Here is a 144179-nt window from a genome sequence, read left to right as displayed (position 1 = left end):
CTTGGTTGATTAACAGCTGTTGGGAACTTCAAAGTCCCTGCTCTCCCTTCTTATGGTCTTTGTACTGGACCTGGAGACTCCAATAAAGAGCATTCCATGTCAAGAAGGAGGGCAAGTGGGCACTCTATCAACTGACAGGGCAGGAGTTACACGGAGCAGGGCCTTTTCACTGGTGGTGCCCATTGTATGCCTTGCTCTTCCCATACCTGCTCTCTGGGATTGACGTTCCCAATTTTCCACAGCAGGAGCAGCAAGATGCTAATTATTTCCCCCAAGAGTTAAATGATAACCAATCAGAAGCAGCTACAGGAGAATGATGAGATTCAGGTGAGGGTCAGATGCCTTGTCAATCCCAGCAGGTATAAAAGAGGACGACCCGGCCTGCCCAGGCCCCCAAAGAGGAGAAGCTTAGTGTTAATTCAAAGAATTTGTAACCAAGAATGGAATCCAACACATTCGTTCCGCTCCTTTTCACCTGGCCACTAAGAACCAAGCTGAACACATGGTCCATACTACCAAAGATGCGCTTAGGCGCATAGTGCATGGAGACTGGACTCTCCGGTTAGTGGAGTTCTTATTGGTCCAACACATCACCCCAAACGCAGTGACCAGCCAGAGCCCGGTGGAGTTGCTTATGGGGAGGAGGCTCACTACCCTCCTTGATCGTATGCACCCCGACCGGGCTCTTGAGCAACGGCCATCCACTGTGGTGTGGGGGGCTCCAAGAGGGTTCTCTGCGGGGGACACTGTGTACGTCTGAAACTATGGGCACAGACGGGGTTGGGTCCCTGGTATCATTGCCCACTGTACAGGTCCGGTTTCCTTCAAGGTAGGGTTGGAGGGGGGACTGGTTTGGAAGGGACACCTTGACCAGATCAGAGCCAGGGCACCTCCGAACACAGAACTTCAAGCAGAACCAGAGGACAGAGAAATGTGTACTTTGGGAGATTCTGTGCCCAGGCCAGAGTGGGAACCAGATGGGTTGCCAGTGACTGAGTTACCCCAGCAGGGCGACTTCAGGCCGGAATCCTCAGTGGCTCCATTAGCAGTGACTCCTTCGGAGCCGGCCACGCTGACTGCCCCACTCAGACTGCGGGTACTGTAGGAACCTCCTGGCACAGGAACCGCGACGGTCCCAGCAGGAGCGGAAAAGGCCGGCACACCTTGATGACTTGTTCCTTTTGTTAGGAAGTTGGGTGGAGGAGTGTTACGTATTGGGTTTAACACATTTTATGTTACGAGGCGCGTTCTAACCAATCGTATAAGTGTTGGTAGACAAACATTCTAATGGCAAGTAAGTGCATATACTTTCAACTGTCAACTGTCAACGGTCAGTTCATGCTCGGTTTATTATTGTGTTGTCCAGTCAGTTTGGTTCTTGTGTTCCTATGAGTGAGCTGTTGTCACTGAGAAATGTTGAATAAACTTAGTGGGTGACCCAGGAGGTAGCATTATATGCCTCGCTCTTCCCATACCTGCTCTCTGGGATTGATGTTCCCAATTTTCCGCAGCAGGAGCAGCTACTCCTCATACCCAACATTGGAAACGGAGTGGAAGAATGTCCAATTCATTTTATCAAATGTATTCATTGGCTATGTGGATGTGAAATATGTCCCCCCAATCCACCCCACCAATATGCATTTTCTCTTGGCAAACAGCAACCTCTCAACTTGCCAATGTAAATGTAGCTGCAGTGAACTCAGAGAATTAGTCATAACTACCAGGACAAGAATAAACAAAGGCCTCTCTACCTATATTGCAAGGCAACATGGAGGAACAACAGTTCGCTTTATCTTATTTAAGGAGGGCAGACAAAAGGATCATTGCTTACTAATACCATTTAGGGGGAAAATATGTAAGTATTTGATTACAAACCTCAATGGGATGTTGTTTAAAATAGGAGCTGAGTGGCGACAGAAGCCTATGTGAGTCATCTGGTATAATTATGATTTTTCCAGCCTCCCCAATTTCTCCCCCTTTTTTCAGTGGGAGGACTGACAGTACAGTACATGGGTGTGAAAATCCAGGGGTGTCTACATCATGTACCAAAATGCAAGGGCCTCTGCTTAACATCTCTGTCTCTTGTGACCAGTCCCCATGCCCATTATGTTGGGAAGTGACGACGCTATCTAGAGACCAAAAAGTTAGGAAACATTCTTGAACACACTTAATTCCTTGGTTCCAGTGGAATTCTGGGGCTGCACACCAGATTCAGCCATAGCCTGAATCTGAAACTGAATCGAGCCAATTCAGAGGAATCTGGGGTTCATCCAAGTCGAGGCTGCCCCAAATAGGTAAAGGTAAAGGTAAAGGTACCCCTGCCCGTACGGGCCAGTCTTGACAGACTCTGGGGTTGTGCGCCCATCTCACTCAAGAGGCCAGGGGCCAGCGCTGTCCGGAGACACTTCCGGGTCACGTGGCCAGCGTGACATCGCTGCTCTGGCCAGAGCCAGAGCCAGAGCCAGAGCCGCACACGGAAATGCCGTTTACCTTCCCGCTGGTAAGCGGTCCCTATTTATCTGCTTGCACCCGGAGGTGCTTTCGAACTGCTAGGTTGGCAGGCGCTGGGACCGAGCAGCGGGAGCGCACCCCGCCACAGGGATTCGAACCACCAACCTTTCGATCGGCAAGCCCTAGGCGCTGAGGCTTTAACCCCTGGACAGTTACTGAAAGTCCAGTCAAAGGTGACTATGGGGTGCGGCGCTCATCTCGCTTTTCAGGCTGAGGGAGCCAGCATTTGTCCACCAACAGCTTTCTGGGTCATGTGGCCAGCATGACTAAACTGCTTCTGGCTCAACGGAACACTGTGACGGAAGCCAGAGTGCACAGAAATGCTGTTTACCTTCCCGCCACAGCAGTACCTATTTAACTACTTGCACCGGTATGCTTTTGAGCTGCTAGGTTGGCAGGAGCTGGGTCAGAGCAACAGGAGTTCAACCCATTGTGCGGATTTGAACTGTCAACCTTTTGATTGGCAAGTCCAAGGGGTTCAGTGGTTTAGATCACAGTGCCAACCGCGTCCCGCCAAAATAATCCCAGGTGAGGCCTTGAATGCTAGTGGTATATGGGTTGTGAAGGAGGGATTTCATTAATGGAGAAACGTTTTCAAATTTGTACCAATAACAAATGTTTGCTAACCTTTATAGGAAAGGAATATTTTATAGGAAATAGATATTTTATGCAGCCTGAATGGCGTTGCTTAATTTATTTAATAATTTATTTAACATATTGCTAATATGCTCTTCACTGTAATATGATACACAGTAATAAACAGAAAGATAAAAGAAGCAGATAAAATAATATCAATAATGATCCAAGTGTGGTCAGGCAGTCCAGCTGCCCTCCATGAGAACCTGCTGCAAGAGTTGTGTTTTCAGTTGGCAAATTGTGTTGTCCTTGGTGCTGAAACTGCTTGTGAGGAGCTTCCTTTTGGACGCAGGTATGATACATTTCCAAAACAATGTTGGAGCTGCTTCTCAGAGGTGTAGGAAGATCAGGTGGTACCCGGTGTGGAAAATTTCTTGTCCCCCCCCCCAATTGATTCCCCCGCCCCTGCAAAAATGGTTTTACATTTTTTCATATTTTCTTACAAAGGAATGTGGATTCTGGGGCTCTGATAACAAGTAGGCGACTGTGGACAGATATTTAAATCTACAGGATGGATTGTGTTTTGGCTTGTGTTGTTTTATTTATATTTATTTATTGTTTATTTATTTAATAAAATTTATTTTTTTAAAAAAACCTGCAAAGTGGTTTACCAAAACAAAAAATATCTTGACCCTGCTCCAATGAACTGAAATTTCAGCCTTCATGACATAGGAAGGCCAAGTAAACAGCTACCGGTATTTTCGTGGAGGAGGGTCAAGATATTAACTGATATGCATGAAATTTCATATATAGCGATATAATCCCTAGTGTAGTAAGGTAAGACCTTTGGAGCAAGCATTTTTTTTAAAAAAAAAAGTTTTTTATGAACCGCCCTAGTAGGGTAGTAATTGTTCCTTGATAATTTGTCACCCCCCTCCATGATGGCACCTGGGTCAACCCACGCCCCACCCCCACCCTCCTTCCTACACCCCTGCTGCTTCTTGCTGTCATTTGTGGGGTGCTGCAGATGAAACTGCAATTGTTCAGCAGTAACTATGAGAAGTCAACTTGCAGAGCTATACTCACTTTTAAACCTCTGCAACAAGGACGGAGAACCTGTGTCTCTCCATACATTGTTGGATTACAACGCCCATCATCCCTAGCTAGTATAGCCAGATTTCAAGGATGATGGGGTTTGTAGTCCAACACCACCTGATGGGGACAGGCCTGAGTGGGGACAAGTGGGGACGTGTGCCCCAGGTAGCAGGTTAGGGGCATGGTCACCCACCTCTTCAAAAAAGCAGAACCTAGCTGGAACATAGGGAGTCACCTCTCTCTCCCATCATTGCCAGGGCAGACCCTCCAAGTGTCCTGATTTTTCAGGAGCAGTCCCAGATTTACAGAAGCTGTCCCAGTTTCTGATTTGATCCCAGAATGTCCCGCTTTTCCTTAGGACGTCCCTGTTTTCAACAGAGAAATGTTGGGGGGGTATGGAATAGAATGCCCCTATTTTCAGCAGAGAAATGTCAGGGGGTATGGAATAGAATTCTCCTATTTTAATCAGAGAAATGTTGGGGGGTATGGAATAGAATGCCCCTATTTTCAGCAGAGAAATGTTGGGGGTATGGAATAGAATGCTCCTATTTTCATCAGAGAAATGTTGGGGGGGGGTATGGAATAGAATGCCCCTATTTTCATCGGAGGAAAATTGGGGGTATGGAATAGAATGCCCCTATTTTCATCAGAGAAATGTTGGGGGGTATGGAATAGAATGCCCCTATTTTCATCAGAGAAATGTTGGGGTGTGTGGAATAGAATGCCCCTATTTTCATCAGAGGAAAATTGGGGGGGTATGGAATAGAATGCCCCTATTTTCATCAGAGAAATGTCGGGGGGTATGCCAAGGCCTGACTCTCTTTTATATTTCTGCAGGACCAGCAGGAACATAAAACAGGAGCCAAGCCCTGACAACAGCATGGCATGGCTGGCTAAAGCTTACCCACCTCCTTCTGCTTACTTAGAAATGGTGGGCAGTTGTAGAAAGGCCTGCCCCAGAAGAAGAAGGTGAGAAGCTGTGGGACATGGGATGGGACACAAACCTACAGGGCACCAAAAGAAAAAAAGTCTGCACAAGACAGGAAGGGGTGAAAGACTTCCTTAATGTGTGTTTCCTCTTCCTGTCACCACTGCCCCTGCAACCAAGAGAAGGGAGACTCTGGAGATGCAGCAAGAACCTACAGAAGACAGTGGCGACACTACAGAATTTTGCATGCTCCAGCAAAATTTGCAGATCCAGCACTGCGAGTGGAATGGGTTCTCCATCTTATTGTGACAATAAAATAAGAGAAAGTCCCAGATTAAAAGCAGATTTAGGCATGGGGGGGGGAGTGCTCATGAGAGGTGAAAAGGGGGTAAAGGACCGAACCCTGCACTATTATGTGCATTCAAAGGCAACTACAGTGGTACCTCAGGTTACATACGCTTCAGGTTACATACGCTTCAGGTTACAGACTCCGCTAACCCAGAAATAGTGCTTCAGGTTAAGAACTTTGCTTCAGGATGAGAACAGAAATTGTGCTCTGGCGGCGTGCCGGCAGCAAGAGGCCCCATTAGCTAAAGTGGTGCTTCAGGTTAAGAACAGTTTCAGGTTAAGTACAGACCTCCGGAACGAATTAAGTGCTTAACCTGAGGTACCACTGTATAGGGTTTCAGCGCTCATCTCACTTTCAGGCCGAGGGAGCCGGCATTTGTCCACAGACAGCTTTCCAGGTCATGTGGCCAGCATGACTAAACCGCTTCTGGCACAATGGGAGCTCACTCCATTACGCAGATTTGAACCGCCGACCTTCCGATCAGCAAGCCCAAGAAGCCCGGTGGTTTAGACCACAGCGCCACTCACTCCCCTTGTTCATGACAGGCTTTTAGTGAAAAATGTGGCAACAATGAGAGGAATTTGGTCTGAAGTCAGTATGTTGCCATAAAAATTAAGAATGTTTATAATTAGGCATATGCTTGTTTTTTGGTTATTTTTTAAATCACGCCCTGGTCTCAATCAGCTCGCAAATTAAGTTTTGTTCCCAGTCACCCTTCCAAGCACCCTCGTCGTGCTTTACAACTTTCATTCCCCACCAAATGTACACAGTGTGGCACTTTGAAATATTAATAACAGAGATTAGCCAGGCTGAACACTCTGTCTCGATACAGATTTTTCTTTTATGAAAATCTCAGAACTCATTATGAGTCCCTTTCTTATGAGCTGCAGCATAATTTGCACAGCCAGATGTAATTTCTTAATTTTTTTGTTGCTGCGAATGTTGCTTTTTTCAGAACCTCCATGTCCTACATACGGATATCTCATTCTCTTTTGTTTTCTTTTGGCCATATTTCAGAAATGGTGTAGAACACCCATAAAACCCTCAGAATGGTGCCTCCTGAGCATTCATCTGCATGTACGAGGATTCAGTTAATAGTAGCATGTAGTAGCTCCTTTGAAGTCGCCTTTATACTGGCGCTGTATTGTATTATAGTTCACAATCTGGACCAACACAACACCAAGGGCCTCAGCTGGACTTTTAATAAGGCAGGAAGTTCAGCATTCAGGCCTTTGCTTTTGCCTTTCTGTTTGGGGACAAATTAAAAAGGCTGGATAAGTCCAGTGCCACATGTCCTCAAACACATCAGAAAGTGCCAAGATTTCCTTTGACCTGATCAGCAAAAGTGGCTCTGATTTTAAAGACGTTCCTTTAAAATGTTGGGGACTCACCACAGATTAACATGATGGCCCTCAATAAATCCATTTGAATCCAGTAACAGAAAGTGTATTTGTGATGGGGGGTGCTTACCAGACCTTCCTGCAGGTGGGTCACTGCCATACCCTCCAGCATTTCTCTGATGAAAATAGGGACGTCCTATTTCATCATCATCATCACCACCACCACCATCATCATCATTTACACCCCTCCTCTGACTGGGTTACCCCAGACATTCTGGGCAGCTTCCAACATATATAAAAACATAATAAAACATTAAACACTTCTGTATACAGTGGTACCTCGGGTTAAGTATTTAATTCGTTCTGGAGGTCCGTTCTTAACCTGGAACTGTTTTTAACCTGAAGCACCACTTTAGCTAATGGGGCCTCCTGCCGTTGCCACGCCGCTGCTGCACGATTTCTGTTCTCATCCTGAAGCAAAGTTCTTAACCCAAGGTACTATTTCTGGGTTAGCAGAGTCTGTAACCTGAAGGGTATGTAACCTGAATAGTCTGTAACCCGAGGTACCACTGTACAGGGCTGCCTTCAGATGCTTACTAAAGGTTACTTATCTCCTTGGCTCGGGGGCCATATAACTCCATACTCTCCAACATTTCTCTGATGAAATAGGGACATCCTAGCATACCCTCCAGCATTTCTTCAATGAAAATAGAGATGTCCTAAGGAAAAACGGGACATTCCAGGATCAAATCAGAAACCAGAACTGTCCCTGAAAAACAGAGACACTTGGAAGGTCTGCACTGCTGCATACCAGGAAGGAGAATGCAAGGGGAAAGGTGTTGCACCAGCACTGTGCAAATGTGCTCCCTGAGCCAATGCAGGGCTTCTGCCAATGTGTTTGCACAGCGCTGACACTCCCAATCCCTTGTTCCTCCTTGTGACCTATCTGCCAGGAGATGCAACCCCACCCCACTGTCGGCTACTGAATCAAATTAAGAATTATTGTTGCAGCTTGGCTCCAGGGCTCATAACTCTTGGAGGGGATTCTCAGCTGCTTATTTTCCCAAAAGCATTTAGCTTTTATGATTTCAACACAGCCTCATTTATAACCAGGTGGAGCTGGTTAAAAGGTAGTATTTGACACAAGGCCTGTAAAACCCAGTCAGCAAAACTATGACTATGCTTCTTGAGTCCCGCCCCCCCTTGTGACATGGATCTTTGTAAATACCAATGCCAGATGTAGGCCTAGGCTGCTGGCAGATGTCCCCAATAATTATATTGTTGCATCTTTACTGAATTTAGCATGATACTGGCATATGGCAGTGTTGCTACAATACGAGGGCATGGAGCCAACACTGTCATTTCCTGTTTACAAAGTAATATGTTTGGGAGCCAATGGTGATTGGAAAAGGGTGGAATCTTTTGATGAGTGCCCACGGACAATGCTTTCAAACGGGAGCCGAGGCATGTAAATTCGCAGATTAAATGCTCAGTTTTAATTAATCAATTAATTAATTGAAGGCTTAGGATGAACAGATGAGCAGATAGGATTTGGGATGGTTGAGACTGAGTAAATTCCTTCTCTCCGCTCCCCCCCCCCCCCATAATGCTCACAGAACTCATACCGCACGGGGGTCTTTCCTTCCTCCCCTTCCCGCTATTTTAAATCTTGCTATTTTTCTCACCATAGGGACGCGGGTGGCGCTGTGGGTAAAAGCCTCAGTGCCTAGGACTTGCCGATCGAAAGGTCGGCGGTTCGAATCCCTGCGGCGGGGTGCGCTCCCGTCGTTCGGTCCCAACGCCTGACAACCTAGCAGTTCGAAAGCACCCACGGGTGCAAGTAGATAAATAGGGACCGCTTACCAGCGGGAAGGTAAACGGCGTTCCGTGTGCTGCGCTGGCTTGCCAGATGCAGCTTGTCACGCTGGCCATGTGACCCGGAAGTGTCTGCGGACAGCGCTGGCCCCTGGCCTCTTAAGTGAGATGGGCGCACAACCCTAGAGTCTGGCAAGACTGGCCCGAACGGACAGGGGTACCTTTACCTTTACCTTTATTTTTCTCACCACGTTAGTCTTGTGTCTTCATCATCTTTGCCTGATGCAAATTCTCACTATGATATCTTATCATTTTAATAGATTTAAACTAAAATTTAGCGGTGGGATGGGTTTACACACGGCTATTTTTCCAGAAAAAGAGGTGCCGGGTCGCACTGTGAATGCCTCCCTCATTCTCTTAGAATGGCAACGGCACCCGCCTGATTTCCAGCAAGTTCCAGTTGGGGGGGGGGGAGCCATGGGTTTACACAGTTTCAGTGCTGATCACTGAAAATGAATGCTATACGTATAATAACAAAAGCAACTTTTTCTAATGCTACTTCTCTGTAAAATTCCCTACCAGTTTGAGTAACATAAGAACAAACGTACATATTGTGGTTGCTACACAAAATCTGTCTTGAGTTGCTCCTCACAGTCCTATGTAGTGGTAGGTCACAAATGCACAGTAGTTTGCCAAACATTTTGCTATATCCACAGCAGTGTGAGATTCCTGGGGTTCCAGGCGTGCTTTACCCAGGGTCTGTGTTTCCTTTTGGAAAACGAGGCAATGCGGAGATGGTAGTGTCTTTATGATATACGGTCTATTTACATAACTTCCCTCCCCCCCATCTCTGAGACTGTGATGGAGAGGTTCACAGCATTACACTCCATGAGGGCCTTGCCATTTCTTTGCCTGTTACCTCAACCACTGGGCTTTGGGAAGGCCGCCGGGGTAGGGGAGGTGTCAAACATTGCTGAGGGCCATCCAAAAGAAGGCCCTCACGCTGCCCTCACGCTGCATTTTGGGCTGCCCTGCTTCAGACTCTCATAATTTCAGTCAAGACATTGGGGGGTTATAAAATGGCCACCAAATTAAGGGGATGGAAGCTGAGGAACTGTTCAGAAGTGCTACTGCCTACTTGAGTGAGAGCTCTGGCAGGGACAGGCAAGTGAGCACTGGGGCGAAGCCCTACATCCATTGCACTGAGAAAGCCTGGTGTGCATGTCATCACTTGACATATTGCCCATCTTCTACGGCATACCCTCCAACATTTCTACGATGAAAATAGGGACGCCCAGTGCTATTTTTCTAGGAAAAGAGGTGCTGGAACTGAGTTCCAGTGAGTTCCGGCTGGAAAAATGCCCTGGTGACGTCCTATTCTATACCCTCCAAAATTTCTCCAGTGAAAACAGGGATGTCCTAAGGAAAAGCAGGATGCTCTGGGATCAAATCAGAAACTGGAACAGCTTCTGTAAATCCGGGTCTGTCCCTGGAAAATAGGGCCAATTAGAGGGTCTGCCAGGGACACGGGTGGCACTGTGGGTTAAACCACAGAGCCTAGGACTTGCTGATGAGAAGGTCAGAGGTTCGAATCCCCATGACGGGGTGAGCTCCCGTTGCTCAGTCCCTGCTCCTGCCAACCTAGCAGTTCAAAAGCACGTCAAAGTGCAAGTAGATAAAAAGGTACTGCTCCAGCAGGAAGGTAAACAGCGTTTCCATGTGCTGCTCTGGGTCGCCAGAAGCGGCTTAGTCATGCTGGCCATATGACCCGGAAGCTGTACGCGGGCTCCCTCAGCCAATAAAGCGAGATGAGCACCGCAACCCCAGAGTCGGCCACGACTGGACCAAATGGTCAGGGGTCCCTTTACCTTAGAGGGTCTACCATTGCTGACTGCCAAAGCTGTGAGGCCAGGCAGAGGGAGGGGGTGTGCCAAATAACATTTAGTTTATGAGGAAGAAAGGAAAGGTGATATGTAACAGCAGCATCAGCCGTGTCTAGTTGAGCCCTCAGTCTACCACTTGAAAAAATGATTCCCCTGAAGTAACTGAGATCAGCAGCATGTGCTCTGTACCCAAACATGTCCTCTATATATTATCTATATTTTGATAACATTTTATTATGTCCACACATTTTTAAGGTTCATTTCACTTGTAATTTCTTAAGCGTATTTTGTTCTATGCTGACCACTTAGAGGCAGTTGTTTTCTTAATGAGTGCTTTATAAATCTTGTTAAAGAAAGGTGCTCTCCTTCCACGCATAGTCATGAATCATCCTATGAGATAACACTGAAGTGTTGTGTAGGCACAAAACCTCCAGAAATGTCTTGTGGCAGTGCATGTGAAAGGGTTTTATTCCTTCGAGTGCACACACCTATCTTCTTCAGATAACTCTTGGAACTGGAAGAGTAAAGCAATTCTTGCTATGTGCAACCCATATAAAGCATTTGTTGTTGTTGTTTTGCTGGAAAAAGCCACTAACCTCTGTTAGTTTTCATATTGCACTTGCATTGTAAATGCATTTCACCAAGAATAAATGGTGTTTGGGAAAGGAGTTGGCAGTTGGTTGGTTATTCTGTCAGTTGATTCTTTGACTGAGAATGTGGTGGTGACTTCATGCAGATGCCATCCAGAGATGTTTCTGAGGACAGGCAAACAATAGATTAATAACTTATGCCCTACATTTTGAAAGCAAATGGACTAAACCCTCTCTTGGGCTCAAGAGAAAGAAATGCATCACACTCATCCATCCATATATATCTATCATACTTGTTGTTCAGTTGTTGCCAACTTCGCAAGTAAAGATTTAAGGCAGGGTTGCATACGTCTGAAATTTCCAGGACATGTCTGGTGTTTAGTGTCTGGGCAGGGGGGTGGGGACTTTGGAAAATTGGTAAAATGTCTGGGAGGTTGATTGCCTAAAAAAAGCTCAGCATGTGGTGGAGTAAGGAGGGGGATTGAAAACCAAAGAAGAACAGTATGGAAAGGGACCTGCATCCCCACTGCCACAAAGGAATTCTTTTTTGACCAGGGGCATGAAATAGTTTTTAACTCAAGGACTATGATACCTCATTGGTAGCCTTTTGGAGGGTGCAGGCAAATGTGGGTGGAACAATGGGTGCATGTGACTCTGACCTTTGCACACTAGGCCTAGTTGGAGGTTTACACACACACAAACACACACAACACACATACACAAACACACAAACACACCCACCATTCCATCCAGGAAAGCAAGAGGTGTAATCACAGTTCAGCGACACATGCCAGCCAAGTACTCAAGGAAGTTGCAGAGCAGGGACCAGTGAGAGGTGTGACCTGGGGAGAGTCCTGAGGCCTGAAAGGTCATATTTTAAGCCCAGACCTAAGACGTTGTTTGAAATGCTTGTGTTATTAAAGTCTCTTCGTGGGACATAGTGAAAAGATACTGCAGTGGCTCACGGGACAAACAGGGAGGTTTCATTTGACTGAGATGTCAACTAAAAACGCAAATGCACTCATTATTAAATAAATGAGCAGGATTCTTCTTATTTTTTAAAAAAACCCTGTACATTTCTCTTCATAGTACAGTGACTAAAACTGAATTAAACTTCGTCTCCTCCTGAGTTTTCAGGTCTAGAATGACATGAAGCTTCTATTAATCCCTCAACATCATCTTTGACTGTTCTAATTAGGTCATTCCTAGATGAATTGCTTAAGCTGCATTGTTCTTGCTTGGGCCATGTGTGTGTAAGTGAGAAATCTAACATTTTTTTATAAAAAAAAATCTAGCCTCAAATGAAGCACTCCTCCTTTGCCATTCTGATTCTTGCAAACTGTCTTGGCAGTAATTGAGAGAATCGCTTTGGTTACGGGGTTGTCCTAGGGCTGTCACAGGTCTTTTATTATCAATTCATTTTGCCGCCTGAGACAAAGAACAAGATGGTGGTCCCTCCCATGCCATGTACAGAAGCCGACTGGACAGGCAAATGAATGGAGCCTTCCACAGCATCCGAGGAAATCATGTTTGCTTAGGGGGGGAAAGGACAAATACGAGGTTGGGCCAGTTTTTCAACAGGAGCAAATTCATTCCCAGAGCCTCTTCAGAGAAAATGGAGCAGGGGACAAGTTCATTATGCCTCATGACACATCTGGCTGAGAGAGCAGAAATGTGTGTGTGTGTGTGTGTGTGTGTGTGTGTGTGTGTGTTCTTCACATATATCAGTAGCAATAAGCAAATAATTTCAGTTTTTCATTTTGATTAATCTTACACTTTGCTGTAACTGGAAATCTTCAAATCCTCAGAAAACCTGATTGATGTTTGTTCGGATTCAACAGTAAACAGCAAGTTTTCCCAGTGAAAGCAGAAGGAGAAGGGGGAAACGTCTCAGACCCATGCCTAAGAATCATGGGTCAAGCAGAATAATTTGTGGAGTGAAGGGATGTGTGGATGAGCCTGTGGAAATTTCAGCCAGCTGTATATTTCATTCATATCTGTCTATCATCTATCTATCTATTGCGATTATTTGTGATGACTATTCACCTGATCTGCGGATGGCAAGATGTGACACTGAATCAAATCAAACAAGGTTCTTTTAAAATATCCCCCCCCAAAAAAAAAAACCCCACCCTGACAACAGGAAGGATTTTGATCTGTGAGCTTATAGGACAAACGTAAAGGGTCCTGGGATTCAAGCCGTAAGGAGCTGCAATTTATCTAAAACACATTTCCTGCCTTTTAAAGGTATTAATATTTAGCCTACCCAAGTGACTCCAATGACTGCATATTTAACAATTCAATTAGTCATTCCCAAGTGAAGCATGCTAATTGATTACTTTGCAGCATCCAGTGGTGATAAAGTTAATGGATGTTTTTGTCGAGTAAATTGGCTTCCGCTCTTAATATCACTTTCTTGATATCCCAACCTCCTAGTAAGTAGCAGGGCATATTTCTATAAATAGACCAATGGCTAGCAAAAAGGAAAAAAAGAAAAACCTAACGCGCCAAGGATTTCCTGACAATGCAGATTTCAATTCCCCTCTAATCTTTGCAAATGTACACCTCTTGAGCCAAAATTATACAATGGGAAATGGGAATTAAGAGACTGGGCAGAAAGCACAGAAATAGAAATGCATAAAAATCACCCCAGATAAACATCAGGGCTTTTCATTTTGGGAAACTCATTTTCTCCAAAGTGACTTATATGGATATATTCCAGTTTATGTGCTGACAACAGTGGATGTGTCCTTCATTCTGTTGGGAAATAACTGAGGGAAGCTTGTTAATCCCAAAGTCCCATGTGTGTGGCACACTGCAAAAAGAAAAAATGGATGACTGTTTGAATTCAAGAATCATGGCTTGACTCACTCTCTAGCCAAAAGTGCCCCCAACAGAGTTTTAAAAAGAAATATGTGCAGTATTTGCAAAGTGCAGGAAATATAGGTTGTCAGACTTTAAACATTCGAGTGTTAAGTGTTCCCAGCTGTGTTCCCCACACCTCTACCCCTCTCAGAGTAAACAGACTACAACCTTAAGTAAGTTTAAATGCTTTACTTACAGAAATCAGAGTTCTCACTCATGCATCATCCAATGCACAGAAACAACACAGGGATTGTATTCTTGGTTACAAAATACTGAAGTTAGTCTTAAACAGCCTCAGACGTCTGCTCAGTTACATAGTTGAAAGCGAAGAGAAAGAAAGAGAGAACAGGAAAAGAAAGCTTTTCTTCCTCCCTCTCCAATCCGAGTCTTCTCTAGCAGTTAAGAACTCTGTGATCCCTAACCCGTTACTCACTGGCAATTCTGCACAATTGAAATGTGCACATTTTTGGACAGGCATCGCACGTGTGCAGATTACAGCACCATTGACTGTTCAGTAGTGCTGCAAAAGCAGGGAAACAAATCAGGTAATGTGCATCAGGGAAAGACATCCCCACCACCACCGCCGCCATCGCCTTCTGGTGCATACAGCAACACTGAAATGTGACTTGAAATGCAGTAGGGGGGAAAACCTCTCTGCATTTCAAGCCACTAATGTGTACATAGCTTCAGTGGTCTCGTTCACACACATGGTGCTGTGGTCTAAACCACTGAGCCTCTTGGATTTGCTGGTTGGAAGGTCGGCGGTTCGAATCCCTGCAATGGGGTGAGCTCCCGTTGCTCTGTCCCAGCTTCTGCCTCCCTAGTAGTTCGAAAGCATACCAGTGTGGGTAAAGAAATAGGTACTGCTGCGGCGGGAAGGTACCGTATTTTTCACTCTATAAGACGCACCAGACCACAAGACGCACCTAGCTTTCGGAGGAGGAAAACAAGAAAAAAAATATTCTGAATCTCAGAAGCCAGAACAGCAAGAGGAATCACTGTGCAGTGAAAGCAGCGATCCCTCTTGCTGTTCTGGCTTCTGGGATAGCTGTGCAGCCTGCATTCGCTCCATAAGATGCACACACATTTTCCCTTACTTTTTAGGAGGGAAAAAGTGAGTCTTATAGAGCAAAAAATACGGTAAATGGTGTTTTCATGCACTCTGCTAGCAGGTGAATCTGGCTAGGTAGTTTTCTATGCTCCCATGTTGTCTTCCAACTCTTCCTTTTGCCTTCCAGATTTATAGCCAGTTCCACATGCACTATAACACATCTCACCCCCTGCCCCGGGTCTTGAAAATAAATATTGCAACTCTAGAGACAGTGGCACAGAAAGTGATAAACCAATTCCTAAAACCACGAAGAAGGAGTAGGGGGAATTTAGTTCCCCATTTATTTTGCTCACTTTTGAGGTTTCTGTTGTATTATTATTGCTTTATGTTTAAACTAAACTATATACACCAGTGGTATTTTGATGGGATAAATCACTTCACCCAGTTCAGCTCTCTTGTTACCTCAGAATCGCGGAACATTCTAGCATTGAGTTGTTATATATCTTCCCTTTGTTTGCCAATAAGCTAAGCTAACAGGCACGGGAGGAGGAACGGCGGGTTAAAAGGAAATAAAGCCAACAGAGAAATATTGTGGCACTTGCTCAAACATGCAAAGAATTCCGGCTCAACAGAGAGGAACAACTTGAACAATGTGCGTGAACAAGTTACCTCATTCCAGAAGTGAGCTCGGATTGTGTGTAGTGATTAATATATTGGGAGTGCTGACACTCATTCACGGACTGTGTCGGGGTCATATTTTCTGAAGGAAATCGTTGCTGTATTTATTTATTTTCTGTGCAAGGGACTCTCCAGCCTACTCCTGTGTTCCATACATGTGGTTAACAATTGGACTCCATCTCTGTGTTGGTTAAAAGGCCCGCTTTCTGCCATGCGAACGTACACACAGACTGTATACATGCCCTGCATTTAAAACACATTTAAGGCACACGTACCCCTCTAAGAATCCAGGGAACTGTAGTTCACACACCCCACAGAGCTACAATTCCCAGAACCCTTTCTGGGATTCTTTGAAATCTGCTTTAAATATATGGTGTGTATGCATTTGTATGGCAAGAGCATCTGCAAAGGCCATGCTTCCTTGCTGTCTGTGCAGTCAGCTGGTGTGTGCGAAGGAGCTCCATGCACAAAGCGATGTACGTGGATAGATTTTATGCAATTCTATTTTACTGTAAATGCTTACACCGGTCCTGAAAGACCTGCATTGGCTCCCAGTACGTTTCCAAGCACAATTCAATGAGTTGGTGCTGACCTTTAAAGCCTTGGCCCAGTATACCTGAAGGAGTGTCTTCACTCCCATCGTTCTGCCCGGACACTGAGGTCCAGCGCCGAGGGCCTTCTGTGGTTTTCTCACTGTGAGAAGCCAAGTTACTGGGAACCAGGCAGAGGGCCTTCTCGGTGGTGGCGCCTGCCCTGTGGAACACCCCCCCCCCCATCAGATGTCAAGGAAATAAACAACTATCTGACTTTTAGAAACAGGTTGGTAGCCGTGTTGGTCTGCCGTAGCCAAAACAAAATAAAAAAAATTCCTTCCAGTAGCACCTTAGAGACCAACTAAGTTTGTTATTGGTATGAGCTTTTGTGTGCATGCACACTTCTTCAGATAACTCTTAGATTTTTAGAAGACATCTGAAGGCAGCCCTGTTTAGGGAAGTTTTTAATGTCTGATGTTTTATCGCTTTTTATAATTATCATCATTAATTCTGTTGGGAGCCACCAAGAGTGGCTGGGGAAACCCAGCCAGATAGGTGGGGTATAAATAAATACATTATTATTATTATTATTATTATTATTATTATTATTATTATTATTACAGTCAACTGCCCTGGAATATATGGTATGCAAATGCCTAAACTAGCAGATTACTCTTTGATCATCCTTCTGTCCAACTATTATTGATTGATTGATTGATTGATTGGTTGGTTGGTTGAATTTATATACCGCCCTATGCCCTATTCCGAGTTCTGCTTCTTGGCTTGTCTTTTAGCTCTGACTTTCCTGTGAAAGAGGACAAAGACCCTGCACTTGCCACCAGGGGATGGCCTTTCTCACCTGCTCTGCCCACCCCTTCTGTAGCTCTTAGAGACATTATGATGGATCCACTCAGCACTTTTTTAAAAAGTAAAAAAGGTGCTAGTACTCACTGAATGGCACTATTTAGTGGGAAGAAACTGCAATGAAAATCCTCATTATTACATATTTTACATGACTGTTTTTGTATATATTTTAAAATTTTATATATGGATGTTTTATGTTGGCCTATATTTGCAATGCCTAATAAAGGTTTGGCGAGGTAAGAAGTAAGTACAGTGGTACCTCAGTTTAAGAACAGCCCTGTTTACGAATTATTTGGTTTACAAACTCTGCAAAACCAGAAGTAGTGTCCCGGTTTGCGAACTTTACCTTGGTCTAAAAACGGAATCTGAACAGTGGAAGGGCACCGATGGCGGGAGGCCTCATTAGGGAAAGTGCACCTCGGTTTATAACACAACTAAACAACACAAACAGAAAAACAAACAATACAAACAAGTTCTTGTCTTAACCTTATTTTTTCTAAACATTGTTAGGTGGACTTCCCCAAGTCCCCCCTATCTGATTTTCATTTTACCTCATCTTTAGCAGTTTACATATATCATAATTTTTAATCATTTTTTTTATCACGCTTACTTTTACCATAAAAATCTTCACATTTTATCACTTACAAATAATACTATTTTAAAATATGCTATCGTCTACTTCTAACCCTACAACCTATATCCACTTCCAAAGCTATTCTAAGATTTAAATATTAACATATTTTTTCAAATATTCTTTGAACTTCTTCCGATCTTCTTCCACCGTCTCTCCTCTCTAGTCTCGAGGTCTCCCAGTCAGTTCGGCAAGTTCCATATAGTCCATCATCTTCATCTGCCATTCTTCGATAGTTGGTAAATCTTGTTTCTTCCAATTCTTTGCTAGTAATATTCTTGCAGCTGTTGTGGCATACAGAAAAAAATGTAACATCCTTTTGGGGGATTTCACCCCCCCCCCACACACACACACTAGAACAGTTTTTGTTTAAGAACGGACTTCCAGAACGGATTAAGTTCGTAAACCGAGGTACCGCTGTATGTAAATAAATTGACTGTAAATAAATAAATAAACTGGATGTAAATACACTGTATGTATGACTCTTTAGTCACCTTAGACCTCCGCCTATGGCTCAGCCTTGACAGGATTCTCTACGTGATGACTATATAGGAGGAGAGGGACTCCAGAGTACAGATTGCTGCTTGTAAATGTTTTATGTGGCGGCTGTTCTTCATCCACACCTAAAAGCTTCTCTGGCTCCCGGATGTGCTTGTTTTGTCATGGTGGGATGGCTGCATTTCTAAGCAGCCTCTCTTTCATAGATGTTGCTGGGAACTACCATCCCCAAGAGGCACTGGGATCAGGTGCATGCATACAGCATGATCAATGTGCATGCAGCATAATCGATGCGCATGCGCCAACATTACAAGTCCGAAGAGAAACCTCAGAAACAGATCTTCTCCCCCCACGCCCCTCCCAAATGCTCACTAATAAAACTTAGAAATACGAAATCAATTCCAAATCAGGGGTTATTTACCTATATGGGGAAGAGCCATAACTCTGCTGGTTCAACCCCTGGTAACTTTAGGTAAATTCTCCATCTGAAACCCTGGAGAGTCGCTGCCAATCAATGTGAGCTGAATGAACCAATGGCTAGACCCAGTAAAAGGCAGTTTCATATCTTGTATCACTATTGCAGCTAGGAGAAATATAGTATGGGATCATAACAAAGGAAATCCATTTAAGTGAAGGGGTAGGCAAGAGCAGAAATGGATGCTATAGGAATAAAGCTTGTTATTTTAAAAAATGCATTGATAAATAATAATCAACGTGCCAATTAGTATTATATGTAAAGGCAGCAGGGGCGGTGACTTGCCCCCAAATTGAGAGGGCCAAGCGTTGTGTAATGTCATATACACATCATGTGCAATTGGGGATGTGTGCAAGGCAAGCTACCCCCACAGATATCCCTATATCGCCCTGCCAGCGGCAGGAGCTGGCGAGCACAGACAGTAAAGATCACCCTTCTTATTGGCGGTGGGGATAGGGAATGCAGAGGGTGATCTTCACCTCCTGTGCATCAGGCCAGCGAGGGATGGGGAGCGCGGAGGGTGTGTTTGCAGGTGGGAGGCCAATCTGATTGGGGGCACCTCAATATTTTGATGGGGGCTTGGCTCCCTGCTCCCAAATATTGAGGGGGCCAAAGCCCTTTCCACCCCCTATAGCTGGCGCCCCTGAGAGGCAGGTTCACCACTTCAGACTTGATCCAAATGCTCCAGAGTTGTAGTCTGGATGGGAATCTGGGAGCTGGCAGCGGTTTCTCAAACAGCCTGTTCATGCACCCATCTGTGCATGTGCATCGAGGGAAGGAGCGATGCAAGGATCCAGTGGGCTCTGTGAATCTGGCTCATTTCCCCATTTCCCTGTGCATGTTTTGTACGTAGCAGACACAGGACGCCGTAAGAAAATGGAAAGGAGAAGTTAAAGCCGCAGTTCCACCTCTACAGTGACCCTTCTTTTGCCCATCCCTTTCCTTTTATCTCCTCCACCTTGCTCCCTCCCTGAATAAACACAGGGCTTCCACATCTGCAGCTATTCACGGTTGCCCTTCAAGGTATACCGAGTATGTGGGTGTAGATTGCGTAACAAAACAAGCAATTCCAACCTTTAACTGGGCAGGAAATATAATCCGACAGCACTAAACGCTATCCCTGATATATGCAGCTCAGCCACCCGCTCTGTCTGATCAGCAGAATATCGATTGTCACATCTTACTACCGCAACAACAACAAAATGGCCTTTGTTGATGAAAGCAATGCAGACACCACCACCACCTGGCCAGATGGAGGAATGGGAAGGAAAAGTTAGCTAGCTGTAACCACTGCTTCTGAAATAAGAAGACTGGTGGGTTTGTGGTGTTGCTTAACGCCTTCCTCACACAGTGGTGATACACAGGGGAGCAGACACTGCGTCTTAAGGTTTTTCCATCAGGGGCCGGGAGCCTGTGCGGCTGAAATGTATATTTACACTTTGGAAGGGGACTGCTTGAGAATCGCAGGCAAAAAGAAGCAAGAGAGACAGATAAAGAACCACCAATTCTCCAGAGAGGGCTTTAGGCAAACTACCCAGCACCATGTGGTCCAAGGGTTTGTTTTGCTGTATGTTTCAAAATCAGGGCAAATGCGTGCTCGCATTCTGCTCCAAGGAAAAGCAACATTTATAAGCTGATCGCCAGAGAATTGATGCTTTTGAATCGTGGTGCTGGAGGAGACTCTTGAGAGTGCCATGGACTGCAAAAAGATCAAACCTATCCATTCTAAAAGAAATCAGCCCTGAGTGCCCACTGGAAGGACAGATCCTGAAGCTGAGGCTCCAATACTTTGGCCACTTCATGAGAAGAGAAGGCTCCCTGGAAAAGACCCTGATGTTGGGAAAGATTGAGGGTACAAGGAGAAGGGGACGACAGAGGACAAGATGGTTGGACAGTGTTCTTGAAGCTACTAACATGAGTTTGACCAAACTGCAGGAGGCAGTGGAAGACAGAAGTGCCTGGCGCGCTCTGGTCCATGGGGTCACGAAGAGTCGGACACGACTAATCGACTAAAGAACAACAACATATACATTCCAGAGATGGCCACAGAGAAGGGACAAAAGAACTGGCACAGCCAGCCACCCATTTGCTCTTCCTTGGAAATCTGTTAGGAACCAAGTCAGACCATCTACAGTAGTGCCCCGCAAGACGAACGCCTCGCAAGACGGAAAACCCGCTAGACGAAAGGGTTTTCCGTTTTGGAGGCGCTTCGCAAAATGAATTTCCCTATGGGCTTGCTTTGCAAGACGAAATGTCTTGCGAGTTCCTGCGGGTTCCCCCCCTTTTTCCCCCTTTTCCTAAGCCGCTAAGCCGCTTATCAGCTGATCCGCTGATAAGCCGCTTAACAGCTGATCGCTAAAAGCCACTAAACCGCTAATAGCGCTAATCCGCTAAGCTGTCAATGCGCTTGCTTCGCAAGATGAAAAAACCGCTATACGAGGAGCCTCATGTAACGGATTAATTTCATCTTGCGAGGCACCACTGTACTTCAATATTGAAGAAGAAGAAGAGTTTGGATTTGATATCCCTTTTTATCACTACCCTAAGGAGTCTCAAAGCGGCTAACAATCTCCTTTCCCTTCCTCCCCCACAACAAACACTCTGTGAGGTGAGTGAGGCTGAGAGACTTCAGAGGAGTGTGACTAGCCCAAGGTCACCCAGCAGCTGCATGTGGAGGAGCGGGGACGCGAACCCGGTTCCCCAGATTACAAGTCTACCGCCCTTAACCACTACACCACACTGGCTCACATTGCTCACACTGACTGGCAGCAATGTTTCAGCTTTTCAGACAGAGGTCCATCCCAGTCCTGAAGACTGAACTGGGAAATTCTGTGTGCCACTGGGCCACTGGCCTTCCATGAAACCTCAGAGGGCTGAGGGCTGACATCCACAACTTCATAACCTGTTGGTTTCTACTATGCTATAGCATTAAAGGCTCTCAGAGCCAGGATGCTATGATGCAGGATCGGAGCATCTCAAAGTAGTCCTACCTTGAGCAATGGTTTACCCCATCAAAGGGACGGACACACACACACACACACACACACAGAGAGAGAGAGAGAGAGAGAGAGAGAGAGGAGAGTTTTAAATATGTGACCCTCTGAGTATCCCTATTTTCCAGGGACAGTCCTGGATTTAAGAAGCCATCCCGGTTTCTGATTTGATCCCGGAATGTTTCGCTTTTCCTTACGACGTCCCTATTTTCATTGCAGAAATGTAGGAGGGCACGGAGTTATGCGACCCCTGAGCCAAGGAGACAAGTAACTATACAACCTTTAGAAGACATCTGAAGGCAGCCCTGTATAGGGAAGTTTAATGTTCTGTTATGATTTTTTTATATGTTAGAAGATTGGCTAGGGCAACCCAGTCAGATGGGCAGGGTATAAATGTTGTTGTTGTTGTTGTTGTTGTTGTTGTTGTTGAATAAGACATCCATATTTTTATCAGAGAAATGTTGGAGGGTATGATTAGGAACATAAAAGTTTTCAGAATAGGAAAAGTTCACTGTTAATCATTTTTCAAAAATGGAACATGTATGGTTTCTTCTTTGCTTTTTTAATCGGCGATAGCTGGTAGATCCCCCTTCCTAAAAAATGTAGCACTGTACTGTGGCAAGAAGGTTACTTGCCCCAAAATGGAAAGAAGCAGAAGTCCCAGTAAAGGAAGAATGCATACAAAAACTTATGGAATATGCAGAAATGCCAAAACTTAACGGAAGAATAAGAAATCAAGTTAACAATTTTTTTAAATAAAATAATGGAAATGGTTCATTGAATATTCAGATAAACAGGTAAAAACATTGGCAGGATTATTGTAACAACCTACCGTTTTACAAGAGTATATATTTTAAGAAGATGAACAAATGAGCAAATTAAGTTAATCTGGATATGCAGAAGAAGAAATTTAAAAATAAAATTTAAGGAAATGCAGAAAGAGGAGGATGGCATGGAAGCCAAGTTTTGAAATGTCAAAATGAATGCCAGGTAAGTTGCTTCTCTGGAGGACGGCTCTGTGGCATCACTCCTGAGGGAGAAGCGTGTGGGCTCCAAGTCATCTACCTGAACACCATTGACTCTAACATGTAAGACCTGTAGTTCTCCATTGGTGGTGGGGGTGGAGAAGGCCCTGCTCATAGTCCCCCCCAATGAGCCTGGCTTATGGGATAGTCATACCTGCAGCAGGACTTGTGATGATTCTCCAATTGTCCAATTGACAGAAATCCAACTATTTCCCATGCTATTTTCCCTCAGGCAACAAAAAATAATTTCGAGGCATTTTTTAGTCCAATTATTTGCCATCTGCTGTCTTGTTATTGTAGTTCATTACCATACTGTATTTTTTGGTGTTATATTTTATTGTTATTTTGCATTCCTTTTATTGCTGAATAATTACTTGATAGCATGCAATCTTGATATGTGGCTTTAGTTTTTTAGGGTTGCCATACGTCTGGGAAAACCAGGACATGTCCTCTTTTGGGAGGGCCAACATGCCTCTCTGGGGAGGATTCTTACATTTTAAAGGAAATGTCCGGGGTTTGGGGGGGAGGGGGGGAGGGGGTTGGGGCTCAAGCTCGGGTTTTCCTCTTTTTTGCTCTTCAAAATATGGCAACCCTAAATTACTTTCCCCCAATGTGTAACTTGTTTCTAATCTTTGTTTTTAATTGGTATTTTAATGACTGTCTATTGTAAACCATTTAGAGGCCTTTGTTCTAGTAAGCGGCATATAAATGCTGATTTAATAAACATGCTGCTGATTTTATCTATGTGTAAAGGTGGGGTTTAAGTGCTAATAATAACAACTAAAAAAATCAACTGTGGGAAAGTAAAGTGTATCCTTTTTAACATTATCCATACTGGATACCTGCACACATGCATAGACCAGTTTGAGCTGCACTGCATCATGGACTTTGTAGTATACAACTGCTCTGCATGGGTACAGTGTAGCTCTCATGTGGACTAAATTAACTTGTAAATTAAAAAAATATTTCTCTGCCATGTAAATGGAATTAATTGATCTAGTCTGGGGAGGATCATTCACAGCTGGATTCAAGAATTCATTTGGATGTTTGTTCAAACAATGCGGAATGTGACAACCAAAATCTCATTTGTAGTCTCAGCAGCACAATTACATTCAAATGTGTATTGTCGGCTCTGACCACTCCAAAAGTGTAATATGGATACGATTCTCCTCCCCTCTAGAACTTGTAACACGAAACAGTGCTTAAGGTTTTTTAAAAAATCCTTGCCAAGTACTCATGCAAGCGCTGGTTATGACTTAATGAATTAAGGTAACCGAATGCATCCAGATGTGAATGGCACAGCTTAAACAAATAGATTTGAGAGTGTCCCTTCTAGTTTTTAATCATTACCCACCAACATACAAAAAGACAAGCAAACATTGTATGACAACTGTTCAAAGAATGCCTAGCAATCAGGAAATTGATTTTATAAGCAAAAACAATAGAGATCTTTTGACCATCACTGTGCATTTCCAGTATGGAAGAATTACCGTATTTTTCGCTCTATAGGACGCACCCGACCATAGAACACACCTTGTTTTAGAGGGGGAGGACAAGAAGAAAAAAATCTCCCCCGCTCTGCGCAGCGCCCCTTCAGAGAAGCGGCAGGAGAAATGGAGCCCCTTCCATTTCTCTTCTCACTTAGCTGAAGGGGCGCTGCGCCTTAGCTGAAGGGGCACCTATCCTTCAGCGAAAGGAACCCGAAGCCTCCAGAGCACAGCAGGAGCTCCCGCTGTGCTCCAGAGGCTTCAGGCGGCTATCTTTGAAGCCTGGAGAGCAAGAGGGGTCGGTGCGCACCGACTCCTCTCGCTCTCCAGGCTTCAGCAAAAGCAACGCAAAGCCTCCGGAGCACTGTGAGAGCGCTCCCATCGTGCTTCAGAGGCTTCGCGTTGCTATCGCTGAAGCCAAGGAGCCTGCATTCGCTCCCCTTAATTTTTGGAGGGGAAACTGTGCGTCTTATAGAGCGAAAAATACGGTATGGCTTTCAAGTATCAGAGGTGGCATGCCAGTCGCTGGGGAACAAAAGTGGGGTGAGTGCTCGTCTGCTCATGTCCTGCTGGTGAACTTCACGCCAGTATTTGGTAGGCCATTGTGAGAATGCTGGACTAGATAAGCTTTTGGTCTGGGAAAGGAAACAGGTAACGTACACCAGGTAAACAGATGCCCCTCTCCTCTCTGGTGTGCACACCAACGTGCAAATACAACTTGAAACGCACCAGGGAGAAGCACCCTCACTGCGTTTTAAGATGGTAATCTGCACATAGCCTTAGATCAGGTTTAATCTTATCGTAGGGCTGGAAGAGGCCTCTGTCAGAATATCCCAGAAAGTCACTGTGTGGCGTTTGCCTGTTCGTTTGAAAATGTCTGTACAGGGAGAGAGAAAGAGTTAATAGGTAGACCAATAAAAAGCCAGAGGTGGAGCCTACCTGTTTATAAAAGGGCTTAGCCTGAGGTTTGGGTTGGTTGGTTTTAGTGGGTTCGTTGGTTGGGAAAGGCAGTTGGGAAAGCAGTTGGCAGACAGTTGGAATTAGAGAGACAGTTAGTGTAGTTGGTTCTTGTGTGAGGGGAGGTAGAAGAGTTAGAGACAGGATAAAAATAAGACTAAGAAGACGACAGGAAAAGGGGGAAACTGAAGTTGGGGGCATAGGGAAAGGGTTACATGGCCACCTGGCAGGCTACATTTTTATTTTGTCTTCTTATTGGCTTATGTGTCACAGAAAGATGTGCCTCCTCTCTGCTCCCCCCGCCACAACCGTTCAGCTAAGGAGGAGCCTCCGAAACGGATGCATTTCTTCATTTCCTCACACACCATCTGCCTGTTGTTTATTCGATCTCCATCTGTTACCTGAGATTTTGCTTCTGTGTGTTTCTAAAGGCTTATTACTAAACACAAGCATGCTACAAACAGCAAAAGAGAGAGAGAGAGAGAGAGAGAGAGAGAGAGAGAGAGAGAGAGAGAGAGAGAGAGGTCCATTTAGTCTCATCTTTATAACCTCCCTTTCTTGGACAAATGTTGTTGTTGTTGTTGTTGTTGTTGTTGTTGTTGTTGTTGTTGTTGTTGTTTTTCTTACCCCTCCCAAGCCCACCATCACTCCTCTTCAGCCATGATTATTTAAAGTCTGCCATGCAGCGTTCGTCTATAATTTATTTATTTGTTTGAATATTTATGACCCTCATAACATATATTGAGGTGGCTTACAGAATAAATACTCATCAACAGGTATCTGCAAATCCTGATTTTAAAACATCAGTAAAACAGCAATAGATGCGTGTTGGCTAAATGGCAGGGGGGAATCATATTGCGAAGGCCTGTCTAAAAAGTACCGTTTTTTAAGAGACGTCTGAAAAAAGGCAGGGATGGTTCCTGCTGAACCTCTACTGGCAAGGAGTTCCATCATCATCATCATCATCATTTTATTTGTATGCTGCCTTTCCATAGTTAAAACAGTGCTCAAGGTGGCTTACAACATGGCAAGATTTACATAATTACCAACATAACAAAAGTCATAAGCAATAAATAAAACACATCAAAAAGTACGCAACAAAATGTAAAACCATTTCCACATAAATCATAAGATCTAAAACTAAGAATATTAATTAATTAACTAATATCAATTACAATTTAAAATTACATAAATAAAAGCAATTTAAAAAATAAAAATCAGAGCCCTCTCTGCCCAGTGGCAGCAGCAGCAGCAGTCTTTTATGAAGCCTATCAGCCCCCCCCCCCCCACCTCCAAGCCAGGTGGAGAGAAGCAGGGCAGGGCCCTCAGGTTCCCGGCAGGTCAGTCTTCAAAGAAGACTTCCTTGCAGAGTATGAAATTCCTGATTCAGAACCTTATCAAGAAAGTTGAAGACCAAGAACAAAGATGCAGCCACCTCCTGGAACAAAATGAAAACCTTGAAAGCATTCAGATTAAAGAGAGTGAGCATTTCCAGGAAAGAGAAGCAATGTATACACAAAATGTCCGACCTGCACCCCTTAGGCACCTGCCACTCGGGTCTCACCGAGGGGGCGGTGAGCGCGTCACTCCCTGCCTGACTCTCTTCCTTCCCTCTCTTCCTTCCCTGAGTGCACTTCCCGGCATCCTCTGAAACAGAGAGACCAAGGTTAGCGAACAGAAGCTTTCTGTCACAGGCCCCACCCACTTTGGGTTCTGGAACTCTAGGGAGGCAGGACCGTTGAAGAGGAGTCCGAGACTGTTGGATTACTCAGAGAGAGATGGTTGCCTGTTTAGATCAGGGGTTGTCAACCTGGTCCCTACCGCTCACTAGTGGGCGTTTCAGGATTCTGGCTGAATCCTCCGTCCATCAAGCACTGGTGGGCAGTAAAGAAATTTTACCATCAAGAAAGATACATTAGTGGGCAGTAGGTATAAAAAGGTTGGCTACCCCTAGTCTAGATCCTTTTTGAAACGGGCTGTTTCTTGTCGAGAGAGTGAGACAGTGAGCAACTCCCCATCACCACCAATCCTTTTCTGTAGCTCTTCATTTTGGGGGGCATTCTGTTTTTCTAGTTCCTCAACATTCTTTTTAAGTACCAGTATTTTTCCACGACTTCCAGCTCTCTTTTGCTTGGATATTCCTTCTTGGATTTCATCTCCTGGTAATTGCTTTTTGAGTTGTGTTGTTAAGGATATTACTTTGGCTTTGTTTTGCAGCTTTAATTTGGAAATCTTGGTTTTCAGTTGCTTCTTTTTCTTTCTTTAATTGTTGTTCTTTAAAGCATAACTCATTATCCTTTTCCCTGACAAGTTCTTTGAGTTGTGCTACCAGCTGTTCATTTTGTACCAGCTTTTCTGTCAAATCGGTCACTGACATGCTTGCTGCTTGAAATGGGCCATGAGCTCCAGATTTAGTAGCTGAAACATCACCGCTGCCCCTTTTCAGCATAGCTTTAAAAGCATAGTTCCAGAGGGCATGGCCTGCCACAAGAAAAGCTCAGTCCCTAGTGAAGGCCAGCTGAACCTCAGGGGTTTGGGAACCACCAGAAGTGCCTCATGAGAGGATCTCGGTGATCAAGGTGGGAAATACAGGATCAGACCGTCCTCAAGAGATTGCTCCAAAAGCAATTATTCTCTTGGGATTGCATGTGAAACGTGGGAAAGGCCTCAGACCAGAAGGCTGGACCTTGGGACACCCTCTAGGCCAGTGATGGCCAAACTTGGCCCTCCAGCTGTTTTGGGACTACAATTCCCATCATCCCTGACCACTGGTCCTGTTAGCTAGGGATGATGGGAGTTGTAGTCCCAAAACAGCTGGAAGGCCAAGTTTGGCCATCACTGTTCTAGGCCATACACACTCCCCCGTCATGCACCAGGAGAACAGCAGCATGAAGGTGAAGTGACCTCCACCTGCAGCTAGTCAGCCTTCAAGGACACAGAGGACAAGGCGCTGATAAGAACCAGCTGGCTTCAGCCTTCGTAAGCAGCGCTCCCAGCAGCAGTCAGATGCTGGAAACAACGCCTGTGGTTCCCGGTTCTACCTTGTTGCTTCCTGCTTGCCATCTGGACCTTTGGCTGCATGATCATCGGATTCCCTGACCGCTGGATGGTCTGACTATGTGGATTGTTGTTTGCCCAAGCCTTGGAACAGACTTAACATTGCATGCCGACTCCGCCAAGCCTATATCAGAGACTCTTCTGTTTGTTTGGCCTCACACACTGCCGAGTTCTGCACGCTGTTGCTCAAGCATATCTGGCGCTGTGGTGCAAAGATCCTTCCGGCGCCCCCCCCCCAACTCCAAAACAAGGGAGGGGGGGTGGTTGGCACTTGTTGTGGCTTCCAAATCAGGCACAGGAATAGCCCCACATGGAATGCATTACAGTACTCCAGGTGTGAAGTTACTAGTGTGTGGGCTGCTGTGGGAAGGCTATTCCTGCCCTGGACTGGCCATAGCTGGTGAACCAACCCAAGCCACTGGCTGGGAGTAATGAGTGGTCCAAGCCACTGATGTCATCATGTGATACAGAAGATGCCTTTCCTGAAGGAAGAGTTTGGATTTGATAACTCGCTTTATCACTACCCTAAGGAGTCTCAAAGTGGCTAACAATCTCCTTTCCCTTCCTCCCCCACAACAAACACCCTGTGAGGTGAGTGAGGCTGAGAGACTTCAGAGGAGTGTGACTAGCCCAAGGTCACCCAACAGCTGCATGTGGAGGAGCGGGGATGCAAACCCGGTTCACCAGATTACGAGTCTTCCGCTCTTCACCATTATACCACACTGGCTCCCAGGAAGGTGTGTTCAAGTGGATGCCCCCATACCACTGCTTCCCGGCTGAGAAGAAGTCTTCAATCTAAAAGTTGGCAACCCCTGTTATAGATAATACTGAGTCTATAATAATAAAAGAAAATTTTTATAAATTAGCTTGGAGATGGTATTTAACACCAGTCAGATTAAAACAAATAAACGAGGAATATTCAGTGTTATATTGAAGGGGATGCCAGGAAACCGGGAATTATGCTCACATGTGGTGGGGGTGTAAATATGTACAATTTTTATGGCAAAGGGTGTCTAAGGAGATAACAGAAATCACTGGGTTAAAGCTGACCGAAAGTCCAGAGGTAGCATTATTATCAATATATGATGGGGTGGAAGTTTCGCAGGCTATGAAGGACTCGCTCATAAATTTATTGAAAGCTGCATGAATTATGATAGTGGAAGGGGCAAGCAGAATATAAAATGGCAGAATGGTATAAAGAGGTGTGGGATATAGCTATTAATGATAAATTAACATGTGTCGTTAAGGTAAGATGGGGAATATGCAGGAGAAATGGTTTTGAGGAGATATGGAGGGTGTTTGTAGAAGTTGTACTGTTAAAACGGAAAGGGGTCAAACAATCGCAAGAGGTGTTGAAGTTTTGGGAGGCTGGGTAGTTACAATGGAATGGTCTTGGTGGTGGGGTGCACGTTTTTATTTTTATTTATTTATTGGTCCTTTGTCAAAATAAAAAATAAAAACAAAATTGGGAGGGGGGAGATAATACTGAGCTACATAGACCTAGCCTGAGATTTGGTATAAGGCAGCTTCCTAAGCACTGGCAAAGATTGCACAATACCATGAATTTGCAAAAGAAGCACCATGGCATTCCATCCTCGTTCTTTGCTGAGGTTTGGGTGTGTGTCTGTGTGTTTTTATTTAAGATAATGCCTCGCTGCTAAACAACAATGGGAGGTAATAAATAAAGAGGGGAATCCTCTCTCTGATCGTTTTCTGTCCACCTCTAACAAATATTTAACTGTTAACATAGCTCTCAGATTATGCCTCACATCTTCAGGAAATGTCAGCTCGATAGTCACACAGCTGACCTCTCCAGCATTCCTGACATTGCTTCCGTCAAACTTTCCTGGCCGAGATCCATAAACAGTCAATTTAGCTGACATGAAGAGGGTTCCTCTTGACACCTCAGGTTAGAATTCAGGCAAGGTTTTGCTAATCTAGGTCATAAAACATTTTCTTAGCTTGTTGTTCTTAAAAAGGTGCCCAGAGCGAGCTCCACTTCCCTCCTGACCTAATGATATCAGTCTGTCAGAGCTAAATGGGAAGAGGAGCAGCCCGGCTTTTCCCTCAAATTGCCCTCTGGTTGGTTTGTTTTTACAAATCCTCTGTTGTGATTGTGACAGACCAGTTTTTATCTGAACATCCAAGTGTCCCTATTTTCCAACAACATCCCTGATTTAGAGAAGCTGCTCTGGCTTCTGATTTGATCCTGGAATGTCCCGCTTTTCCTTAGGATGTCCCTATGTAGGTTATCTGAAGGCAATTCAGTACAGGGAAGTTTTTTTAAAGGTTTTATGTTATTATATATGTTGGAAGCTGCCCAGAGTGGCTGGGGCAACCCGGTAAGATGTGTGGAGTATAAATTGTAAAATTATCAGTATGGAATGGGATGTCCCTATTTTCGTTGGATAAATGTTGGAGGGTATGAAAAAATATTTTATTATTTGTATCCTACCTGTCTGACTGGGTTGCCCCAGCCACTCTGGGCAGCTTCCAACAAAATATAAAAACACAGCAAGAAACTTAAACATTTAAAAGTTCCCTATACAGGGTTGCCTTCAGATGTCTTCTAAAACCCTGTGATAAGAATTTTAAGGTCTTAGATATGTAATAAATATTCATAAACATACCAAGCAAACACGTACATAAATATATAAACCACATGTCTGAAAACCCCACAGAAAAAAAGTCCTGAACAAACTTACCTCAATTATTTCTCTGCAAGGTCAAAGTGGGAAACCTCCCCATTGTCTTTTTCCTTCACAAATCCTGTCTTAAGGGCATATTTAAGATATAAATAGGGTGTGAGCCTGTGACCTGGCTCAGGAACTAAGTATTTATCAATACAAAAGACTGGCCAGGCTCCCCAGGTGATCCAATCAAGTGACCATTAAACAGGTAACCTGGCAGACAGGAGGTAAACAAAGCACTCAGATTTCTGCTGTAGACCTCCCTTTCTGTGATGTAGGTATGATGTATCTGGGGGGGGGTCTTGAGCTACACCCCTTCTGTGATGTATGTATGATGTTTCTGGGGGTGGTCTTGATCTACAGCGTGTCAATTTCAAAAGTCTATATAAGGGCTTTTACACCATTGTTTGGGGTTCCTCCTCCCTCCTGCGTGGGGTGAGTGGGAGACCCTGTTGCAACAGATCAATAAAGATCAGGCTTACTAGCTGCTTTGCTTCTCAATATTTTCTGGTTGGCCTCTGTTATTTTCTCCTACCAATAGGGAACCTATGTAAGGACTCTATATGGGCTCTTGGATACCCCATAAGGGAAAAAGGGCAGATTTTTTGTTTACAAGAACCCCAAGAACACTTCATGCAAATTAACTTTAATGGAGCCCATCAAATGATTCACCACTGTCTACGGAACTGTTTTATGCATAAAACATTTTTTTACAAAGAAATCTTCACATGCAAGGTGCAAATTGAAAGATGAACTTCAGAAGCAACATAGGCGAGCTAATACACATGTGAACTTGTTTTTCAGATATTTGGCAAGGAAACCTTAGTGGTTGCATGGCAGGCCGAAATTCAACCAGTGAAGCTGTTCTCTGCATGTACAACTCCCCTATCAATGTCTTGTGATGGACTTCTGACTGCTATGCATAAAGAGTATAGACTAGAGAGCCTTTTCCTGGGAAGCAGGTAGCAAGTAGACTGCTCCATTAAAGGTAAAGGGACTCCTGACCATTAGGTCCAGTCGTGACTGACTCTGGGGTTGCAGCGCTCATCTGGCTTTATTGGCCAAGGGAGCCGGCGTACAGCTTCCGGGTCATGCGGTCAGCATGACTAAGCCGCTTCTGGTGAACCAGAGCAGTGCAAAAAAACGCCGTTTACCTTGCCGCCGGAGTGGTACCTATTTATCTACTTGCACTTTGACGTGCTTTTGAACTGCTAGGTTGGCAGGAGCAGGGACCGAGCAACGGGAGCTCACCCCGTCTCGTCCCTAGACTGCTCCATTATCCAGTGCAAAAATCAAACAAACCGCTTGTGGAAAGTAACTTGGTGGGAGACAAAGCAGCCAAGAGAATTGGCCAAGAAGGTGACAATAGAGATGAAGACCACCAAGGGAGTCTGTGGTTGAGCTGCAATTTACACCCAGGTCAAAAGCCAACAATCTCTCTCTTTGCCCACCCTGGCTTTCTGTAAATCATGTTCAGCAGACAATTTCACCCTAAGCAGAAAAACATGGATTAATTATTATTTGGGGTAGGGTGTGTGTGTAAAATGAATGCTACAGTAAATGAAAAAGGTCCTTATACATCCGTGAATTGCACCTCTTGTGTACGAGGGTCTCTCTGCCCAGTGCAGGAGCTGAGGTGGATCGCTACTTCGCAAAGTACTGCTATTATCAAGCTGTTTTAAGGAAAACTGATAACTGGAGAACAAAAGGATGAATAAGATCCATCTTTCCTGGGAGGCGGCAAACCTCATGGCTTTGCTCTGAAAATAGAATGGGTTGCTAGGCAGAGAATTCTGTAATCAGAAAAGCTGAAGGAAGGGGGATACTTGGTATAGTTTTCGTTTTTTTAAAGATGCCTGCAGTGATCTCCCTAAACCAGGGGTGGCTAAACAGTGGGCCTTCAGACATAGTTGGACTATAACTCCCATCATCCTTGCTCATCCTTGCTCATTTGCCATGCTTGCTGGGGGTGATGGGGGCTGGAGCCCAGTGGCATCTGAACGACCACTTACTCGAAGCTTGTGTTGTCACGCTCAAACAAGCTAGAGAGGCAGAGAATCCCATCTCTTTGGAACTGAATACCTTCAGGTGCCTCATCGCTTCCTGATTCTGTTTACTGGCCTTACAATTTACTGTGACAGAATCTCAGAACCTTAAAAAAGAAGACAAAACCTGTGTACACACCATACATTTAAAGCCACCACTACCCCAAGAATCCTGGGAAATGTGGTTTGTTAAGACTACTGTGAATTATAGTTTAGTGAGGAGTAAACTACAGGTCCCATGATTACTCCGGTGTACAGACAGAATCTCAGAACCTTAAAAAAGAAGACAAAACCTGTGTACACACCATACATTTAAAGCCACCACTACCCCAAGGATCCTGGGAAATGTAGTTTGAGGGTACCATGAATTATAGTTTGCTAAGGAATAAACTACAGTTCCCAGGATTATTTCAGTGTTCAGGCAAGGGAATGTGCTTTAAACGTATGGCATTTATGCAGCCAGAGGGGGTAAGATGTTAGCAATCTAAAACATCCATGAAATGGTTGAGCATCTTCTTTTGAACAACTTAATGCTCAACAAACATAAGAAAAGCTGTGTTTGCTTTTGGATTACATTGGTGAGCTAGTATGCGACACATAACCTCACCACGCCGTCGCAAAACAGCAGGTAAGAAAGCTTTCAAAAATGAAATGAAATTGGTAGTTTGAGGCATACAGGATACAGCGTTGACCATATTGGTCCCTCGGGCGGGGGAAGGAACGATGCGTGTCAGTTGCCGCTTAGGAAAAAGCCTGGGTTAAAATAATACAGGTGAAGAGGAAAAAACTCCACGGGTCACGGAGCCTGAACATGGCTTATGTTTCCAAGCCACCTTGGCTCTGCGCTTAATGGCACCTTTTGCTGTGTGTGTCTCTGGAACTTCAGAGCTGCTCCCTGTAGCCTCTCAGGAAGTTGTGTGAGGTTCTTTCACAGTCCATCTTTTAAATGACCCCATTGCACTGGGTGCAAAAGGAAGACACAGGGAGAGACCACATGCCCCCAGCTGCCCTGTTGCTGATGGGGAAGAGATTAAGTCGAGAAGCTGAGCATCTCCGTCTCCTTCTCTCTCTCTCTCTTTTTACAAAATTGCAGCAGTTAAAAGGAATGTTTTCCTTGACAACCCCCCCTACTAAACTGGGATTAACTTCAAGGCTGCAAAGTGGCAACAACTCTAGAGTGACCAGTAATCAAGACAATAGACAATGCTGCTTTCTTTAATCTCAGGCCTGTTGAAACAGCCCCTTGACAGGTGATGGATTAGCAGAAATACACAACTTCCTAATGTCTTCATAGAAACACTGTATGGTTTATCTTCAGGCACACTGAGGCCATTATTTTGCCTCTTGCAGGGCCTTCCTTCCTTAATCCTACTCTTTTCCTTTTGCTGTGGATTCCTTCTCCTTGGTTTACCCTTCTCTCTCTCTCTCTCTCTCTCTCTCTCTCTCTCTCTCTCTCTCTCTCCCTCTTTCCAAGGCCGCTAGAATCCCCTTAATCAGCATCTAGCCGGCTTCTGTCACAGCAGGAAAATGGATAGGATCTGCATTGCAGATGAATCGCCAGAGAGCCAGATTAAAGCTGTTTCCACTGACTGGGGCTGGGGCTGGGGCATCCTCCTTTGCGAATGTTGTCGCTGGAGGCACTTTCCTTTGTCTTCAGCTCTGTGTGTGCAGTCTCTCTCTCTGTGTGTGTATGCAGTTTGATGCTTTCAGCTGTTGGTGCCAGCCAGTTATACTGCAGCGGACAGATGGTGCAGCCTTATCCCCACAGAGCAGCCACACAGCACCACCAAGCTAGATATCAATAAAAAAGCGGATGTTACTCTGGACGGGTGATCGGCATGCCTGCTGGACAAAGGGAGTCGAAAAGGCGAAGCTGTTCTCAGCCAAAGCCAAGACAAGCAGTATCAGGCTAATGCAGGCTGCCTATAGGAGGAGAACCTTGTTGTAAACAAAATCTGTTCTTCTTCCCTTATGGGGTATCCAAGAGCTCGTATAGAGTCCTTAAGTGGGTTCGCTATCGGTAGGAGAAAATAACAGAGGCCAACCAGAGAATATTGAGAAGCAAAGCAGTTAGTAAGTCTGATCTTTATTAAAGCTGTTGCAACAGGGTGCTCCCCTCACACGCAGGAGAACGGAGGAGGACCCAGAACAAAGGTGTGCCTGCCCTTATATAGACATTTTAAATTCCCTGCCCTGGAGCTCAAGACCACCCCTCCATACATCATACCTACATCACAGAAGGGGTGTAACCCAAGACAGCCACACCCACCCATCATACCTACATCACAAAAGGCAGTCTACAACAGAAATTTGAATGTTGATGTTTTTCCTGTCTGCCAGGTTATCTGATAATGCCTTATCTGATTGCCTTTCCTGGTAGCCTGCCCATTCCTTTGAGATGGTGATTACCCAATTCCTAAGATAATGGGAAGGTCCCCTCACCCCCCTCCCTCCTTGCAGAGAAAACATTTGGTCAGTTTAGGAGTCAAAATGGTTTCAGGGCAGGTCTTCCTGTGCTGCTCCAGACATGTGGTCCACATATCTCTATATGTGCTTGGTTGGTACATTTATGAACATTTATATATATATATATATATATATATATATATATATATATATATATATATGACCTTAAATTTTTTATTACAACCTCCACATCTGGGTCTCCTTCTTTGGCGATCACTCGTAGCCGAGTAAGATTGTCTTCCATGAACAGTGAGTCTGTAAGTGACTGCGGAGGTCAATTCTGGATCCACGCATCCTTCCACAGTGGGGGACATAGGTTTCCGGGAGGGAATTGATCACAGTGAGGGTTTGCCAAGCATGCCTTCCTCTTAGCACATTTCTCCCTTTCATCCTGAGTTCAAGCATCTTCAAAGCCCATGACACCTTTGGTAAAGGCTGTTCTCCAACTGGAGCGCTCGCAGGCCAGTGTTTCCCATTTGTCAGTGCGTATCCTACATTTTTAAAGATTTGCCTTGACAATGTCTATACCTCTTTTGTCGACCACCAGCATTATGCTTTCCATTCTGAAGTTGGGAAAAGAGTAGTTGCTTTAGGAAGACGATAATCAGGCATCCAAACAACACAAGCAGTCCAACGAAGCTGGTGTTATGTTACAATATTTTTAAGGTCTCAGATATAGAATAAATATTCATAAATGCACACATATCTAAATATATAAACCATGTGGCTGAAATAGTACAGGAGAGCAATCCTGAAGCCATTTTGACTCTCCCAATGACCTCAATATTCCTGTGTAGTAAGGGTTTCTATATAAAAACAACTTGACAATTTTGCAGGTGTCAGGTATTTTACTTTCTGAAATATGGCACTGTATGATTACAAGAATGGGAAACAAATTTTAAATACAAAAATATTCAACTTGGGAATCTTAGGAGCACTTATTCAGATTTTGCATCCTATACTGCCATCCTGGAAGGAGCATAGCACTGAAGGCATTTTGAGTTCAGTGGCCATGCTGTGGGTTGTATTCAACATGGTGCCAAGTTGAATGTGCCGTCAGTGCAAGGTTTTCTCTTTGTGCAATGGAACATTCTCCCCCTCTTCTTCCATCCCTTCCCACTCCAAATCTGTTCTGGGGTCCCCCCCCCCAACCTTCTGGAAGAGATTTGGGGGCAGTGCAGAGCATGCAGAGGGAGAGGAGAGGGGGAAATCTCCTTGCACTAGCACATAAGATTAGTTGAAGGGTACCAGATTTTTTTCAGTGAATCCGGGGACACTTTAAATAAATACTACACGTTTGGGACGTTGATGCTGCAGCGATGGCGGTGGCAGAGGGGCGGCTGCCAGCTTGACCTCAGCTGCCATGTTTCCCCTTCCTCCGAGGCTTCTATCTCCTTTCTCCATGCACCTGGGCAGCCCCATAGTTGTTGGTTCTTCGGTGGTGGTGGAGGTGAGGAAGTGGTACGCAGTGGATCAGGCATGGAAGGCGGAGAAGGAGGGCCAAGAGCGGTTGCGGCGGCGAGGCTCAGGCAACACGATGCCTTCCTTCCCATCGGAGCAGTCCCAATCCCATTCCTACTTGCGTGCAAGCAGGAGGGGCGGGGATCTCTCAGCTGCGAAGGGAGGCTTCCATTGCCTAACTGAGAGATCCCTGCCCCCTCCTGCTTGCATGCAAGCTCTGATAGGCAGCGTGAAGCCTCCCTTCACAGCTGAGAGATCCCCACCCCGCTCCTGCTTACACGCAAGTAGGAGTTGGGAGGTTGCTCAATAGGCAGCATGAAGCTTCCCTTCCAGTGGCGTAGCGTGGGGGGTGCAGGGGGGCCAGCCGCACCGGGCGCAACATCGGGGGGGGGGTGCGCTCGCCGCCTCCGGAGTCGCCGAAGAGCCTCGGGCGCAGGCTGTAGCAGAGCCCCATGTCTCGCGGAACCGACGAGCTGTGCGCGCGTCCGGGCTGAAGGCGTCCGGCAGGCAGCGGCTCTCAGCGCTCGCCGCGGTCCCTGCGCATCAGGGCCGCGGAGGGCGCGCCAGGCAGCCCCTCCTCACAGCCCCGCCGCCGCCACTGCTGCAGCTGCTGGGCCATGTTGCATTTTCCTCGCCTCTCTGCCCTCCTCCTCCTCCGGGCAAGCAGCGTCGTTTGTGCGGCAGTGCCAGCGGCAACTCGCCTCAGATCACCTGACACGGACCCGCTGCCGCCGCCATGGCTACCTTACCGTAAATACCCCAGCCCAGGCAGCAGCAAGAAGAAGCTGGCAGCGGCGGCAGGTTAGGGGTTAGGGGCGCAAATTACTTGCCTTGTCCGGGGTTAGGGGGCGCAAATTACTTGCCTTGCCCCAGGTGCTGACAACCCACGCTATGCCGCTGTTCCCTTCACAGCTTAGTTGCTGGGTCAGGGAAGGTGGAGGCAGCCCGGAAGCTGCATCTTGGCGCCCCCTGCACCACCATCATATGGGGACTTCCGAGCAGCTCCTGAAGCCAGCCAGAGCCAACTGCTCCAGGCTGCTGAGACTGCTGCTGCTGTGTTTCCCAAGGGCATTAGATGAAATCCAGGGACATTCCCGGGGGTAGAATTTGTCCGGGGACTTATTCGCAAATCCGGGGACTGTCCCCAGGAAACGGGGACATCTGGTAACCCTAGCTTAGTTGAATGCTACCCCATACTTCCAGAAAATCAAAGTGGGATACCTTATGCTTTCAGAAGCATAGCAGTAGGGTTACTCATGCAGCCTTACTTCAAATTATATATTAGATAATATTAGTAGTACAGGAAGCTTGCAACTTAAGTGCACCTAACTTGTACACATTCAGCGCTTGGCAAAAAAAAGGGGGAGTGGAAAGGGGGCAGGTGTCCAGGGAAAAGGATTTTGGCACAGTTCAAACAGGAAAGGGTTTAGGTGATTGCAAACAAGCCAGGTACTTACATGAGTATAAAGAGTAAGAGTAAAACAGGAATGAGACATTAAAATATTTGTACATTTATTTGTTATTAAAATTTAGCTACTGTTATTTTCCGCGTCACTTTCAACTGGTTTTTTTAGCTCATTTTATTGCATTCTGCCCCGAGACATGTGTGATTGAATTAATTAATAATGCAAGATATTTTTAGGGATCTAGATTGATACTCTTGCCAGGAACTGGATAATGTACCACAAAAAGTGTCTCTCAGTATGAGCTAATCAGCTTTTATTACATCCCTCATATGCAGCTGAAAACTGAAAGCTTTATAGAACTTCATAGGCCGAAACGAACCACTTTTATTAATTTGTGTCTCATCCTATTTTTAACATTTTATGAGCGCTCTGGCCACGATACAACCCGGAGAACTTTCCGAGCCTCGTTTCCTGCCACAAAGGAGAATGTGACCACAACCTCACCCCTATGCTTGCCCTTCTCACATTATTCTGGGAGCGGTGAGCTTTTCAGATGGGCACATTAGGAATGTTGAGAAAGTGCTGCAAGCACAAGTCAGAAAACGGGAGCTGTGGAAACAAGGCATAACACTGTTATAGGAATTCTAAGCTTTACCTTCCTGCCGGAGCGATACCTATTTATCTACTTGCACTTTGATGTGCTTTCGAACTGCTAGGTTGGCAGGAGCAGGGACTGAGCAACAGGAACTCACCCCGTCGCTGGGATTCGAACCGCCGACCTTCTGATCGGCAAGTCCTGGGCTCTGTGGTTTAACCCACAGCGCCACCCGCGTCCTTGTAGGGGCTTATACCTCTCTGTAAATACAGTCTGGCAAGTATCTGTTGAGCTGAGCACACTATCTATAGGAGTAAGAGATTCAGAAACTATTTACCATCTCTAAGGAATGGCCAGACTACCCAGAAAAGGCAAAGAGATAAGGCATTATCAAGTATCCTGGCAGACAGGAGAGAAGCAACTAACACAAATTTCTGCTGGGGCCACCTTTCTGTGATGTATGTTTGATGTTTTTGGGGGTGGTCTTCAGCTACAGGGAGACAATTTCAAAAGTTTATATAAAAGTTTGCACACCAATGTTCTGGGTTGTCCCCCTCCTCCCTGCGTGGGGTGAGCAGGGGACCCTGTTGCAACAGTTTAATAAAGATCAGGCTTACTAGCTGCTTTGCTTCTCTCTTTTTTTAAAAATATATATATATTGATTTTAACATACAAATTATAAAACATACCACACAATTTATCACTGATACAATCCTACTGGACTTCCATCAGCGCCTCTGATCCTCCGTCTTAACCACTTCTAATGCATTTCTTAACTTTATATTGCCTTTACATCTCTTAACGTATCACCCCCCCCTTTCCATTTTTACAATACTTCCAATAATACTCCTCACAAAACTTCTTGTAAACCTAAAAATGTCGTCTGGTCATCACATATACTTTTCAAATAGTCCATAAATTTACTCCAGTCTTCGGTAAACTTCTGGTCCCGCTAGTTTCGAATCCTTCCTGTTAGTTTGTCTAATTCTGCGTAGTCCATTAACATCATCCTCCATTCTTCCATCGTCGGTAATTCTTCTTGCTTCCATTTTTCGGCCAATAGTATTCTTGCTGCTGTTACCGCATATAAAAAAAGCTTACATTCCTTTCTATTTATATCGCTTCCAACAATGCCTAGAATAAATGCTTCTGCTTTCTTTATGAATGTATATTTCAACATTTTTTTCAACTCATTATATACCATCTCACAGAAGTATTTCACCTTTTTACATTCCCACCACATGTGATAAAATGTTCCCTCTTTTTCTTTACATTTCCAACATTTATTGCTAGTTTTGTACATCTTCGCCAAATTAACAGGAGTAATATACCATCTATACATCATTTTCATCACATTTTCTTTTAATGCATTACATGCAGTAAATTTTAAACCTTCTTTCCATAATTTTACCCAGTCATTCAGCTATATATTATACCCAAAATCTTTGGCCCAATGAATCATAAAGCTGCTTTGCTTCTCAATACAGTGGTACCTCGGGTTAAGAACTTAATTCGTTCTGGAGGTCCGTTCTTAACCTGAAACTGTTCTTAACCTGAAGCACCACTTTAGATAATGGGGCCTCCTGCTGCCTCTGCTCTGCTGCTGCACAATTTCTGTTCTCATCCTGAAGCAAAGTTATTAACCCGAGGTACTATTTCTGGGTTAGCAGAGTCTGTAACCTGAAGCGTGTGTAACCTGAAGCATCTGTAACCCAAGGTACCACTATACTCTCTGGTTGGCTCCTGTTATTTTCTCCTACCGATAGAGAACCTACATAAGGACTCTATACAGGCTCTTGGATACCCCATAAGGGATAAAGGAGCAGTTTTTTATTATAACAAACAACATGGCTGCCACAGAAATAGAGACAGGGCCACAAAAAAGTGGGGGTGACCCCTATCTGCTCTCTCATCAATGAGAAAAGACTCCTATTTTAGTTACCAACCCACAAAGCGTTTTACACCTCTGTGTTGTTCAGAACAGAAGGGAGGGCGGGTGGGGTTTTTTGGCAGTTTTTCTTTTTTAAAAAGGTAGAAACTTCTATTTGTGTGTCCCCCCCCCCCCCCCAATAGCTCAACAACATTTGTGTCCGGATTTTCACTTTTTGAAATATGGCAACCCTGGTTTAAGGGGCACACTTAATGTAGACAAGGCTGAGCCCAGAGAAACAGGAACTGAGCATGAAGAACAAACAGTATCTCACATAAACTATATTTTTCAGGGGACATTTGTTAGTGTTTGCAACGTAATTTCGTTGGGAATATATTTCGCAAAGAATAGATGGTGTCGGGGAAAGGAGCTGACAGTTGGGAGTTGCTAGGTTATTTCTGTGAGTTCTTTCTTAATACTTGTTCTTCAAGTAAAAATATATTATTATTATTATTATTATTATTATTATTTACTATTATTATTATTCCACTCATATGACTGGGTTTCCCCAGCCACTCTGGGCAGCTCCCAACAGAATATTAAAAGCACCAAATGTGAAAAAACTTCCCTAAACAGGGTTGCCTTCTAAACAGTGCAATGACTTTTGTGATGCAAGAGCTGAAGTACCTGTGGGTGTTTTTTTCCAGCTCAGTGTGTTAGACACAGCAATGGATGAGTGGTGCTCACAAATAATTCCCTCAAGCGCTTTTCAGAGCAGGAGTGTTAACACTTAAAACATGGCCGGAGTCCAAGCTCGGTAACTGTACCACATACACGCCCAAGTATAATTTCAGCTGCAATGAGAAAGCTCCTTTGTATCCGCCAGAATTAAACCAGCAAGGCTTCACTCAGGATCAATACTGTGGCCATCAATCAAAACACATCAAAATTAAATGATAGTAAGGTTACTTCTGATAAGGCAATAGCTCTTCATAAATAGGGTTGCCAGAATCTTATCAGGAAGGAGGCTCTATGCGCCTTTTAACTGATGACAAACACTTTCCCTTGTTTTGTGGTGGGGAAAGTTTCACCTGTCATTATTTCTGCCTGTTGTGTCAATCTGGATTCTTTGACCATTTCTGCATTGTCTTTATCCTGAAGAGTGCTCTCGTTATTAAACAAGCCCTTGTAACATGGGAGGAACCGTAAACATGGAAGCTAGTGCTGGATTTAAAAGTGTAGAATTGGCTGGTTAAGGGAAATAGTTGACACAAACATTGAGATTTGAATTATCACTTCAAACATTCAGGGCTGCTGTTTTCATTCATATTAGAAGTGGGGAACTGATGACCCTCCTCATGTTGCTATTCAGCTGTTGTTGGACTACAACTCCCATCATCCCTAGCAAGGGATGATGGGAGTTGTAGTCCAACAACAGCTGGAGACCCAAGATGGAGAAACACTGCTATACTACAGCTCCCATCATCCCTGACCATTGGCCATACAAGCTTGGGGCTGATGGGGTTTGAAGTCCAAAAGATATCTGGAGGGCCTGGGGTTGTCCTCTCTTGCTATCCAGATAAGCTTCATGTAGGGAAATTTGGAGGCTGCCATGGGTGGTTGCAGTTTCCAAACACATATCATTATGAAGAAGCAGAGCTGTGTGTGATTTTTTGGGCTTATAGGCCTTCTTGGTAGTGGCGCCTACCCCGTGGAATGCCCTCCCACCAGATGTCAAAGAGAAAAATCACTATCAAACTTTTAGAAGACATATAAAGGCAGCCCTGTTTAGGGAAGCTTTTAATGTTTAATAGGTTATTGTATTTTAGTGTTTTGTTGAAAGCCGCCCAGAGTGGCTGGGGGGACCCAGCCAGATGGGCGGGGTATAAATAATAAATTATTATTATTATTATTATTATTATTATTATTATTATTATTATTTAGACATCTAGGTCTAGACTTCAGGTCTATGCAGGTGAAGCGGATCTTCTTTGCTAAGGCAAGACACCAAGTGTTTTCATTCTTCACCCTGTATTACAATATCGCCAACATGGATGTCAGCTTTCGCTGTGTGCCTTGGACAAAGAGAATGGGTCACACTGAACGTCCTCCAGAGAAGTCAGAAGCAACAAGTACCAGTCATTTAAACCATTGCTCTCATTTTCCAGTCAAATGTCGACAGCTGCAAGGACAGGTGAAGAGCATATCTGGTTTGCCAGCTAGCAGCTGATGCCGTTGGGCGGGAGCCAGACGATTACATTTTATGTGTGTGTTGGTCCATGCTTTCTTGGGCTCTCTGGGCCATTCCTATGCTAAGAGTGAGCAAGCTGACAGAATGCCTTTATTCTATTTGCATCTGTGAGTGCCCACACATTTTTTCCCCCCAGCGGGCAGAGGAGATGATCCCAAACAGCTGAAACTGCTAGCCTCAAAGAAGCTCAGTTTTGCTTAAGAGCTGTAAAATAGCCAGGGACAAGTACTGTATATACCACAGGCGGGCGGGGTGGGTGGGGGGTGGGCAGAAAGTAGATTGGGATCTACCAGCAAATTTTGGGTGGTTTGCAGAAGATTGGCAACAGCGTCTGACTCCTCAGTTGTTCAGCGATGGCAACAACAACAATTAGGTATTGAAATTAGGTATTAGGTGCAGTGGTACCTCTGGTTACGTACTTAATTCGTTCTGGAGGTCCGTTCTGAACCTGAAACTGTTCTTAACCTGAGGTACTACTTTAGCTAATGGGGCCTCCTGCTGCTGCCACGCTGCCGCAGCACAATTTCTGTTCTCATCCTGAAGCTAAGTTCTTAACCCAAGGTAATATTTCTGGGTTAGCGGAGTCTGTAACCAGAAGCGTATGTAACCTGAAGCGTATGTAATCCGAGGTACCACTGTATTAGGTATTACAATTAGGTATTGAAATGAAGAAAGCTTGGCTTAACCAGAAGTGGAGTGTGTGACTTCACAAACAGCATTCTGGTATTGAGAACCAATCATAGTTAATTTTCCTGGCTCAGGGGGTACTCAGGGGCACTCTCTTTTTTCAGTTCTACCTGTGTCTTTTGCACCATGCCTTGGATGGTTCCAGCAATGTTATTTTTCTAGAAGAAAACTCACCATGAACACCTCCCTCGATCTCTTAGAATGGCAGTGGCACCTGAGAGGTGATGGAACTGAGTTCCAGTGAGTTCTGGCTTAAAAAAAGCCCTGGTTTCTAGTAAGAAAAAGCTTCCAATTAGATCTGCCAAGCCTGAAATTTGTCCACCCCTTCTCCATACCAAAAGCATTGCTTGTGGTATCCGACATCGGGGACTGTGAAATCTGTAGCGCATAGGTGCCATTTGGTCAGAACAGTTTGGAATGCAAATTTGCTTCATTTACCTCCAAGCGTCAAAATCAGGTACATTTCCCGCTGCTGAAATTGCTGTTCCCGTTTCCCCATTCATCAAAGTAGCGGCAGATGGTGTCAGCGTTTATGAATTAAGCAGCCTTTCAAGCACGGCCAGACATTAAGGTGGAATATTTCCTGGACTGTCAAGCTTGCTATAAAATTTGTCACCTTCTTTGCCCTGTAGCTGTTAGCCGGGTTGTTTTGTTTTATGATAAAATCCCTGAACTCCTAAGTGAAAGCAGATTTGCTACAAAGGCCAGTAATTAAGCACATTAAAGCTAGCTACTGAGAGATACAAAATATGAGCACACCAATTCTGTTCTGAAAACGAGCTTCTGTGAAATGCAGCTCTTTGATTCTGCTTAGTCCCATTTTGTTATTTGTAGAAGGCTTAAAAGAGGGGGCTAGACAGTACCACATCTATCAATTAGACATCACATGTGGGGCCTTCAACAAAATGTTGCAGTATATTCACACCCCCTGAGTGCTCCTGTTCAGGGTTCTAGCCAGGCAGGCCTTCCTCTGGGATACCTTTAAGCCCAGCATGGGTCCCCCACTGTTGTTGAACTAGAAATCCCACCATCCCTAGCTAGCAGGACCAGTGGTCAGGGATGATGGGAGTTGTAGTTAAACAACAGCTAGGGACCCAAGTTTGAGAAATATTGTCGTAAGCTGTCAAAAGCTCAAGCAAGCAAATTTATTCTCTTTCCATTTCCCCCTTGGTGGTTTGTTTGGTTTTGTGTGTGTGTGTTTGGTACTTTTGCAAAACTGATACTCTGCTTCATTAGTGGTTCCATTTTGTTGCCATGTTTGTTGGTGCTTACTACCTGAACTTGCTATTGGTGGGAACAAGCTGTGTGTAAGCTATCCAGGATTGGCCTCCACAGTTGCCTACAGATACATTATTAAGACGGTATTTGTGGAAGACAATATTACTCGGCTGCGAGTGATAGAAGAAGAAGAAGAAGAAGAAGAAGAAGAAGAAGAAGAAGAAGAAGAAGAAGAAGAAGAAGAAGAATCATCCACAGGAAGGCACTCGCAGTTTAGGCCACAAGCAATGAGCATCTCTCAAGAAATCCTTTGCATGTGCTCGTGCTGCTTCTGAGCATCAGTTGAGGGGGGGGGACCCAAGGGATTTTGCACCAAGTCTTTGCCTCCAAGTCCTCCAAGTCTTTGGTTTTAGTACAGAGACCTGTAAAAGTAACCCTGTAAATATGCTGTGTCAATATATTTATCATTCACCTAGCCTCAGCATGCAAAGCTGTGAACATGAAAGAACAGAAAAGGTGGAGATAAGAGGCCAGGAACTGATTAATGAGTAGTCAAGAAAGGCAGAGAGGGGGAGAGAGAGAGAGAGAGAGAGAGAGAGAGAGAGAGAGAGAGAGAGAGAGATGTAAACATTGGAGAAAGGAGCTAAGATAGAGCTAAGGTTCTTCAGGGAAGGTGTGATCTAGGAATTGAACAATGAGACGGCACAGAATGGACTTTTGAAGCAATGCAATAGCCTATCAGGTGACAAAATAAATTTTGTCAGCAGCATTATCCAAGCAGACAACTAGGGTGCAATAACGTCCACAAACCACAAGCAGTTTTGTTCCATTGTTGTTGCTAAAAAAAGAAGCGTGCACCAAGGGGTGAAGCAGGTGTAGCAACAGCAATGGCATCTCAGGAGAGATGATCAGAGGATTACAGTGTTCTGCCTACTGAAAACGATTCTAAGGGCTCTAATAATAAGAATAATAGTACTGTAATAATAATCATAGTTTATATGCCGCCCATCTGACTGGGTTGCCCCAGCCACTCTGGGCGGCTCCCAACAAAATATTAAAAACACAATAAAACATTAACCCTTAAAAACTTCCCTGAACAGGGCTGCCTTCAAGTGTCTTTTAGAAGTCAACCTTGACATTTCCTTGACAAGGCAGGCACCACTACCAAGAAGGCCCTCTGCCTGGTACCCTGTAATTTCACTTCTTGCAGTGAGGGAACCGCCAGAAGGCCCTCAGAGGAGGACCTCAGTGTCCGGGCTGAACAATGGGGGTGGAGATGCTCCTTCAGGTATACTGGGCCAAGGCCATTTAGGGCTTTAAAAGGTCATCACCAATACTTTGAATTGTGCTTGGAAAAGTACTGGGAGCCAGTGTAGATCCTTTAGGACCGGTGGCCAGATCTATTGTCTTTACCTTATGTGAAAGGGCGCCACAGAACATAGCCATTGCAACTCTCTGGAGTTGGTATTTTTTAAGAGGAGGTTGACTATAGTGGGCAGACTTGCTTTCTAGGGGAGCCCCCCGACTGCTACGACTGACCATCTTGTCAAGATTCCCATGTCTGCTTTCCCAAAACAGGTTCCAAAACACTTTTGACACAGCAATGTGTCCCAGCTGCATCAGACCCTAGAGGAATGAAAGATGGCTGTGACATCAAGGGAGAAGCACGTGGCTGTTCCAAACCTGCTCAAAGTTATGTAGGGAGAACTCAAGATAAATTCACTCCTGTATTTTCAGCAAAACCTTGAAAATAGTCCTGACGTAGTTACCGGGGAAAATAAGAAATCAAGATAACAAACTTTTTATGAAAGAATGGAAATGGTTTCTTGAATATTTTACAAACAAACTGCAAACAGATAAGAACATTGGCAGGATTATTGTAATAACCTACAGCTTTATTTTTCTGAAATAATTTTTAATTTGATTTTACAAGTGTAGAGTTATAACAATACAAAATGCATATCCAAATTTAGAGATTTCTCTGAATCTCTAGACTTCCCATCTTCCCCTTCATTGGTCTCATTATAAACCTTTTCAACAGCATATTATTTCATTATCCAAATTTTATGTCTCTCCATTTTGTCCATAATATCTTCTATACTACAGGTATCTGAAGAAGTGTGCATGCACATGGAAGCTCATACCAATAACAAATTTAGTTGGTCTCTAAAGTGCTACTGGAAGGAATTTTTTTATTTTGTTTTTTACATTACAAGTTTTATTGTAATCCTGCAAATGTTCTCTTCTGCTTACAGTGGTCTCTCAAGTAAATTATAAATTTCCCCCCTTCTTTATTGAAGTTTTGGTCTTCTTGGTTCCTGAACTTTCTGGTTAGTTTTGCCATTTCGGCATTGTCCAACAGGTTAGATTGCCATTCTTCTCTGCTAGGGACTTTGTCTTCTTTCCATCTCTGGGCTAGTGTAACCTGTAGCTTTATAACAGTATACATTTAAAGTAGATCAATAAATGATTAAGTTAAGTTAATTTGGGATATGCAGAAAATATAAAAAAATAAATTTAAGGAACCGCAGAAAGAGAGGGAAGGATGTTGAGTTTCGAAATATCAAAATGATTGTAAAATTATTAAAAAGTATAAAATTGAAAATCATAAATATATTTTTTAAAATAAATAAATAAAATAGCCCTGACTTTCTTTTATTTCCTGTAAGTTGTCACCTTGTCCAAGGGTGGACTTTGGTAATCTTTCATAGTATGGCACCCTGTACAAGGCCAAAATTTGGTGCCCCAAAATGGTCTTCAATCAAGGATCTTCTCAATTTTGCACCCCCTTGGCTCAGCACCCTGTGCAGAGGAACCATCTGCGCCACCCTAAACCCGACACTAACTTGTCTCCTTTACTGGAACAGCACCCTTTTTTGTCATTATTTGAACTTTTGATAATAGCTTACTCCCTGGTGCTACAGAACAGGGATGCAGAAGCTTTTTGCCCTCTAGATGTTTCTGGATTCAAAGTCCCATCAACCCCAGCCAGCACGGCCAGTGGTCAGGGATGATGACAGGGGATGGAGTCCAAAAACATCTGGAGGCTCTAGAATGGCTACATTAAAAATAAAAAGGCACTGATGTAGACTTTAGCAAGAGCTGAAAATAGAAGACCCTTTATTTCTACACAGCACATAATACACTAAATTATTATGTCAAAGCAATATCACAGCAGCATGCCAGACAGTTTTGTTGGAACTCACAAAAAAATGTTCTGTTGCTTTCCTTTCCTAGGTCACTCATATTCCCATTTCACAGCCTGATTTTGCTGCATAAAGGGCAAGGAAGTTTGCCGAACAGAGAGACCTTAAGAGTCTACAATATCAAACAGAGAGATGACCTTAAAGGAAAACATATTCTTTCTTGGTTGGGGCAGCGGTGGGGCTGAGGGACGCACACAGGGAAAACTATCCCAAACAGAAGTATGGTTTCTTTGCCACCCTTGGTTATTTTACTCACCTATCTCTGCTTCTGCGGCAACACATGTTTCACATGAATCTATATTGAGATGAATTTTAACCTACAAATAACTAGATACAGCTACGCAGGAGGGAATTCCTCCAGGATGATGTCAAGTTTCTTAAGCAGTCAAATTAAAAATAGCACATAAAACCTGACCAGTCATCTTGGCTCTGAATCCAACCAACACATTTGGGAAACATTATTGGGCTTATCAGGGGGAAACATATCACAGTAAATCTGCTTCTGTTTAAACACCATTTTTTTATTCATTTTTGACATTTTCCTTTTTTCTTCAACCAGTTCCTCCTTCGCCCCCAGCAGATAAACATTAAGCCTCAGTTGAAATGCAAAACAACAGTGAAAGATTTCCTCCATGCTGCCCATACTCCCTCCCTCCCCCCAAAAAGTTCCACTTTGAAGTATATATGAATTGAAAAAGTTACCATTTAGATAGAAGCTCTAAGCTTCTAGGAAATGCAAAGCTGAAATGTTTTGAGGTGGACTACTACTCAACCGCTCCCCGATGTTCGATGGGAAATGGATAAAAGGGATTAAAAGTAACCCATGTTATGCATACAGTAAATTATGGAGTACAAATCGCTATAGCACGAGACAAGGATCCAATAGGATCTCGTTCTCTTCTGCGTCAACAACAGATTTTTCTTAAAAGCGTGTATACTGCAAACTCTCAACCTACATGATAAAAGTGCATCAAGGCAACTACACAGACCAGACAAAATATTTATCGTAGCTAATATAGAAGGCTTACATTGTAAGAATTTTTCTGCAGGCAAATGTGGGCTGGTGAGAATACAGCCATTTTCAGGGTAAACAGCCTTCCGTCCCCTATATTAAAAACCACTGACCTGTGCTAATTTCATGACAGCTGAAAATGTCCGTGCCTTGACACATGCCAGTTAGATAGTTAAGATAGTTTTACTGGGTCAAAATTTGTAGCTAGCAGCAAAAAATCCTAACTGGGTGTGTATGTTCAGGGGGTGGGAAAGATGATAAAAATTGATGGGGAAATGAGACCACTTCATCAATATCTTACCACATCCTTTCACGATGCATGTCATGTGAAACCAGGACTGAATCTACACCTATATTTTTAAAAAACCGCTGTGAAAATGCTTTTTTAAAAAAGTTTTAATATATATATATAGAATTTGCCTTTAGCTCACCGTCACCATCTATTGTCACATTTGTATAATGCACTTAAAACACACTTAAAGGTAAAGGTAAAGGGACCCCTGACCATTAGGTCCAGCCGCGGACAACTCTGGGGTTGTGGCGCTCATCTTGCTTTATTGGCCGAGGGAGCCGGCGTACAGCTTCCTGGTCTAAGCTACTTCTGGCAAACCAGAGCAGCACACGGAAACACCGTTTACCTTCCCACCGGAGCGGTACCTATTTATCTACTTGCACTTAGATGTGCTTTTGAACTGCTAGGTTGGCAGGAGCTGGGACCGAGCTCACCCCGTCACGGCGATTCGAACCACCTACCTTCTGATCGGCAAGTCCTAGGCTCTGTGGTTTAACCCACAACGCTACCGACGTCCCTTAAAAATGCACTTAAAACGTTCTATTTGCAGCTGTATATCTGAGTCCCTACTCCCAGATTATCTTCCTGTGCGGAGAGCTTTGCACTATGCAGTGAGGATCACACACCTAGACACTTCTGATATTGCGCACAATGAAAACAGGGTCTAGGTGTGCAGGAATCCCCCACACCTACTGCCGAGAACCTCGCACTTCAGCACAGATTCTCTACCTTGGTGTTGCTCCCTGTTCACACTTCCCCCCTCTGAGTGTGCCAGTATTGCCAAGAGCAAGAAAACACAACAACAGTTGCTTCCACTCGCTTTGCCCTCGCAGGCAGTCTCGGCCTGAAGGCACAAGGCAAATGAACTTGCAATGGTGGCAGTGACAAGATGGTAGACCCCACAAAAGATCTGGAGCTTGCAGTGTGTGTGAAGGCCTATTCCAGAGGTTTGGGGGTCCACGGCTCCCTTGACCAACTGCATTCTTTCTGCGGCACTCCTGTGGGGCTCAGGAGCCCAGTTCTGTCACCCCTTGCCTGCAGAGCTGGCAGCCTCTCACCCTTTTTCAGACTCCCTCCCTTGTGGAGTGTTCCCTCAGCCTCCTCTCCTTTCCTTGGGAGTCCTCCGGGCAGCAGCTGCTGCTGCCCCTGGTCTCTGAGCTGCCCCCCCTGCCCCAAAGAGAGGTGCCTCAAGGGCCTGGGACTTGTCTGTCTATTCCCAACAGCAAGGGCTGGCTGGCTGGGCTCCCTTGCCCGCTTACTTGCTTATTCTGAGGCCACCTCAGCTCCTGGCAACCAGCACCCCCTGACCAGCCCCAGAGGTACCATTCGCTTGGAGCCAGGGCTGCTGCAACAAACAGCCACACAAGCCTTTGGGAGGCAGAGATGCAAGAGGGCATCAGAGGAGGGAGGGAAGAGGGGCAGAGGCCAGTGTTGCCTGCAGCACCCCTGACCATCATTCAAGGTACCCCAGGGTGCTGCGGCACACTGTTGAAAACCACTGGCTTAATCTATGTAATTATTACCCCAAGAAAGTGGGGTCAATGGTCACCTGAAACAGACCTTTATGACAAGGTTCCTATTCCAATATGGCCTCTAACATGTCAATTATACACAAGCCAATCATAGGGCACGTTTTGTAACACCACCATCGCAAACTCTATGCATGTATAGCTACAGATAAATAAGCAATCCCACTGGATTTTAGTTACAGATAGGTAGCCGTGTTGGTCTGCCATAGTCAAAACAAAATAAAAAAATTCCTTCCAGTAGCACCTTAAAGACCAACTAAGTTAGTTCTTAGTATGAGCTTTCGTGTGCATGCACACTTCTTCAGATACACTGAAACAGAAGTCACCAGACCCTTCTATATAGTGAGAAGGTGGGGAGGGGTATTACTCAGAAGGGTGGTGGGATTGGGTGATTGGCAGATAGCTGTGATGAGCCTGTTGACGTCTCTTAACAACTGCAATAGGTCTTACAGGAAAAAGCAAGGGGTGAGAAGGTGAAAAATGGCTTTGTCATGTATAATGAGATAAGAATCCAATGTCTTTGTTCATACCAGGTCTCTCCATGGTTTTAAGTTTGGTGATAAGTTGAATTGCAACTTACCTTCTCACCTTCTCACCCCTTGCTTTTTCCTGTAAGACCTATTGCAGTCGTTAAGAGTCGCCAACAGGCTCATCTCAGCTATCTGCCAATCACCCAATCCCACCACCCTTCTGAGTAATACCCCTCCCCACCTTCTCACTATATAGAAGGGTCTGGTGACTTCTTTTTCAGTGTATCTGAAGAAGTGTGCATGCACACGAAAGCTCATACCAAGAACTAACTTAGTTGGTCTTTAAGGTGCTACTGGAAGGAATTTTTTTATTTTGTTTTGCCACTGGATTTTAGTCATTGTATTTGAATTTGATCCAGAACAAATATGGATAACTTTGTGATGATTTCAGACCATTGGTTTACCTCTTAAAAATGTGGGGTTTCCCCCACACTCAGCCCAAAGCAGCAATTCACATGTGATCAGATCATGGAAAAAGCTTGATGTTACCATCTTGTATGAGAACCAATTCAACAGACCTTGATAATGCATTTCTTGAAGTTCTGAAATTTGAAAATAAACTTGCAGCGGTACAGCCAAGTGGGTACTTGATACTAACAAGCTTTAGATGAAAGTTCTTTTCTTCTCGGTACGTCATTTGTGTTTTATCCATCTATCGAATTATATATTATAAAGTAACATTCCAAATAGATAACTCTTCGTTAAGAAGCAATATAAGATTCAGCTCAAACCTCTGAAATAAAATTGCAACCATCACACAATAGCTTTTTGAACTTTTTTTTTATTACACAGAAGGCAAATAACTCTCTTCTTTTGGCTTTTATAAACAGAACTCCATTGTTAAAACATTAATTCCAAATACAGTTAAAATCAGTCCTCAACCATGAATAAAATTAAGGAAATCTGTCACATCTACTGCATGTGTCTAGAGCTGTGCACTGTCAATTTCCCCCCTGATAGGGAATATGTTACTTTGGGCATGTATGTACATTTGTATGTAATTTGAGCAATGGACCTGCTTAGGATGTGTGCTGACCACATCTTGTCCTGGGTTGAGCAAAGGAAAAGAACAGGGCTACACATTTGCAGCAGAGCCTGGCTGTGCACAAATGTGATTGGCTGGAACCAGTGATGACCCTTCGCCGCCTCAGAGCCACTTTCAACTTTTTAAAAATAGAAAGTTGGATGGTCTGCCTAAAATATAGGAAAAGGGGCAAGAGATTTGGTGACTTGAGTTTCCAGTTCACTAAGTGGTGCAACAGTTGCCTTTGAACGAGGCAGGAATTTGCCCTACAGGGGAGCAATGTGCCGCAATTTCTGTTTGTTTGTCTGTCTGTTTGTGTATGCACAAACTGTCTGTCTTTTATTATTATTATTATTAGTCTACTCTCACATATAAAATCAATCAAGAGTATTGGTTCCAAAACATTAGAGGTTGGATCAATGGGCATGAAGAACAGCCAAGACTTTTGAGTTCTGCACCCAAGCATTACCTGCACCCTACAGCATCAAGTACGGACAGTAATTATTATTTAAAACAAACTTCAGATTCAAGCTGCATAGTGCTAAATCCTATCAAAGATATAAAAATAGAAAGCTATTCTTGCCCCTAAGCACCTAAAAAGGCCGGATCCCAAATAACTTAATGTGGTCAAACCAACTCCAGAAGATTTAGTTTCTGGATTTGTAGGAAGTAACTTATTATCCCAGAACACTTTCTGAACCCTTCTGGGCCAAAAATTTCCCTAAACTCATACACACTCTAGCCAGCATGCACAAACCTTGTCTAATTCAGACAAATAAAATACAAAACAATCGAACGAAAACAGAGACTCATTGCGGCACAAGCGGCACAAGGGTCTAAATATATGAATACCATATTCCATATACACAAGCAAGGGATGTTATTTTTGAAATCTTATAAGCTAACCACCTCACAGCTGCTGCAGATCACTCAGAAGATGCAGTCAAAAGAGGAACCGGCAAAAGGTTTTCAGTATTCCTTGAGTTGGGACTCCAGTGGGAAATAAAACAAATGCAGCTCACAGTGAAGAATCTTTGTTTCTTGGAAGTGTCACACTGGGGAACTCTGGACAGCCAAGAAAAAATAACGTAAACTCTCAGGTTTCACACAGTGGCTAACAGCCGTAAAAGGAATTCGGTGGCATTTGTGTAAGCAACTGGGCTCTTTGCTTACAGTGGAATCGTTGCTTTCTTCCCCTCTATTAATGTCTACGCACCTTCCACTTCAATGTGGTGAAACAGCACACAACAATGTGCAAACCCCAAGAAAGACAATGCTGTGCGATGAGTTTGGCTTACATAAGCTGGCCCTCATTTCCAAGTGTAAGAAAAACTGTATTTTGTCTGTAGTAAGTAGGTTCTCATGTCATTATAAATAGGTAATATGAAACATCCCCCAAAGATCCGGAATTATTAGCAACTAGACCCCACTTGCAACTGCTTTCTAAACTGTATACAACTTTGGGATTTGTAGAGTATGGCTTTTCACATGTGCAATCTGGGAGTATTTCCTTCCAGTCAGTTTCCCCCATCATGCAGAGTGTTGGCATGTGTGAATGGTAATCCCGTGTTTGTTAGGCACATACATACAATGGCAGGAAAGAGGCCTTCCTTGTTTGTTTAATAATATGTTTGAGTGTCAAATTCGTTTTATGTTATCTCTGTGACACAGTTTCTGCCGGGAAAGGGATTCAAGTGAACATTATTTCCCCCCAAATTAGCTTTTTGTTGACAATGAGCTTTATGCCAAGGATTTAACCACAGCAGTTCAGGCTATGACAAAAAAGACCTCTGCTGATGTGGTCAATGCTTATTTTTCTAAAAATATGTTTAGGGGTACTCTCATTTTGACTCAAGAAAAGATAGTTCTAATTGGGAAAAATAAATAAAGTAAATGGACCAAAGTACAAAGATTCACAAAATGTTTAGGGGTATGTGTATCCCTGCGTACCCCCAGAAAAAAAAGCACTGGATGTGGTCAGTACATCCTGCAAATTATATGGAGAACCAGTTCCTTGCAAGCTTCCTATGTGGTTCTACAACCATCCAGTTCCCTTTCTCGGCCAGCCATCAATTTACACCATAAATATAAGTGGGACTTTACCTGCCAAATCCAAATGTAGTAGCGGAGAAAACAGAAAGCTGCTTATTATTTATTTTGCATTTATTTTCAGAAACTTTCCACATGGCTCAAACTGAACTGTAGGGGCGGCTGTGCAGCATTCAAAATGTACAAAACGATAACAAAGAGATTACTGATCTGGACTCATTCAAGTAGCTCAAAGTGAGCCTGAAATAATGTGACGTTCATGCAAGATAAATCCAAGAAACAGTGTCCAAAATAATAGCACCTAGCCAATCTCTTCCACTGGGGGTTATATCCCAGATGAGCAAACCCTTAACTTGTGCATATTTATGGGGTGGGGAGGGGGAAAGGACACAAATGCAAACTGCAACATTGGTGTGTTGCATTGTTAAAAGTGAGTGGCATCCCCCCGTCACATGCATGATTCTCTGACCAGCGGAGCAAATCCCTAAGAGAAAAGCAGGGAACCCTAAACACAACAAAGCCACTCTCAGTGCCATCGGTATGATACAGAGCATATAAAACTAGGCAAAGATATATATACAACAGCATTGCCTGTCTCTCATTGGTCCTGATTCCAGTGTACATCTCAGGTTATTAAACCGAGGGAAGCACAAGCTTTGTGCCCGAGCATTCCCATGTTTGCACTGGCCCTTCTTGCTTCTTGTGTGAAGTTGGTTTAAGATCCTAGTTTGTTCTGGTCCTGGTTTCGATGTAAGAGGAAGCTAAAAATCCATGCAGGAAAAGTGTCGACAACTCTGGCATGCCAAGGAGGTGGGAGCGAAGAGGCTGGAGCACGCCAACATCCTTGTTCGATAAATTGAGATAAGTACACCCAAACGGCACCGTATATTTTTTATATCGATAATTTACATTCCAACTATCTGCCCAAAGGCACACTGCAGATGCAACGCTACGTAAATTTTAAAACAGCTTAAAAAAATATTAAAAATTAAACGTGCATGCACAGGTTTCAGTGCAAACCCAGCGAAAACTCTGTCAGGAGTCTTTCTCTGCAAGAGGAAAGTGTCCATGGTTGGAACGTGTTGACCACTCCACAGTGCCTGCAATCATTTGCTCTGAAGATCTGGTTTGAAGGGAGAGCAGAAGAGCCTCCCAGAATCCTTGGCCATTGGCCATGGTGGCTGAGGATTCTGGGAGCTGGAGTCCAGCGGCATCCGCAGAGCCGCAGGTTCCTCAGCCCTGTTCTAGAAGCTTCCACAGCGAGATCTTCACTGGCACGTTTCCATGTGTGGAACGGTTCGAAGACGACAATACAGAATTACTGCATACATCCACAGACAAAAGACAACCAATAAACACATAAAAAGCAAGGCACATAGACCCCTTTTTTGTCATTTATATATTCAAATTAAGGTACCTCTTTAAACTGCCAAGTGGTAAGACTAGCATATAAACTGGACGCTGTACCATACGGAGTCAGTCGGTCAGGTTATCGATACAAGTCCACGGACTGCATCAAGGAGAATAAAACCAGCCATTATGTTATGCAAAGTAGGCAGATGTATTAACACCACACACTATTAAATTATGTAAACAAACATCTTTTTTTTCTAAATAATACAAAAGTCCATTTGTCAAAAGGAGGGGGCTACTGAAGCATAGCTCGAACTTGTTTCGAAGTAGACTCGTCGTTCAGATGTTTTGTGGTGAACCTGGAAGTTACAAAGACAGAGTCAAAAGACTATCCTGTGAATTTCAGGTTCCATCATGCGCCTTGATAAAGCAGCAACTTTACAGAGCAATGCTTATGCACATAAAAACACACACACACACAACCCCCCCAGTCCTGTCGTATTCAGGATTGCAGCTCTGAACACGCAAAGTGCTTTAGATTATTCAAATTAATGCTCTCTGTGGTTGTCTTAGCAAGTTTGGTCCCAGAAGCTATGAAAGGCCCAACGACATTAAATAAAGGCAAGCGAAGTTAAATGAGTGCATTGATTAACAGCAACAATGAGGGAAACGGCATCCATCACATTAAATGAATAAGGTAAAGGTAAAGGTAAAGGTACCCCTGCCCGTACGGGCCAGTCTTGACAGACTCTGGGGTTGTGCGCCCATCTCACTTAAGAGGCCAGAGGCCAGCGCTGTCCGGAGACACTTCCGGGTCACGTGGCCAGCGTGACATTGCTGCTCTGGCGAGCCAGAGCCGCACACGGAAACGCCGTTTACCTTCCCGCTGGTAAGCGGTCCCTATTTATCTACTTGCACCCGGAGGTGCTTTCGAACTGCTAGGTTGGCAGGCGCTGGGACCGAGCAGCGGGAGCGCACCCCGCCGCAGGGATTCGAACCGCCGACCTTTCGATCGGCAAGTCCTAGGCGCTGAGGCTTTAACCCACAGCACCACCTGCGTCCCTAATGAATAAGGTAAATGGTATTAAATAAACAAATACAGGAAGACCCATGTATGAACATACCTGCATAAAAATACATAATATAAAATGGAAGAATGGTATAAAAAGGTGTGGGATATAGCTATTAATGATAAATTGACATGTGCTATTAAGGTAAGATGGGGAATATGCCAGAAAAGTGATTTTGAGGAGATATCCAGTCCAGCAACTTTTATTATTTTGTTACACTTCCAGTGTGGTAAATCAAACACGATGGACAATCAGATGGTCAAAATGAAGATAGGCAAACATAATGGGTACCTGAGAGCATTCAAAAGGCCTTCAACTGTGTCTGCTGGCTCTTCCCTTAAAACCTTTATGCAGCCTTTCATCTGCGAAGAAAAGAAGACATGGAAGAATAAGGGCTACTATTTGGATGCATGCATGAAATACCAAAAAAAGCGTAAGAGAACTGAACAGACCACTTTTAATCTACAGGTCAGAACGTGTGGAACTTCCTTGAATGTTGTTCCCCAAAAATGTGCTAGGTCACAGCAACACCTCCCCTGCTGGGAAAGAACAGATGGGAAAGTCCTACCCATAATATGCATAGAACCTGAACCTGGTGCCTTCAGAACTTGTTGCCTTCAGAGTCAAGATTTACCAGCCACTGTATTGTGCAAAGCCACTAAGTACACACAGTCATCGTTGAGATTTGGGAAGGGGAGGAACATTCAAGTTCTCCCAAGCCTGCTGATACCTTGCTCATGTGTGCAAATGACACTGTTTGGGTTACAACAAAATTCACGCTCACAGAATGAATTTGCTATTAGTATGCCTGATGGGACGGCACAGTCTTTCTCAAGGAGTGCATTTCAGCAGTTTCCAGGACAGGGACAACTTGATTGCCATTGTGCATGCATTGGTAATCGTGAGACTTAATTACTGCAGTGCGCTGCCTGCAGGGCTTGTTTTAGAAGATGAAGATGCAGAACGCAGCAGTTAGACTGATGGGATGGCTCCGTTGGCAGAGCACGAGACTCTTAATTTCAGAGTTGAAAGCCCCACACTGGGCAAAAGATTCCTGCATTGTAAGGGGTTGTGCTAGATGACCCTGGCGGTCCCTTCCAAGGATTCAAACTGGAGTAACATGTTCACATCTGCAAGTTAACACCTGCACCAAGGGATCTGTGCTGGCTGTCAGTGACTACCTGGACAAACTGGACATTACGTTACCTATGTAGCTATGCCTTGAAGTGTAGTCACTCTTCAGTTTATCTAAGTTGTCAGTGTGGGCTCCCTGATCTGGATCAGGACCTTCCTTGGGGAAGCTGTGGGTGGAGCTTTAATCGTCTACCCTCAACTGCAGTCCTGATTCTGGTCAGCCCCCTGGGCCTGCAATTTGCACTGGGGGGGGGGGGAACCCTGTTTACTTCAATGGTTGTTTCCACCATCCAAGTGAAAATCATAAGCCCGAGACCCTCAATTTGAAACAGAAAAAAAAGTTTATAGTCTTCCTATCCCTACACTAGCATCCTATCTGGATCGGGGCAAATTGTGGGTGGTGGGGAATATAGTTGAGCCTTTGGTGGAGACATGTATTCTATAGAAGTCATTTGTGGAAGAAGGCTGATGTTTTTAATTATTTGCGTGTTTGTGTGTTGGATTTCAATGCCACATTGGTACCTCTGGTTGTGCAGGTGCGCGGCACAATTTGGCGCTTTTGTGCATGAATGAAGTGCAATTTAGCGCTTGTGCGCATGTGCGAGTGGCAAAACTCGGAAGTAACTTTTTCCAGTACTTCCGGGTCGCCGCAGGACACAACCTGAAAAAACGTAACATGAAGCAAACGTAACATGAGGTATGACTGTATTACACTTTTATTCAATGTCGCAAGCTACACTGAAATTTGCGCAGGACCATGTGCCAAGCTCTCCATTGCAAGTTAAATTTGCATCCTGAAAAGCAAACGCGCAAAAGAAGTCATTTTCCAAAGGCTACAAGTATGGCTCATGTGACTGATGCCTCAAACTGCTAGTGAAGAAGACAACATGAATTGAAGTGCTTCCTTCAGGACACCCCATGAAGCTTTTGCAGGGGATTGCAACACCTTGCCATTCATTATTCTTACATCAATCTTTGAGGCTTTGGAGAACGCTCCAACGGGATGGACGTGGTCGTAGAGAATGATGACGCCAACCATCACTCTCATGCAGAACATGAGGGTTTCTTCACTGGTGAACCTACTTCTGTATTCTCTGCGGAAGGAGAGAAAACGCTGTTATTCTGCCTCTATTCAAATTAAAACCTTCACTTTCAAAGCAGCACAGGAACCGAGACACAATCTAATAGAGTTAAAAGAAAACTGCCAATAAACACGGCTGACAGGGCAGACCATGGGCAAATCGATATGTCTACTGCCCCTGACCCCATGGTACGCTGGCACAGTTGTCCCACCAGCAGGGATGAGGGGTAGCTGTTGGAAGGGGATGGGGGTCTGGCCTTTCCATTCTAATACTTGCACCCCACCCCGTGGCTGTACAGAGACTTCCTCCATTGCTGGACCCTGGGTCCAAGTGGCAGAGTCAGAGGTCTCAGCTTGCATGGTGGGCTTCCATCACCCTGTCCATCACTGTGCCTCTCAGAAACAGACACTGCCAGCATAGAGGTGCCTGGAAGGGAGACAGGCCCATTGCCTCAGGGGATGCCAACATCAGGCTCCAGACTTGGCCAGCTTTCTTGGGACTGGGAACAGGGTAGCAGAAATCAGTGCCTTCCCTTTATTTCCCAACTGATAATGATGTCTCTGTTGTTCCACAGGTAATGACAAAGGGCGCCCAAGGATGCAATAAAAAGTCCACATCTTAGGTGACCTTTTAAAGAAGAGATTCAAAGCATGGCTGAATCTCCAAAGACGGAGGTGGGGGAATCTGTGTGTGCCCCTCTGAGTTTTCTTGTGTTCCCCACGTCCGGTGATTCCTGACAACTGGCCATGTTGGAAGCGGCAAATGGGAATTAAGAGTCCGGCAACCTCTAGATGGCCACAGGCTCCCCACCCCTCTGTCCTAAGATCAAAGGACTGTCCAAAAAATTACTTCTGCCACACATTCCAACTGAGGAGGCAGCAAAAGGCGCAATTAAAAATAAATTAAGAAAAAGATGATGATTGAATATGTTTGCATTGTCTATGTGTAACCATGTCAGCCTGGGTGATGAGTGCAAGGTTCATTAGGTTTCCCTGACAGAATGACCAATCTTCAAACATCAAAGCTTGTAAAAATACACAATTGACCAAAAGGGTAAGTCATGTGGAAAGTGACCTGTTTTAAAGATATTTGACCCCTCCCTTTTTTTTTTGGTCCTGCCGTAACTTTTTTCCTTTTTTCTTTCCCTCTCCAACTTTAAATATTTATCAGAAGGACAAAGCCAGAGCACTGTGGCCCTCAGAGAAAGCGGGGAAAAGAAAGACTTTCTTCTTCTTTTTCCAACAGTGCAAAAGCTCGTCTAAACCGGGATGGATTTGTATTTTAAAAAATAAACCACGACACATCATGGCACTATGACTATCCCTAGATATTACAAGGGAGAGAGAAGATGATGACCCGGAGCTGCTGCTTTTGGTTTAGCTCTACCACATATGCAACAGACATCATTACCAGCAGCGTGTAAAGATACACTCATTTCTTTTGTTCCACCATAGTCTCTGCTCAAACATGATTCTAAAGTCACGCAAAACCAGTTTACTGGAAACGACAATAGAGTAAAAGTACATGGAATGGTCTTTTTCATAATCTCCGAAATAATGGCTACCTGTCTCCAGCTTCCCCAAAGGTTATAAAAGTAGTATTCAATTACAAGCTTTCGTTAGATTTCTTTGAACTATTAAAACAAACAAACAAACAAAGCGACATTTCTTTTCCCTGCTCATATCTAACTTACGGCGTTTCCAGCATGACTTTACATACACTGGCCATCGTACTTAGACAATCTGTCGTATTCTCGATTGGTAGGGTTTTGTTCTGCAGAGGTTAAACCAAACCAACAACAATAACAAACAAACAAAAAAATAGGTCAGTTATTCAATATTTCTCTGTAACGTGCTATTGGTTTTTGGTTTTTTAAAGAAGTATTAGATCATCACTCACTTCTGCAACAAACTGTGTTGTGGCATTGCTCAGTGTTTTCAGCACTGGTGTAGCTTCTGCATAAAACAGGGACATTCTGTTAGCCATCTCGTTGTTCACTTCGCTCTCAATGCCGAGCTGATGAAAACACAAGGGAACACTGATTTTTTTAAGAAGAAGTTGCTGTGTGCGTTTGCACATAACGCTAAGCCCCAGCTTAGTAAACAAACCACGAGTTGTCTCCTTGATGAGCAAACAAGGCACGCCTCTTTCTCAAAAGCTTTGGTTTGTTTTCCAGCTCCTCTTCTCTCTGTAGCTTGGAGGGGCCACACAAACCATGGGTTGTGCAAGACTGTTGGGTTCAGACGTGACACCAAATGATAGTTCAAACAAGCCACGGTTTCATGTCAACAACAAACCCATGGCTTCAAACTGTGGCTTGCTGCCAGAAAGCAAACAAACCATGCTTTGTCTGCTGGGCTAGGTTCAGAGGTTGACACCACTTTGCCTCAACCAACTGTGGCTTCGCCTTATGTGCAACCCACATGTGCCCAACCTGTTGCCCGAAACAAGGGATGTGCTGTTACCAAGTTCTTGTGCAAAAAAATGAAATCTGCCTTGATTGCAGATACAGCAAGTGAACAGGAAAACACATGGCATTGCAAAGTAAAATACATCATCATCATCCCTTCTATCTCCAGACAGAACAGAGAAAGACTCCTGTTGAAACCCTGGTGGGCCACTCATGCACCTGGTGGTGCAGAAAAACTGAGGTAGATGTACTGTATTTAGTATAAACCAGCTTCCCACATTGCCAGATTGTCTTCTAGTGAAGCAGCAGCCCCAAATGGAAACCAGGTTTTTGGCCATTAAATAATCTATGGCCTGCTGAATGTGGGGTGGGGTGGGGACTGTTATTATGATTATTTTATTATTATGCTTTTGTGCAGTGCTTTTTATTACTATGCTCTGTAAATTATGTACTGGGATCTTTGAATAAAGGGCGGTATAAAAACTGAATTAACAACAGCAACGACGACGTTTCACTTACGTGCATATTGTTTATTCTGTTGCGATTCAACGTCCTCCTATAATAGCTGAAGTCATTCTGTATTGCGGGGTTTCTCATCTTGGTACGAAAATAAAAGGGGGAAATAAAATTTAAAAATCAAGAAAAATAAGCTTCCGGCGCTCTTAACCCAAAAAAGCCCCTTAAACATTTTATGTGTTAGCTGACTATCCCGCCCTCGTCCTTACCTTGAGTTCGTCAAAACGGAGAGTGAAATGCAAGATCTCTGCAAACTGCTTTGCTAGGGCTTGCTCTCGCTCTAAGTGCTGAGTTGGTGCATAGGGAGGGCAGGTCAAGGATTCCAGTAAACTCTGCAGCGCTTTCTCTGAAGATGAAGAAGGGAGGAAAGCAAAAACAAGTGAAATTGCAGATATATGTCTTGCATTTCTTTAAAAAGAGAGCATTTCAAACAAACGTGCAAACCTATTTCTCTACTAGCACAAGACTCATGGATAAATATTTTTTACAAACGGAACTGTTTGGCCTTCCCTAAACTACGTAAATGTGCAAAATATCTTTTACACATGGAAAAACTTAATAAAAGTTACTTCTGGGTGAAGAAAGCCAATCATCTTAATTGAGGCGGATTGCTTGGATAGCTCAGTTGGCAAAGCACGATACTCTGAATCTCAGGGTTGTGGATTTGAGCCCCACGGTGGGCACAGAAGGGGGTTAGGCTAGATGTCCCTCGGGGTCCCTTCCAACTCTACAATATGGAGACGTAACAAATAATTTTTTTTTTTTAAGTATGATATTGTTAGTGGAATGGGCATCTTTAATTGCTTATTCTTCACCAAATGATGACTGAGAGATATCAGTCTCTTGCTTACGGACGTCTGGCAATACAGCTCCATTACAAACAATATCAAAGGGGTTTTTAAGGTTAAAAATAAGCCTCTAAGGTCAGAGTTTCCCAAACTTGTTTTTGGACTACAATACCCATGATCCCTGACTCCTGGTCCTGTTAGCTAAGGATGATGGGAATTGTAGTCCAAAAGCAGCTGGAGACCAAAGTTTGGGAAGGTAAAGGTAAAGGTAAAGGTACCCCTGCCCGTACGGGCCAGTCTTGACAGACTCTGGGGTTGTGCGCCCATCTCACTTAAGAGGCCAGGGGCCAGCGCTGTCCGGAGACACTTCCGGGTCACGTGGCCAGTGTGACATCGCTGCTCTGGCGAGCCAGAGCCGCACACGGAAACGCCGTTTACCTTCCCGCCGGTAAGCGGTCCCTATTTATCTACTTGCACCCGGAGGTGCTTTCGAACTGCTAGGTTGGCAGGCGCTGGGACCGAGCAGCGGGAGCGCACCCCGCCACAGGGATTCGAACCGCCGACCTTTCGATCGGCAAGCCCTAGGCGCTGAGGCTTTAACCCACAGCGCCACCTGCGTCCCAAAAAAGTTTGGGAAACATTGCTTTAAATGAAGAGCAGGGGGATGCACAATTGCTTCGTTCTAAGTGCAAGACAGACACCAAAGGGCAGAAGGAACCAAATACCACTGTCAAAACAGCAGAGCAGACGGTTGTTCAGCAACACACTAAACCAGGTTTCCTGACCTGTGGTCCCTCCAGAGATGTTGCTGGGACTACAACTCCCATAATCCTTAACCACTGGCCATCCTGGCTGGGGGCAGCATGTTGGGAAAGGCTGCACCCAAAACATCAGAGGTGAACAAATTCTTTGGAAACAATAGGCAGATCCTCACCTAGCCGGAGAGAAAACTCATAGAACCTCTTCAACCTCACAACCAAAGGACACACTGAGTTCCAGGCTCTCTCCTGAAGTTGGATATCATTGGGGTTTTGTATTGCCTGGAAAACAACAATACCTTGATCAACATCAGGTGGCTGGCAAAGTACAAAAAAGAGGACTTGCTGCTTGCCTCTATATTTAAATATAAAATATCTCAAAATGATGTTTGTATAACAAGAGTGGAAAGTTAGGGGCAGGTGGGGCTTGTCAACTTCCTTCTAGCAGAAGGAAAACTCGGATCTGCTGTCTCGCAAGATATCTTTGCAAGAAGAAAAGGCTAGGGAGTGAACCCTACACAAATCCAGAGTCGAGTCCCTAAGACAGTTGGATGGTGCCTTGTATGTCTCCTTCCGGCAACTCCTGCAGCCAAGATGGTGTCAAACGTATTGCTCTGCTTTCCTTTGGACCACATCAGGCCAAGAGGTGGGTCTTGTCAATCTGGGAAGCCCAGAACCCCTGTGCTCCAGGGAGGTCCCTTCGGGGTTTGACTTCAACCTCAGAGGTGCACTCTTATTGAGACAGACGGATGTCAACAATTAAGTTAGAGGAGGGACACAGTTCTGTGGAAGAGCATCAGTGTTGCATGCTTGATTCCTGACATTACCAGGTAGGGCTGGGAATGTCCCCTGCCTAAAATTCTCAAGAGTTAGTTAGTATAGTCAAGATGGATCCATCACCTGACAGCTTCCTATGTTCCTGTAAGATATTCCAACCATTTCATCTGATTCAGCCCCGTTTTTCATTCCTTCCCCTCCCCTCGATTGCGTCTAGTGCCCCCAAAGAAGCTTGCAAGCTCGCTGGGGCAGGATAACCTACTTAGAGGTTTATTTTCTGCACATGTTACTCCCTAACACTTCATGCACGGATGGCGTCGTATAAATTAAGAACAAAACCGTTCAAGAGGTTTTGTAAACGCCACACACAGACCAAAAGCCGAGCCGCTTTTAAGTCCATCTTTGACGTCGCACCATTTAGCACTGGAAAGCTTTCAGCCAACGTGTAGTCCTCAGACTCCACCATTCATCTTCGGGGTCATTAATAAATAACAGCCTTCGCAAAAGCTCTTTGCGATCTTGTCTCACCCGCATGCAGGGGTAAACATAATCCACACCACATGCATGCGGAGATACACATAATCGTGTGTTCTGTGTGCAGATATATGCGTGCACGGCACATCTAGAAAATCTGTTTTTAATTTGGAATCCTAAGGAGTGTTGCTACAAGTTTCAATGAGGTTCTTGACTTTGTTCAGTAGCCTGATTGCATCGGTAACCGCTTGTCTCCAGAAGAGATTTGTTCAGTAGACAGGAAAATTCTTGTCATTTTTAGTTTTGATTTCACATAATTATGACCATTTTTTTTTTTTTAAAGAAATATTGTATGTACAGTGGTACCTCTGGTTGTGAACGGGAACCGTTCCGGAGCCCTGTTCGCAACCTGAAAGAAACGCACCCCCCGTCTGCGCACGCACGGGTCGCGATTCGCTGTTTCTGCGCATGTGCATGATGTCATTTTGTGCGTCTGCGCATGCACAAGTGGCGAAACCCGGAAGTAACACTTTCCTGTACTTCCGGGTCACCGCAGGACACAACCTGAAAAAACATATCATGAAGCAAACATAACAAGAGGTATGACTGTATTTGTTTGGGTATGAAAATAAATATTGCAGACTAGTGTTTAATTTTTCCTTCCTCAGTTTTTTTTTGGGGGGGTGCCATAGTAGGGTCTAACGCACATCTCTAATTTCCTGTCCAGCTCCTTTGTAGGACTGCAGGTCTGAAAGCATGCTCTCCGAATCCTGTAAGACAGCATTGACTTGGTTCCATACTTCCCTCTCTCCATCTGTAGGCTGAGCATCTAGGTGAGATAAAAAGCAAATATTATTTTAAGAAATGTTGGCTGCAAATAGAGCTAGCATACACACTCCTGTGGTTTGCAGTAGAATAACCCTTTGATCCATATTTTATTATGTTGCAGACAATTCAGGCGGTGCTTCATTGATTTCCATATCTATGCCTTAGTATTTAGCTCCAATGTAACTAGGATTAAAACTGCTGCGCCTCACCCCCCATCAAAAAATGCCTCATGCAAAATGTACTTACATTAAAATAAAACAACAAACCCCCACAACAACTATACTGACTTCAGCAAATTCCATGTCAAAAGATATCATGGACTCCACTGAGATAAGATGAGTTGGATACATTTTTTTAAAAAAAAAACCTGTGGAAAAAAATAATCTTGCTGCAATCCTTCCCAGTTGGAATTTCTGAGTAAGAAAAAAAATGAGGACAGCAATCCATAAAAGAGTTAGTCCTCTATGCAGAAGCATAGCTTGGCAGAATGAAAAGCTGTTTTCATCCTCACCTGCTATATTAAGACCCATGAATGATTGTGACTCTTTCCCCTCTTTTCCAGTTTTAAAACACACCATAATTCTGTGTTTCTTCCCCCTTGGCCTATCTTAGACTTATATGTGAATCACCAGGAAAAGTTATCGCAGAAGATGGACCATTGCTAGGGACACTCAAACCCCTTCTGTCTTTGACCTGCCGATGGACTCATCATTTCACTTAAACGTTACAGCCACTTCTGCTTGGGTCCTCTTCCAAACCTTGTTTCCAAGCGTCCAACTTAACAAAAGCACACACATTCCGTGTTTTATCGCTGCCAAGCCTTTCTTCAGGGAGATGTTAGACCCAGATCCGTTCCAACGATTCCACAAATATTCATGGATTCAGGGGGTCGTGTGCTAGTCTCTCAGTGAATACTGAAATCGGTTTAAGTCAGTCTAGCCCAGTTATCTCCAAGCCAGTGAGGGAAGAAATGACAGTGTGTTTCAAAGCCTTTGAAATGACACTCACAGTAACTGATGCTGACACACTTCAGAAGTTTGTTGAAGCATCGTTCACTTGGGTTTGGATAAGAGGGGCTCCTTCTCCCTGCATGGGCCCAGCTCCTCCCCCACCCTACTATTTCCTATTTGTTTGCCTTTCACTCTGGGCCTAATCCAGGCATAGGCAAACTCGGCCCCCCAGATGTTTTTGGGACTACAATTCCCATCATCCCTGACCACTGGTCCTGTTAGCTAGGGATGATGGGAGTTGTAGTCCCAAAACATCTGGAGGGCCGAGTTTGCCTATGCCTGGCCTAATCCATCCCTCCCCAGAAGAAGACAAAAAGGTATGTAGAGGCTTCTCCTTCTGACTCCTCTTACTGATCGCTCACTTCAAGGGGGAAGGTGAACTGGTAGAAAAAGTAAAGCAGGAAGTCCTGCTGGATAGCTCAGCTGGTTAGAGCGTGGTGCTGATAATGCCAGGGTTGCAGGTTCAATTCCCATATGGGACAGCTGCATGTTCCTGCATTGTAGGGGATTGGACTAGATGATCCACAACTCTACAATTCTATGATAAGACCTGAAGGGCCAGGAAGTTCCAGGGATTGGCAGCGGAGCATGGGGCCAATTGGAATAGATGTCTCAGGAGGTATCTGGCAATGCCAATCCATTATGCTGTCCTGGTTATCCTACTAGCCATTGGACTACTGCAATGCGCTCAACATGGGGCTACTTTGAAGGTGACTCAGAAACTACAACTAATCCAGAATGCGGCAGCTAGACTGGTGACTGGGAGTGGCCGCCAGGACTATACAACACCAGTCCTGAAAGACCTACACTGGCTCCCAGTAGATTTCTGGGCACAATTCAAAGTGTTGGTGCTGACCTTTAAAGCCCTAAACAGCCTCAGCTCAGTATACCTGAAGGAACATCTCCTCCCCCATCTTTCAGCTTGGACACTGAGGTCCAGCTCTGAGGGCCTTCTGGCAGTTCCCTCACTGCAAGAAGTGAGGTTGCAGGGAACCAGGCAGAGGGGCCCTCTCGGTAGTGGCACCCACCCTGTGGAAAGCCCTCCCATCAGATGTCAAGGAAATAAACAACTATCTGACTTTTAGAAGACATCTGAAGGCAACCCTGTATCTGGAAATTTTTAATGCCTAATGTTTTACATTTTTTAATGTGCTGTAAGCCACCCAGAGTGGCTGGGAAAACCCAGCCAGATGGGTGGGGTATAAATAATAATATAAATTTTATTATGATTATGTTTATTAAACTGTTCCAGGATATATTTATTTTGAGCAAGAGATGCATGGTCCAGGGAGGTTTAGGAAGAGGTCAAAGTCCTGAGCGTGCTGCTGTGTAATGCTGCATTGACTTTTTAAGTCTCTACAAGAAGGCCTACCATATTATTAAAAGTCAGTAGAACAAATAACTGAGGAGATCTGTGGGCAACATTCTGTTGAAGCTAAACAGAACTGGACAAAACTGGGACTATTCTTAGAAACTGCATGTTGTATGAGGAGAGGAAGGGTGGAATATTATCACCTATTATGCAGGGAAACCAAAGTTTGGGGGATTTCAGTATGTACAAAAGACAGCCACCTTTCCTTTGTGTGTGCATGTGTGCGTGCATCAGGTGTTCTGAGGGTGTGTGCACACTATGCTCAGTCTGGGTAGCCCCTTCCCTTTTAAACAGGAGATCAGGAGATCAGCACTGTTTTCCTCTGAAAGCAGTGACCACATCAGGCATTTTTGAGCATGACAACATGCCCTGACAACATCCATCAATCTGTTACACTCTGGGTTCTCTAAATCAGGAATTAGAGTGCCTGTTAGCATTATAGACTAGAAGGGCTTCTCTTGCATACCATTTCCCTCTTGCTTCATACACATCAAATAAAAGGCTTCTAGTGCAGCCGTAAAATCTAGCAGGACACATTTTATGAGAAAATTGCCTGCTGTAAATGGCCCGAAGTGTTCAAATTCAGCTCACTGGTTATTAATTTAGGCAGGTACAAGGCCTTAAAAAAAAAAAAAGCCTAGAGAGATCCTTAGTTTTAATAAGATGCATTGTGGTGAAATTCACTGCAGGTGCAAAGAAAAGCCTTCCTGTGGGAGGTGGGGGGTGGGCAGGGAAACACAGGCCTGCAGCACCCAAACTGAGGTAAGGTTTTGAACTCTCGTTATTTTAGCAACCCTGGATATCAGGATTTGGCTGGCAGAATGATGTGGTTTCTTAAATCTATCTATTACATATGCAGCCAGTGCTCAGACGCACAGCCTCTGCTTGCCGCACATTCACATGTGATGTGTGTAAAATCCTCCCTGATATTTGTCACGATGACAGAAATGGTCAAGCTACTCAGTGAGTCATCTGTTTGGGTGGAGAAGGTGGCCAAGAAACAGAAGCCACAGCTGACTTATGCAGAAGGGCACCGCTTGAACCTCAATGGCTGGGATCACTACGGACTGGGGAGCATGCTTAGCTTCCCCCTGAACACTGTCCAAAAGTGGATCCCTTCACTCTCCCCCACGTACAAAATCATATAGCTGCCGCTCATCCTGCAGGGAAAGTTCAAGTGTGGTGCTTGGGAATTGCTGCTGCGGGAGAAAAACCTGGCCACTGCTCCTGACAACAAGTGGGCCGGCCATTAGAGAGAAAAACGCCTTGTGGGAGGAACTATGGTGCTCCACTTCTTTTGATTGGTGGGAAATTCAGCAACCCTCTTCTGATGCATCAAGTTTGACAGGCCTTTAACACTATCGAATTAATGCAAAGCTTTAGTGCACAGTAATCCCAGAACGACTAATGTCTGAACTCTCAAGGCTATACATTCAATATTGCCTATGTAATTTTTTTCCTCATGGAGGAGGAGTTTCTGATGTGAAGGGTGCTTTCAAACAAATCCCCTTCACTCCAGTGGTGCAGCAATAAAAACTGCGGGCACATTTGCAAAGTTAAGCAGGATGTGGAATGGTTTCGAATTGGATGTGTTGAGATTCCTGCATTGCGGGGGGCTGGGCAAGATGGACCTCGTGTTGTTCCCTTGCAACTCTACAATTCTATTATTCTCATGCGCATTCTGTAATGGGATCCTGCTTTGAGAGGACTCCACCATACGAGGCCTTGCACGCTTGGAAGTCATTCTACAACATGTTTCCAGGGATGCAAAACTTCTTGCTCAATACGCAACTCTCCAGTTCCTCCCCATCTCTCCCTGATGACTCTTTGGAGCAATGGTTGGGGTTTTTTTGGGGTTTTTTTTGGGGGGGGGAGTCCTTCAACCAGAAGTATTCTATTAACTCATTCTGAGGTTATGCTTTTGCCTCACCTCCCAGCCACCTTTGTGGACCCTACCATTTTCTTATGAGCTTGAATGGTGCCCCTCAACATAAATGCTAATATGCAAAATTTCACAGTCCTTCTGCCAACAGGTACGATCTCAGTAGGTACGGTTCCTTGTGAAATGCTCTTCACCAGAACTTCTCAAGCCTTCTACCTCCAGGGCCCACTTGAAAGCGTTGTAAGCTACTGGGGCCCGCTAGTCACAAAATTATGCCGTGGGGCAGGACCAGTTTGTCGGTTTGGGAAATGCTGCTCTTTAACAATGTGCAGAAAAGGGGTTGTGCTCTTGAGAGATGCAACCAGAGTCTCTCACGCACCTTTTAAATACAAAATCATTCTAGAATGTGGCATAGATTGCACAACATCAGGAAATGCCTATTTCCATAATGACTCCCTCTTGACGCATGTTGTCCATGAACTTCAGGGAAATGCAGTTTTTGCTTACTAGGCCACTTGTCTTGCCTGCGGTTCTGGTTGCAGGTTCGATCCCTATATGGGTCAGCTGCATTTTCCTGCATTGCTGGGGGTTGGACCAGATGATGCTCAGGGTCCCTTCCAATTTTACAATTCTACGATTCTACCTCTTCAATTTCTTGACAGCTACCCCAATTTTTTTTTTTTTTTTGCAATGAAGTTAAGACATTCAGCAACAAACCTGGCTGACACAGAAAAGCCCTGAATGTTGAGCTACCGTAAATACCTGGAATCTAGTGTAGGTATTCTTATGCATAATTATCAGGTAGCTTTGAGAAAATACAGATATTAAGAAAGACTTATAAAAGGAGGTAGGGGGACTGGGTTGAAATTGACACAGCGGCTTTCAGAAAGTTTTCCCCATGGCGTATTAGTTATGAAACACAGCAAGCTGTGCCGAACAACAACATACACCTGTCTTGTCCGTGTTTAAAGTGCTATTATGCAGCAAGCAGAGCAGAAATGTATCTTTAGTGGATGAAGGGAGTTTTAATGCATTTTCTGATCACTTTTCAAAGAAACACCCAGACGACATGCATTTAGCCTGTAAGCAGAAGGATTATATTAGCTGTAAGATGTGGTTAGAAAATTAATGTGTGAAGTAGATTACATTTCACCAGATGATAGATCCAAAGCTAAGGGGAATGCAATCGAGCGTTTACTTCAATTGCCATATTTTGTTTCTGCAATTAATGGAGGTAATCACATTAATTCGGCAGTGAACAAAGGCAATTCCACACGGAACAAAGGCAAGAAAAGTGTCGTATTCACTATGAATTAGTGCTTTCCTTTAGAGTACAGATATATTCAAAATGTTTTAAGTCCTTCAGAAAGTGTTGAAGGGTCAATGGGTACGTATCAGAAAACTTTAAATTTGCTTGTGCCCTTTGGAAACTACAATGGTCCCTTGGTTCTCAAATGTCTTGGTACTCAAACAATTTGGAATCCAAACACCGCAAACCCAGAAGTGTTCCGGTTTGTGAACATTATTTTGGAAGCCGAAAGTGCTCTGTTTTGAGTGTTGTGCTTCTGATTTGAGTGCCACACTTTCGTATTGAGCGTTACCCTGACGTCTGTCTCTTTTTGCTATTTATTTTGCATTTCGTTTTTGTTTTTGTTTTTTGGTATGACTGTGTGGAACCCAGTTCAGCTACTGATTGATTGATTGATTGAATGATTGATTGACTGACTGATTGATTGTGTGGCTGCAGTAAGTACATTGTTTATTGCTTTCATTTAATGGATCAACGGTCTCGTTAGATAGCAAAATTCATGTTCAATTGCTGTTTTAGGGGTTGTTTTTAAAAGTCTGGAATGGATTAATCCATTTTGCATTACTTTCTGTGGGAAAGCGCACCTTGGTTTTGGTACAGATTTCTGAAATGGATTAAGTTTGAGAATCAAGGTACCACTATATAGGGAGAAAGAGGTGTTTACTCCCATATGCAATGCTGAGACACTTTTCTGCTCAGTGGGCTTTTAAGAGTTTCACAGTGCTATGCTCCTATACATTTTAATAAAGTGTAAAGGACAAGGGGGGGGGGAATTGCTTGCAAGTTTCTTTGAATACAGCACAAGCCACTTATAATGACCAACTTGTACAAAGCATGCAACCTTGAGGCTCACTCCTGCACTCTCCATAAGTATAACTCAAGGAAGAAATTTACGTCTGAACAGTGCCATGCTAAGATTCACTAAAAGCTCTCTCAACGGGCCCTGTCCTTTGTCAATAAAAATAAGCATACCTTCTAAAATGAAGGTTGTTTGACAGAGACTGACAGAAGGCATGGCAGTTCTTTTAGCAGAGCAATGCTAACGTTTGGAATATATATATATATATATATATATATATATATATATATATATATATTGTTGGTGTTTTGGTTGAACCGAGCATCTGATTTTCAGAATGAAGCAGGAAAAGTATAAGTGCCATACACTGTACTAGTTGTATGGTAGATCAATACATGCAATTGATTAGGATTTTATATATTAGAAGGAGAAAAGAATGCAAGCCAGGCAAGGAGTTTTGCTCACTTTCAAAGTCAAGGAAAAAAATTGGCCCTTGATCAAAGTCTGTGCAAGTGAGAACTTTTAAAAGATTTCCCATTTGGTTCCTGAAAAATAGAGAAAAAAAGGGAACAGGAAAGTGGCTCAGAGAACAAATCTTGAAAGCATCGAGTCAGATCATTTGCACTGCTTGAACATGTTTATCTGTCAAAGCAAATCAGGCTTAAACATTCCTTCTCAACCAGTTCCTAAGTCAGGGGGAAAGGATGTTCCAATCTTGAACTTACTTTCAAAATCCAGGAAAAAATGTGGGTAGTTTTCAATTTCCCTGGTAAGGACTTTAAGAAGATTACCCATCCCAGCAAACCTAGTGAATGCAACAAAATCATAAAGAGTTATATATGCAAAATTAGAATGTTGAAAAAGTAAGGGTTTGACATGCTCTGCTATTCTTATTTCAAATCGAAACAATGAAAACACAGTCTGTTTTCTAAAGCTACATTGAAAGTAAGCGCTAAAGGGGAAGACTCATGGGGAGCAGTTCACACAGCAACCAGCGGCCAAACAGAGAGAACCCAAATATACAAAAAGAGATGCCAAAATCAACCTTCGTTGCTGAGATTGAGGACAGATAGTATTTCCGTGAGTTTGAAGTGGGGCAATAGAGGCAGACTTGCATTGTCTCTGGTCAGAAAGCTTTTGCAGGTTTTTAGTGCGGTGCGAAAACCTGGAAAGTGTGATTGACCAGAGGCGTGAATGAAAAATGTACGTACAACATTATGACATATTTTCCTCTTCTTCTTTTTTTTGTTTTTTTTGTTTCAGCGTTACTGTGTTGCATTTCATCCAAGAAAAGCAGAACTGTAAAACTGTTCCAATTTGTCCATACAAAATATATCCAAGCAGAGTTTTGTTTCTTTCTTAACCACCTTTCTATTCGGTGACACAAAACAGTTTGCCTTATTTCTAAATTCACTTTTGATTACTTGGGAGTGCAAATAATCAATAGCTTATTTACAACCAAAGAGAGTTGGCTGGCTTGTTGGGAGTTTTTTGCCCCTTTCAGGCTACTGGTATGTCATAAATGGCTTACATTAAATACCGGGCAGTTGATCTAGTAAAATTATTTCTGTGTGAGTATCCAGATGGGCGGGGTATAAATAATAAAATGATGAGATGATGATTCTCATCTGTCCAACTGATTTAACGGAAAATTAATTTACATGTAAGAATTTGTTATATGGCCTCCTAAATAATCAGATTTCAGTAATGAAATAATGGCCGAGAAGAATTCAATGGAGCACATTATAAACAAATGTCGTTATAATACATACGTCAGAGATTTTGAGGGGTTTGGTTCCACATCACCGAAATAAAGCGAGTCACACAAATTTTGTTGGTTTCCCAGTGTGCATAAAAGTTAAATTTACACTATACTGTAGTGGCTGTACAGGGGAAGGAGGGGGGAAAAACTGGTGGGAGCATGGATGTAACCAGAATTTTTGTTAGGGGGTGTCAGGCTTTTGTTAGGGGGGCAAACCTCCAATTTGTATTGATTTGTATTGATTTTTCTTGATTTGGGGGGGCAGTTACCCCCCAACCCCAACCCCTTGGCTAGGCCCATGTCCATCCCTAGCCTCCTCCACTCCCCATAGCTGTCAACTTTTCCCTTTTCTTCCAAGGAATCCTATTCGGAATAAGGGAATTTCCCTTTAAAAAAGGGAAACGTTGACAGCTATGCCACTCCCATGGCCAGAAGAGGGGCAGTGGTGGGGATGGGGGGGGGCTTCCTTCTCATGGAAGCAGCTGCACACACATCCTTGTAAGAAGCAATATCTGCACAGTGCAGTAAAACAAGGTATTATGTTTACAGATAGAAGCACAATTTTCCTGTATTTGTAGCAGCTCTGTTCATTGCTGAAAGGGCTGGGAATGATACGGGGCTTGACCAAACCTGCAGGTGAATTTAGCAGCACCTTACTGAGTCTTCGTAAAAACCAATTTACCACTTTCAATGTGTTTTTAGCTCAGCACGGCTTAAAACCAGCACCTGAAAACCTTGCTGGACGTACCGCATATTCCCTCTCTAACAGCAGGTATGTCAAACCCTTTCAGTTAGTGACATTTTGCATACAATGTATTAAAACATGCAAGACCACCATCACTTTAGGAAAGCATAACCGGTTTATATGAAAGTAAAGGGTTGGGAGGCAACAGAATCACATCTGCTTCTCAAATCGAAGTTTGCAATACGTTGCAACTAGGTTAAAATAAATCAGGATAAAAAATTAACCTTAAAAACACAACTACACCTCATTCAGTAAAAATATTTATATACTTTCAATACCATCAAAAGTATTCCATTATCACCAACCTTGTCATGCATAAGGGTGAGTACACAGAACACAACATTCATGCTAAATAATTCTGAAGGACATTTACTCTCATATTATAATGTAATGAGGGATTACACGCTTCCGACTTCAGTTAAAAAACAACTTACCTCATCATAAAAATGAAATCAGATTACAATCTCAAAATGTATTTTAGTTCCAAATGTATTTTAGTCTCCAATGTACTTTAGTAACCACCCTAGTTACTCTCAAGGCATAAAATTAGAAAAGGCAAGCAAGCTGATCCCATAAATCAGCATTTCCCAAACTTAGGTCTCTGGCTGTTTTTGAACTACAACTCCCATCATTCCAAGCGAACAGGACCAGTGGTCAGGGATGATGGGAACTGTAGTTCAAAATCAACCGGAGACCCAAGTTTGGGGAACCCTTTCATGCCATATACCTGCAGGGATTCCTGTTCTCTACACCAACCAAGACAAATGCATCAGAGCTGAATGGCCCATGTTTCAAAAAAACTTGTACCACGAGGAAAAGCTGTAGTTCTCTTTCAAGTGCGCGCTTGATAGCAAACCCTGGATTAACTGCCGTGTAATGTGCAAAAGGGGGACGCGGGTGGCGCTGTGGGTTAAACCACAGAGCCTAGGGCTTGCCGATCAGAAGGTCAGCGGTTCAAATCCCCGTGACGGGGTGAGCTCCGGTTGCTCGGTCCCTGCTCCTGCCTACCTAGCAGTTCGAAAGCACGTCAAAGTGCAAGTAGATAAATAGGTACCGCTCTGGCGGGGAAGGTAAACGGCATTTCCGCGCGCTGCTCTGGTTTGCCAGAAGCGGCTTAGTCATGCTGGCCACATGACCCGGAAGCTGTACGCGGGCTTCCTCGGCCAATAAAGCGAGATGAGCGCCGCAACCCCAGAGTCGGCCACGACTGGACCTAATGGCCAGGGGTCCCTTTACCTTTACCTAATCTGCAAAAGGGCCTCAAGTTGCTCTTGAGTACTTAAGAAATACAGGAACAGGAAATGGGGGTGACTCACACTTCCAGTTCCCTACATTTCTCAGCAACCTCTGCCCCCCCCAAAAAAGCATTTATTTTTACATTTTGAAGAAAGAAGAAGAAATGTGCCAATGTTTATGCCAGGTTTGATGTTTTCTCGGAAATCTGCTAACAGCCCAAGGCAGCCTCCCCAGAAGGTGGAGCCGTGTTTCTGTGAAATGTATGAGACAGATCCTTGTGCTTCCACTGGGAACATACATTCCTCGCCCCCATCCTCTAAATCTGTGTGTCATGCCCAATTTATTTTCTTCAGCATTTAACGCACCAAGATAGCTTTATGACTCAGAGCTCCCTTTCTTATCAAAGAGATTTCAGAGAGCGGTTGGGCTGATTGTTCAGCCAGGTTTTGAAAGAACCTGTTTTCCATATTTCCCCCATCACAATATACAGCCGTACCTTGGAAGTCAAACGGAATTCGTTCCAGAAGTCCGTCCAACTTCCAAAACATTCGGAAACCAAAGCACGGCTTCCAAGTGGCTGCAGGAAGTTCTTACAGCCAATTGGAAGCCACGGAAGCCCTGTTGGACGTTCCACTTCCAAAAATAGTTGGCAAACCGGAACAGTCACTTCAGGGCTTGTGGTGTTCGGGAGCCAAAACATTCGAGAACTAAGCTGTTCAAAAACCAAGGTACAACTGTACATGCATATATATTCTGCATATATCTTTCAGTGCTCCACTATGTGACCTTTTGCAGTTCTGCCTGTACTTGGCGAGTTTGCAAACTGGGAGCCTGCCTTGTGAACGTGGGTTCTCTTACTGCAACCCTTGCCCGCTGGGAACAAGTTCTCCCTTCCTTGCTGTTTAGCCACCATCATGCTTAACAGAGTTATTCCACCTGGCCTTTGGCTTGGAATCAACTTGATCCCCTCTCCCTCTATCCTTTTTCCTTTCTCCTTCTGTGATGGAACTCCTATTTGGGGACTTCCCTGGCTTTTTTCTGGTCCACGTAGGACCAGTCTGGATAGTTGGCCTTGGTGAAGACTTGACATTTTCATTCCCCCCCCCCTACTGAAATGAGGCTGCATTTTAATATTGTATTTTAATCTTGTTCTTAAGTTGTATTTCAATCAATTGTTTTATACCTGGTGTTAGCTGCCCTGAGCCTGGTCTTGGCTGGGGAGGGTGGGGTATAAATAAATTATTATTATTATTATTATTATTATTATTATTATTATTAACTAGGTTTTCATAAGGGACATCGTCCTTCAGACATGGTTTCAGATTAAGGAAAATCCTGGTTAGCATGAACCACAATTAATATTAGAGCAGATGAACTGCACCCATCAGAACAAAACACCAAAAGGTCTGTCTGGTCCAGCATTCTGTTTGCAACTATGTCCACTCCAGTTTAAGGCCTCTGGGAAACCTATTGCCGGGGCACAAAAGCAACAGCCTTCCCCCACTGTCAATTGGTATCCAGGGGCATATACCATGGATTCCATCTCTTTAGCCCCACGTATATAGCTCAGTTGATTAGACCAGGGTGCCGATAAGGTTGCAGGTTCAATCCCCGTATGGGACAGCTGCATATCCCTGCATTGGACTAGAGATGGTCCTCTGGGTGCCTTCCAACTCTACAATTCTAGGGGGGGGCAGCACTCCTGTGCTTGAGCCCTGCCTGTGGGTTTCCCCACCTGCATCTTGTTCATTTGTAAGAGAAAATGCAGAAGTCTCCTGATTAGACATTTTATGTCTCGTCTACTTAGGCCCACAGACTAATTATAAAGGACAGATCTTCCAAGACTTCCCTTCCCAGCTTCCACATGAATATAGATGGTTCCATTCACTGTGAGGACTGGAATAGCCCTGTTCTGTGTACAGCGCTTCCAAAACAAAATGACCAAGGAAGCTCCATGTGTGCATTTGAGATCCCGCAGAGCAGGGAAGAGGAACTCCTCCATCTTCTGTGGGCTCCTAGGACATCCTGAATAACCCTGACATTTTCGTTTGCTCTGTTTAAATGTCCTCTCCACGGGCCCTCCAAACCACACATACCTTTTTTTTTATGGTGAACAGATCACATAACAGCTGGGCACATATTAATGAGCAAAAAGTATCACCTCTGCATTATGTCCCGGCTGAAACAGTAGAGATACTTGGGCAAGACATCAATCGGGTTTAACTACAGAAAGGCTTAAGACCAGCCAGTTCTGCTCAATCAATTTACAGGGCAAAACCTCTTATTGTGCCTTAGAACAGGGGCCTATTGCCCAGAAAAGCGAATGTAATGGCTAGTCTGCAATAAAAAAAGGCCAGCGGCTGATAAAAAACAAAAAAATGCTCTCAAATACAAGCAAGCACACATTCCAAGTTTTGAAAAAACTGTAAAATGTAAATAGTGGGCTTTTTAAAATTTGAAAAAGTGGTGCATTTAACAGTAAGCAAGTAGAAACTAATCTCGACCCAGCACTAAAACCCATACAGTAACATCTTGTTAAGACAATTAAGTTTATACAAAGTCCCACTTATACATTCAAGATCCAGTTTGTCCAAAAGCTGCTCGTTTTAAGCCATGACAAATCCACAGGATGATTAATCACACACAGAGACACCCTTTATGGCAAATATCATTTGCTCCTTTCATAATACTAGGTGCACGTGACTAAAGTGATCTATTATGCAAAGAAAACAGACATTGTTCAGCAATGTGAGCAAAGTTAAACATATGCACAGAAGTGGACATTGTGCAGTTGTTTGGACAACCCTGCAGTGCTACACAGTGGATTTCCTGTAAAGGAGACATTTAAAACTCGCAGACCAGTCTAGAGACATTTGCTCATTCAACATGGCTTCACATGAAGCAAGGGGTGGGGGCGAGAAACAGAAGCTCAGAATGGGTTTTATTAATCCCGCAGTGCCCTCTGCTGTTTAACACTACAACTTAAAGAGAAATGTCTCTCTCACACACGCATACAAAAATGTGCATGCATGCGAGCGCACACAGTACAGTGCTTTTTGTTAAGCATTCTGCATTTCAGCAAAAAATTATTTTTACATGTCATGCTTAGAAATCAAAAATGGAAAGGATTTCTGAGTAACTTCCACATCAGCAATGTGTAGCATGGGCAATTTCATAGAAAAATTCAAATCGACTAAGGTTGGAATTTGAACCAGATCACTAATGAAAATACAAAATTCGCACTATGGACAAATATGGAAAATGAATAACAATATATAAAATGGAAGAAAATAATGCGATAAAATTATATGTGATATAAAAAACCAGAAGAAGGAAGGAGGGAAGTCAGCTCTGAAGAGCAAGTATAAATGTAAAATGTAATACAATATGTGTATGTGGTGTATCTAATTGAAAAACTAATAAAGATTATTTGAAGAAGAAAAAAAGAAAGAAAAAATCGAACAAGTCTCATGTACCGTATTTTTCCGTGTGGTAGTCTAAAATTGGGAGTCATACACAGATGGTGAATGCACAGGGGCTCAAAGTTGTTCTGTTTGATGTTTAAAATATTGATTTATTTGGGGTTAAAAAAAAATAGGAGTCATGTCGTAAATGGGGGTGTCTTATACAGTGGTACCTCGGGTTAAGAACTTAATTCGTTCTGGAGATTCGTTCTTAACCTGAAACTGTTCTTAACCGGAAGCACCACTTTAGCTAATGGGGCCTCCTGCTGCCGCTGTGCCGCCGGAGCACGATTTCTGTTCTCATCCTGAAGCAAAGTTCTTAACCCGAGGTACTATTTCTGGATTAGCGGAGTCTGTAACCTGAAGCGTATGTAACCCGAGGTACCACTGTACATGGGAAAATATGGTAATATCCATCAGGAAAAACATCAAGCTAAAAAAAAAAAGTGAGAGGGTGTGGGCTAATTGGCGCATCCATTTTAGAAAACTAGCCTACAGAACGAAAGGAATCATAGAACCACAGATTTGTAGAGTTAGAAAGGACCACACGGGCTACCTAGTCCGTCCCACTGTGATGCAGGAATCTCTCACCCAACATGGGGCTCAAACCCACAACCCTCAGATTAAGAGTCTCGTGCTCCACTTGTTGTTGAGGAAAGTTGTTCCCTGTTGTCTATTCACACCCACTTATTCTGTGCAGCGCTGACAGGTAGCAGCCCAACACAAGTCCTCTGTTTTGTTTACCACCCACCGCTGAAGGATTTCGTAAGCAGAATGCCACCAGTTGTACTGGCAAGGCTAAGAGACATCAGCCCGGTTGCAAAAAGGATGCTGCCAGGTCATCTCAGGCAGCTATGATCTTGCAAATAATGGGGCCTGAATGGCAGAACGTGGGTTCGAGAGAGGGGGGCAGAATTTACTAAACTACTGTTGAAATTTTCCTGTATTAATAGCTGTAATAATAATGCCCGGCTCCCCAAGGGTGCGTAAAGAGCAAAACAACAGAAACAAATGCTAGCCTATATATTCATGCATTCACCTGCATCTCATATGAACAGTGTTAGAAACTGAGATATGAAAGTTAGGAGCTACCGGTAAATGGCAGCTTAAAGCTTAGTTGTGGGTGCAACAACAGAATGTCTAGATGCACTTTTTAATGACAAAAATACAAAGCTGAAAATGAATGAACTGCAGCTAAAATATTATGTTCATTTCCCACATGCTCCAGTCTTTCCCCTGCCCACCTCCCTAATATTCTTAAGAGGGTCTCTTTTCCCGTCTTTGAAAAGCAGCTGGAAGTGGGGAGGCAGAAAAAGGTCCTCCTTTCCTTCCGCTCTGCAGTTTTAATCTGAAATCTTAGGCGCAGTATTGCGCCCAGAGCTCAGAAACGGCTCGCGCTAATGAAATTCCATGTCACAAAATGCGCCTAGAACAATGGGAGTTTTGAACGCTGCGTATGAAGTTACGTCTTGGGCTCTTGCTGTGCACTTGCTATCTTCCCACACCGGCAGGCTCCCCTGCAAACATCCACATATTGGCGTCAGGAGGCCCCTACAGCAAAGGCAATGAAAACCTCAGATGTGCCTCCTGAAATTTGGTTTTGTATATAGTCTACGCTCTCAGATGTCTAGAAATGGGAGCAGTGCATCTTAGATACTCACAGGAAAGTGATTTTAGAAGTGGTTTTCGTTGTCATTGCTTCCACCCCATTGGTCCCCATTCCTTCTATTACAGGAGTATTTTTCCCCTCTAGGTATATTCTTGGAGCTGTTGGGTGAAAGTGTGTAGGGTTGGGGTCTTTTTTTGTTACATTGCTACAGCTGAATCATGTTTACATGATTATTCTTTGAAACATTTCTTAATCTAATGATCTAATTAGTAAAAAGGCTCCTTAATCTTGATTTTTCTATATTTGATAAGGAATCCTTTTTCCTTCCCTGTTACACATTTATAGCTTTTTATACGACAGTGGTACCTTGGTTTGCAACCGTTTTGGATTACAACCACGTCAAACCCGGAAGTGCGTGTCCCTTTTTTTTGGATTACAAGCCTTTTTCTTTCTTGGAGGACCCATTGGCGAAAACACGCCTTGAGTTACAACCTGTTTTGGTTTACAACCGGACCTCCAGTACGGATTATGGTTGTAAACCAAGGTACCACTGTATTGTTCCAATGTTGGACATGTCGTCAAGACATGCATGAGATTTAGCTGAGATTGCTGCATGGCAGGGCGTTGGACTAGATGAGGGACACAGGTGGCGCTGTGGTCTAAACCACTGAGCCTCTTGGGCTTGCCAATCAGAAGGTCGGTGGTTCGAATCCCCATGGTGGGGTGAGCTCCCGTTGCTCTGTCCCAGCTCCTGCCAACCTAGCAGTTCAAAAGCATACCAGTGCAAGTAGATAAATAGGTACCACTGTGGTAGGAAGGTAAACAGCATTTCCGTGTGCTCTGGTTTCTGTCACAGTGTCCCACTGCACCAGAAGTGGCTTAGTCATGCTGGCCACATAACCTGGAAAGTGCTGGCTCCCTCGGCCTGAAAGTGAGATGAGCGCTGCAAGCCCATAGTCGGTTTTGATTGGACTTAACCATCCAGGGGTCCTTGACCAACCTTTTACTAGATGGCCCTTTCCAACTCTATGATTCTATGAGTTTCTTTATAACCACATAGAAATTCAATATGGACATGTTGGGCAAAGTCTCCATTTAATTTAAGAACTTTGGCAACCAAGCCAAACATGCCGATCAGCAACAGGCCTTCCATTTATCTTTTGAAGATACTGCAGTTAGAGGAGTCATCCACTAAGTGGCAATATTTGCCTTCCGAAGAGCAAAACGGAAGCGGGGCAAAAAGCGCATTGCAGATACTTGCATTCTCAAAAATGTAGGTAGGCAGGATAGCCAATACTTCTCACTGTAGGTAGCGATCTATAGCAGGCTGTGTTTTGTACAAGGATCAGCAGGACTCAGCCACAGACTTCCGGAATTAATTCAGTTATGGCAAGGAGAAAAATGTAGTGTCCATAATGCACAGCAACACAAAGGAAATTCCAGAGCTTTTTGACAAAGAGGAAGCAACTATGTTTTAAACCCAGGCCTTATGAGTGTAATTGGAAGGTTGAATAATAGCTGTGAAGACAGATGATAGATGATAGATAGATAGATAGATAGATAGATAGATAGACAGACAGATAGATGATAGATAGATATAGATATAAATAGACAGATAGACAGACAGACAGATGACAGACAGACAGACAGATGATAGATGATGATATAGATGATAGATATAGATAGATGATAGATAGATAGATGATAGATAGATAGATAGATAGATAGATGATAGATAGATAGATAGATAGATAGATAGATAGATAGATAGATGATAGATAGATGATAGATAGATAGATAGATAGATAGATGATAGATAGATAGATGATAGATAGATAGATGAGATAGATAGATAGATAGATAGATAGATAGATATAGATAGATAGATGATAGATGGTAGATAGACAGATGATAGCTGATAGCTAAAATGATGGCAAGTCCACATGCATTTCTAGTTCTCATGTTTTATTCAATATTTTAAAAATTGATAAAATGTTAGTGCTGGGGTTCTTTTTACTACACAGCAAAATGAATCAATAATCTGTCGCTGTGAATCAAGGAGATATCAAGGTATTAAGTGCACAGCTCCCATGTTTACGTTATGAATGCAGGGATGCTGCCAATGACTGCCCTTGCCAATAATGGGGGAGCCCTTTTGATGCTTTGCTCAGGATTGCATCACAAGATGCCGCCCCCATTACCATCAGGTGACACGACTCAAGAATCAGTAAGCGGCAAATAGCTGGCGACCAAAGGGGAGAATGTTTGCCTCATGCCTGGTTCCTCCACACAAGTCACAAGCTTATTAAATCTGTGTGGCATTTGTTTTCAGGGCACACATTCAAGCTTTTAAGGCTGCAGTAGATGAATAGCCCCTCTTATCTGTTGCATTTCACACCAACTGGCAAACAAAAAACAAAAAAACCACAGTGCTAATGTCATGAACAGTTGGAGCTGACTATAAAAGCTTGGGCACCTCAAATCATAAATTCCTGAGATCATTTTTGATCTACAGAAGAAACTGGCAGCTTAAAAGAAATTAAGATCCGAGTGCTGGTCTTTATTGCCAGCATTAATCTGTAGTTCTGTCTAAAACCCTCTGAAGTACTTTTTGCTTCCATGTTTTTGGGCTTTATTAGATTTTTGAATTATGGAAAACTTTATTTACAAAGTTCTCACTGGTTTTCTTAATTTTTTCACTGCTGCCTATTAGTTCCAGCAGATAATTTGCTATCACTGTTGTCTGGCATTGCATTTCTTGGCATTACACTTTCGCTCTTCTGCTCCCTCCACCCAAAAATTTTGTTAGTTGTGTCATTTTATAACTGCGGTATTCAAAAGAGTCCACTACTCAGTATTAAGAGAGCCTTTATAAAAATACCACAGTGGACATTTATCTACTTATAAGCAAAACTGTTCTCCATCCCCCTGAAAGAAGCATCAGGTCTATGCTATTTCCAGATGCTGTTCGCACACTACGGAACAGCATCCTGTTTTTTAACTTTGCCTGGGTGTGGCTCCAAGTCCATTTCTGGCAACATGTCCTGCAATAGTAAGCATCCAGATTTGTTCCTGCTACACAGGAAAAACAGACCAGTCTTTGGCTCATCTGCTTCTTTTAATGTACCATATAGGCTAGTTCTCCACCAGTCTACAAGCAAAATGCTTCCCTGCAGACAGAACCCTTTGCCTGAGGGTCTCCAATGTGCATCACTGCAGTGGTACTCAAACAATGAGCATTGCCAAATCAAAATGTCAACAAATAAGGGTCCATTTGAAGCTGCGCTGTCCGAGATAAAGGCAGCCATTATACAATATGGAAATGAGAGGCACCCCTAATATTCAAGAAGACTGGTGCTCTGAAAATAAAGGGATAACTTTTGAATATAAGGATAAATGGGACTACCTATTTTTTATGGATGGCACAGCATGATAATACTGTTATCTCATTGGAGACAAATGTCCAGTTACTGGTCTTACAATTATGTCTATTTCTCCATTATATCTGAATCAGGAGTGGCCATATAAGTTCTGGACCAGGGTCCAGATGAATGAGGGCCAATAAACTTAATTCTAGCAAGATAAAGGCCCTGTGTTGCTAAGTCTAGGATATACATCCGTCGCCTGTTCTGGATGGGTTTTCACACCAGTTTCATAGTCCGAGGATATTCCTAGATGCAACTCTCATCTCTAGAAGGCCAAGGGCCTCAGGGCCTGAAAGTGTCTTTCTACTAGTTTTTTGCTGCTTCACCAGCTACAACTTTCCCTGGGCCAAGATAACCTGCTCAAAACGGCCCTATAAGAACACTGAATAGGCTATGCGTTATGTAAATGTACATTCTCCTCCTAACTTAAAAATGAATTTTTGGTGGTTCTGAGGAGCACCCAAGGCTCCAACAAACTGAAAGGGTACCATGGCTTCTGGCATTCCCTTTGGTTGAAGTCATAATTATGTAGCGCTCCTCGTGTGATTAGGTCCCTACAGAACTTTAGCTCATGGACAAGTGTATTTATATATAAATGAAACACACAATGCTAGATTTACAAAACAGACCTAAAAATATTAATCGGTATGCTACGTAAGAAAGCATTTGATACACCGAGTAATTTCTTACCTGGAAATGTGTTTGTCTTGAATCTGGTTCTGTAATCTGCAACAATGGAATCAGGGAGTCAGTAATCATCTTATGCGATACTTGAGGTTTACATATACACAAACCCTGCTCAAGCAACTTCTCCTTTAGCGTCACAGTTTAGACTTTCTTCCTTGTTCTTAAAATCCCAACTGCTAACAGTCAATGAAAAGGGACTGCAATTTCAACATTCATCGAACGTATGGAAGTATAACATATATGGGTAGAGAGAGAAAGGCACAGAAGAACCTTCTCACATTTAACACCAAATAGGGCAGGGTGATGGGATGCGGGTGGCGCTGTGGTTTAAACCATTGTGCCGCTTGGACTTGCCGATCAGAAGGTCGGCGGTTCGAGGCCCCAAGGCAGGGTGAGCTTCCATTGCTCGGTCCCAGCTCCTGCCCACCTAGCAGTTCAAAAGCACACAGTGCAAGCAGATAAATAGGTACCACTCCGGTGGGAAGGTAAACGGCGTTTCCATGTGCTGCTCTGGCTTCGCCAGAAGTGGCTTAGTCATGCTGGCCACATGACCCGGAAAAACTGTCTGTGGAAGCGGACAAACGCCGGCTCCCTCGGCCTGTAAAGCAAGATGAGCGCCGTAACCCCAGAGTCATTTGCGACTAGACTTAACTGTCAGGGGTCCTTTTACCTTTACCCAGGGCAGGGCAATATAGCAATATATTGTCCCAAACCAGTTTGAAGTCCATATCGTGATATAGGCTATGCAGTTTTTGATCTGGCAATATATTGTGAATCATGATGTGCCTGAGTGCTATGCAAAAAACTCACAACGTGGGAAAAAGCATGAAGCCAGCCAATGCCTCTACAGAGCTCCATCCTTATTTCAGACATTGTGATATATCGGTATATCACGATGTTTAGCTGGTGATATACTGAGATGTTGATATCGCCCAGCCCAAATACAATGTTGGCTTAGAGAGAGGCCAAGGCACAGAACACCAAACCTAAATCTCATATCACAATATCTAACCTATATTCCTAGCCACTTGAAACAAGCAAACAAAACAAAACCAATTACATTAACAATGTAAAGAGCACCAGAATCAATGCAACTTACTCACAGGTAACAATGTTTAGTGACCCGCAGTCACTATGCCCCTTAGTACCTACTTCCCCGACATTATGTAGGTTTTAGTATTATCTCTATCTAACCAAGTACATCTTTGGGACTCCCGTCAATTAAATTACAGCTGCAGATTTAAAGCAGCAATTACAGCCTACCAACAGTAGGCATTTCTCATTTAATCAGAAACCAAAGTACAGCGATACTTTTAAAGTGACACTTCATTTCAACTTGTCTTAGTCATCCTCTTATGGCATCCATCTGCAGACACCTGTGTTATTTTGCTCTAAAAACCAGAACACAATTGTTACATGATTTGCCGTGTAACCTGCCTTCTGTTTGAGTGACCTCAGAGACATCAAAAATTTTATATGCAGTAAATATATTGTGAACATAACTCTGAGTGACCAGCATTTTTTAAGGCTGCTCCTCATCTGCGTGTAAGTGGGTGTGAAAAGCAATCATAAAAAGCCATTTCCACAACTTTTCCGAAGGTCGGGCCAAACCATTCAGCCTATAATTCAGATACTCTGCATGTCAGATGCCTCACAGACAAGCAGATTCAGACACTACTCAGCCTTCCCTTGGGAGCAGAATAAACTCAGTGCTGCAGTTAGGGTGGTACGATGAATGTTGCGATTATATTATTTATTTAGTTTCGGGACATTTCAGCCTCTTCTTTCAGCCCCCGAGGCAGTTCCCATATTTAAAACACACAGACAAAAACCAACAAAAATAAATGAGGGTGGAATTCAATGTATCAATGAAGGCTCCAGGTCTTAACTGAGCAAAGCATCCTTGAACTCAGTGGGATTTACATGCCTAGGACTGCAGTGCATATCATTAAGATAGCAGTTTGGGTGAGGCATAAAATAACCATGTCAGCTTCAAAATACACGGTCAAAACAGGAGGTTGAAACGGATGCACTGTGTGATCCTATGCATGCGTACTCAAAAAAGAAGCGCCACTGAAGTCAATGAGCCCACCTCAAGCTAAGCGAGTACAGGATTTTAACCTAACAGCACAGTGGAATAAACAAAGTCTTCGCCGCCTCTCCTAAAACTGAAGAGAGAGGGCGCCAACCAAACCTCTTTCAGGAAAGTTTTCCACATTCTGGGTGCCACTACAGAGAAGGCACTCAATGCTCCCCGCTTTCCCTTGCAGAACGTTAACGGCACACTAACCTCAGACTTACAATTTGATTTGATTTGACTGATGGTATCGCTATGCTGCTTTCAGAGCTGGGAGATATGTTGATAAATTGCTTAAATGGCATTCAGATCGCAATACTGTTTCAGACCACTTGAGTGGGCAATACATTGCGCCAGGTCAAATTGCCTGCAGATGGAGTCTGAGAAGGTTCTGGGTGTGCACCTTTCAGGCTCCGCCTGCCTGCCTTTGAAGGAGCCTCCCACCCCTCCAGCTCACATGAGCTAGAGCGGTATGGGGGCTCACTCAGCTGAGGGGCAGGAGGCTTCTTGCCCCCCCCAGCTGAAGAGTACAACAAAAACCCCAATGCCCCTCAGGCTTGCACGTGAACCGGAGAGGTATCAGGGCTGGCTCACTATAGGGCTGGGTGATGTATCTCGGCTGCTTCTTCCTCCTCTATGGCGAAGGAAGCGGCCAGGATACATTTCAGACATCGTGATATATCAGCATTTCAAGGTATTTAGCTACTGATATATATCACGATGCAGAAAGCCAGATATCGCCCAGCCCTTAGCTGCTTTTCATTCAAATGACTCCCAAAGCGGCTTACAAGCAATAAATAACAAATACTTAACAGAACATCACAATTGCAGCACAAATCATATGAAATAATCAACAAATAATCATCAATAAAACAATTACTTTATATAAAACACCATTTAAGAGACGCAGACTGATCTTCCTACAACAGGGATGACAAATCTCCAGCCCCCAGGTGCAATTAGCTTCACCAGATCTGCCCCAAGCCACGCCCATCTGCCTTACACCTGGCGTCATCTAGGATGTCAGGTGTGGGGCAGGTAAGGGTGGGGCTTGGATGAAAGGGGCTTTTCAGATGCTGCTGAGCAGCTGCCCCTTGAGCAGAACTTCCAGAACTGCCAGCTATCAGCTGACAGAGGTGGAAAAGCACTGTCCCTAGGGCTTCCCCAGCGCGGAGAATCGGTCAATCGCCAGCACTCGCAAAGCGCTGCACACACTTTTCAGTCTATACAGTTTGACTGCAAACCAAGCAGGTGAAAGAAAACCTGACATCACTGCAACATCAGATGATTGACAGCACTGGCCCACAGGAGGGGGGTGGAGATACGGATTAGGCCCACCAGCCAAATCCCTTTCCCCACTCCGGTTTTGCAAGGCGTCCAATGAAAGGACAGTTCCAATTGTGCACACGATGAACCATGCACATGGTATGCTATTTTGCAATTATCAAAGGATTCTACGTCCCCTCAGGTTACCAAAAGTCATCAGCCTCTGCTGCGGCAACGTCTTCCCAAGGCATGTGGCAAGTGATGCCCTTAGTAAGCCGCTGACTACGATGCAAATTTTAAGGATGACTTCACTGTACGTTATTTTTTTTCTCCCACTTCTCAAAAAAAATGAAGCAGTTTCCCCCTCCTGCCAGAAAGAGGAAGGGTGAATTTCTTTATGACTGCTACCCCAGTTTGAGCCTGCCCATCAGCATTCCCTATGAAGCGAGTCGCAATGGAATCTGTGAAAGTAGCTGGAAGCAAAGCATGAGAAATAGAGAACTGGGGTGAGGAGGGGAGCAAGAAATCAAAGTTTTCACGTCTTTGTGCACTTTCAAAGTTCCCAGAGCAGGGATTCCAAAATAGTGATGACTAACTATTCCAGTTAAAACAAGTGGTGGAGGTCAAAAGCTTTCTAGGTACTGAAGTAAGCAACCAACAAAAACAGATAGATAGATGATGATAGATTAGACAGATGATAGATAGATATAGACAGACAGACAGATGACAGATGTGATCTTACCTCTTCAGGAATTCTCCAAAGTCTCCTAGAGATCTAAGTGAAGAGCGAAACCTGCCAATTTTAAATCCAGAACATTGTTATTAAATAATTGCACTGTAAGTGGAATGCAGCTCAAATAACCTGTCATGTACTACTACTACTACTACTACTACTAATAATAATAATAATAATAATAATAATTTATTATTTATACCCTACCCATCTGGCTGAGTTTCCTCAGCCACTCTAGGCGGCACCCAATCAAGTGTTAAAAACAATACAGCATTAAATATTAAAAACTTCCCTAAACAGGGCTGCCTAAAGATAAGATAGCTGCTTATTTCCTTCACATCTGATGGGAGAGCGTTCCACAGGGCAGGCGCCACTACCAAGAAGGCCCTCTGTCTGGTTCCCTGTAACCTCACTTCTTGCAATGAGAGAACTGCCAGAAGGCCCTAGGCTCTGGATCTCAGTGTCCGGGCTGAACGATGGGGGTGGAGACACTCCTTCAGGTATACAGGACCGAGGCCATTTAGGGCTTTAAAGGTCAGCACTAACACTTTGAATTGTGCTCAGAAACGTTTGTTTGACGTTTCTGTTTTTCCATGCAAAGGTAGACTAACAAAGAGGTCAGAACGCCCCATGGGGGTCCCTCTCATGCAAACTGTCTGCTGTGTCTCTTTTCATCATGAACCGTGGTACACATTTGCACCTGCACCAAGATTAATGCTCTTCGTAGTTAGCTTTAAACCACAGTTTGAAGACAAGGCTGCAAGGCAGTTTGCAATCCTTGGTTCAAGTTACAGAAAGCCCACCCTCTTTTCCTCAGCTGAGGAGAAATGGCTGCCCCCTCTCTGCTCCTCAAATGATTGATATGTATCCTGATCAGGGAACCTCAGCACGGCAGGGCCCAGCCACTAGACAGGGTGAAGCCACTGCCTCGGGCAGCACCACTTCCCCCTTAGAGGGGTACCAGTGCTTCAGCTGAGACCGCAAATGGGTTGTCACCTTTCATATCCACATAGCTGAATTGAAACAACCAGGTTCCTCCTTTGTCCTGCTTGGTTACATTCTTGATCAGCCTTTCTCAAGCTTGGGTCCCAATATGTTGTTGAACTACAACTCCCATCATCCCTAGCTAGCAAGGCCAGAGCTCAGGGATGATGTGAGTTGTTGTCCAACAACATCTGGGGACCCAAGCTTGAGAAACTCTGTCCTTGAGAGATGGTGCACCCCCTCCATCAATGCCACACCTATAAGAGCCATGGATGAACCAAAGCATGCCCAATAGGTTCAGAAACAGGATATTTTTGAATACTGTCTCTTTTGCAAAACAGCCTGGCTTAAAACCCAAATTGAACACAGCCACGTTGAAGTCCACAGCCTCTGAAAACTGAAACTGTTCAAAAACATGAAGTAAAAGGTTTCTCCTCAGAAGGCCACTTTCTCGTGAGGAAAGTTATCTGACCTTTGGGGTCAGCCATGGCATGAAGCACGTACACCATGGGCACACAGGATTTTCCACTGCAGCAGGAAAAACTTGATGTATGTATTGTTTTAAAGTAGAAGTGATAAAGCCAGATTAAACTGGGGTGGGGAGATCTGGGATGGCATTTTGAAGAGGACAACATCATGGAGAAGCTGTGAAAAAGCTGCAGGCCTGAGCAGCATGGATTCCACAATAAACTCCCATGTGGAAGCTCCCAAAGATCACTCACAGAAGCCACCTAGATAGTCTTGGACTCACGTTTTCATCGTCTACATACAGCCTGCTGAATATGTATTACTTCCAGGCCAAGAAGACAGACCTTTGTTTTCCATCTCATGGAGGAATACCATGTCCCCCTGCCACTCTTGCTTTTGAAAGATTCTGTCCATACAGCCTTCAACTACATTTAGAGTTTTGTTTACCATCCTCATAACTGATGTGTGGGATGCAGGTGGCGCTGTGGGTTAAACCACAGAGCCTAGGACTTGCCGATCAGAAGGTCGGCGGTTCCAATCCCCGCGATGGGGTGAGCTCCCGTTGCTCAGTCCCTGCTCCTGCCAACCTTAGAGTTCGAAAGCAAGTCAAAGTGCAAGTAGATAAATAGGTACCACTCCGGCGGGAAGGTAAACGGTGTTTCCATGCACTGCTCTGGTTCGCTAGAAGCGGCTTAGTCATGCTGGCCACATGACCCGGAAGCTGTACGCGGGCTCCCTCGGCCAATAAAGCGAGATGAGCGCCGCAACCCCAGAGTCATCTGCGACTGGACCTAATGGTCAGGGGTCCCTTTACCTTTACCTTTTTACCCAAACATGTACTTTAGTCATGCCCAGCAATTTTTTTTTTAAAAAAAACTTTTTTCAATGAATAGCAGGTCCCCATGCCACATTACAAATTGCTTTTGAAATTCCCTAGGATTTCAAAAGTGTTTGGCAGTCTAATAAGAGAGAGAGAGAGAGAGAGAGAGAGAGAGAGAGAGAGAGAGAGAGAGAGGCTTGGTGCTGAGAAATGCACAGCCCCTCTCAGATGCATAGCTTTTGGTTCCTAGTCAATATATTCCAGTAAAGCAAAGAGAATTATATACGTTACAGTTTAGGAGCCATCTAACAAAATTGTTTTAGCCATAGATAAAGCACACTTTTTTTTTTTAAGGAAGCTAGTTCAGTACCTATAACTCAACTGCCCAACTGTATGTTCTGGGAGAGAAGCTTATCACACATGCCAAGTTTGAGCAATCGCACTTTACAGTCAATTTAACTTAAGGCAATACACAGCTGCTTGCTTTGGAAGTTTCCTGCTGAGGAAGAAATAATGAAGGCCATATGATCAGTCTTCCAGCTTGCATTAAAAATTAAGTCATGGGAGTGGGAAGAACTGCGTAACAGCATGGTTAAAAACAACATCGACCACGGACCAGCAAGATAAAAGGCTCTAGTGACTTTTCTTTTTTAAAAAAATCCGGTCCTCCACTATTGTACTCTTTAATTGTTATGATGACATGCTGAACGGTGGAAGGCAGAACATAATTGTCCTGCAAATGGGTCTTCCAAACGTACTGACCACTGCTCACGTCTCATGAGGAAATTGCAACACTGGCTGCACAGAGGAGAAGCATCCGGGAACCTTTAGCTGACACTGGAGGCCCACATGGTCTAGCAATTACAATGTTGGGACTTGGGTGATTTGCAAAATGTTATGCAAGATCACCCTGTAGAACTCTGAGCCGTGCTTCTTCAGACTGCAGGTGAGAAGCCACTTTTCGTTCCTGAAGGCAATCCACAGAAAATACATTGGTACCTCGGGTTAAGTACTTAATTTGTTCCAGAGGTCCGTTCTTAACCTGAAACTGTTCTTAACCTGAAGCACCACTTTAGCTAATGAGGCCTCCCGCTACTGCCGCGCCGCCAGAGCACGATTTCTGTTCTCATCCTGAAGCAAAGTTCTTAACCCGAGGTATTATTTCTGGGTTAGCGGAGTCTGTAACCTGAAGCATATGTAACCTGAAGCGTATGTAACCCCAGGTACCACTGTACTCATAGACTGCATACCATAGATTGAAAGCACTTCGCTTTCCCCAAAGAATTCTGGAAACTGCACTTTGTTAAGGGTGCTGGGAATCACAGCTCTGTGGGGAGTAAATCACAGTTCCCAAGCTTCTTCGGTGCTGTGTATTAAGCCCCTACGTGCAGGAAACCAGAACATCAGGGGAATAGAGCTGCACTAACCTATTTTCCTTGATGTCCTGGTTTTCTACATGCAGGATTTCTAAATTATTACTATTAACTAACTCCATTCAGAAGTGATACTGCCCGACAACTCTGCAGTCTCATTCTATCCTCTCATTTTAGGCAACCTAAAATTAATGGTGAAGGATGAAGGGAGATCTACAGACCTAGATCATAGAATAGTAGAGTTGGAAGGGACCCTGATGATCATCTAGTCCAACCCCCTGCAACACAGGAACATGCAGCTGTCCCATAAGGGGATCGAACCTTCAACCTTGGCATTATCAGCACCTCTCTCTAAGCAACTGAGCTACCCAGCTGACAACGAATAAATTATACAAATAATAAATACATACACACACACAGCAGTCTGTTGTTTTTGTATGGAAGTGAGAGCTGGACCATAAAGATGGCTGAACACCAAAGAATTGATGCTTTTGAATTATGGTGCTGGAGGAGACTCTTGAGAGTCCCATGGACTGCAAGAAGATCAAACCTATCCATTCTTAAGGAAATCAGCCCTGAGTGCTCACTGGAAGGACAGATCGTGAAGCTGAGGCTCCAATACTTTGGCTACCTCATGAGAAGAGTAGACTCCCTGGAAAAGACCCTGATGTTGGGAAAGATGGAGGGCACAAGGAGTAGGGGATGACAGAGGACGAGATGGTGGGACAGTGTTCTCGAAGTCACCAACACGAGTTTGATCAAACTGTGGGAGGCAGTGGAAGACAAGAGTGCCTGGCGTGCTCTGGTCCATGGGGTCACGAAGAGTCAGACACGACTAGATGACTAAACAACAACAAACACACAGCAGCAGATGGCATGGTAGGCTGCCACCACTCACCTGACCTCTGGCCTGTTGCATAGTTGCTGCTTACTGGGAGGGAGAGGGGCAAATGCATCAGCAGAACCAATCTGGCGTTTCTGTCAATGTGTTTGAACCACATCAACCTCGCCAAGCCATCCACCACTGCATTATAGGCTGAAGATCCCTAGCAATGTTTCAAAGTAGAAGACCTGGAAAAATGACTGACACCTCCTTGGGAGTTTCTGTGTCATCATGAAATTTAAAAAATGAAGTGAAATGTCTTGAAGCGAAGGTCTCAGATGAAATTATCATCCTGAATTTCTGCCAATAGTATAGAATCACAGAATTGTGGCGTTGGAAGGAACCATGAGAATAATCTAGCAATGCAGGACTCTTTTGCCCAACATGTGGCTCCAACCCACAACCCAGAGATTAAAGAGTCTCATGCTCTACCGACTCCACTATCACAGTAATTCACTAGTGGTCCAAAACAATCTCAGCAGTCATCCCAATCATAATTCCAGGAGGAACGTCTCCCAAGTAAAAAAGAAAAGGTTTGACTTTGCCTCGTCTCCCTGCACCCTAAACCTGAACACCTCCTAGGCAGCATTCGAAACTCCCCTTGTTCTAGGCGCATCTTGCAACAGGGAATTTCATAATTAGCACAAGCAGTTTCTGAGCTCACCTAAGATTTCAGATTAAAACTGCAAGGTGGAAGGAAAGGAGGACCTTTTTCTGCCTCCCCACTTCCAGCTACTCTCCGAAGACTGGAGAAGAGACCCTCTTAAGAATATTAGGGGGCTGGGCAGGGGAAGGACTAGAGCATGTGAAAAAGGAACATAAGGTTTTAGCTGTAGTTCATTCATTTTCAGCTTTGTATTCTTGTCACAAAAAAACTCACCAAGACATTCTGTTGTTGTGCCCATAACCTCGGTTTAAGGTGCTGTTTAGCGCCTAGCTTTCATATCTCAGTTTCTTTTTTTCCCCCATATCATTTTTATTAATTTTCCAACACAATTATACATTTTTCTCCATATTTTAACAAATTAAACTTTTTGACTTCCTCCCGCTTCTCTGGTAATCATCCATATTTACTCTTCAATTACGCATTCCCTTCATTGTATTGCCATTTGTCTTCTTCTCCTTTCTATTTCTTATTGACAATACATCTCATACTTTTACAGTGCTTCTTGAAACCCCACTAGCGATGTTTGCACATCACATACATTTTTCAGATAATCTACAAACTTTCCCCAATCTTCGATGAACTTTTGGTTTCGAACATATCTTATTTTCCCAGTCAGTCTATCCAGTTCCGCATAGTCCGTTAATTTCGATCTCCATTCTTGTATCGTCGGTACTTCCTCTTGTTTCCATTTCTGGGCCAATAAAATTCTTGCGGCTGTAACTGCATACTGGAAATGTTTACAGTCTTTTCTTCTTATTTCATTTCCTGTAATCCCTAAGAGTAAAGCTTCTGGTTTCTTAACAAAGGTGTATTTTAACATCTTTTTCAATTCATTATATATCACTTCCCAAAAGCTCCTCACTTTCTTACATTCCCACCACATATGGTAAAACATTCCCTCTTTTTCTTTACATTTCCAACACTTATTACATGTTCCATACACCTTTGCAAGTTTTACCGGTGTAATGTACCATCTATAAAACATTTTCATAACATTTTCTTTCAACGCCGTGCATGCAGTAAATATCTCAGTTTCTAACCCTGCTCCTAGGCTATAGCTCAGTGGTAGAGATTCTGCATAGCATACAGAAAGCCTCAGTTCAATCCTTGCCATCTACACAGAGAGGGTGGTTTAAAACCCAGAGATGTCTGTCTAAAACCAATGGCAGCTAGATGGACCAATGGTCTGATTCGGCATAGAACACAGTCTAATTTTTGCATGCAGCAGATATTTGCCTGGACTCAGGATAAGTAACAAAACCTGCTTGCAAATTAGCTGAGTAGACCTACCAAATCGGGCCAGCTTGCCCCTGTGACTTAAATACACATGCAAGCAGGCTAAATAAAGGGTCCCACCCTCACCCACCAGTAGTCTTAAATAATTCCAGAAACACGAAGTTATTTCATTATGCTTCGTCATCAAGATGCCTTTCCCAGAACTGAAGGTTACTCAGGACTGTTGGTTATTATGGCAATTCAGTGGAGCCCTCTGCTACAGTTCCAATAAAATATTACATCAAAACAGTCGGAGCAAAACCATTGTTTATGGTAGAAACAGAAAGGCCATGTGAGGAAGGCTAACAAAGCTGGAGAAACATCTCCGAGTGACAACATACCCTCAGAGACTAGCACAAAAACCAAGAGCAACAGCTCCTAAACGCCAGCATCAATGCCTTCTGAAATAAGACAGGGTTTTGATCTTGTGACTTTTTTTTCTTTCTTCCACGCACTCTGCAAGTCACATGGTACTGCTTTTCTCCTTTTATGGGCAAAAAAAGCAGAAGAAAGCCAGTGCAGTTCAGTTGGGGGGGGGGGGTTTGGAGGCTCACTTCACTTTTAGCCGCATGAATTAGAAACACGGCAAGTTGTAATGCAAGTCACCCTTTCACACCTCAGTGTGAAAACACACACACACACACACACATCCTGAAAGGAAAAGCAAGCTCCTTTGCTTCTCTTCTCAAATGTGAGCAAGCTACAAATCGATATTCATCATCTGAAGCGTAAAAAAGGTTTTCTTTAAAAACAAAACAACCCACAAGTGACACATTCGGTGCTGATATATGCATGTGCCTTCTTTTAAATTCATTGTCGAGCAAATGTGATGATCACTGCTTATATCACTGGCCTCGTTTCCCCCCACCCTGCCGACTGTCACAGAGTAGCAACCAAAAAACACATGCTTGCATAATATGACATTTCCATTTCTATCGGGTTTCTACAGATGCCCTAAGTTTCAGCATCTGCCTCCTACTACTGGTTGGTTAAATTTTGTTTTCCTGCTTTGAAAAAGAAAAAAAGAAAAAGTAGCTCAGCGCAACTGGATAATAGCTGGACATCTTGCTAAAAAGCTACCATTCTTCCAAGCTGTCCAAGGATATGTATTTTAGACTGCCTGGGATTTTATTTTATTTTTAAAAAAGATTTGTGTACTGCTGTATCAAAAAGGTATCTATTGTGGTGGGTTTACAACAACATTAAAAAAACACAAAAACAAACAATAAAATCATAAAATGTTAAAAACAAGCGAAACACAAAAAAGAAATTAAAAACAAAAACGAGGTAAGAATGACCTTGGTAAGTTTGTGATGTATAATCCACACCATCTTATTATGATCTTCAGCTTTCATTACATATACAGTCAAAGGTCAGTTGTCGAACGTAATCTGTCCCAGAAGCCCATTCGTCTTCCGGAATTTCGGCAACCGAGGCGTGGCTTCCGATTAGCTGCAAGAACTTCCTGCATTCAAGCAGAAGCCACGTCAGATGTTTGGCTTCCGAAAAACGTTCGGAAACCGGAGCATTTACTTCCAGGTTTTCAGCGTTCAGGAGCTGGAATGTTCCAAAACAGAGCCATTCGGGAACCGAGGTTTGGCTTGCAGAAAAATTAATCTCAATAAAAGATAGCAAAAATCCCTATGCAGCCCATAGCACAAAACAATTTACTCAAAAGGAAGTTTCTTAACAATTTGGTATTTTTTAAAAAAAACATAAACATCACACCCACATAAGTAGCTTGTTCCCATTCCTTCTAGTCTCCTAGTTAACCCAAGGAGGACTTTTTATTTATTTTTAAATGTGCACGGTGCGTGACAGAATTGAAAGTATTATGTTCATTGCATGGCAAGACAGTGACTTTGCATGTTGCTGCATTTGCCTGGTGACTGAATACTGTGATGATGGATTTCATCATGCAAGGTTCAGTGGCACCAAAGGACCATTCATTTTGGAGCAGACAGCAATGATTTATTTCTAAAGAGTTTGCTTTACCCGCTTCAAATGTCGCTGGATTCAGCCATCGTTTCTCTCCGTTGAGTCATAAATTAAGGACTCCGCTACATTAGAAATAAAACAGCACTTTGAATGCACTATCAACATGCCACACCAGATGGCGTCAGAGAGCAGGAAATTTTTATACGTGATTTTCCATAGGGATTTTGTCTTTCATTATAACCATCTAATTTCTGACTTATTTATAGCGTTTTCCCCCTGTGTGTAGATCCACCCTAAGTCTCAAACACTTCCATGCTTGCAGACCCCCTAGAGTAAGATGGAGGCAGCACTTCAAGACTGTCTTGAGGACAAAAGGTGCTGGATGAAGGACAAAGAAGAACTGCTCCATGCAATATATCAATTCCTGTCAAATGTCCCTGGAAACTGTCCAATAGCACTGATGCAGCTGAATCTGCTGCTCCTGCCCCTCACAGGTAATGGGGAAGGATAGCCTATGTCTCTACAACAGTGGCCCTTAACATTTTTGGGGGTCACAAACCCCTCTGAGAATCTGCTGAAATCTTTGGACCCCATTCCCAGTATTTTTTCCCTTCACAAATATACATTTCAAAGCAACAGGAAGGACACTGAATGACGGGGGAAATTACATTTTTTTTGCACCTGGTTCACCCCCTGAAACTCATCCTAGGGGGCGTCTCAGTATTTCGGGTCAAGAACTCCTGGTCTGTAGGGACCCCTGTACTAGTAGCCTAGCTAAAAAAAGGGGGAAAAAATCCAGCTAAGGCAGCCTATAAATATACTTATTAATCAACTCATTTACATACAGGTTTTTTTTTCAGCCGGAACTTGCCAGAGCTCAGTCCCAGCACCTCTCAGGTGGGCACCATTGCCATTATAAGACAACAAGAGAGGTGTTCATGGTGAGTTCCGGTCCTTTCCCCCCTACAAAATAGCAATTCATTACATCACAAAAAATATATCAATGTAAACACATAAGGAACACCTGGGTGGAATCTACACATATATATATAAACCGTTCTGAAAAAGCTTTTTTAAAAAAATACATCAAATTTTCCATAAGGCTTGCCATCTAGTGTCACATTGTATATTGCACTTAAAACACACTTTGAACGTTTTATTTGCAACTGTATAGCTGAGACCCTGAACATTTAATAGTATCTGCTATATGGACAAAACAGCATAGGAATGGAAAACTAAACAATTCCCCTCTCTTTCTCTCCCTCCCTCTCTCTCTATATATAAAAAGATGACAAAAAGCCACTTGAAGATGAAAGGGAGACTTTAAACAAACCATTCAATGATTCTACGACTCGTGGAGTTTCCATAAAGGCTGTGACTTTGCCTTTCAAAGCTCACCTACACAAGTTTGTGCAGCACATTAGCTACCTGTGGTCCAAAACAAAAGAAACAACCTTTTTTGTTGCTGCAAAGCTCCCCTGCCTTGTTGCTTGAAAGTAATCCCTGCTCACCAAAGGTAAGAATCCTCTCCAAATCCTCTGGTATCAAGCAGTTCTCCGCGGCCACCTTTTCAGAGGTCCTGACTCTAACTCTCCAAGCCTGTTCAGCAGCTGAATAGCTAAGTGGGGAATAATTTCAACTAATGATTCACTCAGTGTTTTTATTCGTGCAGTTGGTGTTCTGCAGTGCTTCAATCAAGGGCTGACTTACACAAAACTTCATTATTCTCCATGTCGGAAGGAGCTTGCTCTTAACGCTTAAATGGGTGGCAAAAGAGACTTTTTGGTGCAAGCTTCAAAATCTGCATCGTGCTGGGGGACCCGAAAGGAGGAAAAGGATGAGGCAGGCTCTCTAAGCCAAGTGGAAAAATAGGACACAGTTTTGACGCTTATAGCTTTCTCACTAATTTGGCATAAAATAAGTTGGGACGCTGCAACGCTGCTGCTGCCGCCAGCCAGCCTAGAGGCAGGAGACTGATCCAGCTCATCCGCTGCGTAAAGCTGACAGGGGAACAGATGATATGAGCAGCTCAGGTACCTGTAGCCAACAGCCAAATATGTGGCTGGAAGCCAGTCCTCAAATGGTGGCAAAAGATACAAGCTACACCTCCTGAAATAATTCATAGAAACATAGAATTGGAAGGGACCATGAGGGTCATCTTCCTGCAATGCAGGAATATTTTGCCCAATGCAGGGCTTCAACCCACGACCCTGAAATTAAGAGGCTTGTGCTCTACCAACTGGGCTCTTTATCTCATTCCTCTTCTATACAGTGGTACCTCGGGTTAAGTACTTAATTCGTTCTTGAGGTCCGTTCTGAACCTGAAACTGTTCTTAACCTGAAGCACCACTTTAGCTAATGGGGCCTCCTGCTGCCGCCGCGCCGCCGGAGCACGATTTCTGTTCTCATCCTGAAGCAAAGTTCTTAACCCGAGGTAATATTTCTGGGTTAGCGGAGTCTGTAACCTGAAGTGTCTGTATCCTGAAGTGTATGTAACCCGAGGCACCACTGTACAACTTTTAAAGGTATACACTGTCCTAAGTACCCATGTTAGATTAGCTTATGGTAGGGCTGCCATACATTTCAAAGGTGGAATTAACGTTCGAGGCGGCGCTTTGTCTTGGATCTTAGACAAGTCAGCCGAACATTTTTTTTCTTTAAAAAAAGCTTAATAATTTTGGTGTCTTCCTATAAAAAGCTTAACAACTTTCAGGGTACAGTTGTACCTTGGATCTCAAACACCTTGGCTCCCGAACAAATCGGCACCCAAATGATCAAAGTGAGTGTTCCAGTTTTCAAACGATTTTTGGAAGCCAAACTTCCAGTGCCTTGGCTTTCAAATGGTTTTGTGAGTTGAATGGACTCCCAGAACACATGCTGTTTGAGAACAAAGGTACATATGTAACCTGGTTTTTACCTTTTGAAATATGGCAACCCTAGCTTATAGCATCCAAACCCAGCATTCTTTTAAGGGACTCTCCCATAGGGTTTCTAAAGCATCAGTTCATACTGCGTGATTCCTTTAAAAGTGGCCCTTGAAAAGACTCACCCTGTACATAAAGGTAAAGGGACCCCTGACCATTAGTTCCAGTCGCAGACGACTCTAGGGTTGTGGCACTCATCTCGCATTACTGGCTGAGGGAGCTGGAGTATAGCTTCCGGGTCATGTGGCCAGCATGACTAAGCCGCTTCTGGCGAACCAGAGCAGCGCACGGAAATGCCGTTTACCTTCCCGCCAGAGCGGTACCTATTTATCTACTTGCACTTTGACATGCTTTCGAACTGCTAGGTTGGCAGGACACCCTGTACATACATAATTTTATTAGTATGCTGCCTTTCCACAGTTCAAACCATGCTCAAGGCAGCTCGCAACATGGAAAAATACATAACTGCATCATAACAAAAGCAGTTGTGAGCAATAAATAAAATATTTTTAAAAAAAATGCACAACCAAACTGAACAATTTCCACATAAAGCAGAACAAGAGCTATAGTACAGATACAAAAACGAAAAACACAAAAATCCAACAGGAGCAGCAACCGCCCCTCAACAAGACCCCAGCCCAGAAGTCTGTTCAGCAGCTGGAGTCAGTCCGGGCCCCGCCCTCCCAGGCCAGGTGGAAAAAGACCTGCAAGGCAGGGAGCAGGTCTTCCAGGACTCACAGCCTCCTCCATGAACCCCCACAACAACCCTGTGAGGTAGGCCAAGAGATATTGACTGGCCCAAGGTCACCCAGTGAGCTTCATGGCTGAATGAGCTTCAAACTCTGGCCTCCTAGAAGTTTTAGTCCAGCACTGTAATCATGACACCATACCGGCTTATGAACATTATGGTATCACGAAGAGTCCAGCAGCATGCGGTGAAATTCTTCATAGGGAAACAGTTAGGGTCACAGTCACCAGCTTGCGAGGGGGGCAACATCGCACCTGTGATATTGCGTCATCCTGATGTTGTGCTCATGAGCATCGTGCTTCCTTCCCTAAGCCAAGGAGAAGCTTCCAAGGCACAAGGAAGGAGGCACCAGGCTTCCAATTTGTTGGGAACATTTAGGGGACTAGCCTAGCCCACTGGCAGCACAACACTGAAAAAGTAAAACAGCATAATAACTTCAACCCCCTGTAAGAAAAGCCGCTTGGCTATGAAGAAGGCAAGAACTCTAAGCCTGATTGTGCTAGTCTGAAGGCTTGATAAAACTTCATCCTAGCTCCATTAACTGATAACCAAAGAACTCAGCAAAGAAAGAGACGCACTCATACTAAACCGGAAGTAAAGAGTGAGTGGGTAGTTAGGTTAGCCAAAACACATCAGGGACGAACAGATAAGTCTATTTCTGGTTTGTGGCAGATCCAAGCATGTTCATTCACAAGTTTGCTCTGTTCTGTTTCTATTCACTTTGCTTTTAAAAAAAGAAGGAAAAAAGTGCATTATTTTTAATGTCTTTTTTCACCGAAATATGAAATTTACTTCAAGATGCATCTGTAGACATTTTTACCCTAAAAAGGCACTTTTAATATGCATTTGGGCACGTTTATTAAGCCAAGAACAGTAAATGTGCACAACTTCAAAAACTGAAGGATCTGTGATGTTTTGATCCGCATATTCGTTCAGGTAGGGCTAATCAGGTTGGTTTGCGCAGACTCAATGAAACCCATAAGAATCCCTAAAACATATACAGTCTGTCTGCCTAGATCAGTCCCTTTTGTCATTTTAACTGGCGGCATAGAATGATGGGGGACAGTATCCAATCTGGGTCACCCTGTTAGTCCCATTCCCACCCCCGCAGAGCTAAAATGGCACTGCTGGCTCAGCTGCCAATAAGCCCACAGCCAAGATGCCATGGTCTGCACTGTAATTTTCATGTCACAGACTGCACCCACAATTTCCACCTGTTGCAAGAATGACAACACAAAAACAGCAGTCTGGTAAGTGGGCTGCTAACCATGCTTCTTGCATGGTACAATTCAGATGTTACGAAACCCAGGACCAAAGGCACATGCTCTGAGGAACTGCAGAAAAATCAGCGGACGAGGAGATGACAGCAACATGGGGGTGGAGAAACACACATATGGTGCCTAATGGATTGAGGTTGAATCCCAACAAGACAGAAGTACTTTTTAGGCTGGGGCGACAGGGAGCTGGTGGGGTTGGGGGATTCCCTGGCCCTGAATGGAGTAACTGTGCCTCCAAAGGACTAGGTGTACAGCCAGGAAGTCATTTGGGACTCACAGTTGTCCATGGAGTTGTCTTTTTATGTTTAGGAAGCAGAATTTTTGCTGCCTGCTAATTGCAGGAAGTCTTGTATCCAGTTTTCTGAGCTTGGTATGGTCCATACTTTCCAATGCGCTTGCTTGTTTGTTTGTAGTATTTGTAAGCCACTTGATAAAATGAAACTTTCCCAATGGATAAAACGTTGCAGATTTGTCAGTTTCGCTGCTAGCATGGCTCAATGGAACCATCCTGTAACAGTCTATGTATGTCCTAGGATGCTCAAACGTCCCCCCCCCCCCCCAAAGAAAATATTTCATTTTTCACCAACCACATTTAGTTATTTTCAAGGGTTGAGGGATAATGCCTCTGCTCTTCCCAAATCAGAAATTCTCACCACTGTTTAATCCAGGAGTGAGCAACAGGCACACTGGGCTCTGCATGTAGAGTTCTGGGTGATTTGTGGTAGACTGGGGGTTTGACACCCAACTTTTTGCACCTAAATTGGGCTGCTGCAAAGAAGGAAGCTAACCAGAAGAGGACTTTTGTGCAAAGGCCCTGTGGGCTCAATTCAGTTCTGGATCTGAAATTCCTAGGTTCTGCATGTGCTTCAAGGCACCCCATTCTTTAATTTTAATTGGATGTCTTTTCCACTTGGCTCTGAACAATAGATTTGGGGGGTTTAGTGAAAAATATAGCAGATACGTCAAGAAGTAAGTCTGCCTAACATATTCAACATCCTTTCCATTCCACATAATGAAGACTTCACTACTGAGGACTAAGCCATCATACTCCTATAAGGCCAGTTCTGCGGTCTCACCCCACCGGCTGCTGCTGCTAGCAGATTGCTGCCATCTCTTTCATGACCGCATGAATAGATGCACAAACTCGCTTCTAAGGAGAAATATTCTTGCAAAGATATTGCTGGTCTGAACCGATGTTCACTGGAAAGCACTTGACGAGACATTAAAAGCTGAGGAACTATAACCGCAGGTACTCTTCAGAAAGTACAAAGGGAGCTTTAGCAATCGAGGAATTCTGAACTAATTAAAACATGGTTTCGATGTGCTGAAGCAAGGATGAATCCCACCGCAATCTATCTCTCAGCATACTACGATTAGTACTGCTGGGATATTCAAGCTACAAGATTTGGCTTGTATCTGTGCATTAAAAAATAAATAAATCCTAATCTGTTTCTGAGCTGCTCTGTGCTTTCTTCACTTCCATCTGTAATCTGGGTTCCAAGCTGCTCAGTATAAAATGGATAAAATGTGCTTCCTTTTCACTATATTGGGAAATCTAAAAAAAGGACTGTAACTTTTTTTCTCTTTTAGCTAAAGCAGATTAAATTTACAGGCACATGAGCCCCGCCCACCTGTGGATTATCCTGCTAGTATCCTGCAAACTAACAGGTCCAGGGGCTTTTTGTGGGAGAAATAAAATAATCCTTTACAGGGAAGGGAGGAGGGGCTCCTCTCTTGCTCTTTCTCACCTTAAAATAAACAAGAGGCAGCAAGTGGTGTGTATTTTTGACTACCCATTTTTATAGCCTTTCCCGTGGTCGTTTGTGTTCTCAGAATTAGACCTTACAGGCCTCAAATAAGTCCTTAAAATATGAGACTGTCTGGAACTCTGCCTGCGAAGTTCTGAAGAGATCTGGGTTTTGTGTTTTTATTAAAGCAGAGCAACACAGAAAGTTTTTTTTAAAACACACACACAAACAAACACAACTAAGCTTTTAACATGTTAGAAAGTCATTTGGTGCTGTGGTCGAACAATGAACAAATTGACAGCTCTTGCAGCGTTCCCCAGCAACATTTTGGGTAGCTTTATCTCTTGGAAAGCACCTGGAGCCAGAGAAAAGTAGAAATATAGGAGAAACAGAGCAACACAGTGCTCACAATTACAAAAACAAGAGAGTGCCACAAGGCTTCGTGGAGGCCCTAAGCTGACTTGTCTGGGTGTGAGTGTGGGTGACCTTGCAGTCTCCAAATATCTCCAAATAACCCTGATGTGCACCCTTAGTATATTCACATTATCAACAATGCTTGATAGGGGGAACCTTAGAAATGGCCTTAGCACTCAGCCATACGGACCATGCGACCACAGTTTTAGAAAACAGAGCCTGTCAGAAGAGGTTGGCTTCAGTGAAGTGTAAGCTCAGAAACCGCAGAAATGAACAGCAACCAGGCAACAACCCAGAGCATTCATTAGAGAGATGGTTCCCTCTCCTCACAGCCCACCCTCTTTAAAAGCTTTTGATTAATCTGACATGCTGGACTACATTTTTGACTGCTGGCAAAATGGAAGCGGTGGCAAAACAATTAGTCCGTACTTACCAGTCCATTAGTGAGAAGACTTCCCCCCCCCCACACACACACAAATTACCACAGTTACAGATGCTTCAGAGCAAAAGGAGCAGTAGCTAGCATGATTCTCAATTCTCTCATGTTTAATGATCACTCTTGTACCATGAATATCCAATGACCTAAAAGTCTCCATGAACAGAGACAGTGTATAAAATTACTGTAGTCTTTTGGGGGGATGAAAAGTGAGGTAGACATTTTATAGCATGATACATAAATATACCCTAATTAAAAAGCTCTATAAAGATGTGACATGGAGCCTGGCAACATCAACCCCACCATGTGAGAATCCCTTGCAGATGACTGCTGTGCCTGGAGACAGTCAGGTTGTGCCTGGAAACAGTCAGATTGTACCAGCAGTCACCAGAGGAGAAGTAACTGCTGGGAGGAGCACAGACAGAAGAAATGTCGTGGTGCATCTGTAACAGAGAAACCGGACGCCTTCATCTGCCCCAGCTGCAATAAAGCATGTCTCTCCTGTACTGGTCTCTACAGGTACAGCAGGCGCTGTAACTCTCCAACGGTTTGCCGATGGCACATTTCCCCATTGTCTCAAGAGAGTGATAGATGCCAACTAAAGAATAAGCCTAAAAGTTTACGGTTCCATAACATGAGCCACCACGCTTGGAACAAAAGGTAACTTTGAGCGAAGCAGGTTAACTCTCTGAGAAAATTCTCAAGGAAAATATTGTGGTTTTCTAAAGATTACCTCTCATGACTAAAGTTAACTTCAAAACAAAACCAGAGCAAAGCCTAGCATACACAGACACACACAGAGAGAGGGGGGGGAGGGGAGAGATCTTGTTTTCACGTTCACATATATTTAAAATCAATAGCACCACAAACCATCAAATATACCTCAATGATAACGTACGGTAAATACAATAAAGGGCAATATTGTTTAAGATTATAAATCTAACCATTAAGCATAATAATAGCTCGATTTTGAATTAATTTTACAGTGAATATCTAATCCATATATATTCCTCTTAAAGTTTATCAATCATGTCATTGTTATAAGACCATTCCCCCCCCTGTCATCCCATAACTGAATGAACTCTGTAACCTTTGCCATTTTTACAATACTCTGTTCAGATTTTAAGCAGCCACAGTTCCAGCATACCCTGTCCCCTCCAAATTGTAGCCATGAACTTTTCTGGAGACGATCATAGTTTCCATACTAGCTTGTAAGCAGAGTACAACCTAGTTAGAACACTTGCTGCATTAAGGAATACAGGGAAATAATTACTATGACCCTGTAAGTGTTGCTATGGTCCCATCACCATTAACTTCAAACTGATGCAATTTCCAATCGTTAAAGCATTTCTAAGGCAACCTGCTTCCAGAGAAAAACAAGAGAGCCAATACAGCCCTAAAGCTATACATGCTGCAGAAGGCAAGACTTCACTAGAATTCACTTCTATTTATCAGCTCAATACTTTTCCATTGGAAAGCTTAGAGGTTCATCAGTCATCTGAGCTCAGTTTGCTTAAGTGTAGCATCCGTGTGCTACGGATGCTAGGCTAGGCAGTCTAAAGATGTGCATAGCAAAAGGAGGGAAATGTGTTAAAAAGAAAATGTGTGTCCCGACTTTTGGGGCAGCTTCATGTTTTTATACAGAGATCATTGTCCACATAGCCTGTGATGAGGCTGCATTTTAATGTTTTAATGTTGTGTTTTAATCTTGTTTTTAAGTTGTATTCATTCAACTTGTTTTAATTATTGCTTGTTAGCCTCCCTGAGCCCAGCCTTGGCTGGGGAGGGCGGGGTATAAATAAAATTTACTAATATTATTATTAATATCATAATCATTATTATTGTTGTTGTTGTTGCTGCTGGAAATGTATAAAACGCAAAGTTTAAAGTGCCGTTGCCTATCGCGATATTGACATTGGAAAAGCATTCCCGCCACCAGATGCATTTCCAAGCAGCCACGACAAGGTAGAAACAGTCTTGTGATTCAACCTTTTCCCCCCTTTATGGCGTCAGCTGATGTTGCCCTCTTACAACCAAAACCGCATCTCAGTTCCACAATGATTATTACTATGCTAGCACAGTGCTGTCTAAAGTTCAAGGGTGCAACAGCTGTACTGTGGCACTGCACAAGCTCACAGAAAAGCTGTCCTACATCAAGTTCAAAGACTAGAGTCTTAAGTATGCTATAAAAAATATATGCAGAAACAAACTCTATTTATTTCCAAGTGACCATTTGTGTTGGACCCTGAGGGCAACTTGCTTTGATTCAAAGAAGCTGAGATAAAGGTGGCTCCCCGATGCTATTTAATTTTATAACAAAGTAAAACAGCCCATCCCAGATTTATAACTTGTCTTTCAAGCTTTATTCACACATGGATTTGTCCTCCTATTCTTACATTATGCAGTAGTTAATTGTAACCCAGGCATTTTAATATGCTTTCTACATTTGCCGTAGAACAGGTGTGGGGAAGCTTTGACCCTCCAGATGTTGCTGAACTACAACTCCCATCAGCACCAGCAAATTTGGCCAATGACCATAATTCACTTGAACCTATACTCTTATTAATAAGAGCGGTGGAACATACAACAGTTATACCAAGTATGATTAATATAGTGGCCCTAAGTTCATCAGAGAGGGTGGAAAACGTGGAAGAAATTGGGTCACATTAAAAGAGGCACTGATAACTTTGATCAGCAAGATGGCAAGCACGCAAATGCCTGCAAGAGAGAAACCAAAGCAAGGGAAACGAAAAGATGTGAAAAAGGAAACTGATTATCAGTAGGTATCAGTAGGAAGAATTGGTTTTTGCGGTGTTGTTTTTTTCATCCAGAGTTTCCAAAAGAATCACTTGCCTTCAACTATTCATTATTTGAATCAACAATGGCAGCTGAATATTTAGATGTGAATGCAGCTTGTGATTGATAAAAAGAGCTACTCTTCTCAGGCTAGTTGTTCAAGCACAATATTAAGATGCAGGGAAAACCACGTTTATGTACTGTGTAGCCTGGTTCTCTGAATATTTATTTTTAGCAACCACTTTGCATAACATTTGGGTAACAGAACATACGGTTTTGCAAGCATGCAAATTTGGAGAGAATATATTTTGAGCACAGAGCCTGGCAGCAGGAAAGCCAAGTTTTAGGTGCATCTTGTCCCTCTGTACACACCTCAATCCACCATGGCTCAGCTCCTGCATTAATAATCATTGAGACACGGGTGGCGCTGTGGGTTAAACCACTGAGCCTAGGACTTGCCAATCAGAAAGTCAGCAGTTTGAATCCCCGCAACGGGGTGAGCTCCTATTGTTTGGTCCCTGCTCCTGCCAACCTAGCAGTTCGAAAGCACGTCAAAGTGCAAGTAGATAAATAGGTACCACTCCAGCGGGAAGGTAAATGGTGTTTCCGTGTGCTGCTCTAGTTCACCAGAAGCGGCTTAGTCATGCTGGCCACATGACCCGGAAGCTGTACGCCGGCTCCCTTGGCAAATAAAGCGAGATGAGTGCCGCAACCCCAGAGTCGGCCACGACTGGACCTAATGGTCAGGAGTCCCTTTACCTTTTAAGCCAGATAGTTCTCTTCAAACAGGGCTCCAAATAATTCTTATATTCTACCATAAGTAGGCAAATTCAAGCAAGAGGCACAGAAATGTTATTTGCAAAAGGCAGATGGGAAAGAAGGAGCAAAAGCGGCGAAAGTCGCAGTAAAAATTACAACATGGATATTTTTTTCACACACAACTGACCACAAGCTTGGAGGATAAATTTGTTCAATGGAAGTCAAAAACCAAACCCTCCATCATTTTGTTTTTAATATTCAGGGTTTCAGTGACCAGCTGCACCCACCCAGTGCCATGATGTCATAATGAGGCATTGGCAAGGCTTAAAAAGACCAAATGGTGCCTGCCTGTGTGTGAGAAGCCTTCAAGGGTGGAGTTCACACAGCAGAGGTCCTCTCCTACAAGAGATGCTAGGAGACTTCGTACCAGCTCAGCAACTGCAAATGAGTATGATCACTGCAAGTCAGATTCAGCGCAAATATTTAAAGCACACCTATTATGTAAACCGCATAGACAGTGTGATGCAGCAGCAACTGTAGCTAAGGCTATTCTAGGCTGCATCAACAGAAGTCTAGTGTCCCAGATCAAGGGAAGTAACTCGATTCTGCCTTGGTCAGACCACACTTGGAGTGCTGTGTCCAATTCTGGGCACCACAGTTTAAGAAGGGGGTTGACAAGCCGGAACGTGTGCAGAGGAGGGCAACCATGAGGACCAAGGGTCTGGAAACCAAGCCTAATAATAATAATAACAACAACAATAATAAATTTTATTTATATCCTGCCCTCCCCAGCCAAAGCTGGGCTCAGAGCGGCTAACAACAGTAAAATAATACAGCAGTCTCAAATCAATTCATTATACAGTTCAAATCAAATTAATGGCAACTATTGGGCTAGAGTTCTGTGAGGATTACCAAAGGAAGGGACAGAGCTGGTGGAATAGCTCTGTCTTGCAGGCTCTGCGGAAAGATGTCAAGTCCCACAGGGCACTAGTATTTTGTGATAGAGCGTTCCACCAGATCAGGGCCACAGCCGAAAAAGCCCTGGCTCTGGTTGAGGCCAGCCTAACCTCCCTGTGGTCCGGGACCTCCAAGATGCTTTTGTTTGAAGACCGAAAGGTCCTCCGTGGGACATACCAGGAGAGGCGGTCCCGTAAGTACGAGGCTCCTAGGCTGTATAGGGCTTTAAAGGTTAAAACCAGCACCTTAAACCTGATCCTGTACTCCACTGGGAGCCAGTGCAGCTGGTATAGGAACAGTGGAGGGAATTTCCTATGTTCAGCCTGGTAAAGAGGAGACTGCGAGGAGAGATGATAGCCATCTTCAAATATCTCAAGGGCTGCCACAGGGAAGATGGAGCAAGCTTGTTTTCTTCTGCTCCAGAGGGTCACACTCGAACCAATGGCTTCAAGTTACAAGAAAGAAGATTCCGACTAAACATCAGGGAAAACTTTCTGACAGTAAGAGCTGTTTGACTGTGGAATGGTCTCCCTCGGGAGGTTGTGGACTCTCCTTCCTGGGAGGTTTCTAAGCAGAGGTTGGGTGGCCACCTGTCATGGATGCTTTAGCTGAGATTCCTACATTACAGGTGTTTGGACTAGATGACTCTTGGAGTACCTTCCAACTCTACAAATGTTCCTATGAAAAATACAGCGAATACTACCAGGACTGGCAGGACTTGCCCACAATTGCCTATGGAGCGGTTTGTGCCCATGAGCCTCTGCTTTCACATGGTCAACAATTAACACAGACAGCCGCACCTGTCATTATCTGAATGGCAGTGCAAGTGAGGAAAACAACGGTGTGCATGTTATGCATGCACAAAAGTGAAAATAGAGCCCAAAGAACAGGAAAAATGTGGCTTTCTAAAAATTACTTTTTAACCTTGGAGGATGCAGTTCTTAATGTTAGGCCAAGTTTACAAACCTCAATTTACTTCAGCTAAACAAGAATCACAGGGTAAACACATGAGAGAAATTTTATTTTGACCTGACCTGTTTTTATACTTCAGAGACACAAGTGTAGCCCATCACGAAATGAAACACAAAATGGAATTTCATAGTAACACAGGGAAGGAGAGTATGAGGTTAACAAGTTCATGAGGGGGTTTGTCTTTTTCCTGCTGTGACACCAAAGGTGTATGTAAAAAGAGACAAGCTGGTGTGAAATGTATTAACAGCTTTTTTTCTCTGCAGCAGGTGGGAGGGGTTTACCACCAACGTTTGTTTCTGAGGAAGAAGGTGGGAGCATGTGAAAAAGGGGAAAGGGGCAGGGAGCGACACAAAAAAGGAGACCCAAAAATAGGAAATGCTTATTTTCTTTTTTTACATGTGACTCCACGCAGAGGTGATTTTTTGCACTCACATTTATTCTCACTGTACAACAAGGGGGGGGGGGGAGAGAGAAAAGCACTCTCTTAACAACATGGGAGTGGGATGCGTAAAACTAACTTGGGCAATTAAAAAAAACAATGATAAAAGTCAACTTCAAGTACGACGAGAGTCCAGTATAAAATATACAAATGTACGGGCAGGAAAATGGGGTACTAGCAGAACAGAGCTAATATTATAGGGAAGCTCCCACAATGTGAAAGGTTATGACTTATGGCAGGAATGGGCAGGTTTGCAGGGCTTACTTTGCCTTTACCGCCTCTCCCCACCTAAACCATCCTGGGCTCTGCGTTCATCATCTGAGGCCCTTTTTTGTGTGCCTCCTTCACATGAGGTGCAGAAGGTGGCAATACAAGAACAGTCCTTCTCTGTAGTGGCTCGCTGTTTGTGGAATATATATATTTTAGGCGCCAGGTGAAAACATTCCTCTTCAACCAGGCCTTTGGCTGATTGCTATTCTACAGACGTTTAAACATGCCTGTAGGAAGCGAGTAAGGGATGTGGGTGGCGCTGTGGATTAAACCACAGAGCCTAGGACTTGCCGATCAGAAGGTCAGCGGTTCAAATCCCCGTGACGGGGTGAGCTCCCGTTGCTCAGTCCCAGCTCCTGCCAACCTAGCAATTCGAAAGCACATCAAAGTGCAAGTAGATAAATAGGTACCGCTCTGGCAGGAAAGTAAACGGCATTTCTGTGCACTGCTCTGGTTCACCAGAAGCGGCTTAGTCTTGCTGGCCACATGACCCGGAAGTTGTACGCCGGCTCCCTCGGCCAATAAAGCAGGATGAGCGCCACAACCCCAAAGTCGGTCACGACTGGACCTAATGGTCAGGGGTCCCTTTACCTTTTACCTTAGGAAGAGAGTGGCTATTGTTTTGCTGTTTTGTTTTAATGATTTACTGCTTTTTATACTGTGTTTTTATTCCACGAACCTCCCTAAGACCTTACGATGAAAGGCAGTACATAAATCTAACAAACAAATAAAATAAAAATAAATAAAATAAAATAAACCCTCCTTGTGGAACAACTAGAGCCAGGTACAAATGGCAGATGCTTACAAATAATGAAAATTCTGAGCACATGCATTGGTTTTGAGTACAGCAGACCCACAACTTACACGTATTTAACTTGTGCGCATTCAGCTCTACATGCTTGGCAAATTAAAAAGAAAAATAGAAAGGGGTCGGGTGTCCAGGAAAAAGGCTTTGACAATTCTACTGGCCATTGCACCCAATGTGTTTTGACTATATGGGATTTTAGCTTTATGCGCTATCCCTGGAACATAAACTGAGAGTCTCTTGTACCCAAACAAATAGAGCCTACGGTCCTTCTACACAAAAAAACCAGTCCTGCTACCCCAAGCTTTCAGCAGTATAATTTCAGGAGGTGAAATCACATGTATACGTGCCATTTTGTTGCTGCACTTGCTAAACAGCTAGAAGTCAAGATTACTGTGAATCACTGCCCACCGTTGTGCTTCAGGACAAGGAGAGGTTGGTTTGTGGCCACAGCTAAATTCTAACAGCTGCCCAAAGAGAGAGAAGGGGCCCCAGCAGTCAGACTAAGATACAGCTGTACATTTTAAAAGAAAAGTGGGTACAGTACACAGCCAGTGAGATTTCTCCTCCTTCCAGGAGTAAAGTGAAACATAGCAAAAATACTGAAATCTTACTGAAGCACACGAGATCCATATAACATGAACAGGATCCATATACATGAAGAAAACTGAAAGTCGACACACCCAACAAGAGTTTGGGTTCTCCTGTTGAGGACACAAGAGGAAAGAAGACGCAATGCTTGAAGCCGGCAATGGCTCTCTTTTAAAGCGAAGCAATTCTAATTGTGCAGGATTTGATTGCATTGCTCGAACATTCTCTGTTTGCCTTGTCCCTCTAGTATGGCCTGGTACAAGACAGTAAGCTGTCTGGGAAATGGATTTTTCCATCTCTTTGCCATTATATTGATGAAGATCCTGGAACACAAGAGCCCTTGTTGGCACCGCAAGGCAATACCATGACCCAAATAAATAGCAACCATTAGGAAGGATCCCAGCCACATTACCAGCTCATGACACCCCTTCCTTGGGGGGGGGGGCGGGGGGAACCTCTTTTTGTATTTGAAAACTTCTGTGAAGTCTTAACTGCCAAATGAAACCTTGTTTTGAAAGCTAAGGCGATTTTAACCCTCATGACTAAAGGGGAGGATGCAGGTTATATGGAGGCAGAATTAACTCTGCCAGCTCCTGTCTTTCTAAAAATAATTTTCAGAAAACGCTTTTAAATCCATCGGAGCTTCTAAAACATAGCCATAATTTGGAGTAATACTGTAATTAGTGGCAATTTGCTCCATACGGTGAGCAAGAGGAATGGGGAATGTGTCGTGCATACAAGCCTACACAGTAGTTTCAGATGCTTCTGAAATTTTTACTACAGCCTTAGTGAAATGACAGCCATACACTGCTCTCATCCAAAACCTGACCACCACTTTGAATAAAGGACAGAACCACTGAAAGTTAACACAAATCGCTATGTACACAAACACGCCCTTTCCCAATTCGACCGGCAAGCTCAAGAAACCATATACTGTGCGCAGCTTAATTTCACGTGCAAAACATCCGAATTCCAAAACTGAGAATGGGGAAGGGCACAAAACGTACAGCAAGAGCAAATATTCAACTTATAGCTAGATCAGGCATCCCCAACTTTCGGCCCTCCAGATGTTTTGGAATACAATTCCCATCATCCCTGACCACTGGTCCTGTTAGCTAGGGATCATGGGAGTTGTAGGCAAAAACATCTGGAGGGCCACAGGTTGGGGATGCCTGACCTATATCTTTCCATATGCATTAAAAATGTCATGTGAAGCAGGCCCAATCGCAGTATCCAATCTTGCAGTTGAGTTGGAGCAGTGCTGTTGGGACAGAATACAAGGCGTTCCAACCAGCTCTGGGCGGGGAAAGGTTTGGATGACGGAAACAAAACGTCGCCTCCTCGCCAGCTACCACCATCCAAACTGAACTTGCATGCACACACCCCTGCAGCTGCTTTAAAGTAGAAACAAAAATGTATCCGGAATCATGGATTTACCACATGTGGTCTTTTGGATGCGGTTGGACTAAGACTTGGAACATCTCTGGCCACTAGGCATGCTGGCTGGTGCTGATGTGAGCTGCAAGCCCCTTGCCCCAGATGCAAGGTGCACTTTTGACCACTTTCAAACCGCTATCCATTTTTTAACCTGAAACTGTTCTTAACCTGAAGCACCACTTTAGTTAATGGGGCCTCCCGCTGCCGCCGTGCTGCCAGAGCACAATTTCTGTTCTCAACCTGAAGCAAAGTTCTTAATCCAAGGCACTATTTCTGGGTTAGCGAAGTCTGTAACCTGAAGCGTATGTAACCTGAAGCATATGTAACCCGAGGTACCACTGTACTTTTATTTGTGTTAATGCTTAAGCTGTATTTATCTTTTTCCAATGAGTGTTTCATTCCGGCAGACGGCAGGTCTGTCATCAGAATACAGATGGAACATCTTTCTGAAAGGACTGCACCATGTACTCATTCTGAGAGGACTGCACCATGCGCCCTTCCTAAATACAAGTACTGGTTCTTCTTCCCCAAGCTTTGTACATCCATTCCTTTCGTGTTACCTTGGCATTCCCTCTTACCTACTGCCCCTCACGATATTGCTTTAGGCACCTGCTGATGAACACCTTGCTGTTCGGGAAGCAGGTTCAGGAACACATGGATTTAGCTACCTAAATTGGTTTCAGCTTTTTCCATTGATTTGCTATTTGTTTCTTCACGATGATGGTTTTACATATATTTGTTTACATAATTTATAAGCAAAGACATTTATGAACACCCACGCAATCCACCCCTTTTCTATGGTAGGTCCTCCCCAGAGTTTGGTGGCATCATTACGCGGGGTTATCACAGGAGCCACATAGTTGCCGCTCAAAAGAGTGCTATTCAACTGACTGCACACAGAAAGAGGCGCATTAGGCGGCCAACAACCATAGCTTGATTGCAATGATATGAACGCAGTTTAAAATGTATGCCGCTTATTTATTTTTTTGCCAGGCCTGAAATATCGCCACAAAGAACATCAGCAGGGTCAAAGCAGCTGGATACCACTGGTCCACACAATCAGATGCTGGCAAAAAACCTATCCAACCAATATATGACCTCCTTATATCGCAGAGAGAAGGATAACAAAAATGAGAATCGATACCAGCAAGAGGGCATCCTATGCTGCAGGTGAGGGGAGAAAACCAGGCAGAACCGAAACCAGATTTTAACCGATAAAAGGCCAATCCACCCTCAACAGGGTGGGGGGTGGTAAAGAAGGAGTATCAGAGGCAAAACAGCAAAAGTCCGCCTTCCCCAAGATCCACAACAGGCATGGACCATCAGTCCCATATCATAGAATCATAGAATCGTAGAGCTGGAAGAGTCCCATGGCTCACCTAGTCCAAGGCAGGAACTTGGCTTAAAACTAGGAGCGGGTGGGTTGCCGGAAAGGCACGTGAGAAGGCATCGCCATCTCTTTAATCCCTTTAGCAAGCCTTCCGTCCAAATCACAGTTCAAGCCGAGGTCACGGAGGAAGGAAGGAGACGCGGCAGCAGGTGCCTTTCGCCACCCGGGCTCAGCAACCCCCACCGCCCTGCGCGCGTTTCGTTTTGGAGGAACGCAGTGGGCGCTTACTCGCGAGTAAACGCGGCCGCGCTTGGGATTCACGGGCGGGGCGCGGGGCAACCAAATAATCCCCGGGGTGCCAACGTGAATAAAATGTGGAAGGAAACATCGCGCCATCGATCACATGACGGGGCGCACCACCCACACCATTTGGGGACCCAAATTTTATTTGGGGGGGGGGACGGCAAAGGGCCCTCGGCCCCTAGGAGTTAGTTCCTACGATCCCAGGGAAGGAAAGAGCAAGGCGAAAAAGGATAGAAACAAAAACAGGCCCGGGAGGAAAGGGAGAGACGTTGGGAGATGCCCAAACCCCGCTCGAGGCAAGAGCCACCCTGCTGGCCGGTGGCACCCCAGCGCGCGCTCCCCCCAGCCCGCCTTCCAGCGCAGCTCCGCCGCAGGCCGGGCCCCTCCTCCCTCCCTCCCTCCCTCCCTCCCTTTCTTCCTCCCTTCCATCCAACGCCCCGCTTGATTCCCAGTCCGGAAAGCGGTGGCTCCGGGTGCGCCTCCCCGCGCCAAACCTCGCTGCGCCGTGCGCCCCGCGCGCCCTCACCGGCTCCTGGCGCGCTCCGCGCTCCTCCACGACACCGCAGCAGTCAGCGGAGCACTCAGCAGCCGTGCCCAGCCAGGCTCCTCGGAAAGAGGAGCCCACCCAGCTCCGCCAGGGAGAAAAGGGAAGAGGAGGCGGCCGAAAGAGGGAGGAGAGGCGGGCGGGACACTCCCCGCGAGCCGCTTCTCCTCGTCCTCCGGCGCGCTCGTCGGCGAGGGGAGGCGCTCCGGATTGCCTGTCAGCGATGGAGCGCCGCCGCAGCCCGTTGCCAAGGCAGAGTGGGCTTCTCCTCCTCGGCAGGCGATCTCTCACTCTCACTCCCTCGCACACAAATACGGACAGCTAACCCCCCTCCCCCACCTAGTGTCCGGGTTTCTTGGCAACAGAAAGGCGCAAGGCGGCAAACTCCATGGGATTAATTTAATTAACATTCTATTTATTAAATGTGTAGGTAGGTAAAGGTAAAGGACCCCCGGATTAAGTCCAGTCAAAGGTGCAGCACTCAGCCAGTGTTTGTTCACAGACAGCTTTCCGGGTCATGTGGACAGCACGACTAAACCGCTTCTGGTGCGACGGGATACCTGACGAGTGCCAGAGTGCACGGAAACACCGTTTACCTTCCTGCCACAGTGGTACCTATTTGTCTACTTGTGCTGGTGTGCTTTTGAACACCGTTTACCTTCCTGCCACAGTGGTACCTATTTGTCTACTTGTGCTGGTGTGCTTTTGAACTGCTAGGTTGGCAGGAGCTGGGACAAAGCAATGGGAGCTCACCACCGTCACAGGGGATTCAACCCGCTGACCTATCCATCAGCAAGCCCAAGAGGCTCAGTGGTTTAGACCACAGCGTCCCCCACATTAAATTTGTATACCGCCCTATACTCGTGGGGCTCGGGGTGGTTCACCACACAAAGCAGGGCCAAAACTAGGCTTTATTTCACCCAGGACAAAGACCCAGTTTGGCACCACCCATGTGCGCATTTTATACCCTCCAACATTTCTCTGATGCAAATAGGGAGTCCTATTCAATAATAATAATACCCCACCCATCTGGCTGGGTAGCCCCAACCACTCTGGGCGACTTCCAACATATATAAAACATACTAAAACTTAGGGTTGCAAATGTCAGGAATTTAATGGAGATGCTGAAGCTGCAAGCAGCGCCTGGTCAAAAATCTTCAAAAACAGCTCAAAAACGTCTGGTTTTGCAAAAAAAAAAAGAAAGAAAGAAAGCTAAAGAACTTTTCTGTCCAGATTTTCAGTTTTTGAAATATGGCAACCCTAATTAAACATAAAAACCCCTTCCCTATACAGGGCTGCCTTCAGATGGCTCGGGGGCCACATGACGTCTAGTCAACATTTCAATGAAAGGGAAGATATGACCAGTGAATAGAATGCCGATTGTCAATGTTGACCCCCTTAGATTGTCATATAGTTCTGGCAGCCCACAGTTGAAAGCAAGTCTGACAGCTGTTTACAAACCCTTCACTACATGGTTTCGCTGGGAAGGACTAGGCAGATATATGCCAGCTTGTAATATGTGAGATAAGAAGGGCAGCCTCCAGCATACAATGGGCCCAGAGCCAAATGCCATCTAGCTCGGAGATGATTACGCAGCTCAACATAATCTCCTTATATAGCCTAAGATCAGAAGAAGAAAGGGGCAGAAGAAGCGCAACTCGGCTGATTTGGGATGTGGGATTGGTGTGCTGCATTAGGAGCAGGAGCCGGGAACCAGCATATGAGTGTGTGAACATCACCAGCCTTTTCTCCCCAATTATATTTTGTTAAGTTTCAACCCTGGGCGTAGCAGCTGCCCCCCCTCCCTGATCAAGTAAACAAATAAAAATACTTAACAAACCAGTTCTGTGTTGTCTATTATTTTACCTGTGCATTCTTCTTTGGTTGGAACTTCTTATTCCTCCCATTTCTGTGCATATAGAATCCTAGCTGGTGCTGTTACATACATAAACAACTTTTGATTTTAAATAAATAAATAAATTCTGCCCCTATAATCCCTAACAGAAGTACTTCGGGCCCTTTTGATATACAGTGGTATCTCGGGTTAAGTACTTAATTCGTTCAGGAGGTCCATTCTTAACCTGAAACTGTTCTTAACCTGAAGCACCACTTTAGCTAATGGGGCCTCCCGCTGCTGCCGTGCTGCCGGAGCACGATTTCTGTTCTCATCCTGAAGCAAAGTTCTTAACCTGAACCACTATTTCTGGGTTAGCAAAGTCTGTAACCTGAAGCGTATGTAACCTAAGGTACCACTGTACTCATTTTAAACATGTTTCTTTCTTTTCTTTTCTTTTGGCCTCGTCATGTATCATTTCTAAAAATACCCTTGCTTTCTTGCAAGTCCACCACATGTGTGTGGGTGGGACCCCCCTCAGCCTGTTTGCAGAACATCAGCAGCCTAAGAGGCCTAAAGAAGTGAGGAAAGTGGCGGGTGCTTGCAGAAACTATTTCCCTGCTATTAGCATCTGCATTAATCACCCGTGAAAGGAAGTTCCAGTTCTCCACACATCAGCAAAGTTTTCCTCATTTGGTTCTGGGGGTTTCTCCCGGGTTTCTTAGCCTGGGTTTCCCCCGAGTTCCTCATTCTGTATTCTTCTTTGCCTGGTGTGGATTTCCCCTGGATTTCCTTGGCCAGGAACTCCTTATACAGCATCACGATTCCCATACATTTGGCCCTTTGGCAAGTCTTGCATGCCTGCGGTTCTGGCTGATCCGCTCTCCCCTATTAACATGTCAGAAGTGAGCTCTCTGTAAACTTCACAGAGTAGGCAAGGCAACTCTTTATTAGAAAAAAAAACAACAACCCCAGGATCTGCTCAGATAACCAGGTCTAACAAACACAGCAACTCTCTTTCTTCACAAATGCCTAAATCTCCTCCTCTCCAGCGTTTTCCCCAAGCAATCTGAGACTGTGCCAACATGCCTACCTGCCTGTGCTCCTCTCCCTTCATTCCTCTGGGAGAGGGGAGGGGAGCTTGTTGTAGCAGAAGGGGGAGACCCCCCTGTGCTTCTTCATCAGCCTCTGGGCATCCCTTCTCTCCCGCTTCCGTTTCTGATTCTGGACTTCTCTCTAGCACAGACTCTCCCTGCTCACTAAACCCTGTCACCTCTTCAGCTTCAGATACCCCCCCCCTCTCAGTCTTCTCCCTCTGACCATTCATTGTCGTCCCACCCCCTGGGCTCCGAGCCTTCTTCCTTTGGGGGTTCCCCAGCTGATGCCTTCAACCATTCCTCTGTGTCCAACCAGTCCATGACGTAACATTTCCCAGCCGTCAGCACAGTAGGTTGCACACTTGCAGCAGATAGCTGTTGGAAACAGCATTTGTTTAAGCATCTCGTCTCCCACACAAAACCATTACCATGCACCATGAAGTGATCACAGCAAACCTGTTTGCAGAAATATAACATCAAACCCCACAGATGCCATGGAACGTACCTATGGGAAATAACAGAGACTAAAACAAGATGCCTTCACAAACAAACAGAGAAGGAGCTAAAAATATTGCCTATCGGAACCTTCCACATTGGAACCATGGGAAATAATTGTGCCCTACGAAGGGCTATTTCTATATATCCCACATTAAGCAATGACAGAATCTCTATTGTATAAGTAAAGTACACTTGACCAAAAATACAGTTATGCAGTGCAATGATAAGGACAGCCGTCCTGGGCATTTTGACATTTCACAAAATATATTTGGTTACAGGTAAAAGAGATTTCACAAAAACTGGGCAACAACCTTCACATTCTTAATACGATCACCAGTTGCCGAGATCTCATATTTACTCAGATCCTGTTAATATTACTAGGCTACCAAAATGATTTCAGCTTCTTGGTGGAAACGCATTTTCAGTTGCATGGTAACCTTGGCAACAGTATTATATTTTTGGATCCCTAACAATGTATTCTGTTTATTGTAATCAAGTGATTTCAAGATGCTAGCTCTGGGCCACAAATATAAGATCAGAGATTTGAGCGCATGGCTAAAATTTACTTTAGACATATGAATATTTTTAATGGGATTTGTTTGTGTGCATTCCTGCACACATATATACATATCTTACATACCCATTAAAAATCAGGTCACTTTAACAAGTTCTTTTCTATTTGAGCAGGAATAAATGTGAATATTTACTGCTTACCATACCTTTTTTCAAATACAGGACACCCAAGCAACAGATAATTTAGATCCCATCTAGCAACCCAGCCAAATGGGCAGGGGATCATCATCATCACAATTTATTTATTATTATTCATATTGTTACACTGGTAGTTGCAAAAAAGTGTGTCAGTGCTTTATTCAGAGAACCATCTGTAGAATTAATAGAAGTATAAAATTAGTATGTGAGCATGCAGATCCTTTTCTTAACCTATGGAAGTTTGAAAATGTATGCCTTTGTTAGAATCACAATGTGACCACAACATCAGAGCCATGCATATTACAGCTGATAGCCAACACTGCAGTAGAATGATCTCTGGTGGGATTGTACGTCTGCCGTCTTGCACTGCGGGAAGAGGAGCATTGATTTAGGGTGTACTGATCTGACATCACACCACAATGCCACAATGAAACAATGGCAGGGAGAAGAGCATCACCTTTTGAAAAGTAGCTGCCCAAAATGATTTAATAATATCTTGGCTACCTTGCCTTACAATGACAGATAATCTATACGCCATGTGTGCTTTTGAAAGAAGAACTCTGTGTCTATTTCTGATTCCATTTTATATTTTTAAAGGAACATTTTGCATGCTTTTAATCCTAGCACAATAGATTAAAAGGGTTTGCTGGAACGATGTTTTCTACCTTTGAGAGATCTACAGACAGAAAAGACATACTTGATGGAAAACATTAGCCAAAGATGGAGAATTTCAGAAAGTTTGAGTTATGCAGTAACATAACTTGTTCTTTTGATGTTGCAACAACAAAGTAATTTGAGTTTTGCCTCCTTGCAGGCGATCAACCTACAGCCTTCTCACAGGTAGCAAAGTGAGGTTCAATCGCTGGTGAACGTTCATAAGTTACCAAGCAAACGAGGGAAAAGGCAGAAAATAGCTCTATTATTTTTCTGAGCACCTGCCTGGTGTCAGCTTCAATGGAAAAGACCCTTTCAGTAATGGATACCCTAACTGAGACAGGTGGTAGCAGCTTCTGGTCGTGCAATTGATACAGGTACTGTCAAGAACTGCACTGCAATGTTTATTCAAGTACCATGGAATTGGCAGGATAGCACATCTTCTGATGCAGCTGGGGACTCATATATAGGCCATATGTTGTTCTTCCGTCAAGCTGGGTCAGGGCCAGAATTTCCACATGGATTGCAAACATCTGTGCCACTTATAGCAGCTCAAAACCTCCACATTGCAATGCCTGAATTCACTTCAGTGTAACTGATATCAGCAGAGGACCTGGAGAATTTGATGGTGGAAAACATGGCCGTAACGTGGCTATATCTATCATAGCAAAAAACCCGAAAATGTCTGGGAAGGTAGGGTAAAATGTTTGCTGAAATTTTAGGATGTTTATTCCAAGGATGAGTACAAAACCTATGTATGTTCTGGTTTGGTTCTTTAACTGCAGCTTACCTCCCCTGGCCTGTAAACACACAGATACACAAAACAGGAAAGGAAAGAATAAACTTCCACTCCCAGAGTATATATATATATAAAATTCTCCCATACTTTCTGACATCATCTCTCACGCCCATGAATAGAAGTACCTCAAAGTAAACCAGACAGATTTTCAGCCTGTGGTGTAGTGGTTAAGAGCGGTAGACTCGTAATCTGGTGAACCAGGTTCACTTCCCTTCTCCTCCACATGCAGCTGCTGGGTGACCTTGGGCCAGTCACACTTCTCTGAAGTCTCTCAGCCCCACTCACCTCACAGAGTGTTTCTTGTGGGGGAGGAAGGGAAAAGGAGAATGTGAGCCGCTTTGAGACTCCTGAAGGGTAGTGAAAGGCGGGATATCAAATCCAAACTCTTCTTCTTCTTCTTCAACAGCAGCTGCAGCTTGAAGTGGTACAGAGCAATTATAGGTAGGTTATAATTAAGCTACCATGACTGCAATCACTGAGTTGCATTGGACATAGTTGAAGGAGATCATTCCATCCGTGCAAAGCCTTTCTACTTGCCTGATGGAATCACCTCCCCTTTCCTCCTCTCTGGCACCACCTTGCTATTTGGAAGGTTTCCCCCACCATCTCGAGCAGATTTGGGGAGGGCATGTGAGCCGGGAGCAGAGGGGGAAATCCAGTTGTGCTAGGAGGAATTCTGGCACTGATCTCTGCTGGGAATAAGTCTCATTGAACTCAGCGGGACTTGTTTCTAAGTCAAGAAGAGACATGAGACTCTTAATCTAACAGTCATGGGTTCAAGTTCTGCTCTGGGTGAAAGATTCCTCCATTACAGGGGGCTGGACTGGATGAGTCTCGTGGTCCCTTCCAGCTGTACAAGTCTATGATTGCACTCAGTGGTAAGAGTTGGTTGCTGGGTGTCTTCCAAGGCAAATCTAATCACAGCTGTGTCTTCCTTTTTGCTTTGCTTTCTCAAACTTTCTACTTCCTGCGTTAGGGTTCCTATATCGCCAAATTTGCTGTGGTCGATCCCTGAAATGGGCAGAGTCTATCAAACAGGAGTGAGAGTACAATAAGAATAGGATACCCCTTTCCCGGAATGAACTTCCTCCTACACAGTCATTACATTTGTCATGCTAACGTTCCATATCCTGACCATGTGAACCTCACCTCACCAGGAAACACATGTCCTTGTGCTCTTGTCATTCTAACAAAACAAAAATAATTAAACCAGCCAACTCTTATGTGTATTGTGTTTTTTGACAAGATGATGCATCCGCGAATCACAGAGAGAGGCTGAGGAGAGAGAGATGCACATTCAGTGATACATTTTTTCACGGTGGAAGCTTCTGATTTTCTTGTGGTACACATCTTCCTGGTATACATCTTCGCCCCCAATTTATCTGTGCCCTTTCTGTGTCACTCTCCTAGCTGCAAAAAGTGTGGTGTGTGCGTTTTGTAAGTGGATTTGTCGAGCTGCAGTCACAGAGTCCCTTGATCCACTTTGCACAAAACCTAATGTTCTGGTGTGCGATTGAATCACTCCCACAAAGTCCTGACAGTCTGGAGGCGCTAAGAGACAGCAGTCCTATACAAGGTATAAATATAGACTGAAGCTCTCTTCACATGCAAACTGTGAATCTGGATGCACTAGATGTGCACATTTTAACCCACACCAAAAAAGAAAAAGGGGGGGGAAAGGAACATGCAAAATATGCCTGAATTTTCTCTCTCTTTCTCTCTTCAAGTCTAATACTAAAGCAAGCAAGCTCTGTTGCTAATTGGCCTCTTACCATATATGCATTCTTATTCACATTGCATAGATACGGGCAAATTGTTCAGACTCCTCTATGACCTTTAGAAAAGGCAGCAGCAAGGTAGCAATCATCTTGTTTCATCCAAAATTAGGGTTAAATTTAGGTGCATGGCAAATAGCGCCATCTGGTGGAAATGATAGGATTTGTAAATCACTTTGCCCTTTTTTAAACTTCATTAACTAGGCTTTTTTGTTTTGCTTTGTTTTGATGTGGACAGGCTGCTTGGACGAGTGAAACCAACCACCTGTCTCCTTGATCCTTGCCCATCCTGGCTTATAAAAGCTAGCCGGGAAGGGCTGTGCGATGGGCTTCGCGGGGTGGTGAATGCTTCTCTCTGTGAGGGAGCCTTCCCAGACCCACTGAAAGAGGTGGTTATCAAACCGCTTCTTAAAAAACGATCTTTAGATGCTGCCAATATGGCCAACTATTGCCCAGTCTCAAATCTTCCATTCTTGGGCAAGGTGATTGAGCGAGTGGTTGCTGAACAACTCCAGGCACGTCTGGAAGAAGCGGACCATTTGGATCCCTTCCAGTTGGGATTCAGGCCTCATCATGGGACTGAAACTGCCTTGGTCGCACTGGTCGATGATCTCTGGCGGGCTAGGGACAAAGGTGAGAGCTGTTTCCTATTTCTGCTGGATCTCTCAGCGGCATTTGATACCATCGACCATAACATCCTTCTGGACCGTCTTGAGGGGCTGGGAGCTGGGGGCACTGTCATACAGTGGTTCCGCTCCTTCCTCCTGGGCCATGTTCAGAAAGTGGTGGGGGGGGGATGAGTGTTCAAACCCATGGGCTCTCACTTGTGGGGTGCCTCAGGGTTCTGTCCTCTCCCCCATGCTTTCCAACTGGGAGAGATCATCAGGAGGTTTGGGCTGGGTGTTCATAAGTATGCAAATGATACCCAGCTCTACCTCTTTTTCAAATCAGAACCAGTGAAGGCGGTGAAGGTCCTGTGTGAGTGTCTGGAGGTGGTTGGAGGATGGATGGCGGCTAACAGATTGAAGTTGCATCCTGACAAGACAGAAGTACTGTTTTTGGGGGACAGGAGACGGGCGGGTGTGGAGGACTCCCTGGTCTTGAATGGCGTAACTGTGCCCCTGAAGGACCAGGTGCGCAGCCTGGGAGTCATTCTGGACTCACAGCTGTCCATGGAGGCGCAGGTTAATTCTGGGTCTAGGGCGGCTGTTTATCAGCTCCATCTGGTATGCAGGCTGAGACCCTACCTGCCCGCGGACTGTCTCGCCAGAGTGGTGCATGCTCTGGTTATCTCCCACTTGGACTACTGCAATGCACTCTATGTGGGGCTACCTTTGAAGGTGACCCGGAAACTACAACTAATCCAGAATGCAGCAGCTAGACTGGTGACTGGGAGTGGCCACCGAGACCATATAACACCGGTCTTGAAAGACCTACACTGGCTCCCAGTACGTTTCCAAGCACTATTCAAAGTGTTGGTGCTGACCTTTAAAGCCCTAAACGGCTTTGGTCCAGTATACCTGAAGGAGCGTCTCCACCTCCATTGTTCTGCCCGGACACTGGGGTCCAGCGCCAAGGGCTTTCTGGTGGTTCCCTCGTTGCGAGAAGCCAAGTTACAGGGGACTAGGCAGAGGGCCAATAGTGGCACCAGCCCTGTGGAACGCCCTCCCACCAGATGTCAAAGAGAAAAATAACTACCAAACTTTTAGAAGACATCTGAAGGCAGCCCTGTTTAGGGAAGCTTTTAATGTTTAATATGTTATTGTATTTTAGGGTTTTTATGGAAGCCGCCCAGAGTGGCTGGGGAAACCCAGCCAGATGGGCGGGGTATAAATAATAAATTATTATTATTATTATTATTATTATTATTATTATTATTATTATTTTGTTTTGTGTGTCAGGCACCAAAGTGTTTCAGATGCAAGCAATGCAAAAGAGAAGCTTTAAAAGTCACATGCTGAAAACCTTCTTATTTCACTGTGATTCAGATCTGGGTGGTGGTTGGTGCAGTAAAATGACTAAAATGCAACTTCAAGATTGAAGAGATGTTGCTTCTTAGGCTCAGTTGCTATTGTCGCTTTCCAAAAAAAGAAGAAGTTCAATTTAAATAAACGCAACACTATTTCAAGTAAAGGTGTTAGGGCAGGGTGATATGGTAAAAATATTTAGCAGCATATACCATATAAAAATGCTCTTTTTTCTTATTAACTATTCTCTAAAAAACAACAACTGGTGGATGCTTGTAACACACTGGGTGATGTTCAATGCCCTTCTTCCGTTAGCACAACATTTTGCTCTTTGTTACAGCACTGTCAGGCTAGAAATGTCTGGAGTGAAGAATTAACTCTTTATAGTCAGAAGTGCACTTACATGTTAGGGCATGTTCATCAGTCCTATGTCTCTCAAATATTCCTAGGGGTGCACCCATTGAGGCAGTGGCCACAACAGAGAGGCTGCACCCCCAACCTCAGCTTATTTATCTCCCCCACCCAAGCTGTGTGCAAGCAGGTGAAGACTGCGCCTGCATGTCACCTGCTTCTGCTCCTCCCTCTTCAATCCTCTCCTGGTCCTGGGAGAGAGTGTAGCAGGAGAGATGGTGACAGGAAAACTGCTCGTACACATGCTTTCTAGCAGAGCCATAGCTATGGGAGGGCTAGCCAGGTTTTTTGGCCTGGGTGAAACCTCCAGAGGGACACCAATGAGGCTCCCAGCCTCTGTGTGTGTGTGTGTGTGTGTGTGTGTACACAAATGCGTGCAAGGGGATGCCAATTGGGTGTTTGACCCAGGTGAAATAAAGCCTAGTTTTGCCCCTGTTTTCTAGGCATGGAGAAAGCTGAAATGTGAAATAAATAAATAAATAATAATAATGATAATAATAATAATAATAATAATAATAATAATAATAATAATAATAATAATAATTTATTATTTATACCCCGCCCATCTGGCTGAGTTTCCCCAGCCACTCTGGGCGGCTCCCAATCAAGTGTTAAAAACAGAACAGCATTAAATATTAAAAACTTCCCTGAACAGGGCTGCCTTAAGATGTCTTCTGAATGTCAGGTAGTTGTTTATCTCTTTGACATCTGATGGGAGGGCATTCCACAAGGCGGGCGCCACTACCGAGAAGGCCCTCTGCCTGGTTCCCTGTAACTTGGCTTCTCGCAGTGAGGGAACCGCCAGAAGGCCCTCGGCTCTGGATCTCAGTGTCCGGGCTGAACGATGGGGGTGGAGACGCTCCTTCAGGTATACAGGACCGAGGCCTTTTAGGGCTTTAAAGGTCAGCACCAACACTTTGAATCGTGCTCGGAAACGTACTCCTAGATGCTCTGCCACTGAGCTGAAATATATATTTTTTTAAAAAATGAAAAAAATTGTCTAAGAGCCCCTTAGAGACCAGCAAAAATCCTTCTCACACACGCAAACACTTTGAAGTATCGTTTCATACACTCCAACATTTCTCCAGTGAAAATAGGGATGTCCAATTCAATAATGATAATTTTACTATTTATACCCCATACATCTTACTGGGTTGCCCCAGCCACTCTGGGCAGCTTCCAATAGGGTTGCCATATATCCCCTTTTTCCAGAACACGTCCTCTTTTTTATAATGAGAGTAGTCATAGAGATCCATAGTTAAAAGTAGAAATTTTCAAATATGTCCTCTTTTTTGCTCTTCAAAATATAGCAACACTACATATATAAAAAATGATAAAACATTAAGCATTAAAAAAACCTTCCCTATACAGGATTGTGTTTTGGACGGTTCAGGGGTCAGATAACTCCATACCCTCCAACATTTCTCCAATGAAAATAGGGACATCCTAAGGAAAAGCAGGACATTTCAGGATCAAATCAGAAACCGGGACAGCTTCTCTAAATCAGGGACATCCTTGGAAAATAGGTACACGTGGAGGGTCTGTCGTTTCTGTCATGCTGTTGCTAGGATATTTTAGCTTGGCATCAACTGTTATCTCAAGGTTACTGCTTGTGAACTGCTTCCATTATTTGGCCAAGTTTTCAATCTAACCAACGTTTTCAAAATGAAAGGATAAGCCAGAATAAGGAGAAAGACCATGGTATGTGGTGTAAAAGCTTTATTGATCACTTCTTTGAATGTTCTCAATCCCAGAGCTGGGATCAAAGTAATAAAAAACAAATAAAGAGGGGGGGGAATACAAAAATTACAGAATCATAGAAACGGGACCAATAAACTAAATGATTTGATCCCGAGGTAAACAAGAATAAAGAATGAATACATCAATGTCATATATGTCACAAGCAAGCATTGAGTCACTATGTTGCCGAAAGCAGAAATTGGCCATTGCTAAATGGGATCTTGGATTTAATTTGACTTACAGTGTGAATATGAGCAGCATGCTTTTGTGGAAATTAAACTGTGGAGACAGAGGGAAATGCCAGTTTGGACTAAAATAGCAGAAGTATTGCATACAAGTGAAGTCTGTTTTTCTTTCAGCCTGACAGGTAAGATCCAGAAGATGGCAGTCACTCCACATAAAATATTTAAAGAGATGCTCAGGAGACAAAGTAACCAACTCTTCCTCTCTTTTTAACTGATAATTACCGTATTTTTTGCTCTATAAGATGCACCAGACCACAAGACACACCTAGTTTTTGGAGGAGGAAAACAAGAAAAAAAATATTCTGAATCTCAGAAGCCAGAACAGCAAGAGGGATCGCTATGCAGTGAAAGCAGCAATCCTTCTTGCTGTTCTGGCTTCTGGGATAGCTGCGCAGCCTGCATTTGCTCCATAAGACACACACACATTTCCCCTTACTTTTTAGGAGGGAAAAAGTGAGTCTTATAGAGCAAAAAATACGGTACTTTGATGTCATCATCTAAAAATCTTATCTGCCTGTAGCCAGCTTACATACTGGCTGCAGTTGGCTGAAACTGCAGTCTAGCAACATCTGGAGGGCCACAGGATGCTTCCAGCTCTTGCACATGCTCAAGGAAATCAGTGTTTGGCTGGTCTGAAAATCCAACTTCCTCTCCATTTCCTCTTTTCCGGGCAAAACATACGCAACTCCCTCAACCATTCCTAATAAAGCTCGGTGTCCAGACCCTTGATCCTCTTGGTCGTCCTCCTCTGCAAACGTTCCAGCTTGTGAACATCCTTCCTAAATTGTGGACACAGTATTGCAGGTGTGGTCTGACCAAGGCAGAATAGAAAGGGAAAAGGAAAAGACCCCTGACAGTTAAGTCCAGTTGCAGACAACTCTGGGGTTGCGGCGCTCATCTTGCTTTATGGGCCAAGGGAGCAGGCGTTTGTCTGCAGACAGATTTTCCAGGTCATGTGGCCAGCATGACTAAGCCACTTCTGGCGCAACGGAACACCGAAACAAGAGCAGCGCAGGGAAACGTCATTTACTTTCCCGCCAGAGTGGTACCTATTAATCTACTTCCATTTTTTGGCATGCTTTCGAACTGCTAGGTTGGCAGGAGCTGGGACCGAGCAATGGAAGCTCACCCCGTCGCAGGGATTCAAACTGCCGACCTTCTGATCGGCAAGCCCAAGAGGCTCAGTGGTTTAGAGCACAACGCCACCTGCATGAATAGAGCAGAATGGAGTGGGACTGTCACTTCCCTTGATCGGGACACTGTACTTCTCTTGATGCAGCCTTAGAATAGCATTCTCTTTCTTTGCTGCTGCATCACCCTGTGGACTCGTATTAAGCTTGTGGTCCACTCAGATCCCTAGATCCTTTTCACATGTACTACTAGCAAGCCAGGTGTGTGTCGTCCCCCCCCCCACTGGCAACCCATGCTGTGCCCTTGCATAGCTCTATGCAGTGCCTGATTTACATATAAGCTAAACAAGCTATAGCTTAGGGCCCCACTCTCTTGGGGGCCCTCCAAAAAAATAAAGGGGGAAAAATGGATGTACATTTCCAAAATATAAGATAAAAAACAAATAAAATAAAACCTCTATACAGCAACAGGGTTTTGTGTTGTGTAGGCTCCTATGATGTAAGTAATGGGCCCCGCCTGCTAGCCTGCTCCCTAAAATATCACTGGTTTGATCATATATATATATATATATATATATATATATATATATATATATGGTGCCCACATTCTGCATGGACTTTGCATTCTGCATGGACTTTTCAACAATTACTTTAGATACCTATTAGGTCCATAAATTACCATACAGTGGTACCTCAGGTTAAGAACTTAATTCGTTTTGGAGCTCTGTTCTTAACCTGAAACTGTTCTTAACCTGAGGTACCACTTTAGCTAATGGGGCCTCCCGCTGCCACCGGAACACGATTTCTGTTCTCATCCTGAAGCAAAGTTCTTAACCCGAGGTACTATTTCTGGGTTAGCGGAGTCTGTAACCTGAAGTGTCTGTAACCTGAAGCTTCTGTAACCCGAGGTACCACTGTATAGCATATATTCAAAGCAAAAAACAGCGGCAATTTGTTGTTGACAGAGGACAGCTGGACATATAAAGGGCCCCATTACCTTCAGTAGCTTAGGGCCTCATCAAACCTAAATCTGGTCCTGTATCTATGTCCCTTACATTGCATGGAGGCATACTGCCGAAGCGTCACCTCCTAATTTCTGCAGATCAAGGCACTGTTAAAGGCACAAGAGTACAGCCTTGCTGGGTTTTTTCCTGATCTGTCAGCAATGCTGGTGGTGAATGATTGCGTTCGACCAAAAAGATGTTTAAGAGAAGGGATGGAGCTGGGAGCTAGAATAGAGGGGAGAAGGAGGGTGGTGGTGTGGTATCAGTATAATTTACATCACTGTTGCTCTTCCTCTTTTGCTTTGCTAATATGACTTCCACGGTTTCCCCTGAAAGACGCTTTGTGCCTTTAACAGCTGCATGAAAGGCAGAAATTCAGCAGATAAGACTGTCCCTTGCCATGGAGCTGAAAGGGAAACTGTATCTTCTGAATGTTCCGTTTGCTGTGCAAGCAAAAATATAAATGAATGAATGAGTGCTCTGCCAGGCCCTATCTAGTTTGTGTACGTTAGTTAGTTATTATTATTTTTTATCAAACTGTTCTTTTTTATTTTTAAAAAAGTTGCAAAACCCATTGCACAAAACTAATTATCAACTTTTCTGACCTTGGAGATACTATGAGTACAACTCAGCAGATCTTAACCGTTGGTTTAACATTTAAGCTGTTCACCACTTTTTTTTCTTTCTTTCTTTTTTTTTTTTTTTTTTTTTTTTTGCTTCTGGACATTAATCTAGGAAAGAGAACTCGGATCTGCTGGCTGCTATGAATGGCTCCCTGGGTCATAAGGCCAGTGCTTTTTTTCCGGGGGGGGGGGAGAGACTCAGGGGTATGCATACCCCTAAACATTTTGTGAATCTAAGTTTGGCCTCATTGAGGGGCAGTATTTCAAGATGAGTAGGAAAATGAGAGTACGCCTAAACATTTTTTTTTGGGGGGGGGGGAGAAGCACTGTGTAAGGCCACCAGAAACCTATCAAAACCATTTACATATTTTTTTTGGGGGGGGGGAATCATGAATTTATAGAGAAGTGTGTAAAAATAGTTTTTTCCCATGGCTGTCGTCCTATAACCCTTGTCATGGAGTACTATCCATTTTTTATTGTTGTTATTATAATAATTGATTCTCCCGCAATCTTCTAAGCAGCCATCTAAAGGCAATTTACACATAAAGGTAAAGGTAAAGGTACCCCTGCCCGTACGGGCCAGTCTTGACAGACTCTGGGGTTGTGCGCCCATCTCACTTAAGAGGCCAGGGGCCAGCGCTGTCTGGAGACACTTCCGGGTCACGTGGCCAGCGTGACATCGCTGCTCTGGCCAGAGCCAGAGCCAGAGCCGCACACGGAAACGCCGTTTACCTTCCCGCTGGTAAGCGGTCCCTATTTATCTACTTGCACCCGGAGGTGCTTTCGAACTGCTAGGTTGGCAGGCGCTGGGACCGAGCAGCGGGAGCGCACCCTGCCGCAGGGATTCGAACCGCCGACCTTTCGATCGGCAAGCAAGCCCTAGGCGCTGAGGCTTTAACCCACAGCGCCACCTGCGTCCCATACAACACACATACAGTATCTCAAATGCATTTAGGATTGGAAAAAAAGCAAACGCTCATGGTAAAAAAGAGGCCCGTTTATCCAGATGGGAAATCCTGTCAGTAAAAAAAAATGTGCAGATAGAGAGCACTTGTCGGGTTTCGACAGGAATGCTATTTCACAGGACAGAGACAGCCACACTCAAAACCCCGCTCTGAGTTATTGTAGAGGCAGCTTATGAGATCTTTGCAGGAGAAACTGTCCCGTGGACTGCAGTGATCTCTTGGGTGTACAGTGGTACCTTGGGTTAAGTACTTAATTCGTTCCGGAGGTCCGTTCTTAACCTGAAGCACCACTTTAGCTAATGGGGCCTCCTGCTGCTGCCGCACCGCTGCCGCACGATTTCTGTTCTTATCCTGAAGCAAAGTTCTTGTGGCTTCAATAGAAGTTTGATCAGGCAAAGCTTCCCCACAACTGCACAATCCAATGTATGGGAGAAGGAAGCCTGACCGTATTAAATGTGGGGAAAGGGTGGCAGCCTCAGTCTTTGGGTAGGGGTCACCTCGTTAATTCCTGCTTGTTATGTATCCATTTGGGTTAGCGTTGAGCTGCCAAATTGTCAAACTTGGCTTCGTTTATGCAAAGCACCAGCAGGAACTAGTGGTGGTTGGACAGACATGTTATTGGCTACTCAAGAAAAACATTGCACAAAAGTATAAAAGCTGTAGAATGTTTTATTACATTTCAGTGTAGCGCCACACAATATTACCATCTTTTACTCTTGTTGTTCTCACTGTAGCTTTGTGAATTCACACCCCAGTTTGTGCCCAGTGTAGTTGTAGCTACCTACAACTGAGGTGAAATAATTTTGCTTTGTTTCAGTTTATCCGTAGAAAATCTTCATGATCCCTGGCACATCCTTAACTTCCATTGGTGGTTTTCTTGGACTCCCGGGCTGCATAAATTTCTTAACTGTAGGGATGCTGCTGATTCTTACCTTAAAAGCCTGAAAAGAGAAACAGCAAAACATTTAGAAGAGAAAAGAAGAAGTCTTATAGCAAAAATGGTGGCATTCCTGAAGAATCATCTCTCACCATGATGGTAGTACAACTTGATCATCAATACTGAAACTATTTATGAGAAACTTTATTATCTACAAAACACAGTTATTTCAAGGTTGCTCCTTTGAAGATGGAAGCCACTATTTGCAGGCTTGTGAGTTGCTTTTAAGAGTCCACGGTTAATTCACAAATGGCTTATCCATGAATATGGGCCTTATTTGTGTGATGGAAACCCAAGTCACGTTTCAGAGACGATGGTGTTTTCGATACGCAAAGGGGGATAAAAGCTCCATACTAGAGCTCGGTATGCTTCAGTAAGCATACTGAGCTCTCATCTGTGTGGCCTGCCGCTTTCCTTTATATGGAGGCTGAAGATATCCAGAAAGGGGTGCAAGTATAGATCTACTAGTTCGGTTGAATTAATGGCACCATACTTATGAGCTCCAGAGCTGCTCCTCCTATTAAACTACTAAGTCCTAGTTTAGGATGTGTGCCTGTTGCCATGTGATGCTACATGCTCAGTCACCAAAACACACACGCACACATATACACTATATGCGTACAGACATTTTTAAAGCCTGGGAAGCTGCACAATCTATCTGTTGTATACCAGCAAAGGTCCCCAGAGAATTACAGTGCTGTACCAAGTACGCGGGTGGCGCTGTGGGTTAAACCACAGAGCCTAGGACTTGCCGATCAGAAGGTCGGTGTTCAAATCCCCGCGACAGGGTGAGCTCCCGTTGTTCGGTCCCTCTCCTGCCAACCTAGCAGTTTGAAAGCACGTCAAAGTGCAAGTAGATAAATAGGTACCGCTCCGGCGGGAAGGTAAACGGTGTTTCCGTGCGCTGCTCTGGTTCACCAGAAGCGGCTTAGTCATGCTGGCCACATGACCTGGAAGCTGTGCACCGGCTCCCTTGGCCTGTAAAGCGAGATGAGCACCCCAACCCCAGAGTCAGCCACGAATGGACCTAATGGTCAGGGGTCCCTGTACCTTTACCTTACCGAGTATACCTTGGAAAACGGAATATGGAGTCTCACTTTGGGGCAGTTTGACTTGAATGGTATTTGCAATTAGCAGACATATTGTTCCCTATGGTGTCATAGAATCATAGAATCATAGAGTTGGAAGAGACCACAAGGGCCATCGAGTCCAACCCCCTGCCAAGCAGGAAACACCATCAGAGCACTCCTGACATATGGTTGTCAAGCCTCTGCTTAAACACCTCCAAAGAAGGAGACTCCACCACACTCCTTGGCAGCAAATTCCACTGTCGAACAGCTCTTACTGTCAGGAAGTTCTTCCTAATGTTTAGGTGGAATCTTCTTTCTTGTAGTTTGGATCTTTCTTGTAGTTTGGATCCATTGCTCCGTGTCCGCTTCTCTGGAGCAGCAGAAAACAACCTTTCTCCCTCCTCTATGTGACATCCTTTTATATATTTGAACCTGGCTATCATATCAACCCTTAACCTCCTCTTTTCCAGGCTAAACATGCCCAGCTCCCTTAGCTGTTCCTCATAAGGCATCGTTTCCAGGCCTTTGACCATTTTGGTTGCCCTCCTCTGGACACGTTCCAGTTTGTCAGTGTCCTTCTTGAACTGTGGTGCCCAGAACTGGACACAGTACTCCAGGTGAGGTCTGACCAGAGCAGAATACAGTGGCACTATTACGTCCCTTGATCTAGATGCTATACTCCTATTGATGCAGCCCAGAATTGCATTGGCTTTTTTAGCTGCCGCGTCACACTGTTGGCTCATGTCAAGTTTGTGGTCAACCAAGACTCCTAGATCCTTTTCACATGTACTGCTCTCAAGCCAGGTGTCACCCATCTTGTATTTGTGCCTCTCATTTTTTTTTGCCCAAGTGCAATAATTTACATTTCTCCCTGTTAAAATTCATCTTGTTTGCTTTGGCCCAATTCTCTAATCTGTCAAGGTCGTTTTGAAGTGTGATCCTGTCCTCTGGGGTGTTAGCCACTCCTCCCAGTTTGGTGTCATCTGCAAATTTGATCAGGATGCCCTTGAGTCCATCATCCAAGTCGTTGATAAAGATGTTGAATAAGACCAGGACCAAGACAGAACCCTGTGGCACCCCATTAGTCACTCCTGTCTCTGCTTCCAACCCCCTTGCTATTCTGCTACTCTTGTATGGATAGTGTGCTCTAGCACAGAGGTAGGAAACCTATGACCTTTCCCTTATGGATGGCCTACATTTCCCATCAGCCCCAGCCAGCATGGTCAGTGATTGGGGTGGATGGGAGCTGCAGTGCAGCAAGATCTGGAGGGTTTCACAGCTAATGAGAACTTGCAAGAGCCAGGGAACCTGTACAGTGGTACCTCAGGTTAAGTACTTAATTCGTTCTGGAGGTCCGTTCTTAACCTGAAACTGTTCTTAACCTGAAGCACCACTTTAGCTAATGGGGCCTCCTGCTGCTGCTGCGCCGCCAGAACCCGATTTCTGTTCTTATCCTGAAGCAAAGTTCTTAACCTGAAGCACTATTTCTGGGTTAGCGGAGTGTGTAACCTGAAGCGTATGTAACCTGAAGAATATGTAACCCGAGGTACCACTGTACCTACTTAGGCAAGTTCTTAATGTTTGATGTTTTATCGTGTTTTTAATGTTCTGTTGGGAGCCAGCCAGAGTGGCTGGGGAAACCCAGCCAGATGGGCGGGGTGTGTATAAATCAATCAATCAATCAATCAATCATCAATCATTACAAAAACAACAACAACACCTGTTCATCCTCTATCTTTTATAATAAGTTGTGAAATTGTGTTGCTTACCTTTAAAAGAGGGAATTGGGAGAGAATATCAGCCTTCAGCTCTTCTGCCATTAAAATGGCTTCAAGCAGTTGAATATCTGCTTTGCTGAGCTGATTTCCCACCAGGAAATTTTGCCTGTGATCTTTGAGGACCTACAGAGCGGGAAATGTTTTAAGAGTACTTCAGGTACATAAACAAAATGGAGAATATATATTTGGGCAACTTTTGTAAACCACGCACCCAGATAATATTGCATCATGACATGAAGAGGATTTGGATCAGTACTGAGGTAAGGAGTGCCAACCCCCCCCCCCCCCCCACTTCATCTGAAAAGCCACTGCACCAAAAATGAGAAGCTGGGGTATTAACACGCTGTGTGCTATGCTTACTCTTCTCTCACACCACTAAAATGTTTCCTTTTAGCTCAGGACATGGTCTAAAATTTACTGTTGCCGTTTGGAAAATGAAGAATTAAGAAAATGATTTCTGACAGACCAGACAGTCCTGTCAACATTACCAGCTGCCAACTACAGTTGAGCATAGGTGACTCTGTTCTCTCAAAAGGGGTTGTAAGTTCCGTTCCTTCTTTGCCTCGTACCTTTTCGAAGGCTGGGAAGTATCTGGTGGTGGCTTTTTCGACAATGTTTGCAAACTCCTTCTCCCTCGTGTCAGCTGGCCTGATGGGAAGCATCAGCATCAGTTCATACAGATCCATAGTACCTTCACAATACATATCAATCCTGAGGGAAAGAAAATGTTGCTGTGACTGGATCGCCAGGGACCATGGGACTTGGTGTGGTACATTGAAAATCACGGACACCAATAAAGCTTGTGTGTCAATAGTGGGAAAGTGTTTCTTCCTCTCAGATAATAATAACAACATCAGGAATAATATTTTTTTAAAAAATATTGTGTAGCCACTTCAACAATTCAGAGCACCTCACCCACATAGAAAGACAGCAGCGAGGAACTTGAACCTCAATTTGCTTATTTCCTCCTCACACCTGATTCATGTTCCTTTCATGTCATTTCTTTTCAGATGAGATGCTTGAGGTATGTGTGTGGAGGGGGGTATCTTTTCAAAGTGATTTTTAAGCTGCTCCAGGAATGTTTTTTGGCTGAAGGGTGGGCTTTAAAAAACAACTCAGCTCAACTCAATCAACTCAAATAACTCAATAATAAAATCATACGGATATCCCTGGGTGCTAGACCTGTTGCCCCTCTGTAGCAGGGATAGAGAAGCTGTTTACCTCCAGAAGTTTATTTGGTTCCTACTTCCATCACCCCTGACCTTAGGCCATGCTGGCTGGGGCTAATGGAAGCAGGAGTAAAACCACATATGTAGGACAGAGTGGGACTGTGAAAATTAGCCGCACAGATCTAGAGTCTTGTGGCAACTAATTCCTATTTGCCAAAGCCTCTTTTACCTTGTTCTCTGTGGAAAGCCCTTTAAACTATACTCTTTTCAGAAAACAGCACACATGGGCACTGGACAAATGGATATAACAACAACAACACAATGGTAAGACAAACAGAACCAACACAAGATGGAGGGGGAGAATTGAGTCATCTCAGTAGAAAAACAGGGACAATGCTTCTATATTTTGGAGAAGGTATATTTCTTCCTTTAAAAGAGCCCTTTTCTCTCTCAGTGTCTCTCAGTCTCTCTCTCTCTCATACACCATAATAAAAGTGCTTTCTGCATAAAATCATATGCACAATGAACAAAAAACTGTATGATTTGCTGATCAGTCATACAGACCTTCTTCAGTTACACTTTTTTTTAAGCAAATCATATTAAAAATCAGAATTATATAAGCGAAAAGGGGGGGGGAATGGGAAAGGTGTATTGACCTCCAGTGATCCAATCTATTGAGATTAAATGAATGTCTAGGGCATGAACTTTGGAGAAACCACCTTGATTTCAAATGAACCAGTCCACATGAACTAGTTGGGAAACTGAGAGATGATATTAGCTCACATTGCTCAATCTTGAACCTTTTTTGTTTTAGTTGGCAGTCACAGGGAGTTGAAATGCGCTGACTCATAGCTTGTCAGCAGATTATATCACAGACTAGAGATTTCTTCTTGGATCATGCATTAATAACAAAACTTATAGAAATGTTACAGTACAATGCTCTCTGCTTCACATCCTTCCCATAGAGATTGTATTTGTTTGCAATGTAGTTGAGAATAGCTCGCGTCTGCACCATCTTCATCCCATCAATTTCCACCATGGGCACTTGTTGAAAGAGCAGGACTCCATCTTTTCAAAGGAAGATGAAAAGTGTTATTTCATTCTCCCAATTAATTACAAGGACATGTGAATTTTCAGGAACATCTGACATGCTTTGAATCTGAGTATTTAGGTACTTCTCCATTGTTCCTTTCTGATCATAAAGTTTGCCTCTGCTTTTTTTTGTATAGTGAAGAATGCTTTTGCAGAAATGTGCTAAACCTGTACAGCAAACACACAGTGGAAAACTAGTTTTGTGTGTATATGCTAAATCTGCTCTCTAGCTAAAAACAAGCCCTGCAAAATGCAGTGTTGAATATCATGTGTCGAAGGTTGCTGTCTATTGCTAGGAAACTCTCTTCTCTTTCAAAGGACAGAGTTAAAGGCAATACAACCAGATAACATCTGTGAATTCACACATATTCTTGCCGAATATGAGATTAAGGGCACAATGAAGAACTGGAGAACTTTGAAAACACCTATGATTAAGACTGGAAGATAGTCCCACTGAACTCAGTGTGGCCTACATGTGAGGAGGTATATGTAGAATTGCAGTTACTCTTCAGAGTAGATTGTCTATTCTTCATATTGTACAGGGAATTCATCTAGACTATAAACTTGCTCTTTTAACTTCCGTGTAATCTTGGTGTCTGTGTGATTATCCTCTAAAGTATCCTGAGATATTCAGATGTCATACTCACCCTTCCTTAACTTTTCCAGATCTTCGTTTGACTCAATAAATTGTTCTTCAAACTAGAAAATAAAAGAGGCAGAAGATTTCAAGGGTCCCATGAAATAATTTCATCTGCAATAAATGGCCCAGAGTTTTTCAAGCACTGGAGGAAATTTCATGGAAACCCCCTAAGTAATCTCCTCTTCTGTTGTCAATTTTTTGGGAAAGCAATATGAGACAGGAAAGTGCCACAAAGCAAGGGAGGGGATTATAAGGGCTGGGACAATATTAATTCCACTGCTAATGTCATTGATGGTTGAAGTGGGGATATGATATTAAAAGTGGTGTGAGTCTGAAAGCAGTTCATGCCCTGAAGCAGGGAAGTCACAAAAATGGATGTCTTGGTGTGAAAGCAAGGCCAGCCCAGGACTTTTCTCTGTCTGAGACAGAACAGCAAATGGTTCCCCAATTTGTTTTGTCACATGACGCAGAAAATCCCTGTCCCTGACAAGAAAGGTGCAACAATAGTAAATGAAAACACTGTAAATGCGACAATTTGCTACCCTTCCAGGATAATTAAAATCAGTCACCTGAGGCAGGTGCCTCACTAAGCCATATGGTAGGACTGGACCCAACTGCCTGAAATGGATTCCTAGTCTGCCTACCTTCAAAGCACTTTGAAAGCACATGACTTCTCCCAAGGAATCCTGGGAGATCTGGTTTATCCCCAGAGAGCTACCATTCCCAGCACCCTCATTTATGTATGCACATAACAGCCTTGAACAAGCTACATTTCCCCACATTCTTTTTCTTGTGGGGCCAGAGAGGCATGTCCTTCAAATATGCGGTTATATTTACAGCCTTAAATAAATGGTGGGTTTTAGATAAATTCTGAAGACAAACCTCGACCCCAGCTGCAGCCAACAGCCACCTTATGGTTTCCATCCGGCCTCTTCCATTGATGTAGTAAAGCTTTGGTTTCCCAGCCATTTTTCTAAGTGCTTACTTTTCTGTTGTGATAACAGAGAGATAGAGAGATGGTGTTTAGTAGAGAAACAACCACCGCTAGAGAAGGACAACTTTTCAAAATGCTGGTTGGTGATTGCTTGTAGCAGGATTTCAGATTAAAGAAGAAGAAGAAGACGAAGAGGAGGAGGAGGAGGAGTTTGGATTTGATATCCCGCTTTATCACTACCCGAAGGAGTCTCAAAGCGGCTAACATTCTCCTTTCCCTTCCTCCCCCACAACAAACACTCTGTGAGGTGAGTGGGGCTGAGAGACTTCAGAGAAGTGTGACTAGCCCAAGGTCACCCAGCAGCTGCATGTGGAGGAGCGGGGAAGCGAACCCGGTTCCCCAGATTATGAGTCTATCGCTCTTAACAACTACACCACACTGGCTCTCTTGTCTAACGGCTTCTTGTCTGTTGGTTTTAAAAAAACCAGTTTCATAATCATGATGCACAAGCAGATATGGCATATCATAGTAAAGATAAAATTGAAAATGAGTTTTTAAAAATAATGAATGTTTAACCCTCATTAGACGGCCATGATTCACAGAGGCACAAAATAGTAAATTCTCCCCTCATTCCTGCACTGTTGCCATTGTCACTATCTGCCTTGTTTCTCCTAAAACAGCTCTGGAAACCTGCCTCTCCAGGATGGCTAGCTATCAGGGATGATGGGATTTTATGGTGATGGATCACATCTGAAGCCCACCTCCATCCTAAAACTATTTTAGATTTCCTCACAGAGACACTCCCTTCTCTCTAACCAATTTGCCCCAGTCTCCACCATCTGTAAATTGCCAATTTAACGAAAAGCAAAAGATTTGCCTTGCCTTCCTTGCCCCCTCTTCTTGAGGTTTTGAATCCTGTTTGGTCCTTGCCTTTGTATCTATGCCATGGCACCATTTGGACAACAGCAGGTGCTGCAGAATAGACCCATAAAACTCATCCTTTAGCTACTTAGGTGGCAATTCACACTAGAACTTTGCAAGGCAATAAGCCAAAGTCAGCCTTCCCTGTTGGAGAGCTGAGTTCGCAGGATGCTGGCACAGGAACCTCGCTCCCCAAAATGTAATGGATCTCTTTCTCTGGACAACTACATGGTACATTGTTTTCACTAATAAATGCATTTATATGCACACTTTGTGCATTTTTATGCACTATTTGTCTGGAGGTATTTGTCAGGTATTTGCAAATCTCAAACGAGAGCTATGTTTCAGGTGGCATATTATTTCAGAAAATGCAAATTTGGCACGTTAAAATGCAAACTGAATCAAATTTCTCTCGATTTCCTGAAATCAAGAATAAGAAATCAAGATAACAAACTTTTTATAAAAGAATGGAAATGGTTTATTGAATATTTGCAGATAAATTGCAAATAGATATAAACACTGGCAGGATTATTGTAATAACCTGCAGTTTCATAAGAGTACAGTATATATTTAAAGTAGATAATTAAATGAGCAAATTAAATGAATTTGGATATGCAGAAGATATTAAAAAATAAATTTAAGGAATTGCAGAAAGAGGGGAAATGAAGACAGACTTTGAAATGTTAAAATGATTGTAAAATTAATGAATATTTGAAAAGTATAATTTTTTAAAAAAAGAATCAAATTTCTCTCCCATCTCTACCCAACACTCCCTTGAGGTGCCACCAAGACCCTCAACCCACCGCTATTTGATTTTTAGAGTTCTGCCACTGTCCAGCTCCTGCCTTTGGTCTATCCAGACAGAAAAGCTTCTTTCACAAGATTACAGATCTCCAGAAAATCCTACAACCACCTTTTAATGTTCTGTTGGGAGCCACCCACAGTGGCTGGGTAAAAGAAGAAAATCTTTGGGCAGAGGTGAGGTCTTTGGGAATTGTCCCTGCACCACTCCTCTGTCAAGGGTGTCACTCTTGAGCTATGACTCTCCAAAGGAATTGCCTACCTTTGACTACTAACCTGCTGGAAGTCCTGCTGGGCAAGTGATACTTCTTATGAGACAGAGCAAAGGCTGAACTTGTGTGCATCAAGTTTATAAAAAGCTCAGAAGCTCCACCTTCCAGCTCTGCCTTTTGTGAGACTTTTCACCTAGGGTCAAATCAGTTGCACAAAGTTAATCCACAATGGGAAAGGTTCTCTCACAGGTACATAATGTGATGCAACTCAGTTTAGTGTAAATCTGTGCAGCTGCATTGAGGGCAAACGTCAATGTCCTTATCATAATTAACCCAAGCTCTTGTATCACTGGGCAGGAGGCCACCGCAATCTTTGGCTGCAGCTGCTGGCTAGGAAATATGGACAAAGGTCATCTACAAATGAGTTCCCTGCTGGTGGCATTCACCTTTTGAGGGGTTTGGGGTATTTAGATGGTTGTGATTAATTTACACTGGTGTGCAAAACAGTGAGAAGTGCTTTTGGTCAAGGAGTCTGGACGCCTGTGTCAGCTGCTTCTCTTTAAAGAGTAAATTCTTATTGAAAGGCTTTTTTCCATAAGGTGCAATACATTCCATACCACAATATCCATGTGTCAGAGCTGCCTCTAGGTCCCAGCTCACAGAGGACCAACGCTAGGCTGTCGTTATGTACAAAAGTCTTTATTGAAGATTAGTTTCCATTTCCAAGCCGTAGCGCGCAGCTCTACGTCTTAAAGCCTAGACCGGCGAAGTACCGTCTGAGTCTCCTCCCCTATGACACCAGTTTAAGATCCTAGCCCGGCTCCACCTTTTACGCTGCTCTCTCCTCCTCTGGGTCCTCCTGCCCGCTGGGGCATTGCCCTTTCTGGACTCTTCCGACGCTGAGTCGCTTAGCTCCTCCCCCTCCCTCCGGCGGGCTTTAGGACCCGGTTCCCAATCCTCACTCTCTGCTGTCCCGCGCTCCTGTACATTTGAACTTGCCTCTCGCGCCAACCCAGTGACCTTCCTCCTGACCGTTATACTACTTCTGTCACTGCTTCCCTCTTCCGGGATGCTGGCCGGATCTGACCTCCCCTCCGTTGTCTGACTCTCCGATGGAGGTGTGGTCAGCCCTGCCTTATCTTCTCTCCCTGGTGGGGAATGCACTGGCCCCGATCCTTGGGACTCTTCCCCCCCACTCTGCTCTGGTGGGGAAGCTGGTCCTGATTTCCAGCTACTGCTCTGGGAGTCCCTGCTGCCCCCTTGCTCCTGGGACGTTCCCCTTGGGAACCCCCTACCCCTGGCCACTGGCGCCCCCTTCTGTGAATCTTCCGATTCGCTGGAGAGGCTCATGGAATCCCTCGTTCCACTGTCCTCTTCTCCTACGCTCCCCTCGGATTCTTCCCCTTCGCTCTCCATCTCCTCTCTTCCCTGTGCCTCTGCTCCTGAACCCCTGACACCATGAAACCAAACATTGGTACTAGAGCAAAGGGAAAATGAAATACCATATCCTGATAAGAGTCTGGTAGAATAAGCAAGTTTTGCATAGCATGAACTTCTTTTGACATATAGGGTTATAGAGTAAAACACTGAGGTCCAGCTCCGAGGGTCTTCTGGCAGTTCCCTCACTGTGAGAAGTGAGGTTACAGGGAACCAGGCAGAGGGCCTTCTCGGTAGTGGTGCCTGCCCTGTGGAATGCCCTCCCATCAGATGTCAAGGAAATAAACAACTATCTGACTTTTAGAAGACATCTGAAGGCAACCCTGTTTAGGGAAGTTTTTAATGTTTGATGGTTTATCGTGTTTTTAATATTCTGTTGGGAGCTGCCCAGAGTGTCTGGGGAAACCCAGCCAGATGGGTGGGGTATAAATAAATAAATAAATAAATAAATAAATAAATAAATAAATATTATTATTATTATTATTATTATTATTATTATTATTATTAAGAAGCCAGAAATCTGCATGATATTAGACCAGAGTAGATTATTCCCATCTAATACAGTGGTACCTCAAGTTACAAATACCTCAGGTTACAAACACTTCAGGTTACAAACTCCGCTAACCTGGAAGAGTTACTTTGAGTTGAGAACTTTGCCCCAGGATGAGAATGGAAATTGTGTGCCGGCGGTGCAGCAAGAGGCCCCATTAGCAAAAGCACACCTCTAGTTAAGAACAGTTTCAGGTTAAGAACAGACCTCCGGAACGAGTACCACTGTACTGGGGATTATCCATCTAACCCATTTCAATTTTTTTGAAGACTCACTGTACTTCTTCCTCCATTATCAACTACTCTATTCTTTATGGACATGTGACTATTTTTTATCTACAGCTTTCTCTAAAACAAAAAAAGGCGCTTGTGATGGAGAGCTATTAGAATAGTAGAAACCTATAAAACATCTCTTAAAGTGAGATTAATGTCATTAGTAGTGAAAAGGGAACTGTCGTCTGTCACAATATGACAGGTTGCCATGCCAACTTGAATAAAATATGGGTAGGAGCAGGTAAGCCCCACCCCGCATAATTGATCACAATATGTGGCACATGCACACCATTTGAATGGCAATGCCCATTAGCTTTGTGGGGGCCCGGTCCCCTCAAATATTTTATGGGGGGGCAAAGGGACCTTGGACCCTAGGAATTGGCAACATGGCCTATATGGTTTTGTTCCTTCTGGACCTTAAAAGCTCTCGCTATCATTTTAGAGCATTTATTTCCAAGCTCATAATATACACAGTTACTTTTTGCATGGAGGTGCTTATATACTCAGCATTTTGTGCTTAGAAGCTCTCTGTGCTTACACAATAAATTGGCATAAAGTTTTCAGTTCAGTCCTTGTGTCTGCTGAGGCCAATATGTCTTTTACCATCTCAGTTTGTAATGCTGATTTCTGCTTCTTCAAAATGATGGACTTTAGGCA

At 44.0% G+C, this 144179-nt stretch overlaps 2 protein-coding genes across 2 annotated transcripts; both read right to left on the bottom strand.

Annotated features, from left to right (window-relative positions):
- Positions 1-52224: 52224 nt before the first annotated feature.
- Positions 52225-116497, bottom strand: CYRIA (CYFIP related Rac1 interactor A). Its single transcript, XM_079970576.1, is given in 15 exon segments — positions 52225-56244; positions 57247-57317; positions 59057-59183; positions 60865-60944; positions 61071-61187; positions 62101-62178; positions 62307-62443; positions 63820-63925; positions 65602-65723; positions 72560-72625; positions 72628-72639; positions 72820-72899; positions 85026-85061; positions 89108-89158; positions 116239-116497. Coding segments are annotated over 12 exon segments (1050 nt in total). The 5' UTR covers positions 72890-72899; positions 85026-85061; positions 89108-89158; positions 116239-116497; the 3' UTR covers positions 52225-56180.
- A 15861-nt stretch (positions 116498-132358) lies between these two features.
- LOC307212924 (glutathione S-transferase-like) lies at positions 132359-141467 on the bottom strand. The gene is made up of 7 exons (XM_079970587.1): positions 141314-141467; positions 139278-139384; positions 138403-138454; positions 137599-137731; positions 136064-136205; positions 135486-135617; positions 132359-132650 (listed from the first exon to the last, which is right to left on the bottom strand). Exons 2-7 carry the CDS (start codon positions 139362-139364, stop codon positions 132528-132530), a joined length of 669 nt encoding a protein of 222 aa, XP_079826713.1. The 5' UTR covers positions 139365-139384; positions 141314-141467; the 3' UTR covers positions 132359-132527.
- Between the last annotated feature and the right edge of the window lie 2712 nt (positions 141468-144179).

Source organism: Podarcis cretensis (assembly GCF_951804945.1).
Source record: "Podarcis cretensis genome assembly, chromosome: 3".
NCBI classification, from domain to species: Eukaryota; Metazoa; Chordata; class Lepidosauria; order Squamata; family Lacertidae; genus Podarcis; species Podarcis cretensis.
Note: the sequence above shows the minus strand (reverse complement) of the source record. Positions and strands in the feature narration are given on the sequence as shown.

What these genes read in the sequence shown, in the direction of transcription:
- LOC307212924 (XM_079970587.1), bottom strand. Translation starts at nt 139,364, where the DNA reads ATGGCTGGGAAACCAAAGCTTTACTACATCAATGGAAGAGGCCGGATG. An exon ending in TCTGGAAAAGTTAAGGAAGG is followed by an intron (nt 137,732 to 138,402) that starts GTGAGTATGACA and finishes TCCTTTGAAAAG; the next exon opens with ATGGAGTCCTGCTCTTTCAA. An exon ending in ACTTCCCAGCCTTCGAAAAG is followed by an intron (nt 135,618 to 136,063) that starts GTACGAGGCAAA and finishes CCCGCTCTGTAG; the next exon opens with GTCCTCAAAGATCACAGGCA.